At 48.8% G+C, this 117,578-nt stretch overlaps 1 protein-coding gene across 3 annotated transcripts; it reads left to right on the top strand.

The window, feature by feature from the left end:
• Positions 1–32,039: 32,039 nt before the first annotated feature.
• On the top strand, positions 32,040–115,849 carry POR (P450 (cytochrome) oxidoreductase). 3 transcript variants are annotated; one of them, XM_015407989.1, is made up of 17 exons: positions 34,710–34,868; positions 62,441–62,515; positions 77,368–77,562; positions 91,549–91,597; positions 92,636–92,764; positions 96,065–96,214; positions 100,655–100,779; positions 104,199–104,288; positions 104,709–104,807; positions 106,658–106,774; positions 108,034–108,152; positions 109,278–109,459; positions 110,024–110,173; positions 111,837–112,104; positions 112,670–112,815; positions 114,214–114,299; positions 115,420–115,849. In XM_015407989.1, the coding sequence occupies exons 3-17, from the start codon at positions 77,450–77,452 to the stop codon at positions 115,562–115,564; spliced, it is 1,968 nt and encodes a 655-aa protein (XP_015263475.1). In that variant the 5' UTR covers positions 34,710–34,868; positions 62,441–62,515; positions 77,368–77,449; the 3' UTR covers positions 115,565–115,849. The 3 variants fall into 3 exon arrangements, with proteins under 3 accessions (XP_015263474.1, XP_015263475.1, XP_015263473.1); XM_015407988.1 differs by lacking the exons at positions 34,710–34,868; positions 62,441–62,515 and adding an exon at positions 32,040–32,219; XM_015407987.1 differs by lacking the exon at positions 62,441–62,515.
• The last annotated feature ends 1,729 nt before the right edge of the window (positions 115,850–117,578 follow it).

The raw sequence follows: 117,578 nt of genomic DNA, 5'->3' as shown, positions 1-117,578 counted from the left end.
AGCTATGCCAGCATTTAATGGTATTTACAGCTATTGCTGATGTTACCCCCTCCTCTTGATTATTAGATTGGTTGTTTTAATAGATTCCATGACAATGGCTGAGGCCATTCATTGCGCTTATTCTTATACTCCTCATTTGGAGCCATTTTGCTTTGTGTATATATTCAATGATTGCCAACAGCTCTCTCTCTTTATTGCTCCTCGCCTCAACATGATACAGATCAGACTTCCCTCTTAGCTACACATTACAACGATAAACGGGGATTTTCACCTTAAAACAAAAAGGATGACATGTGGGGGCAGTGAAGGAACGATCTGCGAGGCAAGCCTGGATAGGAATTCACTGCTCCTCTGTTCTCCTGGCTGTTCACCTGGAAATTGGGAACCTAGCTAATTGCACAAGGCAGATGGAATGTAGGAGCAATGTGGTCAGCACTCCTGTGGCAAACCCAGGACTGTTAACGTTTTTCCTGCATGGAGGACACATCTGCTAATATGCTAAATTCATCATGTGAAGCTACCTTGGCAAAAAGGATTTCACATTAAAACAATAATAAAAGGGATGACATGTAGGAAAGAAGTGCAGGAATCTCCTGGCTGGAGGTTGGGAGCTGCAATGCTTATACGTCATGAGAGGCCGAGATGGAATCTGTTTACTGCTAACTACGCAGTGAGTTAGCCTTGAGAAAGGCAGATAACAGAGAGCTTGCCTGAGAGAACGAGAACACACACACACACACACACACACAAAAATTCCTTAAGGATGCTCTAATGCTTGAAGGGGGGAAAAATGTGTATAAAATAAAAGCTTGAAGCCGAGAGGTTTCAGTCAGTTCCTGACAGTTCCTGCAAGCTTGTCTCCTGTCGTCTTTGTGTCGCCTGCACCCCCACACCCTAAGGAGCAGCACCGCAGTTGGGTGTGGCCTATTATGCTAATGAGTTCCTGCTGGGCTTTTTCTACAAAAAAAAGCCCTGCATATGACTGGGCACCCAGGAAGGAGGAAGACAAAAGTCCCATTAATTCTTGAACACACGATCACCAATGTGCAAATAAAAATAAATCATTCATTTCCGTTTGGTTTGCTACATCTGGACAGATAATATGTGAGAGGGAAGGGGACAGTGGAGAGCCAGGAGAGAAAAACCCGACATGGGAGTTTTCCAGTAATAACTTTCAAAGATCTTGCACCAGAAGGAAAAGCCACCTGCCTTCCCTTCCCTGGGACTCCCTCTGCTCACATACAATGCTGCCTGTCTCTCTTGTAAACAGGAATGTTTGTTTTGGTGATTGGCTGAATACTTCCTCTATACAAGAGAGACAGACGACAATCAGTCAATCACCCAAACAAACGTTTTGTGTCTTGCTATGTGTTTTGCCTTTAATTGGCTATTAAACGGAAAGTTGGCAGGGGTGATCTATGATGAGGAGTACCAATCTCTGAGCCACTGGGCAGAAAACAAAGGTGACACAGCTGGAAATGTGTTTTACATTTAATCATCTACTAAACTGCTTGTCCGAAATGGGGCAGAGAAGATCCTCCCTTGAAGGGGTGCAATTCCTGGACATTTGCATCCAAATGGGACTCAAAACAAAAAGCCTACAGCCAGAAACATGTTCCAGACTGAAACTCATGGAAATGGAAATGAACGGAATGCTGTCTGATCTTCTTGTAAATGAAAAGGAACAAAGGTTTTTGAAAGGAAAATGAATTTTTGTTTGTTCGTCTTGTGCCTCATTCGTGGTGAGGGCAAAATGGAAAATGGGAGAACCATGTATGCGGCCCTGAGCTCCTTAGAAGAGGCACTGTCATATGTTCTGTCTGCTTGGCATGCAGAAGGTCCCAGGTTCAATCCCCAGCATCTCCAGTTACAAGGATCAGGTGGTAGGTGATGTGAAAGCGGCCAGGCTGAGTTGACAATACTGATCTGGATGGACCAAGGGCCTGATTCAGTATAAGGCAGTTTCATGAGTCCTCAAGAGTAGAATAAAAAACATAACAACAGGCAGGGCTTTTTTTGTAGAAAAAGTCCAGCAGGAACTCATTAGCATAATAGGCCACACCCAACAGCAGAAACTCATTAGCATATTAGGCCACACCCCTAACTGCACCGCTCATTAGCACATTAAGCCACACCCCCACATTACCAGAAGTGTGGTCATCCAGCCACACCCACCTTTTGCTTCTTATTCTCTTTACCTTGTTTGTTGTCAAAACCCAGGACCTTTTTTTGTAGCAGGAACTCCTTTGCAGGTTAGGCCACACACCCCTAATGTAGCCAATCCTAATGAGTTTCTGCTGTTGGGTGTGGCCTATTATGCTAATGAGTTCCTGCTGGGTGTGGCCAACTTGAGAGCCATCCGGAACTCCGTTCCTGTGTGTTCCTGCCCAAAAATAGCCATGACAACAGGTATCTAGACAGACAGAATGGGCGGACAAGACTAGTTTGAATATTGGGCCATTGTAGGTAGTATTGCAGTTGCAACCAGGTTCTGGAACTAAAGGAGGTTAATGTTCCCTGTGTCTAAGTGGGGGATAACTGTAAGAAGATGAGCCACTGATACCTCTGTTAAACCACTCCATGGAATTTGGAAGAGATGACCCACTCCAGATCAAGGAATGAAGCGAGTAGGTGCACATATGGCAGAGAAGAAACAGCAGTTTTGAGTAGGGTTGCTGGGCCCCCAGTCTGGGTGGGGTTTCCCCCGCTTTTGTGGGCTCCTTTCCACTGCTGGCCAGCTGGCTGGCCGCGGGAAACCCCGCCCGCAAATGCCCCTGAATGCAACGTGATGACGTATCCCGGAAGTGACATGATCACGTCGCCACCGTCACAGGTGACGCTTTAGTTTTTGGGCAAGACTCTATGGTAGAATTGGGCTCAAACCATAGGTAAAGGTAAAGGTTTCCCTTGCTTGAAAGCCAGTCAAATCCGACTCTGGGGTTGCGGTGCTCATCTCCGTTTCAAAGCCGAAGAGCCAGCGCTGTTCGAAGATGTTTCCGTGCTCGTGTGGCCGGCATGACTAAACACCAAGGTGCACAGAACGCTGTTACCTTTCCACCGAAGTGGTACCTATTTATCTACTTGCAATTTCTTGCTTTCGAACTGCCAGGTTGGCAGGAGCTGGAACTAGAGACGGGAGCTTACTCCGTCATGCGGCACTCGGGTCTCGAACTGCTGAACTACTGACCTTCCACAGCCTGCCGTTCAGCGTCTTAACCACTTGAGCCACCGCAGCTCCTCAAACCATAGACTAGAGGATCACCCCCCCTGACATCAGCAACGTGATGACATCACTTCTGGGACAGTGGGGAGCCCCCACTGGCCGCCAGGTAGGAACTGGCAACCCTAGCTTTGAGTTTGGCCAACACAGACAACTGTGAACTGGCTGAAGCACTCTGGGGGTTCAGGATCTCCCCCGCTGGATATCTGATACAGAACAGTGGAGAACCGCTGTGGTGCAGCGGTTAGAGCAGGCTAGGATATGGGAGACCCAGGTTCGAATCCCCACTCTGCCTCTGAAGTTTGCTGGGTAACACGTTCTCAACCTAACTTACCTCACAGGGGTTTTTTTGTAAGGATAAAATAGAGGAGAGAAGGATGGTGTAAGCTGCCTTGAATCCCCACTGGGGAGAAAGGCGGGGTATAAAGTACAGAACAGTGGATCTTCACTGGTGCTGTATCTGTACACATGTAAATAAAGCAAAGATTACAAAAAGCATAGCCATATTCAGACAAAGCAGATGGGAAAAGTTGGTTTGCAAGCTGTATTGTGAGGTGGAATGCCAGAGGGTCAGGTAGGCTGAAGAGGTGGGTGGAGACGGTATTCATATATGCATATTAAACTGAACCACCCGCCAATAAAATCCCAGGTTGAGAGAGCTAAATTCGTGGGCCAGCTATTTTCTGCTTGGCTTGTGGACTCCACCTCTACCCGAAGGCATTGGGTTCAACCAGGTGTTGCTAGACTCTGCCCTTATACCCCAGGTTGTACCCTGTGATCTACTAGGTCTCACCCCTTAGCTCCCTGTGTATCTTAGGGTATGGGCCTTGGATAGCCTAGACAGCCTCAGGACAAACAGGAAAGGGATTTGAAAAGCAGGAAATGACAAAGCAACATGGCCAAACAGCAGCCGGCACTTTATAAGCTAATAATTACATAGCACTGGTCTGTAATTATCCTCTGTGCGTGTTGTCATGAAACTCCCAATGACACAAACAAAAGGATATTAATCGAGATTGGCCCTAATCGTATCACAATGGCACTCTAAGTCTCCAGGCCAGGGTTCTCTTACCCAAATGAAACTAGACATGGTAGTGCTTACTTTGAAGCTGTGTCCCAACATTCCCAGAGGAAAACAAGGATACAGTTGTGACACCCCTAGTCTCAGACCAGAGATTATTGCTTGACCTTGCTCTCTAACTCCCCACCTACACATTGTTTCATCTTTGCTGTAATTAATTCGCTCAGCAATAGTCTCGCCTTGGGCTGATTTTAACAAGAGTATATCTGGATTCTTTTGCTCAGAAAGAGGTTAGCCAAATATAATTGCCCTACAATCCAGTGGTCCAAATATACTTTGGGATTTATTGTGCCTAAAGTCACAGGATGTTGCTTTAGTGTTCATGTGCATCCATTTACATGTGTGTGTATGAGAGAGACACAATGCCTTGTGATGACTTATCCCTGTGTTTCAAGTCAGGGTTGCCAACTCGCTTGGGAAACTCCTGGAGATTTGTAGGCAGTGACTGGAGAGGACAGAGTTTGGGGAGGGGAGGTAGTCCGGTGGGGTATAATGCCATAAAGTCCACCCTCCAAAGCAACCATTCTCTCCAGGGGAGAACTGATTTCTGTAGTCTAAAGACAAGTTGTGATTCTGGGAGAACTCCCCATCTTAAGGCTACTTTCCCTTAAGTCTACTAACCCTACTTTCCATATATTCAATATTTCCCCCAAAGGTGGTTTATTATATATTTGCACTCAGAAAAGTGGCAGGACGCATCCAACAGTCTCCGATTCTCAACAAGAAAGGTGGACATTAAATTAATAAACAAATAGGAGAATCATTCTCAGACAGTCCTGTTCCACTCAGGCTCCTTTCAGACAGCCTTTGTAATCTGTTTTAGTAGCAGGTTGCTAATGGATTTTTTTGTGTCAGTTCAAACACAACCATTTTAGCAACCGGCTGCTAATGGATTTTATTTACCTGTTCATTCAAAGATTCTTGCATCCCGATGGCAAACCGGGGCTGAACCATTTTGGGGGGAAACTGCTTTCTTCCATTTTAACCTTTTCATTGTGCTTCTGAATCACCGCAGTGTGCTGTTTTAAAATGTCTATAGTGCTTCCTACAATGCTGCTTTCCCATGCCCTTTTTTGCCGCACGAGCTTCCTCACGCTTTCCCCCCTTGAATGTTCTAAGTTAAGAGCTATAGTGCTAAAGCAATATAGTACTTCAGTCTTACAGTGGCACCATTGACTCCACTGAGAAACTATATTGGTTTAGCTCTATAGCAGAACTTTTCTTGGGGAAGGGAAGGGCAAGGAAGATCATGTGGTGAAAAAGGGCAGGGGGGAAACGGCGGCAGTTTGAAATGGCCATAGCACTTCAGAAATGGCCAGGGGTCATTTCGTAGAAAAAGAGCTAGGGGGACTCATTAGCATAACTCATTAGCATATGCCACACCCCCTGACATCACCGGAAGTGTGTCCTCCCCACAGCCGGCGGCAACCTCCAGCGGGCACCAGCAGGGAGCTCCAGGCCCCGCCCTCCCGCACCTAACCCGGGGGGATGGCGTCCCCCCGCGTCCCCCCCCCAAATGACCCCTGGAAATGGCTCATTAACTGGATTACGTTTGCTGTATGAAACACCTGCTCCTGTATTACTTTACTTGGAACTGGGCCATCTGGTTTAGAATGGTAATGTGAAAGGGGTCTGAGTCTTGAAGGTCAAATCGTACAGCCAGTCTGTATTCTCCATCTCTCATATGGTTGAAGTCAACTTCCTTACTGAGTGGGCCACCACATTTCCAGAAATCGGCCTCAAACAAATGAATGAAACTAGTAATGTCCTCCTAACCCACAGAAACTTCTGCCAGCCTGTTGCCTAAAGAAGGAAAGCTTTAGGCTTCCCATCCTAGTGTCTGTCTCTCTTTACACCTCATGTCAGTTTCATTCTGTGCTGTCAATCCCCCTTTATTTTGTTTGCATGCAGCATTTAAATCCTTTTTTTTTTTTTTTGCACTGAGGATGCTGCCGTTTGCCTCCTCTGATCCCCCTTTCAAATCAATACCATCAGGGAACTAAAACTCAAACAGTTCCTTTTAAACTCCCCCATCATTTAAATTTGTTTTAAATTCAGCAGTCTGAGACTAATGATAGTCTTCAATTTCCAAGACTCATGCTGCTTGTAAAAAAAAAAAAGTTAAAACAAGGGGGAAATTGAGCTTGTACACCGATCAAGAGGGGAGGAGGGTGGAAGGTGCAGATTGGGTAGAATGACCTTGATGTGGATGGGAGAGTGACCAAAGGGTGGCAAAAGGGTGGGGGGGTGGGGGGAGATCCAAGGCATCTGTATGCTTTTGCATTACCTTTGGCTTGGAAGCGAAACAAGGGAAAAATCAGCACAAAAGCACTCTCAGAAAACCTGGAGAAACAGTGACCAGAAAGCAAACTGAGCACTGAAGGGAGGAAAGTCAATGCAGAATAACAAAGCAAACTCGATGGACATGCACAGTGAAAGTGAAGGGAAACGCACGTGCGTAATAGGCTTCTGTCTGGAGCAATGATAGTCTGTATTCTTGGTGCTTGGGAGGCAACAATGGGAGGGCTTCTGGAGTTCTGGCCCCGCTGGTGGACCTCCTGATCTCATCTGGGTTTTGGCCACTCGGTGATGCAGAGTGTTAGACTGCATGGGCCATTGGCCTGATCCAACACAGCTTCTCTTTTGTTCTTATGTTCTCCTCTAGTTCACTATTCTATTTCCCACAGTGGCCCCCAGCTGGTCTCCCAGGAAGTCTGATAAGCAGATCTTCCCCGGATGTTGTCCCACAGCAACTGGTGTTCAGAGGTATACTGTCTCTGAAAGTAGAGGTTTCATTAAGCTATCACAGATCATAGCTGTCAATGGGCGTATTCTTCATAAGAACTGCTTCACAAGGGCCTATTGAATAAAGGAAGTTTTAACCAAGAGTAGCTAGTCATATGTTTCAAGGAAGTTTACAAGCAAGGAATGAAGGTGAGGGCCCTCCCCTCGTGCTTATCCCCTGCATCTGATATTCAGAGATATGTTGCTTGGATTGGGAGGTTCCCATCATCAATCCATTTTATTGTGTGTGTAACAACTTTAAATGGCATCTAAGCCAGTGGACATCACGACTTCCCGTGGCAGTGAGTTCCACAAGTGGATTATGATGAGTAAGAAACTCCTTTTTTCCTGTCTGAAATCTGCTGCCTGTCAACTTTGCTGTTGTAATATTTTGGAAGAGGGAGGCGGGAAATCTCAGTTCTCTATCCACTCCCTTTCTATTATGCATAATTTGATCAATCCAACCTGCCACCTGCACACTTAATTGTCTTTGGGACATACAAAACAATTAGGGTTGCCAAGTCGTTGCAGTCGCTGCAGCGGAGGACTCCCGGGCGGCGACTGGAGCGCACACGTGCGCTGCACGCACGTCACCCGGAAGTGACGTTAGGACGCCGAGCACGCTGGGGGCGGGGCCATGACCCTTGGAGGGAAAATCATAGAGTTTTCCCTCTGATGGTTGTGGCCCCGCCCCCAGCGTGCCCGGCGTCATAACATCACTTCCAGGTGACGCGCACGTCGGGGCGGGGTTCCCCCAGGGCCTGATCCGCCGGCGGTGGGGAACGGGCCTTTGGGGCGGGGGTGACTTGGCAGCCATAAAAACAACATAAAGGGAGACATAAAGACAGGAGGAGGAGAAGCCAGGAGTCAGTTTGGAAATATACTAGAGGCAAAAATGGCTAAGCCGGGGGGGGGGGTGTCCCCAGCCTATTTGAGCCTGCAGGCACCTTTGAAATTCTGACACAGCGTGGCGGGCGCAGCCACAAAATGGCTGCCAAAGAAAGTTGGGCCAGCCGCAATACGGCTGCTGCAGGCTACCTTCAGTCACACAGTGAAGATCCTTGTGCATTGGTGGCAGTGGCTGTGAAATCAACATTAAAAAACCCCCTACACAGCCAATTAAATCTCCAGTGACCAATCAACAGCCTTGCTGGTCTAAGGCCCCACCCAACCTCACCCACTTTCCAAAAATATTTGGTGGGCACCAGGAAAAGTGTTGTCAGGTTCCACGGCCTCCTTGGGCACCACGTTGGGAGTCCCTGGGATAAGCACAGAGAATGGCACGGTGCCCGTCTGACTTTCCAAATGCTGGTTCTACCACACAAATTCTTAAATCGGCTAATCTTTTAACAAGAACTTCTGTTCCCAGTGCTTGGCTAATATGTTTTTTCCAGCACGTTGTGATTTTTCCCTTTTGCTAGAGTCACCATCTTTTGAAATAAAAAAATCAGGTACCTGTTCAGGGCAGGGGTGGGCTTCTGCGAGCAGGGCTGGCATCAGAGTTTGGCATCATTGGTCCACCTGCTGACCAATGCCCACTCCAAGCTGTGGAGTCTTGTGAGCAGAAATTCTACTTTGTAAGCTACTGGCATTAAAGTTGTGAGCAAGCGATTTGGCTGCTGCATAAGTTAATTTGTTCCGGAGCCATCCTTCCTGAGCTAAAACAGAAATGGGTGAGGTGGAGGCTAAAAGACTGTGAGCTAGCTCACACTAACTCAGCTTAGAGGGAACACTGCTGCCGACCTGTCAGCACTCTAGGTTCCCTCTGCCCCCTCCCCTTTTCTTATAGATAAGCATATGGAGCAGAGGTCCATCAGTGGCTATTAGCCACAAGGTATAGCTTGGGGCTCTGGGGCAAGTGATGCTCTGTCTTCTTGGTGCTTGGGGGGGGGGGGTCAACAATGGGAGGGCTTCTAATGTCCTGGCCCCACTGCTGGACCTCCTGATGGCACTGGTATTTCTGGCCACTGTGTGACACAGAGTGTTGGACTGGATGGGCCTTTGGCTTGATCCAACATTGGCGTCTCTTATGTTCTTATGTTCTTATGTTCTCTCTAACTACTTGAGTCTGAATTGCGCGACTCTCTGAGTAGAACTAGACCAGAACAATATCATGAATTACAAGGTCAGAGATCCAGTTGGATCTTATATGCCTGGTTTTGTTGACAGATACTAGGAATAATGCAATACAGAGCATCAATAAAACCTTCGTGATGGTCACTCTCAGGTTATTTGAAAAGTACTGAGACTCAGGGCGATTTCTCACTAGAGCTGCCTCGCAGCACAGCACCGTTTGCCTCCACACAAACATGTCAATTTCACACCCGAAGCTGCGAAGCCCCGAGTCAAATGCAGCCCCGCAGCCTCGGGTGTGAAATTGACATGTTTGTGTTGGGGCAAACGGCGCTGTGCTGCGAGGCAGCTCTAGTGAGAAATTGCCCTTACTAGTGAATTCAGCTCTCATACTTTATTAGGTGAAGAACAAGACGAAAATTACTGGCTCGCAGGCTGGCTTATATGTGCACTCAACCCCACACCCAAACACACACACCCCACACCAGTGATAGGTTATTTACAGTGGCCGAGAGTTCCATAGGCTCTCGGCCGGGAGCCTAGCTCTCGGGTTGGTGCAGGCTAGGATCCGCTTGGCCCATTGTCTCTGGGAGCGAAGCTCAGCCGCTTCGCATGACCGCGTGTAAACCGAGCCTCGCACGCGGTCAGAGATGAGTACATTACATTATTGAATACAAAATATCGGGGGGGGGGGAGTAAATGCCAGTTAAAGTATGGCTGTCAACAATTTTTTGTCAGTGAAAGAAGGTCGACAACGGACTCCCTTATCAAAATGGGCACGCTTGGATTGGATTTTGCAGAAGAAGATTTGCAATAGTCTTACGTAATACTGCGTTTTGTATGTCATAATAGGATGCCGGTTCTTCTATCGATTTTATAATTCTCATAGCTTGATGCAGGGGTTAAAGTGCTGAATGGTGAGTGGTGACTCGAGTTCCAATCCCCGCCTGGCCATAAAGTTCACTGGGCGATCTTGGGCCTGTCACACTCCCTCAGCTTAACCTGCCTTACAAGGAGCTCTGCCCTGGATGACCCAGACTTGTCCAAACTTATCAAATCTTGGAAACTAAGCAGGGTCGGCCCTGGTTATTACTTGGATGGAAGACCAGCGAGGAAGTCCAGGGCTCCTACACAGAGGCAGGCAAGGGCAAACTCCCTCTGATTGTCCCTTGCCTTGAACACCCCACAGGTTCACCATAAGCAGGTTACGACTTGACGACACCTTCCACCACCAAAATGGAGGAGGGGACATCGATGTAAGCCACCCTAAGCCCTCTGGAGGAAGAGTGAGAAATGTACTCAATAAATGAATCAATTGAGTCTACCCCCCGCAAACTGCACAAATCAGATTGAGAATGGCATATTTGTATAGTATTATCAGACCTTCTGTGTCACTGGTAAACAGTGACCAGAGAAAGCAAACTTTTCCTGTTTTCTTACCTTCGGATGCCAAACTGCAGTCACCCAAAAGGAGTCTTTGAAGGAGGATGGGGTAGAGAAGAGCTTGCAAGCTGGTAACTTTGCTGCTTAAGGCAGGTGGCTAGTAAGGGCAGTCCCCATGCCTGGAAAAACTCCGCAGAAACAATGGTTGTGAGTTCATTGCTTTGGAGGTGGCCCTGCCCATCGGCCGCATCCCATTGCCGCATCCCATTGTCCGAAGAGTGTCTTCTTGCAAACCCCAGCAGGTAATGTCACCTGTGTCCGTGGCTTCATAACCAAGCTGGATGGGGAGCAGGTGCAGACTGGGTCAATAATGCACGATTGTGTATAGAGGCAAGGCACCCAAGCTGACTCTGATCTAGGAATGGACAAATACATGATTTTTTGTGTGTCTTTTCATTCTCATATCCTGTCATTGTCAGTCTTCTTGTTTCCTCCATTTTTGTCACTGGTGCTCCTGATTCGTTGTTTTTTTCCTTTTCCCCTCCATTTTTACACCATTTTATATGCAATTCGTGCGTATATTATTTATCATGGTCACCCACTTGAATCTGTTAAAAGTTATGTAATTTAGGGGGGATTTGCCTCAAGGAAGCAGAGATATCTTGTACCTCACAGTGGGATTCATCATTAGTGCAGGGAAGATCACAGCCTCAGAGGCGAAAAGTGAGCTTGGTCTTCAGTGAGCTTGGTCTTTCAAAATTCTCCATCCAAATTTCCTCCTGGGTCTTTGCTTTCTGACTTAAAGGTAAAGGTTCCCCTTGCTTGAAAGCTAGTCAAATCTGACTCTAGGGGGTGGTGCTCATCTCCGTTTCCAAGCCGAAGAGCCAGCACTGTCTGAAGACGTTTCTGTGGTCATGTGGCCGGCATGACTAAACGCCGAGGCAAATGGAATGCTGTTACCTTCCCACCGAAGCTGTACCTATTTATCTACTTGCAACTTCTTGCTTTTGAGCTGCTAGGTTGGCAGGAGCTGGGGCCAGAGATGGGAGCTCACTCCATCACGCGGCACTGGGGTCTCGAACTGCCAAGCTACAGACCTTCCGGGCTGCAGCTCAGCTTCTTAACCTCTAAGCCACAGACTTACCTGTTCTTATTTCCAAAGTGAAACTGATGTACTAGGAATCCGTCATTGTTCTGTTAATATCTAAATTTTGTACAGAGTCTCGTGTAGGTCCTGAACAAAGTTTGAGTCCAGTGACACCTTTAAGATCAACAAAGTTCTATTTGCAGTATAAACTTTCATGTGCAAGTACACTTCCTCAGATACAGTGGAACAGAACCTCCTCGGCCATTACTTATAGGGGTGGGATGGGGGTCATTGTCAGGAAGAGCCACTTAGAGTCAAGATGCATAAGTACTGGGTGATTGTAGCTGAGACTGGATGTAAGAAAGATCTGTGAATGGCAGTAAATTAGCATACAAATACAAGAGTTAGCAAATAGATGTGGGAATGAGGTTTGAGTCCAGCGGCACCTACAAGACAAATGAAGTTCAATTCTGGGTACAAGCGAGGTATGTACACTCCTTCAGGTTCACTGAAACAGATTTCCTCAAATTTGATGTATAGGTAGGCGGGTTAGTTGCCAGGAAGAGCGAATTAAAGATGCCTAAGTTACTGCACAATAAATACAGCTAAGATTGGAATAACACATTAGGTTATGTGTTGTGTAGGTTGTGTATGTGCTGTTTGTCACAACATTCAGTCCCAAAGGGCATGTGCATGTTAGTAAAACAATGAGAAAGAATCCTCATGTGATTCTGCAGGCAGTGTAATTAAGCTTATTTTTGTGCAATGTTTTACAAAACCAAAGGAGCACTAAAGTACCACAAAAACAAACAAACAATATTGATGCAATCACATCAAGATTTCTTCTTTTTTTTGGCAGCGTTTTATTAATATGTATGTACACTGATAACGCAGCAGGGGCAAAGAAAACGAAGGCCCTCAAAAACCCCTGAAGGCTGCAGCAAACTACACATGTGCCAACTCTGCAATTAATTTGAGATATCCTCCTATTTAAGCCAGAACGAAGGAGATGTGGAATATGGCATAGTGAGAAATTCCAGGGTACAACAGTAAAAGCATGAAATGGGGAATCCACTCAACCTTAGCTTGCTGCCGCTGCAGCATTCTCCATAAGTGCAGCAGTATCTTTTCTGTTTGGAACCAAATAGCAGCCAATCATTTGTGGGGGGGAAGTGGTAAAGTGGGTGTACTTGCGGACACAATCAGCGTAGAGGCCAAACCCACATCTATTTAACACCCTTCTGTTCAAACAGACAAATCATTTCTGGTTAGCTGGTGTGTCTGTTTTGCATTCCCATAAAGACTGTGGCATTTACTCTAGCGAGCCACCTTCCAAGAACATGCCTGCTCGTGGCAGGCTAGTGTCTGGATCGTCTCCATCAGCAACTGATTCTCAGTGGCAGTTGCCTTTGGAACTGAGCAAACGCCAAAGAGAAAAAGCAAGAATCAGCATGAGCTCCACCCTCTCAGTCAGAATGCAAGGGGCTCTTTAACTTTCTTCTCTCTAGCCAGGGCTATTTTGGGGCAGGAACGCACAGGAACAGAGTTCCGGGCTGACTTCAGAGTTGGCCACGCCCACTACAGCCCAAACATCTGCGTGCGTGGCTACAGAGGGAAGGCCTGGAGAGCGACCCCTCCCCGACGACTCCGAGGCAGGCGGGCCAGGGGGCCCCCTGCAAGGATCGGGGAGGCATTTAAATGCCTCTCCGTGCCTGTCAGGGCCAGCTTTCCTGGGCTCCCCACAGCTGTGGGGCACCCGGGCAAGCCAAGGGAAGGCAGTATAAACTGCCTTCCCTTCCAGGGGGGGCTTGCTTGGGATTCCTGCAGCTGTGGGGCTCCCAGGCAAGGGCCGGCCAGAGTCCCTGCAGGCACGGTGCACCCGGGCAAGCCAAGGGAAGGTATGTGGGTATGGCCTAATATGCTAATGAGTTGTGCTATAGGGGTGTGGCCTATTATTTTAATGAGTTCCTGCTGTGCTTTTTCTACAAAAAAAAGCCCTGAGTGTAACCATTTTTCTCCACACTATGGAGATCAATTCCCCGGAACAAAAAGAGCCATTTTAGAGAGCAGACTCAACAGCATACTATAGATTCTAGGGGAAATCCCTCCCCAAATCCCCCCCCTTCCACTGGCACTGCCCCCAAATTTCCAGGAATATCTCAGGCCAGAGTCAGCAACTCCTGTGCCCACATGACTCTGTTGGTATTCTCATTTACAGGTTAGGATTAAGGAGCCCTTTAACTGCATTTCAGTCAGCCTGATTTCATGGTGTTCTTTTCTTATCTGGTTGTGTCACAGAGTGAGCAGCTGAGGACATTTCTGCCAAAGGCTCTACTGCTATTCTGACAAGAGAGGAGTTAAACAAAGAGGCTTTTGCCTGAATTTTGGTGGGATAATGTCCATGGGGTCGCGAAGAGTCGGACTTGACTGTGCAACTGAACAACAAAAATGATTGGGATTAATAAGGGAATGATAGAGGTTAAAGGAGCTGCGGTGGTTCAAGTGGTTAAGACCAGGGGTCATTTCGTAGAAAAAGAGCTAGGGGAACTCATTAGCATAACATTAGCATATGCCACACCCCCTGACATTAGGGGCCCGGCGGTGGACCTGCAAGGCCAGCGGGAGTGCGAGGAAGCCCCGCCAAGGCCCTCCCTGGCCCCAGGCAGGCAGGGGTGGGGAGAGGCGGGGAGGAAGCAACTTACCCTCCCTCTTCTCCTGCCTCCTCCTGGCTGAATGAGGGCTGGAAGCGGGGCGGCTGGAAGCAGGGGGCGGGGCTTCATCATGTGCCCCGCCCCCCTGCACCTCACTCGGGGGAACTGCATTCTCCCGCGATCCCCCCCGAAATGACCTCTGGTTAAGATGCTGAACTGCAGGCTGTGGAAGGTCAGTAGTTCAGCAGTTCGAGACCCGGGGCCTGCAAGACGGAGTGAGCTCCCGTCTCTAGTTACAGCTCCTGCCAACCTAGCCGTTCGAAAGCAAGAAATTGCAAGTAGATAAATAGGTACCACTTCGGTGGGAAGGTAACAGTGTTCCGTGCGCCTTGGTGTTTAGTCATGCCGGCCACATGACCACGGAAACGTCTTCGGACAGCGCTGGCTCTTCGGCTTTGAAACGGAGATGAGCACCGCAACCCTAGAGTCGGATTCGACTGGCTTTCGAGCAAGGGAACCTTTACCTTTACTAGAGGTTAAAGAAATCTCCAAGAAGGTGGATTGGCCCCCAGATAGGGCTGTCAGCCCTCGTCCGGGAAACACCCGGAGATTTGGGGAATGGAGCCTGAGGAGGGAAGGGGTAGGGGAGGAGAGGGACTTCAGTGGGGTATCATGCCACAGAGCAGAGGTGTCAAACTCATTTGTTATGAGGGCCAGATCTGACATAAATGTCACATTGTTGGGCCGGGCCAGGTGTGCCATAAAATGTAACGCCAGGTACCAGAGACATAAACTTTATAAAGGACACAGGCAAACCCAATTAACAATATTATTTTTTACTCAGAATATGAATGTGCTTAAAACATTAACACTCTTACAGTACTTCCTTATGGGATCTCCCTAATGCCCACCCTCCCACTTCCACTGCCTGTTATGCATTAGCACTTGGACATTATACAGGGACTTCATGCACAGCCTCTATCATCCAGCAGTAAAGGTAATCACTTGCTCACAGGCCAGGTAAGAGCCTTGGATGGGCCGGTTCCCACCTGCAGGCCGTATGTTTGACACCTCTGCATAGAGTCTACCTTCCAAAGTGTTACAAAAAAAATCTGGACACACACGACCCAATCAGTTAAACAAGTATAAAGCCAACAGTCGTGATAGTCTGACCCACAATCAAACAGTCATAAGACTTATAAAGAATGCTGTTTATGTATTGCAATCTAAAGCACTATAACATGATACACAACGTCGTCTCCAGATTACATAACAACGTTTCAAAAAATGAATCTTCTTCAGGAAATATTATAGTGGTGCCAAAGCTCTCAGTTTCATAAATGTTAGACAACAAGTCTTAAGAATATTAAATTCAGATAGGACACTGATCTCAATTAACATTCAGGCTCAAAATATGCTGCTATGTTTCTACTGGATCCCGGGCGTCTCATATTCTTAAGTGGCCATTTTCTCCAGGGGAAAATGGCTTCCCTTCCAGTTCCCTTCCAGTTCCAGGGGAACTGATCTCTGTCACCTGGACATCAGTTGTAACCCCAGGAGATCTCCAGCCACCACCTGGAGGCTGGGAACCATACCCCCCCCAGAGCTGCCAAGTGCTGACATACTGGGTGGTTTCTAGCCCAGTTGACAGAACCAAGAGATGGATGCAATCCCCTTTTTCGTCCCTCCCAACTGATTTCCCTAAGTATGATTGATCATCTCTAATAGAGCTTAATTAACCTTCTGGAGGTGTGTATTAAGAAGGCATGACATGAACTGGCCTACGTGCATGACAGGTCAGTATTGGTTGCCAGAACTATTATCTGTGTGCTGGTGGTGATGGTCTTTAACTACATACCAACCCCAGGTCTCCTCTGGCCCAGCGGGACTGTTTGATTTATGGCTTGCCAATGGATTCAAGCTTGGGCCATGAGTCAGTTGCCTCCTTGCCATGCCTGGCTGAGGTGATGCCCAGAGCTTTTTCCTGAGAAGCCATGAGCTGTTTTCAACTTCCATGTTTAATTAACCCTGCTTTTGTTCTCTCATGAGATGTAATTGCTGAAGCATGAGAGATTTCAGGGTGGGTGAAACCAATGACTTTCAAAATGGGTTCTAGGGAATTTTGTATTCCTTGGAACCTCAACTAAAAGATGGTAGACAACTCCCTCAGTGGGTGGGTAGCTGGGGGAAGGTCACACAAACCTTTAAATGTGTCTGTTTTTCAAGCTGCTGTCATAGCTGTCTTCTGAATTAGCAGCCTAGAACGTGCTCCAAAATCTTCTACAATGCACAAGAGTTTCAGGGTAATCACGTAGGGACTCCTTGACAACTGAGTTGATGAGGAAGGGATCTTGCAGAAAATTTGAAATGACTGGGTTATGCAATGTTCAAACACACCCTTTTCTCTCCTAGGATCAACTCACGTGCCATTTCACAATGGGAAGAAGGTGGCTTTGAAGAGAGCATATTGCCTACTGCCTATAATGTCACTAACATGAAGGGTCGCCAACCTCTAGGTGGTAGCTGGAGAACTCCTGGGATGACAACTGATCTCCAGGCACCACTTGGAGAAACTGGTCACTTTGGAAGATGGACACTATGGCATTAAAGCCCAGTGAAGTCTCTCCCCTCACCAAACCCCACCCTCTTCAATCAACATACAAAAGAACCTCCTCAGGAAACAGGAAACCTCCTTAGGAAACAATCCATATACAAAAGAACCTCCTCAGGAAAGCTCCTCCATTAGCATGTTCATAACCCGGGGAACTCCTACAAGATAATGACTCAGCCCCACCCCACCTTCTGGAGTAGATATAAATTACCTGCCTACCATTTTCTTCTCACCTTGACACAGAGAGTACTCCATCTTTCTGTGTTATAGCTCTGAGGATGCCAGTCACAGCTACTGGCGATACATCCGGTTCTACAATGCCAAGACCACAGCCACACAACCCGGAAAATCTACAGCAACTAATTTCGCAATTTTGTTTCTTTTTATATTTGTTTATATTACTGTCTATAGTTTTGTTTTTGGTGTTAGTTTTGAAGATTTGTTCCACATACACATGTTTTACAGCTGCACTGTATATGATATTTCAACATGCAATGTACATCAATTGCATGTGCATTATACATATCATGTGTAATGGTGATTTACTGATGCACAACATAACAGTGAAAAATCCATCCAGTTATTGGGGGGAAACTCAGTGCCAGAAAACAGCATAAATCACAGGCTTGATTTCCAGAAGAGAGCAGCAAAACTGATATGCCAGTTCCCAAGTTGAAATAGCAGGTATGAGAAACAGTCGTTGATGCTGTTTTGCAACTGTGTTCTCAATATTTGTGATGTTCCTGTGATGTGAAGGGTGGATGTAGAAATGTAGACATACCATTGCTGTTGTTTAGGAATGGCAACCTTTGCCTGATGTACAAACCGAAGATTAAGCTGAAGGGCTGCTTTAGCATTTGATTGGCTGGAACATCCACTGGTTATGCAAGTTGGAATCTGGTTTTGTAACACATGTTAAAAATCACAGTCAATCCTCTTGAAATTATATTAACAATGATAATTACGATATTTGTTTAGCTATAATCTTTCACAATTTACCAAGGAACAACTGGCATTTATACCAGCAAAACTTCCTGTCTGTAACTCATAAGCAACTAGAGGCCCGTACAATAACACCCCCCCTCCATCAACAAATGTATAAATGGTACAATTTAAGTATGAAATTTTACCATAATGCAACATGTAATTTAAATTAAATGCTATGCCTTTACTCAATTTTATTAGGGATACATCCTCCAAATTCCTTCCTGTATTTTGGAGTTCCAAATTACCTGGTCATGTTTCCAAAGTTGGAATTCTCCCTTCTGTTGATCACTGCAGAAATTCAACCAAATTCAACAGATATATAAAATGTATAATTTAAATACAAATCAGAACCAGCATTCAGCCTCTACCTGGATGACCCTAGCCAGGGGTCGTTTCGTAGAAAAAGAGCTAGGGGAACTCATTAGCATAACTCATTAGCATATGCCACACCCCCTGACATCAGGGGCCCGGCGGTGGACCTGCAAGGCCGGCGGGAGTGCGAGGAAGCCCCGCAAAGGCCCTCCCTGGCCCCAGGCAGGCAGGGGTGGAGAGAGGCAGGGAGGAAGCAACTTACCCTCCCTCTTCTCCCGCCTCCTCCTGGCTGAATGAGGGCTGGAAGCAGGGCAGCCGGAAGCAGGGGGCGGGGCTTCATCATGTGCCCCGCCCCATCGCACCTCACCTGGGGGAACTGCGATCCCCCGCGTTCCCCCCCGAAATGACCTCTGGCCCTAGCTAGTTTGATCTTGTCAGGTCTTGGAAACCAAGCAGGGCTGGATGGGAGACCAGAGGCAGGAAATGGCATCCCACCTATGTTCATCTCTTGCCTTGAAAACCATATGGGTTAGCTGTGACTGGATGGCACTTTCCACAGCAATCAACATCCAAGTGGAACCAATATATTAGGAACCCTCCATGGCTCTGGTTTTTATTTCTGAGTTTTGTACAGATTTCTGCACATGCCCGGTTTGCCGCAGCTTTCACTTCCTTCAGTTCCTTTGCATGTTTACCCTCCCGCTCCAAGCGCATTGATAATACATCACAAAAGAGTCAGCTGGATGCAATGGCTCATAGGTTGAGCCAAGATTCTTTTGTTGGAGTTTTGCCGATACGTGGGCATGTGTGTGCTCCTCAGTAAAACAGAGAAAGCCATTTTGATGCCAGCATTGGTACCATCACATCAAGATTTTTTGTGTATGTTGCAGTGTTTTATCAATGCACACATGCATATAAGTAATGTAGTGGGGGGAGGGGGGACGGGGATACAAAGAGACCACAGGCAATGTGTACATCATCCAAGTCCAAAGTTAATCGTAGGAATTTTCCTAGTTAAACTGGAATTAAGGGAGAGTGGAAATACTGGAGCTAAACATTCCTTAAGATATTTCCCAGTGATAAAACCGTTTGGTGTAGATTTGAGCAACTCTATTGGACACCCAGGATAGTTTCTTTCAGTATCAGATATTTGACTTTGGTATTTGATAGTTGATGTTTGATAGCTGGCTTGCCACAGAGAGTAGTAGTTTATTCATAGGATTTATATCCTGTCCTTCTACTTGAAAAGCATCTGCATTTAGATGCTGAACGGTAAAATTGGGAAACTCAGTACATTAAAAAAAATATTTATGAATATGCAGTTTCTCCAAGAGCACTGGTTGCCTCAAGTGTGAAAGGGCACATGCTAGTCCCTCAAGATCTCCTCCAGATACCATCTTTGATTATAGTTACTGTTGATGGGTCAGGCAGTGACACACCAGGATACAAAGATATGACCCCGATATGCATTAATTGCCAGTAGTTTGGACTAATCCTCGAACGTGGTACAGTGATTAAAACAGGGGTTCTCAGCCTTTAGTACACTACTGCTCATCAAGCATGCATACAATGTTGTTATCGAATGCCACCGAAACCACAATATTAAAAAAGTCAGATCAAAACAGCATTCCAGACAAGTAAACTAAGCAAGAGTCCAGTAGCTAAGTCCAGTATCTAAGCAAGAGTCCAGTAGCACCGTAAAAAGTAACAAACTTTGTGGCAGGGTATGAACTTCCATGAGCTAATAGTCATGGGTGACTTCATCATCCATGCCGATGACGCAGCTTCCATTCAGGCAGCGGACCTAGTGTCGTCCATGGCGGTGCTGGGACTCTCCTAATTTATAATGACTCCCACTCACCGGGCCAGGCACATGCTCGACTTGATCTTCACGGCTGGGGTAACAGTGGACCGGATTACTGCTTTGGCAGTACCATGGTCAGACCACCATGCCCTGGGCGCCCGTCTGAATGTTCCACCCCGACCCTGTTTAGGTGGCGAGCGTATTTTAGCTTGCCTGCAGAGCCAAATGGACCCAGTGTGGCTCCAAATGGCCCTGCGGGATCCGATGTCCCCTGGCAGCTCGTTGGATGAGCTTGTGGGTGACTGGGACAGTTGGCTCTCTGCGGCCATTGACAAGATCGTTCCCCAGCGCCCCCGCTCTAGGCTTGCTCCCTGGTTTACCCAGGAGTTGTGGCTTATGAAGCGAGAGCTGAGACAGCTAGAGAGACGGTGGCGCCGTGCTCGAGATGAAGCTACAAGAGCATCTTATAGGACGTTTATAAGATCCTATGAGATGGCAGTCAAAGCTGCTAAGAGAGAGTTCTGTGTGGCTACAATTGCATCTGCGAGCTCACGCCCAGCCCAATTGTTTAGAAAGATTCGGTCTATAACAGCTCTGCCACAGGCCAGATGAAACGCTAGAGAATTGGGTATTGGCTGTGAGGCATTTGTGAGCTATTTTGCAGATAAAGTCTTGGCGCTCCGCCGCAACCTCCCTGCCACAGTTGAAACAGTGAGTGAACTCGAGGCCCCTTGCGCGTCTTCGGTTTTGGATTATTTCAGCCTGCTCAGCCTGGAGGAAGTTGATACATTGCTCGTAGCTGTATGCCCAACCACATGCAGCCTTGATCCGTGCCCTTCCTGGCTCATTAAAGCTGGCCATGAAGGGTTTCGAGGTGCCCTAAGGGAGATTATCAACAAGTCCCTCTCTGAGGGGTGGTTCCCGGGGGCACTCAATGAAGCAATGGTCCACCCTCTCCTGAAAAAATCATCTCTGGATCCGGCCGAATTGGCCAACTATCGGCCGGTTTCCAATTTGCCCTATTTGGGCAAATTAATTGAGAGGGCGGTGGTGCTACAGTTGCAGGGCTTTTTGGATGACACTTCCGTATTAGATCCCTTCTAGTCTGGCTTTCGCCCAGGACACAGGACGGAGACAGTGCTGGTCGCTCTTACTGAAGACCTCCGGAGGCATCTGGATGGGGGCGGCTCGGCAGTACTGATGCTGTTGGACCTGTCGGCTGCGTTCGACACAGTCAACCATCAGTTGCTGACCCCCCGCCTCGCTGACGTGGGGATACAGGGGCTTGCCCTGCAATGGCTTGTTTCCTTTCTCCAGGGTTGGGGACAAAGGGTGGTGCTCGGGGAACACGGAGTGCCTCAGTGGGTGGTGCTTTCCCCAATATTATTTAACATCTACATGCGCCCCCTTGCCCAGAGGTATGGGCTGGGTTGTCACTAGTACGCTGATGACACCCAGCTCTATCTGGGCGGCCAGTCGGACTCCGGACTGGAAGATCTGGACCGGGCACTGCAAGCTGTCGCTGGTTGGCTCAGACTGAGCCGGCTAAAGCTAAATCCAGTGAAGATGGAGGTCCTGTGCCTGAGTCGGGGCGGTTCTGGGATAGGGATCCTGCCTTCAACCTTCGATGGGGCACCGTTAGTGCCAGCGCTGGAGGTTAGGAGTCTGGGAGTGCTCTTGGATCCCTCCTTAACAATGGAGGCCCAGGTAGCAGCCACTGCTAAGTCGGACTTTTATCATCCTCGGCCAATTCGGCAGTTGGTTCCCTTCTTCAATCACGACGACCTGGCTACAGTGATCCATGCGATGGTCACCTCGAGAATAGACTACTGTAACGCTCTCTACATGGGGCTGCCCTTGTTGCAAATCTGGAAGCTGCAGCTAGTGCAGAACGCCGCAGCCAGGCTTTTAATGGGTCTCCCTCGATGGGAGCACATCCGGCCTGCACTAAAGATGCTGTACTGGCTACCAATAGCATATTGAATTCACTTCAAGGTGCTGGTACTTACCTTTAAAGCCCTATATGGCCAGAGTCAAACATACCTAAGGGACCGCCTTTCCCCATACATACCCCAGAGAGCACTACGGTTGGAGTCACAACATCGATTAATTATTCCAGGCTCTAAGGACGCCAGGCTCACCGTTACTAGGGCCAGGGCCTTTTCATTGGTGGTTCCTTACTGGTGGAATGAGCTCCCGGAGGAGATCAGGGCCCTGTGGGACCTTTTACAGTTCCACAGGGCCTGCAAGATGGAGCTCTTCCACCAGGCTTTCAATTAGGAGCCGCCCACCACTACCACCAACTACCACTATTATTAACATCTGTGGTAAAGGGCTGGCCCCAGCGTGGAAATCGAGCCACATCGTCGTGGGAGACTGGACAATCGCTGAGCTGGGAACTTTGGTGTTACATCTTAAAACACGCCACCTTAATTTAATGAAGGAATGACTATTACTGCGAGCACTTTAATTGTATGATTGTTTTAAAACGTCTCAAATGTTTTATGTGGACCAGGTACACTGTACCAATCAATGTAAGCTGCCCTGAGCTGGTTCGCGGGGAGGGCGGGATACAAATGCAATAAATAAATACATAAATGAATGAATGAGTCACTGCTCACTTCTTCAGATCTGAAGATGTGAGTAGTGACTCACAAAAGCTCATCCCCTGCCACAAAGTTTGTTAGTCTTTCTCCCCCCAAAAAACAATTTATTAGGATATATTATTAAGTCAAATACACATCATATTATTAAGTGTTATACATCCTTTCTTATCCATTATCCCACCCCCTCTGGCTTCCCACAGTGCTCCAACCTCCAGCCCATTCTTAAATTTTCCTTATTTTCCCCTTATCCTTTAATCATAATCTACCAGTAACACTTCCTTCTGCTATTGTTTTCTTACAATTATCTCTCTTCTAATAACATTAACTTCTCAATAATTTTCAAAGCAAATTAATTTGTCCTTTACATCCCAGTATTTCTCTAAATAATCTTTAAAGTCTTTCCAGTCAGGGCCGGCCCCAGCTTATTTTGCACCCTAGGCGAGGATCCCTTCTGCCCCCCCCCCCCCCTGCCCCCCCCGCGGCCTGGCCCCCTTAATTGGATCTGTACCCCGGACCTCCCATTCCCCTGGCACCCATGCTCTTAACACTCACTTTTGCTTTTGTAACTTTGCCTGCTTTGCACATCTGGCTTCCACCAAGGAAGACTCTGCAAAGAAAGGCACTCGCAGTCACAAACAACCTCTGCTTCTCACTTGCCTTGACAGTTCCTTGCTGGGGTTGCCATAAGTCAGTTGCAACTTGAGTGTCCTTATGTAATAGTCCCCCTACTTAGATTCTTCTTTGACTCAGCTGAGTGACCCTTCTGTGCCCAGAGGGCTAAGTTCTTTGGTGGAATTGGTGTTTGTATCATCAGAAAGATCATAACATGTTTAAAACTCAGTAGTGTTTGCAGCTGAACCAGGACAGCAGGGTGTGTGTGTGCCAGTTTGGTGCCCCTAAGGGCCGGCACGCTCTAGGCGAGCGCCTAGTTCGCCTAGTGAGTGAGCCGGCCCTGTTTCCAGTCTGCATAAAACTCTTCCGCTTCAAGATTCTTAAGCTTCCTTGTCATTTTGTCCATTTCAACCATAAATAGTAGTTTCTTTATCCCCGATTTCCGGAATTCTGTCTTGCTTCCAGCATTGTGCACAAAGTTTGTTAGTCTTGAAGGTGCTACTGGACTCTTGCTCTTTTCTACTGCTACGGACAGATTAACACAGCTACCTATCTTGATCTTTATGTATCTAAGTATGGTATATCTCTATGAGACGCAGATTTCAGCTATACATTCAAGGAGACTCTGTGCCTGAGGATCATCAGGAAATTCTTTAATGTTAGCTTTGGTTTTTATTTGCTGTGTGTCATATTTTAGAGCATGGCAGAGAAGTTGGGGATCTGGGATTTTATCCTCAAGATATAGGCAGGACAGGCTGTCCACTTTACCTCCTTTCCTCCATCTCAGTCCCCTGCTGCCACTCATGGGAATAATGTGCAGGCTGAAAGGCCATCCCGCCGTGACATCACTTCTGGTCATGTGACTGGAACTGAGGCCACTATGTTGTAGGATGCTCTAGGATTCGGTCAGAACTCAATGGTAAAAACAATAGTTTTGGGTGAATCCTAGAGCATCCCGTGGTGTGCCAATGTCACCTTTGGTTACACAGCCATAAGGGCCCTGGAAGCGCACTGGGTGACCTTGGGACAGTCTCTCTCGCTCACAAAACTCACTGGATGACCATAAACCACTCTTCTCTCAGCCTAACCTTCCACACAAGATTGTGTACACAAAAATGTGGGTGTGTGAAGAAAAGCATTTTCTCCTGGGAGGTTGGCAAGGAGCACAGCCCCCCCTTGCACTGGGAACAGGCTGTGGGGGGGAGTCAGTGCAATGGCTTTCCAGCTTAGGTTTCCCTTGCTTGAATTCGACTCTAGGGATGTGGTGCTCATCTCCGTTTCCAACCTGAAGAGCCAGTGCTGTCCAAAGACATTTCCATGGTCATGTGGCCGGCATGACTCGACGCCAAGGCACACGGAACGCTGTTACCTTCCCACCGAAGCAGTACCTATTTATCTACTTGCAATTTCTTGCTTTCGAACTGCTAGGTTGGCAGGAGCTGGGACCAGAGATGGGAGCTCACTCCGTCATGCAGCACTCAGGTCTCGAACTGCTGAACTACCCAACCTTCCGGTCTGCAGTTCAGCGTCTTAAGCTACTGGTATACATATACTAATGGATCTAGCTAGAGACAATGGGGTGGGTCAAGCCCTCCCCCCTTCTTCAGGCAGGGAACAGAGAGTTGGGGTGTGTGTCAAATTCTAGAGTGGCCTGAGGAAGGAACTTTTTAGAGATAAAAGGAAAGGCTTCCTTGACCTGGGCTGACCTGGGTCAAGGGGTGGAATACAAGAGATGATAACATCTCCATGGAAGAGGAAGGCACTCTTTTTTCTGGAATGCTGAAAGCATGAGGGAACAAACACAGCCCTCCCCTTTGGGATGGCAGCCATTGACCATGTGCTCACCTACAGAAGGAGGGATCTTCAAGGTAATGGCAATTTTGTAGGGATTTGTAACTTGAGGAGCCTGTCCTATTTTAACATCAGTTAGGGCATGTATAGAGGAAGTGATAGAGAATGCACATTTTAACCAATTTCCTTTGAATTCCTTGCTCAGTCTGGTGCTGTGCTAAAAGTATGCTTGTAAACATTTCCTTTTTAATAAAGACTTTAAACTTTGATGCTGGGAGTGGTTCTCTGTACCACAAAGACCTCCACCATTTCGAACACACTATCTGAAGAGGGGAGACAGGGGGAAGGCAGGCAAGCAGCTATTCCTCCAAAGGGCGCCTAAGGCATTAATCTATCCCTGCGGTGACCAGGCAGCAGGAGACACTGAGGCAAGGCCTCTGAACGTGGAAGGGAAGCTGGGCATCCTGTCCCTCCCAGTGGGTAATTCCTTGCAAAGGGCAGGTGGCGGCGGACTACCCTGAGAGTAGGAGAAAAGCCCCTCCAGGGACATGGGAACCTCTAGGAGGGCAGGGCAGAAACAGGGCCTGCAGGCCAGAGCAGGCACGTTCTGCCACAGGGGGTTTCACTATCTATACGCTCTCTTGAGCTCCTTTGAGGAAGGGTGGTAGAAGAAATCTGGTAATTACATGTATGGAGCAGCCTGGAGTGGAGGCAGTGGGCGGTGCCCTTTTGCTTAATGCCGCTCCACCCAGGAACAATCATTCAAGGAAAATGTGTACTAGATATAGCTGCCTGATGCCACAGTTTGTCCCCTAAATGGCACCCCAGATTCACAACCTGACCTTTGCCCTACCTTACCTCACAACAGGGCCAGTCTGGTTTATTTGCTGCCTGCTTTTCCTGTTGGCTAAAAATATGTGCCAAAAAAAAAAAGATCGTACAAGTTTCTTTTGTACAATACAGAACATTGCGATTTTCAAACATGGCTTCAGCCGGCGGAGAGAAGGGATCCGTTGCCAGCTGCAGAATTCTTAGAGGCTACAGATCAACTGTACAGAATCCCCTCCGCTATGCCCACAGAACCAACCAAAAATGGCTGAAAAGCTTGTCCCACCGTTGCTAAGCAAACCACCCAATGTGTTGCCCTCTGTTCCCCACCATGATTTTCTATTGTATTTTTATCCTGCTCTCCCTACATGCACACGTCTCCCCCCTCAGCTTTGTCTTCACAATACCCCTGTGAGGTAGGTTAGTGGGACAGAGAGCATGGTTATTGACGGAAGGAGGTTCGTGGCTGAGCAGGGATTGGAACCCACTCCGCTGGCACAGTTAGCAAAATGTCTGGCCCAGGGGTCATTTCGTAGAAAAAGAGCTAGGGGAACTCATTAGCATAACTCATTAGCATATGCCACACCCCCTGACATCAGGGGCCCGGTGGAGGACCTGCAAGGCCGGCGGGAGTGCGAGGAAGCCCCGCCATGGCCCTCCCTAGCCCCAGGCAGGCAGGGGTGGGGAGAGGCAGGGAGGAAGCAACTTACCCTCCCTCTTCTCCTGCCTCCTCCTGGCTGAATGAGGGCTGGAAGCGGGGCGGCCAGAAGCAGGGGGCGGGGCTTTGTCATGTGCCCCGCCCCCCGTACCTCACCCGGGGGAACTGCGATCCCCCGTGATCCCCCCCGAAATGACCTCTGGTCTGGCCCCAAAGAGAGAGGAATAGGCATCATGTGACTTACATGACAACATTTCATCTCTCCCCGCCCCCCGGGAAGCCAAGCAGCCAGTATTCTACCCGACCAACCAGTACAGCAATAAAAACAATATGAAGGAGAAAGCCCTTCAGCTGCAGATTTGCTGCAGCAAGTCCCTTTTCCCTTCCTGCCTAAGCTCTACCTATAACTCACTAAGTTATGGCCGAGATATTAATCTGACTAAGGTTGCCAACCTCCAGCTGGGGTAACCCGAGCTGCAGTGTTAGGAGAGTCAAGTAATGAATAAACACACTGCAAGAACCTTTTGTAACTTAACGTGTACTGTTTATGCACAATGCACTTTATAGAATAATAATTATAAATAGTACACGTTAATTTACAAAAGGTTCTTGCAGTGTATATTCATTTGTTACTTGAACCTCCAGCTGGGGCCTGGAGATCACCCGGAATTATAACTGATCTCCAGACTGTTGGAGACAGCTAAGAGTCTATTTACTTTAAATAACACTGAAAGAGTGGTTTAGTCCACTTGTACCCTATGGGGAACTGTGGAGCATTCTCTAGTGTTTAGAGTTTATTGAATGTTTTTCTTTTCCAGTTCAGCCTACCTCTTGTTTTTTTTCCTTTCTCTGCTGTGTGTTAGTATGTGATACGGCTTGCATTCTGCAGGCCTCTCTGTTGTATGAATGGCCTGTAGTCAGTTTTTGTCTTTTTTTTTTTTTTTTGTGCAAAACCCTGGCCCCGGTCACACCCCAGGAAAAGCCGTGGCGGAAGTGTGGCTTTTTAGAGCCGCAGCAAAAGAGAAGCGCGGCAGCGGGATCAGACAGATCCCCCGAGTCGCCACGCATATGCTCCCCAGCGTGATCAGATGCTGAGGGGGAAGCCACGGACAGGAGAGCGAGGCGAGTCAGCTGCGCATGTGCGCACCTGCGCAGTTTGGCAGGGGGCCTCGCATGTTGCGGGAGACAGGCGCATTGGCGATCACACGGCCGCCCGTGCTGTGGATTTTCCAGTAGGTACTAGTGTTTTGCAGGGGTTTTTTTTTACTCTGCATCTTCGGCCGGAAGGGACGGGTTGGGGGCGGGTGTGCGACGCTTGCCAGATGTTGGCATCTGATCACGCCGGTTTAATCTGCCCTCAATCCATCCGTTCCGCAGGGCATTTCCTCCCGTGTGACCAGGGGCCCTGTTGCAGTAAATTCTTTGAAAGCAAACTCCAAAGTGTTTGCTTTCTGCCAGCACAGACTACATAGGTCAGTATCCCGGGAGAAAATAGCTACTTTGAAGGGTGGACTCTGTGGCATTATACCCTAATGAGCAGGGGTCGTTTCGTAGAAAAAGAGCTAGGGGAACTCATTAGCATAACTCATTAGCATATGCCACACCCCCTGACATCACCGGAAGTGTGTCATAAGGCCACACCCCCTGACATCACCGGAAGTGTGTCATAAGGCCACACACCCCACCCCCAACGGTCCTGGCTGCCACCGCCGGCCTTGCAACTCCACTGCCGAGCCCCATGAGGGACCCGGCGGTGGACCTGCAAGGCCGGTGGGAGTGCAAAGAAGCCCCGCGAAGGTCCTCCCTGGCCTCAGGCAGGCAGGGGTGGGTAAAGGCAGGGAGGAAGCAACTTACTCTCCCTCTTCTCCTGCCTCCTCCTGGCTGAATGAGGGCCGGAAGCGGGGCGGCCGGAAGCAGGGGGCGGGGCTTTATCATGTGCCCCGCCCCCGTACCTCACCCGGGCGAACTGCGATCCCCCGCGATCCCCCCCGAAATGACCTCTGCTAATGAGATTTCTCTCTTCCCCAAACCAGGCCCTCCCCATGCTCCACGCCCCAAAATTCTCCAGAAATTTCCCAACCTAGTGTTGGCAACCCTATGTCTGACCCACATTGCTATCCTTATGCCTTAGACTCCACCCCTGACCCACCAGTTGGTACCTCCATTATAGAGTGTCCCAGGGCTATTTTTGGGCAGGAACACACAGGAACGGAGTTCCGGCTGGCTCCCAAATTGGCCACGCCCAGCAGGAACTCATTAGCATAACAGGCCACACCCAACATCAGAAACTCATTAGGATTGGCTACATTAGGGGTGTGTGGCCTAACATGCAAAGGAGTTCCTGCTCCAAAAAAAGCCCCTGGGTTTTGACAACAAACAAGGTTAACAGAATAGCAAGCAAAAGGTGGGTGTGGCTGGATAACCACACTTCTGGTAACATGGGGGTGCGTCCTAATGAGCTGTGCTGTCAGGGGTGTGGCCTAATATGCTAATTAGTTTCTGGTGTTGGGTGTGGCCTATTATGCTAATGAGTTCCTGCTGGGCTTTTTCTACAAAAAGAGCCCTGAATTGTCCCCTAGATCTATGTAGAGTAGTGGCTAAGGCTACAATCCTATATATACTTACTTGAGACCCAGACCCATCAAATGCACTGGGGCTTACTTCTGAGTAAAGATTCACAACTCCACCTTTGCGCTGTAAGCTGTCACCCAGGAAGCTCTTGGTTCAAATTTTGCCTCTTTCACAACCTCATTAGATGACCTTGGGGCCAAAATCCATCCTAACTTTCAGTCAGTTCTTTCCGGTAGTTCGCCAGTAAGAGCTTAATTTCTAAGAATGAGTGGGCTGGATTCTGACCAGCACTATGGTTGTGCAGGAAGAAGGGGATTCAGCCTTCTTTCCCAGGCTGTTTTCCATGATCTGAAATGGCCTGGGGAGCAGCTGTTTGACCCCATTTGGGGAAACATACATATTCCCTCTAACCTGAGTCAGTGTGAGCTTACTCAAAGTTTTTAGCCTCTGGCTCACACATTTCTGTCGTAGCTCAGGAAGGATGGCTCTAGAGTGAACTGATTTATACAGTAGCCAAATCATTCGCTCTCAGCTTTAATGCCAGTAGCTCACAAAGTAGAATTTTTGCTCACAAGACTCCACAGCTTAGAGAGAACGTTGTAAACTTCCCTAACTGTGCAAATAGTGCCTCTTAGGGCTGTTTAAAGTTTGGGAAAAGAGGATAGGTGGTGGAAGATGTGTGATATCCCTTCTTCCCATGTGCCACAGTCTCCGTGTGAATTGAGCCTGGGCAAACAGCCAGAATATGCCTGCCTTCTTCTTAATTACTGTTTTTGCAACAAACACCATAAACCACAGGCCATCACAAACTAAAAGGGAAGCCTAAGACCCGCTACCTGAGTTACAAGGCGATTTTACTACAGCCGCCAAAAATTTAGACACATACAAAGTTGCTTGTTTATCTTCATCTCTTAGTAACCAGGAAGATTAGCTTCTCAAGAGCTAAAGGAAAAATCAATTCAGCTTTCAAATCTGAAAATTCAGGGCAACCCAAAATAATATGATCTATAGAGTCCATTCGGTTAATATCACATCCACAGAGTCTATTAGAGTATAAAGTAAAGGTAAAGGTTCCCTTGCTCGAAAGCCAGTCGAATCCGACTCTAGAGTTGCGGTGCTCATCTCCGTTTCAAAGCCGAAGAGCCAGCGCTGTCCGAAGACGTTTCCGTGGTCATGTGGCCAGCAGTATGACTAAACACCAAGGCGCACGGAACGCTGTTACCTTCCCACCGAAGTGGTACCTATTTATCTACTTGCAATTTCTTGCTTTCGAACTGCTAGGTTGGCAGGAGCTGGAACTAGAGATGGGAGCTCACTCCGTCATGCGGCACACTCGGGTCTCGAACTGCTGAACTACTGACCTTCCACAGCCTGCAGTTCAGCGTCTTAACCACTTGAACCACTGCAGTATAGCATACCACTAAACCTTCCTAGCAGCACACCTGATGGCAAGGCGTTCAAATGCCTAAATGCCCTTCTATACTTTGGAAGAGAGCATTCAAATAAGTAGTCTGGACTCTGGCGTTTTTATCAGGGGAAGACTTGCAACTGAAAAGGATGAACATACTCGGTGAGCTCTAATCAGCAGACTCATAATCAAGATCCCCCAAAAGTCTAATTGACTGACTCAATTTACAACTACTCATAAATTCTGTCATATTATTACTGATGCCCAGAGGTAATAATTTAAATTCCAAGTATTTGTCCCAATCACTCGTATGAAGATCCAGCATAACTAATTCAAGAAGAACTGATTCTAAATTCAGTTTCAACATCCTAAAAAGGTAAAGGTTCCCTTGCTCGAAAGCCAGTCGAATCCGACTCTAGGGTTGCGGTGCTCATCTCCGTTTCAAAGCCGAAGAGCCAGCGCTGTCCGAAGACGTTTCCGTGGTCATGTGGCCGGCATGACTAAACACCAAGGCGCACAGAACGCTGTTACCTTCCCACTGAAGTGGTACCTATTTATCTACTTGCAATTTCTTGCTTTCAAACTGCTAGGGTGGCAGGAGCTGGAACTAGAGATGGGAGCTCACTCCGTCATGCGGCACCCGGGTCTTGAACTACTGAACTACCGACCTTCCACAGCCTGCAGTTCAGCGTCTTAACCATTTGAGCCACCGCAGCTCCATCCTACTAAACACAAAACATGTCTGCCAAAAGTCCACATGGACTTTGTAACGTGTGAGTCAGCCCCAAATGGGAATAGTAACACTGGTACCTTAAAGGCAGGGTTGCCAACTCTGGGATGGGGAAATTCCTGGAGATTTTGCAGGTAGTGCCTGGGGAAGTTGGGGTCTGGGTAGAGGAAGGACCTCAACCTGGTCAGATGCCATAGAGTTGACCTCCCAAGGCAGCCATTTTCTTCAGAGGAAATTATCAGTTATAACCAGTTATAATTCTAGGAGATCTCCAGGATCTACCTAGAGATTGGCAACCCTAATTAACAGGGCTGTTGTAAAAGTTATAACCCAGTGATACATGATGAAGCACCGTGAACTCTCAAAAGTTCTCTACAAAATAATAAATATGCTTTAATGCTTTCTACAGAGCTGCCAGTACACTTTATGCTTTTTCAGATAATTGCGACATGAAAGCGGCTGTCTTTTGCCTGGCAGCCTTTGACAAACACCTGTTATGATGCCAAAGCATTATTTTTAACGGAACTGTGTAATCCTTTCTTCCTAACTAGAGGAAGGTTAGGCTTCTCTCTTCAAGGCAGCACACAATCGAAAGTCTCCCTAGGGCCTAGAGCATAGGCAGCAGAGCATACTTTGTTCCTGCAGTGGTTTCTGGGAAATCTGGGAACATTATTACATTTCTGGTTCCAGACAGCCTTCCCCCTTGGGAGAAAGCCAAGGATGCCTGCCCAGCAAAGCCCTCCTCCCTCTTCTCCACCCCTTCTCACAGCTGACTTTGCAACAGGTTGAACCCTGTAGATTTAGACCCAGGGATAAATAGGAAGCTTGAGAGCAGCTGACAGTGCATCGAGAAGCACATTTCATAAGGGAGAAACCTTAGGAGCCAAGTTGGTCTTGTGTAGGTCCCTCCCCACCTTTCTTTCTACTGCTGTGGACTTTACAACCTTGGGCAATTGAGTGATATCAGCTGGATTGTGCAACAATTTTCTACAACTTGTGGAAAGAAGTTTTTGTATCACAAGGTTAGTGCCGAGGCCTTTTGTTGACCCTGCAATATTACCTTCCCTTCTTGGAGCTTGGTGGCAGCCGAGGGAGGGGGAGGAGCAAGGCTAATCTATTATAGAAAGTTATTTATGTTATTCTCTCCGGATTCAAATTGAGACAAAGGTCTTCTCAGTCCCTGAGGATGGTTATCACCAAGTTCAGTGCTTTTGCTCGAGGGCTTAATGGAGACAAAGGTTCTCTCATTTGCTCCAGATGTTACATTTCGCTTAATAAAGGCAGCAAGGGTGTGTTTTCATTCATCACTGCTGTTGTGAATGGTCTCTGTGTTTAAGCTGCAGGCATCTGAAATCTGCATAGATATATCATGGGGTGGTCCTCTGGGAGAGCTTTTAGATCCTAAGGTTTGCATTTCCCCCCCTTTGTGTCCATTTTTTATACGCCCCCTATGGGGTTGCCAACTCTAGGTTGGGAAATACCTGGAGATTTGGGGGTGTTAGCCTGGGAGGAGAGGGCCCTCGGACCATAGAGTCCACCTGCCGAAGCTACCCTTTTCTCCAGGGGAACTCCTTTGTCATCTGGGGCTCAGTTAAACTTATAATTAATACTCCCTCTAAGCTGCGGAGTCTTGCGAGCAAAAATTCTACTTTGTGAGCTACTGGCAATAAATTTGTGAGCGAGCAATTTGGCTACTGCATAAATTAGTTTGCTCTGGAGCCATCCTTCCTGAGCTAAGACAAAAATGTGTGAGCCAGAGGCTAAAAGACTGTGAGCTAGCTCACACTAACTCAGCTTAGAGGGAACACTAGTTATAATAGTGGGAGATCTTCAGTCCCTCCTGGAGGTTGGCAACCCTACAATACCAATCAAGGACACATGTCATGACTCTAATGAAGGGGCTCTAGTGCATGAAAGCTTGTGGTCTAATAACAGTACAATGTTAAACAGAGCTAGCCCCTCCTAACCACTTGAGTTCAATGGGTGTAACTCTGTTTAGGAGTAGAAAAGAACAAGAGTCCAGTAGCACCTTAAAGACTAACAAAATATGTGGCAGGGGATTAGCTTTCGTGAGTCATTGCTCACTTCTTCAGATATTTCTGTTTAGGAGTTGCAGTGTGACTCTCCTACTCCTTAATGTGCCACAAGACCCCACTCATAAATGTGGTTATTAGCTTTTATGTGGCTGGATTTTACCAGGTGTTCTTGGCAAGTAACCAAATTATCGATAAACTGCATCCAGCGAGATCTTAACTACCTATATGCAGAAGCAGACTTCTGCAGGCTTGTTGAGATAATAGCCTTATAGCCCAATTCTATGGAAGTTTACTCTGAGATAAATCATTCCTACTAAACAAGGTAGGACTTTAAATAGTATGTAACTCCAAAAAAAGCTTTACATTTATGAATTGGTGGGACAGTAAGATATCACCTTCTTGATGTCTGGCATGTATTGGCCATTTTAAAGAGTACAGTGTTTAATGTGTTCTCTGTTTTCCTGAATACACACACACATACAATTTTTATTACAATAATATTTGAAAATCAGCTGCCGCTTGGCAAACTGGGTTGCACCATTAATATCAAGGAACTGATATTTTTTAAAAACAAAACCAATCTGTGAATTGAATCCACTAAACACAACTGCGTTGCGGGGAGGGCGGGGTATAAATTTGACTATAAATAAATAAATTAACCAAACAACTGTAACGTGCCCGGTGTGGCAAGAGCTCTGATCTGAATGGTTCGAATCTCACCTCTGTCACAGACTAGTTCTTGGTGGCCTTTGGCCAGCCTCTCGGCCTCAGTGGCCTACCTGCACCATGGGATAACCATGCTAGCCTACCATATAGGGCTGTTGTAAGGATTATTCCTGCTTTGAACACAGAATGTGGTACATCTGACGGTACCAATGATGGACTGAGGATTTAGGTTTTGGGTTGTCTATTCTGCTTGTCCATCAACATGGCCAAAGATTATTTGGCTATTCCATGCTGCTGTCGCAAGGTGTCTGCTAGTCTCCTGAGATATAAACAGCCCGCAAGAATTAGGAACAAGCGTCGTCTCTCGCTCCACCTTGCCTTGCCCAAGCTAAATCGCTTAGTGCATCCTCTGACCTCAAGCAGAGACAGAAATCTGGGGCTGGAAGAGCCCGCCCTTCCCTCTGCAGTGGGGCTCCTTCTTAACTCCGCGTGCCTTTAGAATCCCAGCTGGAGGAGACGGGTCGCTCTTCCCTGCCGGGGACTTGCAAGGGGGTCAGACTAGGCGACCTCCCAGTCAGCTCCGACCCGCCTTCTGCGCCTGTCACTGTGCCTTTTCTTCTGCGCATGCGCTAGGCCTGAGAGGCTGTCCCCGCAGGTAGGCGCCGTCCGGGATGTGCCATTGTGCGGGGAAACGGGGGGGGGGGAGAAATGAGGAGAGCGTAGAAAACTCTGATCTTGTCCGGAAAGAAAGAACCGGGATGGGGCTGAAGTTGATGTGGGAAGGGAACACGTCGGCCAGAGGAGGCAGGCAGGCTTGGGGACGGCCTCCTTCTGCTTGTCGCTCAGTGGTAGGCTCCATCCCCTCCCCTGCCCTCCCTTTCTCTCCCCCCCTCTCTCTCCCTTCCTTCGCGAGGCCCAGCTGCTGCCGGTTCCTCTTTGCCAGCGGGGCTTTCGAGAGGAGGTTAGCTGGTAAGTGGAGGTGCTCGGATGCCTGGGGCTTTCGGTGGGCGGGGGGGACTCGGACTCCTGGGTCCATCTCTGCATTGAAGAGGGGGAGGGAGGGGAGGGAGCCCTGGCTAGGGGGCTCGGACGCCTGGGTTCCTTCCATGGGTAAGAGAACGAGGGGGGGGGTGGAGTAGAGCAGAGTGCAGTTCCTGGGTTCCCAAAGGCGAGGGTGGGGAGCAGTGTTCCCTCTAAGCTGAGTCAGTGTGAGCTAGCTCACAGTTTTTTAGCCTCCAGCTCACACATTTTTGTCTCCGCTCAGGAATTGAGGGCTCCAGAGCAAACTCATTTATGCCGTAGCCAAATTGCTGATTCACAACTTTCATGCTAGTAGCTCACAAAGTAGAATTTTTGCTCACAAGCCTCCGCAGCTTAGAGGGAACATTGGTGGGGAGGGGTTGGGTGGAGTGGAGTGGAGTGCGGATCGGACTCCTGGCTTCCTTTCGCGTGGGAAAGGGAAGAAGCAGAGGTGTAAACTTTGGGGGTGCTGAGGGGCTCAAGCATTTGGTTGGGGGAGCAACCAGTGCCAGGCAATATTGACAGACTTACCCGAGGGACTCAGTTACAAGGGATGGCCAGGAGTCCCGGGTTCCCGAGAAGTCCTGGGCTCCTTTAAAGCGCCTAGCGACGCTTTAAATGCTAACGCAATTCATGCCGAGATCAAGATGTTGGGGAGCCCTGTTAGTCTGTCTGTAGTAGTAGAAAAGAGCCAGAGTACAGGAGCCCCCTTCGAGACTAACACCATTTGTGGCAGGGGATGAGCTTTCCTGAGTCACTGCTCACTTCTCTCCAGATAACATGGAAAGCTCATTCCCTGCCACCAATTTTGTTCATCTTGAAACTGCTCCTGGACACTTACTCTTTCCTACTGCAGTTTGTTCCAGCCTGAAGCTCTCCTGACTCAGAGCTCACCTCCATCAAATGCGCTGAAGGGTACTTCTGTTAGGCAAGCAACTTCGGGTTGAAAGGAGAGTGGACTCCCAGGTTCCCTTTAGGGTAGGAAGGGAAGGAGCGCTCCCACTCCCGGGTTCATGGGGGGCTGGGAACTGGGGGCTCCTGGTTTCCTCTCTGGGTCATCCTCCTTTGAAAAGGGGAAGGTAAAATCTGGCCTCTTGAATAAGCTCGGTGTGTGAGTGAAGTGCTGTGAAGGCACAGCCAGTAAGGTTTTCAAGGCAAGACACAAACAGGGGTGTGCTTGCTTAGCGACTTGGGACTTTCTTGGCAGGATCCCATCCAAGCAGAAACCAGGGCCAACACTGTTGTGCTTCCCAGATCTGACAACATCGAGCTAGCCTGGGCCATCCAGATCAGATCTTTGGGTGCACAGTCGTTCAGAGGCCTAGATTTACTGGAAGATGTTTAGGGATCTCAGACCGCTAAGGAGCAGAGCTTGGACTGATGGGCTCTTGGGTGTGCAATGGTAGGTAGAGCCAGGAGTCCTGGGTTCCTCTAATATCAAAAGGTGGAGGGATGGCTGAACTCCTGGGCTCCCTTGGAGTAGGGAGAGGAGGATCCTTTTCTTTTTTAAAAACACTGCATAGAGTTGGTACCTCTGCTTTGAGCAGTTTAAAAATCAGTGATTTTTTTTTTTGATGGCTGAGTCGGAATCCTCTATCAAACAGTTGAAGGTTCAAGCCTACTCTTGTGTGTCAAAAGGGGTGAGAGAAGCTGTTGTCAAGCGTTATAAATGATTCACTAGGTCACACAAGGGCTTCTAAGTGGATGCTGGCGCTAGCCAAGACTTCACAAGTACAAATTACAGGAGAAAACCATCCTATACGTCAGGGGTGGCCAAACTTGCTTAAGAGCCACACAGAATAAACATCAGATGTTTGAGAGCCGCATAATGCGAACAAATATTATAGACATGTTTTTATTGAAATATATGCAAATGTGCTTTTTATTAACATTAAATGAGACTGCCAAAAATAAAAACAAAAGGGATAAAAATAGATACTGATACTGAGATTTATTTGTACAATTATATTTGTGGGCGGGGGGGGGGGTAAGAAAGCATTTAAAGGTAAAGCCGCTCTCTTCCCCTGTCCCTGCTCCCCCTTGCCTCAAGCCTACCCAGGGAGGGGAACACTGGCTGGGGAAGGGAAGACCTGCCGGGAGCCACACAATATGTGTGAAAGAGCCGCATGTGGCTCCCAAGCCACAGTTGGGCCACCCCTGCTATACGCCTCCAAGGATCTCATATGAGCCATCTTGCTTTCGTTCTTTATGTTCTCGCGCCCTGAATCAGTGCATCTAGTTCTCAAATTATAGATGTTTATGGACCTCCTAGCCTCATCCTGGGTATTTACTTCTGTTTGTGATTTGATTTTTATCCCACTATTCTAAGAAAGGGCAGGAATTTGAGGGAACTCTTTTTCACGTTTTATTCCCACAACAGTCCTGTGAAGCGGGTTAGGCTGAGAGGGAAGATCCATCAATAGATATGATAGCAGAATGGGACCTCCATGATCAGGAGCAGTGTACCTCTGAATGCCAGGTGCTGTGGGGCAAGAGCAGGGGAAAACTTTGACCCATGCCGTGGGCCTTTTGGGCATCTGACTGCCTACTGGGCAGCAGGGTGCTGGGTTAGGTGAATTAATACTCTGATCCCTCAGCATTCTTCTTATGCTCTAATGAGGCAGAATGATTGGCACGAGGTCACCCAGTGAGCTTTGAGACTGGGTGGTGATTGGAATCTGCGTGCCCTGGGCCTCCTGTCCAATCAATAATCCACTGACGTGTTCCATTATGGTGTACGAATTTGAAAATGGGAATGTTCATCAGTTATTTAAATTGGGTTCTCTCCCACCTTGGTGGTTTGGAACTGTGATCTAAATCATAGACAAGTTATTTTGAATTAAATTAACCCACTCTGCCCCAGAGCGGTCTTGGAATCCAGCTGGTTAGGGGCTATGGGGTTTGGGTTGCTGAGAATCATTCTGATAGCTCAAGAGGGCCTTGAGCGATTCCCTTAAGATCTGGAGTACGGGAAGGCTGTGGGTCTTCCCGGAATATTGCTTTGCTGGGCTGTGGGACTGACGTGGATAGAGAACTACCAGAAGTACAAGCGGGGTTTCGAAGAGGTAGAGGAACTAGAGATCAAATTGCCAACATTCGCTGGATTATGGAGAAAGCAAGAGAGTACCAGAAAAATATCTACTTCTGCTTCATTGACTATGCTAAAGCTTTTGACTGTGTGGATCACAACAAACTATGGCAGGTCCTTAAAGAGATGGGAGTACCAGACCACCTCACATGTCTCTTGAGAAACCTGTATAAGGGCCAAGAAGCGACAGTTAGAACCGGATATGGAACAACTGATTGGTTCAGCATAGGAAAAGGAGTACGACAAGGATGTATATTGTCGCCTTGCTTATTTAATATATATGCAGAGTACATCATGCGAAATGCTGGCCTGGATGAATCACAAGCGGGAATTAAGATTGCTGGGGAAAAGATCAACAACCTCAGATATGCAGATGATACCACTCTAATGGCTGAAAGTGAAGAGGATCTAAAGAGCCTCTTGCTCAGAGTAAAAGAGGAGAGCGCAAAAGTGGGCTTGAAGCTCAACATCAAAAAAACTAAGATCATGGCATCCGGCCCCATCACTCCTTGGCAAATAGAAGGGGAAGTCGTGGAAGTAGTGACAGACTTCACGTTCCTGGGATCCCAGATCACCGCAGACTGTGACTGCAGCCATGAAATTAAAAGACGCCTGCTCCTTGGGAGGAAAGCGATGGCGAACCTAAACAGCATGATAAAAAGTAGAGACATCACCCTGCCAACAAAAGTCCGCATGGTCAAAGCAATGGTATTCCCAGTAGTCATGTATGGCTGTGAGAGTTGGACTATAAGGAAGGCCGAGCGCCGAAGAATAGATTCTTTTGAACTATGGTGCTGGAGAAGACTCTTGAGAGTCCCTTGGACTGCAAGAAGAACAAATCAGTCAATCCTCAAAGAAATCAACCCTGACTGTTCCCTGGAAGGCCAGATAATGAAACTGAAGCTCAAATACTTTGGCCACCAAATGAGAAGGGAGCACTCACTGGAGAAGACCCTGATGCTGGGAAAGATTGAAGGTCAAAGAAGACGGGGACGGCAAAGGATGAGATGGTTAGACAGTGTCATGACAGCCGGATCACATTAGATCTCAGAAGCTAAGCAGGGTCAGCCCCGGTTAGTACTTGGATGGGAGACCTCCAGGGAAGACGGCAGAGCAGAGGTCATTTCGGGGGGGATCGCGGGGGATCGCAGTTCCCCCGGGTGAGATACGGGGGGCGGGGCACATGACGAAGCCCCGCTCCCTGCTTCTGGCCACCCGCTTCCGGTCGCCCCGCTTCCGGCCCTCATTCAGCCAGGAGGAGGCAGGAGAAGAGGGAGGGTAAGTTGCTTCCTCCCTGCCTCTCCCCACCCCTGCCTGCCTGGGGCCAGGGAGGGCCTTCGCGGGACTTCCTTGCACTCCCGCCGGCCTTGCAGGTCCACCGCCGGGCCCCTCATGGGGCTTGGCAGTGGAGCTGCAAGATCGGCGGTGGCAGCCGGGACCATTGGGGGCAGGGTGTGTGGCCTTATGACACACTTCGGTGATGTCAGGGGTGTGGCATATACTAATGAGTTATGCTAATGAGTTCCCCTAGCTCTTTTTTTACGAAACGACCCCTGCGGCAGAGGAAGGCCATGGCAAACCGCCTCTGCGTCTCCGTTGCCTTGAAAGCCACTTGCTGGGTTCACCATAAGTTGGCTGCTGGTTGACTGCACTTTACACATGAACCTCCGGCACTTTGATTCTTTGTTCTTGAAGGGTAGAGGCCTGGAGTGGTATCAAGGCAGTGCCTCTTTTAATGAAGGTTGTCCTATGAAAGAGAGTAGGGAACTGAAGCAGGTTTTTGTAAGAGCCCAGGTGTTGTGCATAGGAGGAGGCGACTAACAGAGGCTCAGACTTGCCAAAAGTCGCGTTGAGCCCAATGGATATGGGAGATTCTAGGATGCTGAAAGTCTCTATAATGTTCTGCTGAGTGTGTTGCACTACGCCTGAAGAGTCCTGGGTTCAAATCTCCTCCGCCAGTTTGGTGTAGTGTTTAGGAGCGTGGACTCTAATCTGGGAGAACTGGGTTTGATTCCCCATGCAGCTGCTGGTGTGACCTTGGGTCAGTCACGGTTCTCTCAGAGATGTTCTCTCAAGGGCAGTTCTCGAAAGAGCTCTCTCAGCCTCCCCCCCACCTCACCTCACAGGGTGTCTGTTGTGGGGAGGGGAAGGGAAAGGAGATTGTAAGCCTAGGCGTATTGAAGGGTGGGGTATTAATCCAATCTCTTTTTCTTCTTCTCTCAGCCCCTCAAGTTTCTGAGGGATGGCCATTGGGTGTGCAGCTCTGGGATCCTGGAGGAAACTGATTTTCTGTGTCCCAGGTTGATTGGCGTTCATTAGGGGTGTGCAAAAAAAAAAAAAATTCGGCCGAATCGGGCAGAATCAATTTCGGCTGGCAGTAAGACTCCCGCATGTCAGTTTCGTCAGTACCAGTGAGCCGAATATCAATTTCAGCCCCATTATATCCTATGGGCCATTGAAGTCAATGGCGAAAACGAGTATATTCTGGGGGCTGGAGGGGAAGGGGGCTTGAGGGAGAGACTCCAAACTCGCAGGGTAGCTGCTGGAGCCTCTCCCCAAGATACCAACCATGTTTGAAGAGCATTGGACCAGGGGGTCCAATTCTACAGGCCCTCAAACAGGTTGCTCCTATCCCCTTCATTGTTCTCTATGGTGGGGGAAAAAGTTACTTTTTCCCCACCATAGAGAACAATGGAGGGGGTAGGGGCAACCTGTTTGGGGCCCTGTAGGATTGGACCCCCTGGTCCAATGTTCTTAAACCTTGGGTGGTATCTTGGGGAGAGGCTCCAGCAGCTACCCTGCGAGTTTGGAGCCTCTCCCTCAAACCCCCTCCCCTCCAGCCCCCAGAATATACCCTATGTTTTCACCATTGACTTCAATGGCCCATAGGATATAATGGGGCCGAATTGCCACCAAGCCGATTCAGATAAGAGAATCTGAATCGGCCTGTAGCAGCCCAAAAGGGGTCCGAATGGGCCATTTTCGGGGAACTGAATGCACATCCCTAGCGTTCATGCCTCCTTTGTGAGTTGGGCACATGCGGAGGGGAGCATGGTGCCTCTATCCTAGTGCCTCTTGACATCTTGGTGGCTTTTAGATATGAGACTCAAGAACCTTCTGGATGGGATGTGGTTTGGGGACACTGTCTTATGGTGATTTGACACCTAACTGACCACTTGGCATCAGAGGGTAGCTTTGGGTGACTTCTGTTCTACTCAGTGGGCACAACAGTCACTCCCTGCTGACACTTCAGTTCTGCAGTTGTATTTCCCAAGGGCAAGATGCCATGTTCTGTTCTCCAGATTTCAATCACTTACACTGCAGTGTGGGAAATATACGAAACTGCGTGAGAAAACACTTCCTGTTGTTTTATTTCTGCTCCAAAGTACAAAGGAAAAAAAAACACCCTTAGGAGAGGCTGTGGCTCAGTGGCAGAGAACCTACTTTGCATACAGAAGGTCCCAGGTTCAATCCCCTGCCTCTCCATTTGAAAGGACCAGGTAGTAGATCATGTGAAAGACATCTACCTGCCAGTCAGAATAGACAATACTGACCTTGATGGACCAAAGGTCTGATATTGATGAGTTCTGCAAAACCTCTGTGCATAATGGGGGTATGCGTGGGGGGCGAGAACCGGTTGCTGGAGTGCAGAAATAGTAGTTGTTGACCTCTCTGCTCAAACTTACTTCATGCAGGTAAATTGCTTGACCTTCTTTTTTTAACCACTCTATTGGGTAACTGATGCCAGATTCAATAACTCTTCCCCTCTCTTCTCGTATGACACAAATGAGGAATCCTACCTCATTTTTGTTGAATGTGTGATCCAGTGTATATTGGTATGATGATGGCGTTGTGGCTTGTTGACAGTAGTAGGAAGATCTCCTCCTGGGTTGCGTCCAGATGTTCTGATAAGTTGGAATATGTGCAATGAACTGGTTAGTCTACCAAATGCCAAGTAGGTAGTCTCTGTTTATCTGCTTTTTTATGTCTTTTCCACCTCTCAGCAAGCAGAGCATCCTCCCTAGACTGCTGCCTCTGTTGTCCGGCAGTTACTGGGGGGGGGGGAAGCTGCTCACGAACCACAGTTTGTTGAGTTAATACATTGCAACAAACTGCGGTGTCAGTCTGGTACCAGCCAGTGATCTTGATTGTTTGGACCATCTGCATTTGGGTGAGGCAGCCGTCCAAGGGTTGATCAAACCACGACTTCTCACAAATGCGACCTTGATGTTCACATGGTGCCTGGGGATCATTGCTATACTACGCATAAGTTCCAAAGCTCATACTATCTTAAGAACATTCCATCACCTTTCTATTGGTGACATACTGTTGTGTAGCTCAGCGGTTCTCATACTTTCCTGTCTTACATTCCACCAAAAAACTTGGGTCCCATCATGGTAGAAACAAAAGGTCCACTTTTTCCAAGAAGGGACATTTATATGTCTATAGACATCGTTTCAGACAGCCTTTGTAATCTGTTTTGGTAGCCGGTAGCCAGTTGCTAACAGATTTTTTCATAGAATCATAGAGTTGGAAGGGGCCATACAGACCATCTAGTCCAACCTCCTGCCCAATGCATTTTTTGTGTCAGTTTTATTTACTTTTTCAATACTGCTTGTATCCGGTTAGCAAAGCATGGTTGCGCTGTTCTTGAGGTAAACTGCTTTCTTCTGTTTTCACCTCTTCTTTGCACTTCTGAATCGTTGTACGTGTGCTGTTTAAAATGTCTGCAGCACTTCCAGTAGCGCCACGTGATCTTCCTCTAACTTCTTTTTTGAATGTTCTAAGTTGAATGCTATAGCAATAGACCAATATAGCACATCTGTGCCACAGCGACACCATTGAGATTCCTTGACATCATTGTATTGGTCTAGTGCTGTAGCGTTCAACTTAAAATGTTAAAAAAAAGTTTCAGTAAGATTTTTTGTTGTTCAGTCGTACAGTCGAGTCCGACTCTTTGCGACCCCATGGACCAGATCCCGCCAGGCCTTCCTGTCTTCCGCTGTCCTCTGAAGTTTGCTCAATTTCATGTTCGTTGCATCTATGACACTGTCTAACCATCTCATCCTTTGCCGTCCCCGTCTTCTTTGATTGCACAGCGAAAATAAACATTAAAAAGTGCAGTGCTGTTTGAAATGACCATACCGCTTCAGAGATGGCTCATTAACGGAATGAAATTTGCTGTATGAAACCTCTGTCCCTGTATCACTTTACTTGGAACCGGGCCAACAACGAATAACATCCGGTTTAGAACGGTAATGTGAAAGGGGCCTCTGTTACTATTTATATTATTCAGTTTTATAGCTAGACAGCATAATAAAAAGTAGAGACATCACCCTGCCAACAAAAGTCCTAATGGTCAAAGCAATGGTATTCCCAGTAGTCATGTATGGCTGCGAGAGTTGGACTATAAGGAAGGCCGAGCGCCAAAGAATAGATTCTTTTGAATTATGGTGCTAGAGAAGACTCTTGAGAGTCCTTTGGACTGCAAAGAGATCGAATCAGTCAATCCTAAAAGAAATCAACCCTGACTGTTCCCTGGAAGGCCAGATACTGAAGCTGAAGCTCAAATACTTTGGCCACCAAATGAGAAGGGAGCACTCACTGGAGAAGACCCTGATGCTGGGAAAGATTGAAGGTCACAGAAGAAGGGGACAGCAAAGTATGAGATGGTTAGACAGTGTTATCGATGCAACGAACATGAAATTAAGCAAACTGGAGCACGACAGAAGGCAGGAGGGCCTGGTGTGATGTGGTCCATGGGGTTGTGAAGAGTCGGACTCGACTGTGTGACTGAACAACAACAAGTTTTATAGGGATACAAATGGCAGTAGTATTTCTGGGAGAATAAATTTTATTGCTATGCCTTTAAGACACAAACAAATAAAATTATTTCCATTAGTAGTTGAAAGTTGTAATAATACTATTGAGGATAATATTTTAGTATAGTTGGGGATGGGAAGAAGAATTTAGGCAGATAGGCCCAACAGGAAGTGGCAGATCAAAGGATCCTGTTGGTGAATGGGGGAAAGGGAGAGGGGGTTGATTAGGAGAAATGCAAGTGTCCAAGTTTGCTACTTGCATGCTGAAAGGTCACAGACATAAAATGCATGGCAGGTAGGGCTGGCGGGAGACAGTCAGTCATGCTTGTAGATGGCCATGGGGATCAAGGGAGAGTGGATTATTAGTAAATTGTTATACATACCACCACCTAGACGACGTCTGTGTCTCACTGGTGGTACATGTACCACCACTTGGTAACCACTATTCTGGCTGACTTCTCTGCTCTGCAACAAAGGACAGACTTGAGAACAACAGTTAAGTCACTTGCTTATTGAGACTTTTTTTTTAATGTGATCTCTGATTGGCTTGGCTGGAATCATTTGGGAAAGGATGACGGTTGAGGTGGTGGGGAATGGAGAGCACAGCAACGAACAGGAGAAGCAGGTGCTGATGAAACAGCAGAGCTGGGAAAGAGAATGTATAAAAGGGGCTGGGGGGAAGCATGACGTGTTCCTCCAAATTTTTGTGAGTGACAATTGGGCAAAGCCGTGGGTACCTTATATGTAATGTTGGCTAGGCTTCTGTTGGCCTGGACTTGGTGTTATGTTCCAGTGTACCTCTTGGTGGTAGTAAGATGAAAACCTGCAATCACTAGTCTTGCACGTTATGTATGTTGCTAGCCTGTACCGTTATAGGCAGCTGTTGTGGTTAGTCTGGGCTGTGTGTTGCTCCCCTTTACTGTACTGAGTTTGGGAGAATGGCTGTATAGGCCTTCTGTTTCTCTGTAATGTACAGATGCAAATAACAACTTCGCTGTGCCATTCAGAAACTGTATCACGGCAACCAGAAGTTCTGTCGTGTGTGCGAAATGGAAGTGAACTTCTTATTTTATGCTCAGAGTTTTGACATGCCCCAGTGACTTGTGTTGGTGTATGTGGCTGGGTAAGCTACTCTGAATTTTTATGGGCAGGTTAGTATTTTTGCATTTTTGGCCACTGCATCTTTAATGGTGCCCACCCCCCACATACTTGCTCCCCAGTCTGTTTATCCTGTAGTAATAACCAGCCCTGAATTCATTTCAGACAGGACTTGTCCACGTGCGTTGAAGGTTAAGGTGAGAAGGGAAAACAGCCCCAGGGTTTCTCTCTCACAGCCCTCCTGTCCATCCTGACAAGCTGTCAAGGCCACCTCCCCCCTCCAATTCCATATTCAGGATAACAATCCCCAAGCTGATCAACTTGGAGCCTGCGGCCATGGTAAAGTTCAGTACTAGAAGGCATTTCCGTCAGGATTTCCTCATCTACTCCTGTTTCCTGGGAGTAAGTCCCATTGAATAGACCCGAGTGGGACTTTGAGTAGACATCTTCAGGATCACCCCGTGAGAGAGCTGCTGGCTTCCAGTCCTTCAACATCTCTCTGAAGAAACGGGAGATTGCCCCAGAGGTGTCTACAGTGAGGTGGTTTTCTTGGAAAAAATTGAATCTAAAAAAGTTCTAGAAAATTTTCTGGATGCCCTTAATAGAGCATAATCTGGTTAACCATATTTGGCTTGTCTTTAATAAACAAAATATTAAAAAGGACTGCAGTTCTGTCCCTGTAGCAACAAATGCCCTGACCAGGATAGTCCAGAGTGGACTGATCTTGCCAGATCTCGGAAGCTAAGTAGGGTTGGCCCTGGTTATTATTTGGATGGGAGACCACAAAGGAAGTCTAGGCAGGCAATGGCAAACCACCTCTGAATGTCTCCTGCCTTGAAACCCCTACGGGGTCACCATAAGTCGGCTGTGACTTGATGGCACTTTCCACCACCACCTAACAAATACTTGAACTGTGATATTGGATGAGGGGGGAAAATCACCACAGATCAAGGGTAGTTCAAATGTGATGTTCAAGCAGATTCAAAGCTTTGTGTGGAACGGAATTTTTATTGGCATAATACTTGTAAAGTCTCGTAAGACGATATTCACTTACTTCACTTACACTGTTTAAATTTAAGGGGGAAAGGGTACTGTAGGCTGTTGACATCCTCAGATTGTATGTAATAAGCCGTGGGTATGGATGGCCACACATCTCTTTCAGCAGAGTTCTGCTCTCTTCAACGGAGGTCACTGGGTTACCACAGTTTCGCTGTGGCTTTCTAAAGCATCAGTTACGTTACTAGTAGGTTCCGTATCAGATTTATGGTGATTACAGTATCCCTTCCCTTGAACCCTGTGAGACAAAACTAATAAATAAGAAACTCAGCTTTGGTATTGATTTGACCTGAGCAGCCTATCGGGTGAATGCATAACTTGCATTTTCTTTTTTCTTCCTTCCATCTAGGGTTGCCAAGTCTGGGTTGGAAAATACCTGGAGACTCTGGCGGTGGATCTGGGAGAGGGCGGGGTTTGGGGAGGGGAGGGGCCTCAGCATGGTCCAATGCCATAGACTCCACCCTTCCAAGCAGCCATTTTCTCCAGGGGAGCTGATCTCTGTCAGCTGGGGGTCAGTTGTAAAAGCTGGAGATCCCCAGGCCCCACCTGGAGGCTGGCAGCCATATTCCCATCCCTGGTTTTCAAATCATAAGATACAGGAGTACTGTCTCACATAAAAGGGGCTGAAAATTATCACTTTCAAGCTGCCAGCCTTGTCTAATGTTGTGTTAGCAATGGCACCCGTTCGTTTGTGGCTTCGTTTTCTGAAACAATATGTCTTTAGAGATGGGAAATTATTCCAGGGGAAATAATAAGGTACTGGGAAAATTTTCCTCCCCGTCTCTTTGGGATGTCTTAGCGGCCTATTAGGCCAGCTTTCCCCCCTTGGTATGAGAGATGCTGTGGGTGGGTGGGTGGGAATAGACTGTTGTTTTCTTTTGCCAACATGGCGCTCTCCTTTCTTCCCCCAGCATCCTTCACAGTAGGAACTGGGTGTTTTATCCCACAGACCACTGTTATCTTGCAGTTCCCCATTTCTGACAGGAAAGACTCTTTGAGGAAGCTCATGCCCAAAATGTGGAAAATGGTCCACAACTGTGCTTTTCTAGAAGAAAGGAAGGAAATATTTGCCATTAGCCAATAAGTAGTAGTTCTATTCTTAAAAAAATCCTTAAATTACCCTTTTCTTCTTAAAGCAGTAAAAAATATTAATTTTACCTCTTTATTTAAAGACTCTGGCAAAGAAATTTTATTATGCTTTGAGGGATAGGTTTAGGAGTTTCAACACAAAAACAAAAGTGTACCGGTGCAAGAAGGGTTATCAATAACAAAATGAAAACATCACCTGAACCCATAATGTGAAAAAGTGTAACGAGGAGGAGGAGGAGGAATTGGATTTATACCCTGCCCTTCATTTGGAGTTTCAGAGCGGCTAACAAACTCCTTTCCCTTTCCCTCCCTGCAACAGACACCCTGTGACATAGGTGGGGCTGAGAGAGCTCTGACAAAAAGTGCTCTTTCAAGAACAGCTGTGCCAGAACTATGGCTTGCCCAAGGTCATCCAGCAGCTGCAAGTGGAGGAGTGGGGACTCAAACCCGGTTCTCCCAGATTAGAGTCTGCACACTTAACGACTATACCAAACTAATGTTCAATATACTATTAATAAGTGAGTAAATATATTTGTCAGTACAGAAGATTAAACAATATTATCACAGAAATATAACAAATATCAAAACAGGAGTTTAACACACATGACATGATACAAGGGAAAGAAAGGTGTGGTACTCATAATTAAAGTTGCACCGGTTTCTGCCTATTCCCCCCTCAGGGCTTGATACATCCACAGACCCCCCCACCCAAAGGTGCGGGTACTGGTGATTTCTGCCACCAAATAAATAAGATTTTTAAAAAGGCCTGGTCCTTGTGTCTGCTACAACATCTCCTGTTTCCTGGATTTTATGTGTTGTCTGAGTGGATTCAGCACCTGCTCCGTTTTATGCAGCTGCTGGATCTTGTTGGATTGGCATTTTGTTGTTCATTTTATAGTATTTCTTAGCTGCCTTGAAAACCCTTTCAGTGGAGAGGCGGGTTCAAAAAATGTTTAAGATCGGATGGTGTTCATGTCTGCAGTCAGTCATTCACTGCAAGGAGTTAAAGTTACGAAATGCTTTCTTTCACAAATAAGAAGCATGTTCTCTGAGAGGCAGTGACGTGTTTCAGAGGAATCCCTTGTGTTTTCATACCTCAGTGCATGAGCCTGGGAGATCCTCAGACTCAAAACGCTTCCTGTCCTCACGTGCAGCGATCTTATTCGACTTCTGTTTTTGTCTGAACCCTGCGCCCATCCCTGCAAGCTGGAATTCCCAATTAGGGTTTAATTCTAGATTGGCATCTGCTTCAAGGAACCAGAGCACATCATGGTTTGTGGTCCAGATCAATGGCAGAGATCTTCATTTCGATGGCTGCGTGTCATGGAGGTGGGGAGAGCATATGAGCCTGAGGTAATGGCAGCGTGAGTCTTTTTGGTCACTGCATTCGAATCACACCACCCAGGCGAGCCCAGCTTGTGACTATAATTGCCCATCCTACTTCACAGACTTGTTGTGAGGATAAAAAGGAGAAGGCGGGGAGTGTTGTGAATTGTTACAATCTCAGTTGTTTTCTCTCTCTTCCGGGTGGGTCTCCACTGGGAGAAAAGAGGGATGTCAGTGAAGCAAATAACATAATTCAAATATGTCACAAGTTTATTTATGAGGGGATTGGCCAAATGGGCAGGTTTGTGTGCTCTCTCCCTCTTTAATCCTGAGATTAAAGATGGCAGTGTATTTGTGATCTCTGAATGTGGGTACCTTAAGAAACTGAGCCTTAGTTGTTTTCTCCTCACTGCCTGGGAACAGGTTTCTACCATGGCTCAAAATCCTGAATACTGAGGGGGAGAAAACAAGCCTCAGTTTGTTCAAGTTCCCACATTTGGATGCCACGACAAATCGGAGCAAGTTGTGTTTCCAATTGTGACAAACCATGCGCGGTAAGGTTGCCAGCTCCGTGTTGGGAAATACCTGGAGATTTTGGGGTTGGAGCCTGAGGAGGGTGGGGCTTGGGGGAGGGGAGGGATTTCAATGGGGTATAATGCCACAGAGTCCCCCTTCTAAAGTGGCCGTTTTCTCCAGGTGAACAGATCTCTCTTACCAGGAGATCAGTTGTAATCCCAGATGTCCAGCTGCCACCAGGAGGTTGGCAACCCTAGGGAAGAAGATGTGGAAGTCGTCCGTCCCCCCCGTCCCCCCCCCAGTCCAGCAGGTTCTGTGATTTTTATTTGTGATGTCTGAAGTAAGCCAGTGTGTCTTCACTTTCCACTTTCAGCCCCTGGGAAGGTCATCTTGACACTTGCTTTGGCACATATTTGAGAGGAAAGAGACTCCTTGCTTAAAATGTCAGATGTTCTTCAAACTTTTCAGCCCCCCACCCCCACTTTATAGTCTTTCTTCCAAAAGCCAATTACCTCTTGGGGAACATTTGCAGGTCCAAGAATGTGTTCTCACTTTTCTCCAGCTTTCTTGGGTGAACTTTGCCTCTGGCAGGAAGGGAGGGGGAAGAACGCATAGTTTGTTTTTTTAAAAAGGACTCCTGAACAGAGAGCGTCCAAGTGAATAGCTCTTGTATAAGTTGTTTCAGCTAGAAGGTAACTCGATAGCAGGCTTAAGGTAATCTTTGAACAAAAAAACGGTGTTGTGAGAGGCGGGGTTCCCTGAGCGCTCAGTTAAAAGGTGTGTTGTTTCTGGTGTGAAAAAATACACAAAACAATGTGCTTTTTTCAACATTGAAACTTCTGGTTATGAAACGCCCTGCCCTGTCAATATGCATGCAAAGGGAGTGTTCCTGGATGCTTTGACTTCTGGCTGCCTGGCTACATGTGCTTGGAGCCCCTTTTTCCCAGATTGCATTTTAGTTCTCGCAGCTTCTGCCAAAAGTTAACCATTTACCATCTGCAGAGAAAAAGAGGCATTTAAGAATCATAGAGTTGGAAGGGACATCCAAGGTCATCTAGTCCAACCCCCTGCACAAGGCAGGAAATTCACAAATACCTCCCCCTCCACACCCCCAGTGACCACTGCTTTATGCCCAGAAGATGATGAAAACCCCTCCAGGATTGCTTCCTGACCCCAAAGTGGCAATCAGCATTTCACAAGAACTATGCACTGATGCAACCCTTCCTGCCCTCCCTCTTATGATCTGCCTAAGTTCACAGAATCCACATTGCTGACAGATGGCCATCTAGCCTCTGTTTGAAAACCTCCAAAGAAGGAGAGCCCACCACCTCCCGAGGAAGCCTGTTCCACTGAGGAACCACTCTTAACTGTCAGGAAGTTCTTCCTCATGTTTAGCCGAAAACTCTTCTGATTTAATTTCAGCCCGTTGGTTTTGGTCCAACCTTCTGGGGCAGCAGAAAACAACTCCGCACCATCCTCTAGTCCAAACTTTGGGTTTGGCCAGCCTCTGTGTGAAAGAGACTGCTGATCTTTGTGGGCTGGCATAGTGTTGTGTGGGGGGCAGTGTAGTGTTTGTGGGTGCCACGGTGGCCATTGACATCTTTCCTGGCACCTGCCAAGTAGTTTTAGAAAGTAGGGTGGGGCCAGGTGGGGCTTTTGCCCAGCAAGACTTCTGATTGGTCACTGGAGGCTTGATTGGCAATGCATTTGTCTAAAAACATTCCTTTGGCAAAATCTGTTCCCCCCAGCCCAAAGATTTTTGCTGTGTCAGGTAAGCGGCAGCCGTTTTGTGGCTGGCTACACCTCCTGAAACAGCCAGTTTGTGGCAGTCAGTTTGTGGCTGCTCCTACCACGCTGTGTCAGAATTCCAAAGGTGCCTGCAGGCTCAAAAAGGTTGGGGACCCCTGCAGTTGTGGGTCTGTCTCCTCCGGCTGCGAATACACTGGGCCCTCGGTCTAGCTCTCTGTCGCCAATCAAAGGTGAACTAAGATGGATCAAGGGTCTGACACAGTGTAGCTTTGATAAGCGGGCTGGGAGTCCCCACTTTATGTCTTGCTCCCTTGAGCTCAGCACGTCATCTTAGGCCAGCCTGTCTTTTTCTCTCCACCTATTTGAATATCCATTGGCCAGTCACAATCCCTTCTGGGCAAGTGCCCCAGCTGGCTCCATCCACTTGGTGGGTGCTAGGAAAGGTGTTGGAGGGCACCATATTGGGCCCCCCTGGTCCAGTCATTGTTTCCAACGATAGCCAGTCTCAGGGCTTTTTTTGTAGAAAAAGCCCAGCAGGAACTCATTAGCATAATAGGCCACACCCAACAGCAGAAACTCATTAGCATATTAGGCCACACCCTGACACCACAGCTCATTAGCATATTAGGCCACAGCCCAGTGTTGCCAGAAGTGTGGTCATCTAGCCACACCCACCTTTTGCTTCTTATTCTGTTTACCTTGTTTGTTGTCAAAACCCAGGACCTTTTTTTTGTAGCAGGGACTCCTTTGCATGTTAGGCCACACACGCCTACTGTAGCCAATCCTAATGAGTTCCTGCTGTTGGGTGTGGCCTATTATGCTAATGAGTTCCTGCTGGGTGTGGCCAACTCAGGAACCAGCTGGAACTCCGTTCCTGTGCGTTCCTGCCCAAAAATAGCCCTGGCCAGTCTTGACCAGGAAGTGGCAGCAACAGCCCGCCTCCTGCTGCGTTTCCCCCCAGAATCTGGTGTTCAAAGGTAGATTGTCCCTGAACAATTTCCATTTACTGCTCCTGACCACCTGAACACAGAGGTTCCATTTATTCATTCTGACTCATAACCACCTGAGCATGAAAGTTTCATTTGGCATGACTAATAACTACCTGTGGCCCACATATATGTTTTAATCCTTCTGAGTATCTTGTCATAAGCCTATCCAGTGACTATCTGCATGCTGGGTAGACTCCTGAAATTACTTGCAACACTGGTTTGTGAAATGAGCTTAATGCTGGAAATTATTTCGACTGGCTTCTGGTGCATGCTGATCAGGTTAGGGCTGATTTGTAAGGTGAATGAGAAACACCTGCTTATAAGGTTAGAGGCACATACCTTGTAGGGAGGGGAGTGTGAGAGGGAGAGATGGATACTGATCTTCTGAGGGTACAAGAGGGGCCAGCCAGCATCAGGAATGGTGGACTGTTGGGGAGGGGGGAAAGTGACCCCGAACAAAGACTTGTCTTTTTCCATGTAGGAGTGAATTTGTGCATCTGAGACTTATGGATTCACCATTGGAGTTGAGGCCAAACCTGCTCCCTCAGTGACATCATGGTCTTAGAAGAAGACCTGGAGGTCCCTTCCAACTCTATGATTCTATGACAACCCCCCCCCCCAAGTTTTCCCCTTCATAATAACCTAGATTGGGTTTGTTTGTTTCTTTACAAAGCATACAGCAGAATGTTACTATGGAGACAACCCGATATGGAAACCCCATGTTTCCCCCTTTTTCTGCCCTATGGAGAGCCCCTTGAGGGTGAAGTTTGCTCTTGAGGGGAAGAAATAAAGTGGCGTTGTGTGTGTGAAGGAAACCTATGCACAACCCCCAAATTTCCCTCTTTGGAAAATTGCTCCTTGCTGATTTTCCTTGCTGATTTTCTCTTGCTGATTTTCTCTCTTCCCCCTCCCTTTAAGTGACTCTCAGCTGCTCTCAGTATTCTGGTGTGTGATCGGTCCTCCCTTTTGGTAACTTTTATAGAGTAGTTATTTTTCTACATAACTGGGGAACTCTCTAAGTATGTCAAAACCCCTTCCTTGTCTGTAGGTGTAGTCTGGCTTTATGGCTTTTATGACCTAGTTTTGTTGGCCTGTGGTAGCGTTAATGACCCAAATGGGTGGTGCTCTTTCATATTGACTGTTAGGAAGTGCTAGGGACTATATAGCTTCACTTAGCAGGCCAGAATCAGTGGTGGGCCTTGGAAGCCCTTCCTTGAGCTGCCAACCATTCCAGCTTTCGGCCTGCAAAGCAAACATTGCATGCGATGCTTCCTGCCCATTGGCCTGGTCCCGGGTCACATGGAAGATGACTGCATTTGACTCTCAAGCTCCAAGTTGTTCCTGTAAGATAAGCCTTGATTATGTTGCACAAAGATTACGCAAGCCCTGCTTGTGTAATGTTGGCTCCTGGCACGCCAGGGCAATGTGATGCAAACAGGTGGCAAGAAAAGAGACGATTGAACCAGAGGCTTGAGTTCTGCTGTCTTGCTGAGGAGCTGTGGACTCAGGATAGGTTTCCACTGGGCCAGGCTCACTTGCATACGGAAACCACAAGGACCTGTGAGGGGCACCTCACTTTTCCCTGTATGTCTCTCCCCACACTATTCCCTCTTTCCTTCCTCCTGGCAACCCTCATATCCTCTCCTCTTCCCCTGCTTCATTCTCCCCTACTCAGCCATTCATCTACCTACCTTTTTTGTTGTTGTTCAGTCACACAGTCGAGTCCGGTTCTTCATGACCCCATGGACCAGATCACGCTAGGCCTTCTGGTCTTCCGCCATCCTCTGAAGTTTGCTCAACTTCATGTTTGTTGCATCTATGACACTGTCTAACCATCTCATCCTTTGCCGTCCCCGTCTTCTTTGACCTTCAATCTTTCCCAGCATCAGGGTCTTCTCCAGTGAGTGCTCCCTTCTCATTGGGTGGCCAAAGTATTTGAGCTTCAGTTTCATTATCTGGCCTTCCAGGGAACAGTCAGGGTTGATTTCTTTTAGGATTGACTGATTTGATATTCTTGCAGTCCAAGGGACTCTCAAGAGTCTTCTCCAGCACCATACCCACCTCCCAACTTCAGCTATATTCATTATTTATTTACATCATTTATACCTTCTGTTTCTCCTCAGTGGGGGTGAAGGCAGCCTCCATTCTCCTCTCCTCCTTTTAATTCCCATAACAACCTTGTGAGGTAGTTCGGCTGACAGTATGTGATTGGTCCAAAATCATCCAGTGAGCTTTCACAGCATGATGGGGACTCTAATCTGGGTTTCCTAGACCCTACTCTGAAGATACACTACACTGGCTTTCATACGGTGGCAGCTGTTGAACAGTAGCAAGCAGGCAGGCCTAGGTGAGTCATGCATGTTGGGTGGTGTCAAGTCACACAGTGGGTGCTGCTAGGATTGGCCCCAATGAGCCCTTCTCAAAGGCCGAAACAGCCCTAGAAAGGACCCTACTACACTCTTCCCCTGCCTTTTACTCATGGAAACCAAGCCTCGAATGCTGTAGTTGCCTAGCAATGATCACTGAGGGCTTCTGTTTTTTAAAGTTACAGGCACTCCTTTTTATCATTTTTGTATTTTTAACCCCCTCCCCAAAGTATTTTTGTTTGTTTTTTTTAGAGTCCAGATTTTTCTCCAAACCAGGGGCGTCTTGTCCACAACTCCAGTCACTGGATTTAAGCATCCTCAGTTATGGCCAACTTTGCTATTAGAATATGTGATATCAGGATGATGATGATGATGGAGACCACTCTCAGTGTAATGTACCTCACAGGGTTGTCATGAGGATAACGTGGAGGAGAGGAGTACAATATTAGGTTCACTGGATCCCTTCTGGGGACAAATATGAGGTATGAATGAAGTAAACAGCTCTCTAGCTGAAGGAGCTGAGGAATGTGGACGAACGGTCTATCTCTATATAAGGTAGCTTTGAGCCAGTGTCCAAGTACATGGTTCTAATTTTTTATGTTACAACTTAATAATCATAAAACACATCCTGGTTTTCTAGGTTGCAACATCAAACTTCTAGGCCCTGGAACTTTCCTGCAGATTTTGCTGATGTGTAGGTCTCCCAGTTTTGAAATCTGTATCCTAAAGTGAACTTTGTAGTCTCCCAGCCTGGCTGCTTAATTTTTGACTTCCAACGGCTGTATTTCCGACATTCTTACAGTCGTGTGTAGGACTGCAGCCAGAAAATTCTTATAGGCATTTGACTTTTGTCAGTGTGTTTGAACAGTCACGGGTATGTGAGTGCCTGCTAAGGCATTCTTTGTCGCTTGGGGTTAGGACTGCCAACCTCCAGGTGGGGCTTGGAGAGCTCCTGGAATTACCGCTGCTCTCCAGACTACAAAGATCTGTCTCTCTGGAGAAAGTGGCTGCTTTGGAGGGTGGACTCTAGGGCATTATCCCTTGCTGAGATCCCTCCCTTCCCCTCTCCAAACCCCATCCTCCCTGGGCTCTGCCCTAAGGTTGCCAGACTCCAGGTGGTGGCTAGAGGTCTCTTGGGAGTTACAGCTGGTCTCCAGGTGACAGAGATCCGTTCTTCTGGAGAAAATGGCTGCTTCAAAGGTGAACTCTATGGCATTATACCCCGCTGAGAGACACCCCCCCCCCAAAAAACTCCCTGCTGTACCCCAGGCTCCATCTCCAAAATCTCCGGGGAACATTAACTGAGGTTGCTTTGTGAGAGGACAGCGTTTGAGGGTGAACGGGTGCTTGTAGCCTGCTGGTTTTGTTTGGGTCTTTTGTCTGGTCAGTTGCTCATTGAGCGAGGTCTGTTTGCCTGGAGCTGTTTGAGTCTCCCCCCTGTTGCTGCTGGCAGGTGGGGGTTGTGGGCCTCTAAACTGTAAAGCTCCTCCTAGTCGGAAGCATGAGAGTCAAAGGGCTCTTGGCCTGGAGATCAGGCCTGAGGACCCTGTATTACTCTAGATACCTTTAAGCTACTAACCAGTTAGGAAGGTAGAAAGCCAGTAGGGGAGAAGAGGCTATCCAGTGTGTTGCAGAGAGTGTCACATGTAGGATTATCTACCCACTGGGTGGAAATAGTGGGTGTGTGCTCACTGCATGGAACTCGTGGCTCTCAGGGAGCAGGTTCGTTCCCTTGAGGCTAGGGTTACCGACCTGGAGAAGCTGAGGCAGAGAGAGAGTTTTGCGGAAGAGACCCTCAGGGACTTACTAGAACAGTCCCACTCCACTTTGTGAGCTACTGGCATTAAACTTGTGAGCGAGCAATTTGGCTACTGCATAAATCAGTTTGCTCTGGAGCCATCCTTCCTGAGCGAAGACAAAAATGTGTGAGCCAGAGGCTAAAAAACTGTGAGCTAGCTCACACTAACTCAGCTTAGAGGGAACACTGATGGTGTCTAAGGGGCTGAGGGTTACTGGAGAGGGAAACACATTACAGGTGTCTGTATACCAATGTGAGAAGTCTTCGAGCCAAGATGGGGGAGCTGGAGTGCTTGGTGTTTAAGGAGAATTTAGATATAGTAGGTCCCTCAGAAACATGGTGGAATGGAGAAAATCTGTGGGATACAGTCATTCCTGGGTATAAGCTCTGTAGGCAGGACACGGAGGGATGGGGTGCTGGTGGTGTTGCATTGTACATCAGAGACGGCATAGAATCAAGTTACAGAACATCAGGGGAATTAATTCCCCATCAGAAACGATATGGGTGGAAATAGTAGGGTTACCTAAGGGTTACTTAAAAGTTGTGGTGTACTGTCACCCACCTGATCAAACCCATGAGGCTGATCTTGAGATGGAGAAGGAAACAAGGGAGGTGACTAAAGCGGATCACGTTATTATACTGGGAGACTTCAACTACCTTGACATTGACTCGGTAAACGTACCCAAGTCATGCTGTAGAAATGAGATTCCTAGACATCAACAATGACTGTGCACTGGAACAGCTGTTCACAGAGCCAACCAGAGGAGTAGTGATCTTGGACTTGGTTCTAGCAGGTCTCAAGTCCTCATGAGAGATGTAGAGATTGTTACACCAATTGACCACAATGCTGTTTTGTTCAGCATTCAGGTCAATGGAAAGTCATCCCCAAAGTCCAGAAATGTAACATATGATTTCAAAAGAGGGAGCTTTAGAAAAATGAGGGGAATAGTAAAAAGGAAGCTGAAGGGGAAACTCAAGAGAGTCAAATCCCTAGAGGGTGCTTGGAAGCTATTTAAAATCATACTAATTGAAGCACAAGTAGAATGTATTCCACAGGTTAGGAAAGGCACTGCCAAGTCTAAAAGACGGCCTGCATGCTTAACAATGCAAGTCAAGGAAGCTATAAAAAGGAAAGAGGCTTCTTTTAAAAAGTGGAAGGTCTGCCCCAATGAATTGCACAGAATGGACCACAGGCTCTGGCAAAGGAAATGTAAGTCAATAATTAGGAATGCCAAAAGAGATTTTGAGGAGAGGGTTGCTAAAAGCATCAAGAAAACAATAAACATGTTTTTAAACATCCTCAGAGCAGGAAACCAGCCAGAGAAGCAGTGGGGCCTTTGGATGAAGAAGAAATAAAGGAATTGCTAAAGGAAGATAGCAGAGAAGCTCAGTTACTTTTTTGGTTCTGTGTTCACTGAGGAAAGTGTGGGGCATGTACCCATGCCACAGCCCCTATTTTCAGGAAGAGAGTCTGAAGAATGGAGCCAAATGGAGGTGACCAGAGATGAAGTGCTAGACCTACTGGGGAAATTAAAAAACGATAAGTCTCCAAGTCTTGATGGCATTCACTCGAGAGTTCTTAAGGAACTCAAATGTGAGATAGGTTTACATAAGTGGGTTAGCAGATCAACCAGAGTGAGCCTGGTGAGCATAACGTCGAGCGGCAGAATTCGGGCGATGACCGAATCACGGAGGCGTGGTGACGTGGCGGCGCGGCGGAGCCGGAAAGGACGTGAGCCGGAGCAGTGGTTGAGTCCGCCGGAGAGAGTCGCCGACTTAAAACCCGTTCCAAGGCGCCAGGCAAAGAGAACGCCGAGAAAGAATAACATCTGAAGCCCGTCTGGAAGAGCCGTATAACAACAGGACTCTGCTGCCTGGGTGCCGGTAGGCAGTCACTCCCCTACAAAAATGTGGCCCTAGATAGGAAACTAAAATTGTCTGTAAACCGCTCAGAGACCCCTCGGGTTTAGAGCGGTATATAAACTGAAAGTTAAATAAATAAAAAAAATAAACTATCATTAAATTTAGTTACTTAGTGTACCAGAAGACTGAACAAATGTGACACCAATTTTTAAAAAGGGATCCAGAGAGGAACCAGGAAATTACAGGCCAGTCAGCCTAACGTCTGTCCCAGGCAGATTAGTGGAAACTGTAGTCAAAGATAGAATTGTTAGACACACAGAGGGACAAAGCCTGCTGAGGGAAAATCAGCATGGCTTCTGCAAAGGGAAGTCCTGCCTCACCAACCTTTTGGTGTTCTTTGAGAAAGTGAACAGGGCTGTAGACTATGATGACCCGGTAGACACTATATACTTGGACTTTGTCAAAAGCCTTTTGAAAGGTACCTCAACAAAGACTCCTGAGTAAATTTAGCAGTCATGGGATAAGAGGATAGGTTCTCTTACAGTTAAATGAAAGCATTGCAAAGAGTCGTAATAGAGGGGAATAAGCAATGGGTCTCAAAAAGATCGGCATTAGGGCCGGTACTATTTACTTTATTCATCAATGATCTGGAACTAGGGGCGAGTAGTGTAGTGGCTGAGTTTGCAGATGACACCAAATTATTCAGGATGGTGAAAACCAAGGCTGAACGTGAAGAGCCCCAAGAGAACCTCCAGAAACTGGGCGAGTGGGTGACAATGTGGCAAATGGAGTTCAGTGTTGCTAAGTGCAAGGTGATGCACATCGGGACAAAAAATAATAATCACAACTTCAAGTATAGGTTGCTGAGACTGAGAAGGAAAAAGATCTTGGGGTTGTAGTGGATAGCTCAATGAAAGTGTGGACCCAGTGTGCTGCAGCATTGAAAAAGGTGAACAATGTGTTAGGGATTATTAGGAAAGGGGTTGAGAATACAATGTCCAACATTTGTAATGCCCCTGGACAGATCTATGGCGCAGCCTCATTTGGATACTGTGTACAATTCTGGTCACCAGATCTCCAAAAGGATATTACAAAAGGTAAAGGTTCCCTTGCTCGAAAGCCAGTCGAATCCGACTCTAGGGTTGTGGTGCTCATCTCAGTTTCAAAGCCGAAGAGCCAGCGCTAGAGTCAGATTTGGACTGGCTTTCGAGCAAGGGAAACCTTTACCTTTTACCTTTACTATTTTGAGAGGCAGGCGGGAGGCAAAACAGTAGAAGGGAATATCAGATGGGGGTATGGACTAATGTACTCCTCACTCGAGTGGCTACTATTTCTAGGTAGTGTTGCTCATACTTCCGACTAGTAGTTGTAATCACTAGTAGTCATTATTCTTAGATACCACTGCTATCTATTAGTACTAGGCAGAGGTAGTGGTAAAGTACGCCAGTATTTACTGTTACTAGTAGCGATTGCTAATGCTGTCAACTTCTGCTGGACATTATGGAGATCTGCTAGAGCGTCAGACCGTATCTGCTCAGAGCCAGCTTGGGGTTGTGGTTTAAGTGCTGAGCTAGGGTCCAGATTCAGTTTCCCGCTCTCCGAGAAAGCTTTCTGAGTGACCTCAGCCCAGTCATGTGCTGTCGGCCTAACCTACCCCACGGGGTTGTCGCCAGGGTAAAACGCAGGAGGGGAGACTGGTGTTATGCGGTCTTGAGCTCCTTAGAGGAAGGGTGGAATAAAAATGTAGATAGGAGTTCGCTTTCAGGGGTAGTTCAGGAGGCTTAGTCCAGCTAAATATTTAGTTGATTATGTCAAATCAGTATATAAATTGAACCTCTCCTCTGTTCTGGCCCAATGTTCCACTGTTTGGCTCTCTCCCCAGGCCTGTGGGCCATTCCTTCTTTCGGCATTTCTTGCTCCGCTCCCCCATATTTCCCTTGGTCTTTGGCCTCCATGGGCCTCACTCAGTCTTTCTTTTGCTCATGGGCTCTTTCCTGCCCCTCTATGAGGTCACAGCACGTCAGCCAATAGCAGTCAGAGTCCCCTCTGGCTGCCCCTCCAAGGGTAGCTCGGTCCCTACCACCTCAGGTTCATACCACCCTCATCAAATTCCTTGGCCCCTCACAGTCTAGATGAATCTGTACATTGGCTGAGCCCAGAACACACATTCCTTTGCAGTAACCAATCAGCATCACTCCTTCACCTGACCCCCCTTGTCTTCCCACCCCCCCCCCCGCCCTTTGGGCTCTCAGAACCATTCTGGCTCACCTGTCCTGTGAATGGGGATTGCATCCCTGCCAAGTGGCAAAAAGGTTCTTATGTAACAGGAGAAAATCTCTACAGAGAAGTCTGCATTACGCAACTCGTTCCTTAGTCCCCCCCCCCCTTCTCACCAAATGCCCGAAACTGTGGCTTTTTTGAAAGTTGAGAAGTGGGAAACTGGATTAGTATACTGCTTCTTACTTATTCATTGGGGATGTTTCTATGCTGCCTCTTTGGAGTCCCTCTCCAGGCAGCTTACAATGAAAAAAACCCAGTGCCACATCATAAGAAAAGCCAAGACGTTCAAAAGACAAGCCATGGGACATCAGCATTAAAAACTGTCCATAAAAGAAAAGGAGTCCATTAAAGAGCAGGTAAGATTAAAAAAACACACACCCTAATTAAAAGATTGGAAGATATCTTTTCGCCTGGTACCTGAAAGAGGGCAAAGTAGGTGGCAGGCAGGCCTCAAAGGGGAGGGCATTTCAAAGACAAGGTACTTCTTTGCAGGGCTTTTTTTGTAGAAAAAGCCCAGCAGGAACTCATTAGCATAATAGGCCAAACCCCTGATAGTACAGTGCATTAGCATATTAGGCCACACCCCCATGTTACCAGAAGTGTGGTTATCCAGCCACACCCACCTTTTGCTTCCTATTCAGTTTACCTTGTTTGTTGTCAAAACCTAGGGCTTTTTTTGTAGCAGGAACTCCTTTGCATGTTAGGCCACACACCCCTAATGTAACCAATCCTAATGAGTTTCTGCTGTTGGGTGTAGCCTGTTATGCTAATGAGCTCCTGCTGGGCATGGCCAACTCAGGAGCCAGCCGGAACTCTGTTCCTGTGCGTTCCTGCCCAAAAATAGCCCCACTTCTTTGAAGTTTAAAAACAAAAGGGAAGTAGATCCAGGCATCTGTGCAGAAAAAGAGGGAAGCAGCTTAACTGCAGAAAACTAGAGGATGTGGAAGATTTGGGGGCAGGGGCGCTGTTAAGGGTGGGTGGTATGTAAGACCAGTTTGCCTTAGGGGAGAGCTTGGTGGTTGGACCACATACTTTGCATGCCAAGGTAGGGAAGGTTGCGTGTGTCTGATTAGATTAGATTTTGCATTCAAATAGAATTCGGCCCCCCTCCTGACTCCAAGGATGTCAGTGGACTGAACATGTTCCCTTTTTAAAAAGCCACTATATTTTCATTTGTTGTTTCCACAGTGGGTGCGGGGTATGTGTGTGTGGAAGTCGTGGAAGTGCCCCGGCCACTTTCACTAAATTATGCGATGGTTGTGTGCTCTGTGAACTCTTGGGAAAAGAAAATTCTGTCCCATAGGAGGAGTGCAATCCAATTATCTTGTAATTTAGGAATCTTGGCACATGCGTCCCCCAAATGTCTCCTGTCGTTCTGGAGAGGTCAGCCAGTGCTTAGAAAAGTTTCTGTAAGTGTTTGGGGAGCTCTTCAGAGAACCATTTTGCCCTTCACAGACCGCCTCAAGCACAGAGTAGCATCCATCCCCCAGGGCCGGCAGGACTCCACGGAGCCCGGATTTGGGTTCTATTCTTGCTTGGAATAGTGGCTGTGAGTGCAGAGAGCAAACTGTGCTCTCTGCTTCCACCCTTCCCTTCCCATTTTGTGTTTCCACAAGACTGCAGTATTAGGGATCTTGGCTACCCCTGGATTTCTGAGAGATTCCCTGGGTGGGGGCGTGATTCAGGGGCAGAGCATCGGCTTCGCGTGCAGAAGGTCCCAGGTTCAGTCCTTAGCATTTCCAGTTGGAAGGACCAGGTAGCAAGTAATGTGAAAGGGCCATTGCCAGCCTGAGTAGACAGTACTGACCTTGATGGACCAGTGGTCTGATTTAGTAAATGATCACAGTAGAATGCATGCATTCTATCACCCCTGTGTTTTGGAAGGGGCAGAGAGGAAGAACTGAATTTCTCCTTACCAGCGAAATTTCTGCTCTGGCAAAGGTTGCAGACTTCAGTGGGAAGACCTTTATGCAGGGCTATTTTTGGGCAGGAACGCACAGGAACGGAGTTCCGGCTGGCTTCCAAGTTGGCCACGCCCAGCAGGAACTCATTAGCGTAATAGGCCACACCCAACAGCAGAAACTAATTAGGATTGGCTACATTAGGGGTGTGTGGCCTAACATGCAAAGGAGTTCCTGCTACAAAAAAGCCCTGGGTTTTTGGCAACAAACAAGGTAAACAGAATAAGAAGCAAAAGGTGGGTGTGGCTGGATGACCACATTTCTGGTAACATGGGGGTGTGGCCTAATGTGCTAATGAGCTGTGCTGTCAGGGGTGTGGCCTTATATGCTAATAAGTTTCTGCTGTTGGGTGTGGCCTGTTATGCTAATGAGTTCCTGCTGGGCTTTTTCCACAAAAAAAGCCCTGCCTATGACCCCCAGGAGTGGAAACAGGCCATGCCTTAAAGACTACAGAACTGCAGGCATCTGTTCATCCCTCTGCAGAGGTCCCAGGCTCCATTGCTTGCACTTCCTCTTACAGGACCTCAGGTTGCTGATACTGAGGAAAAGATGTTTTCGACCCAAGACCCTGGAGAGCCACTGCCAGGAGGAGCCGGTAATACTACATGGAACCGTGGTATGACTTGGAGATAGGGCGTAGGGGCTGTGGCTTAGCGGCAGAGCATCTGCTTGGCATGCTGAAGGTCCCAGGTTCAATCCCCAGGATCTCCAGTTGAGAGGACCAGGTAGTAGGTGATGTGAAAGGTCCTCCGCCTCAAATCCTGGAGAGCCACGGCCAGTCTGAGGAGTCAAAACTGACCTTGGAGGACCAATAGTCTGATTCAGTTTAAGGGCAAGGAAGCTTCATCTGTTTATTGTTCAGGAGCGGCCGCAGCTGAGTAGCATACTATCCATGGCAGGGCATGGAAGGACCCCTGCCTAGAGAGAAGCAATGAGTGAACTTAACATGGGCTCAGATCTGAAAGGGCTTGGCAAATTAATTAATTATTGTGTGACATTGTGTGTAGAATAGCCAGGAGATCCGAAGGTTATCTGGCAGCCGCAAGTTCCAGCTCTCGGCGTTATGCTAGTGGCGAGCTAGACTTGTTTTTAAGGGCTTTTAAAGGACTGTGACTGGCCCAAGGTCACCCAGCAGGCTACATGTGGAGGAGTGGGGAACTGAACCTGGTTCTCCAGATCAGAGTCTGGCGCTCTTAACCGCTTCACCAAACTGGCACTTTGAGACTAACGCTCAGCAAATTATGGGCAACACTGAGGAACGCTGGAGGGAAATTGCAGACCCATTCTGTAAACCCCTATGCCCAGGGGTCATTTCGTAGAAAAAAGGTGCAGGCGCTCATTTACATAACTCATTAGCATAACTTATTTGCATATGCCACACCCCCTGACATGACCGGAAGTGTGTCAGAAGGCAACACCCACCGCTCAGGCTCCACTGGACTGTTTTGGATTGCTAGCTATGGGGGGGGGGGGGGGAACGTGCAGATCTGTCCTCGCAGAGCTTGTACCTGAATAAAACTTGGTCTTAAAGGTGCCACTTACCTGGCTGCTGCTTGCCCTGACTGAGGGCTGCTGGGAGCAGGGGGTGGGGCTTGTTGCATGTGCCCGCCCCCTGGGCTTTTTACTGCTGGAGCTCCGCTCCTGTGCGCTCCTACAGGAAATGACCCCTGCCTGCACCCCTTTCCCCATGAGTCCCTTTCAGTGGTGACATAGAGGGTGGTCTCCTCTCCCTCCCTGGGGCTGTGATGAGGTCAGCTTCTTCAGGGCCTGAGGAAGCTCTGGGGAGTCTGGGGAGTCTAAGGGGTTTTTTTGCTGTCTGACTTGGTGGTCTAACTTTATTGCACAGCAATTTGATACGATTTGCGAGGCACAATCTGTCAGGAGGTTCTCCTACACGTCCCCATTGCGATACCAACAATGTATATTACTTATAAAGAGCTTTATGAACAGTGTTCCCTCTAAGCTGAGTTAGTGTGAGCTAGCTCACAGTTTTTAAGCCTCCAGCTCACACATTTTTGCCTTAGCTCAGGAAGGATGGCTCCAGAGCAAACTTAATTTATTCAGCAGCCCAATCGCTCACTCACAACTTTAATGCCAGTAGCTCAGAAAGTAGAATTTTTGCTCACAAGACTCCACAGCTTAGCGGGAGCGTTGCTTATGAGTAAATGGTAACTGTAAGAGAACAGTCTTCAAGGGGAGGCAAGGTGACTCATGCAGACATACAGCAGGAAGCATCCTCTGGACAGGTGCTTTGGGGCTACTGGGAGCCCTTATGTAACTGAGAATTGCTGTGCCCTTTGCCCTAGTTTCTGTATCTGTCGAGCAATTCTGTTCATAGCTTACTGGCACACAAGATTTCTCAGTGATTTCCAACTCTGCGGGTACAACCTTTGGCGCTATTTCTGGTTCTCTGCTGTGCCAAGGAAAATCGACATGTCTCCTGAAAATAAAATAAGGCCTCTCTTGGCAACTACTCTTTGAGGGATATATATGTTTGTGTACATAGGTCTTGAAATGTTTTGGGGGGTCTTTGGCAAGCAATGTTGGAAATTTCCCAGACAGTAGCAAAATGGGACACAAACTGGTTTCCTCTTGCACTGAAGGCTTAGTGGATTTGGCTCCTTTTGTAGCAGGAACTCCTTTGCATATTAGGCGACACACCCCTAATGTAGCCAGCCCTCCAAGAGTTTACAGTAGGCCCTGTAAGAAGAGCTCTGTAAGCTCTTGGAGGATTGCCTACATTAGGGGTGTGTCGCCTAATATGCAAAGGAGTTCCTGCTACAAAAAGAGCCCTGGTTCCCTCTAATCCGTGGAGTCCTGCGAGCAAAAATTCTACATTGTGAGTTACTGGCATTAAAGTTGTGAGCGAGTGATTGGGCTGCTGCATAAAGTAGTTTGCTCTGGAGCCCTCCTTCCTGAGCTAAGACAAAAATGTGTGAGCTGGAGGCTAAAAAACTGTGAGCTAGCTCACACTAACTCAGCTTAGAGGGAACACTGCCCTGGATGTTATTTATAGTCCGCCTTTCTCACTGGGGCTTACAGAGTGAGTCAGCACAATTGACTGGATGGGATATTCAGTGAACAATGAAATAGTATTTGGGTTGTTGAATTAGCTAGAAACCTAAAAAACAGAACTGGAGCAAAGCACGACTGTTAATATGACGCATTAAATCGGGGTATCAAACATGCGGCCCGGGGGCTGGATCAGGCCCCTGGAGGGCTTCTATCAGGCCCACAGTAGAACTGGCTGTCTTCTGTTTCTTCTTCCAGTTCTGCTGCTGCTGCGTCATCGTAGGTTTGCAGCTTACAGACACACATCTGAACAGCATACTCAAGATTGCAACTCCACAGATAGCCTGATGCAATAATTTAGAGCAAGAGGTGTCAGTTATCAGACACTATTAAATAAATGAAAATATTGCAAGATTGCTAATGTTTTAAGCATGTTTTTATTTTAAGTTAAAAACCCCACCTTTATGTTTGTGTCCTTTATGAAGTTTATATCTCTGCTACCTGACATTACATTTTATGACACACATGGCCCGGCCCAACAAGGTCTCATTTATGTCAGATCTGGCCCTCATAACAAATGAGTTCGACACCCCTGACTTAACCGATTCAAAATTACATAATATGATCGGACTTACAGCAAACTATACAGAGTAGTGCAGACCACAGTCCCTAACAATTTATCCAAGTAACTTTGGGAATAGTTTCGTGCAGTAGTACCCTAATGCCTGGGTAGAAAAGCCCTCTTGAATAATTCAGTTACACATAGTTTGCGGAAAGCTAGGAGAATGGGAGCTTCCTTGACTTGGTCAGGCAGACCATTACACAAGGTGGGGGCCACAACAGCGAAGGCCATGCGTACAGGCAGAGTTTAATGGTTCTTGTGGATGCAAGAAGCTAGAGCTGCAGAGTGTCCACTGGCCGTAATACTTTTCCGGAATGTCAAACACACGCAAACACATGAAGCAGCCTTAAATTTGGTCTGTCAGTATTGTCTGCTGGGAGTGGTGGCAGCCCCCCCCCCCCGGTCTTTCACATCCCCTACCTAGCTAATCATTTTAACTGAAGGTGTTGGGGATTGTACCTGGGACCTTACTCAAGCAAAGCAGGTGTGCTCTATCACTGAGCCATGGCCCCTTCTCTGTGTTGTGGACATGGCTGCGGAGAAGAGGGAGAGACTGGCATTTGGGAAGGCCACGTGCGCTCTAGATAGACTGATACGTGTGTTCACCCGTTTCTTGTTATGTTCCAGTTTTACTTTGACCTGCACCATCGCCCTGCAATGTTTGTTTTTTTAATTTTAATATTGATAAGGATACAGAAAAAAGAGGGGAGTGGGGAGTGAATTAGAATACAGTTTACAAATGTTTAGATTCATCAAGGACATTCAAAAGTACAGATGATCCCAAATGAAGTCAATTATCTTGAGCTATGGTAATATGCTTGTAGTAATGGCAGGGGTCATTTCGTAGAAAAAGAGGTGCAGGAGCTCATTAGCATAACTCATTAGCATAACTCATTTGCATATGCCACACCCCCTGACATTACCGGAAGCGTGTCAGAAGACAACACCCACCGCTCAGGCTCCACTGGACTGTTTTGGATTGCTAGCTATTGGGGGGGGGAACGTGCAGATCTGTCACCGCAGAGGAGGGAGAGCTTGTACCTGAATAAAACTTGGTCTTAAAGGTGCCACTGGACTGTTTTGGACCGGGGGCCCAGGGGGGGCTCTGCAACTTACCTGGCTGCTTCTTGCTCTCACTGAGGGCTACTGGGAGCAGGGGGTGGGGCTTGTTGCATGTGCCCGCCCCCTGGGCTCTTTACTGCCGGAGCTCCTCTCCTGTGCGCTCCTGCAGGAAATGACCCCTGAGTAATGTGTGTGTACTATAACAGGACCTATCGCTAAAATTGTTAAGATTTAATGGCAGTGCTCATATGAGCTTTGTACAGCATACCCACTGATGTTATGTAGTTCATGGTTCTTTTTTGTTATTGTTGATGTTGGTATTTTAATAACATTTATATTTGGAGGGAAAAAGTATATATGATATATAATATAAGGTGCATGTACCTTAAGTACAAAGCATGTTTTAAAGTATGTCCTTAACCTTATAACAGTTTTTATAATTTCAGCTATTTCAAGAATAGGGAGTGAGAGACATAAAATGAAATTTAAAAAAATATTTTGATTCTGCTTTTTTACATTATACACCTTGTTCATTTAACAGACTGTGTTAGCTTATAATTAGTGATGCTACAATCATCCACTGATAAATATTTAATTTTAGCCTAGCATCCGTACTGCTTTTCTCACAGTCTTGCGATGCTGGCTGTCGCTACAGTTCACCAACCTGACATTCCCCGAGGAAAGCACAAGTTGTTCTCAAAACACTCTCAGCCTACTCTTCTGTCCTGTTGTTGGGAGGGGCTGTCGCTCCGCAGTAGAGCACCCATTGAGCACCCGTTTTGCACGCAGAAGGTCCCGGGTTCGATCCCTGGCATCTCTTGTCGAAGGTTGCCGGGTAGCAGAGAGAAGGACCTTTCTGTGCACAACTCTAGAGGTAGGGTGTGGTAGACCTGGTGCCTCTAGCAAGTCTTTTTTAGCCCACGTTTTGTGGGGTGCAGTCTGAACGGGGAGGGAGGGGGTGTTGCCAAGGGGCCTGCAGCTTTCTACTCGCCGCCTCCTGTTCTCGGTGCTCCCAAAAGCTTCATTTGTTCAAAGCGTTCCCAGATCTTTGGCGAAAACAACTAAAAGTAGGGCGGCATGAAGTCCCCACCCTCTCTCCAGTCTTCCACTGGGCCCCATGAAGAGTGCGTCACAGGGAATTTCTGCCTACTTTCCGCATTCCACAGATTTTTAATCTTGACACTCTCCAAGGCTTCTCTGGGAACCCTGATGCATTTGGGGGGTTAGGAAGCAGCACTCGCTGTGCTTTCATTTCTCCTTGTTATCGATGAATGGCCTGGTGTGTCACATCATGCATCTCCGTTCTGCTGAGTCATTGTGATCCTCGCTGGCGCATAACTGGGGGAATCCTGGGTAGCCCATTAGCTTGATGCATTCTCAAAATCTTTACTTCCCTCTTCTGGGTTTGTCTCTGTCGGCACGTTTCCCCAAATAAATCATCTGCAGGGTTTGGATATGGATGCATCAGCAACTTAAAAGCCAGAGTTTGGGAACTGGGGGTTGGGGGGCTGTTTGATTCTCTCCCCCTCCAACCATGATTTAGGATTCCAGAGTCACAAGGGGGCAGCAGCACTGCTGATTTACTGCGGTCTGTGTTCCAGTTCCTGGGAAGGTTTTATGTTTTCGACTGTAAGCAGCCTGGAAAGGGGGACCATGCAAATAGTTGCCAACCTCCAGGTGGCGGCTGGAGATCTCCTGGAATTTCAACTGATGTCCAGGTGACAAAAGATCAGTTCCCCTGGAGGAAATGGTTGCTTTGGAAGGTGGGCTGTATGCCATTAGACCCTGATGTAGTCCTTCCCCTTCCCAAACCCGGCCCCTCAGACTCCACCCCCCCAAATCTCCAGGAATATCCCAGCCCAGAGCTGGCAGTGGCAACCCAATCTAAATGTTGATGGTGCAGCATTCCCAAATCTCCAGGAGTTTCCCCACCCTGGATCTGGCAACCCTTACCCCCCCATCCCCCGCCAGTGGCCGGGGGACCCGGGAACCCTGAACTGACTCCACTTTTCCTCCTCTGCTGCCCTTTACATCTATGGTCTGCATCTTGCATACAGTACCCTTTTTGCAAACCTAGTAGCTTGGCTGTTGCTGGCTTGTCCAGAAGACAATCTCTCCGTCAGAAAACATTTGTGTCCCTCCCTTTGTCCGAGGAGTTCTGGGCAGTGTACATGGCTCTCCTTTCCCCACTTGATCCCTATAATGACTCTGTGAGGATGGTTGGGCTGAGAAAAGGTGACTGGCCCATGGTCATCTAGTGAGCTTTCATGGCATATGAATATGTGTCACACAGTGGCCAAAACCCAGGTGCCATCAGGAGGTCCACCAGCAGGGCCAGAACTCCAGAAGCCCTCCCACTGTGGCCCCCCAAGCACCAAGAGTACAGAGCACTGCTGCCCCAGACAGAGTGTTTCCGCTGTACCTTGTAGCTAATAGCCACTGAGGAGCCTCTGCTCCATATGTTTCTCCAATCCCTCCTTGAAGCTGTCTATGCTTGTAGCCACCGCCACTTCCTGCGGCAGTGAATTCCATGTGTTAACTACTCTTTGGGTGAACAAGTTATTTCCTTTTATCTGCTCATCAGGGTTTTTTTTAGTGCTTTCCAGTTCTTGTATTGTGAGAATGGGAGAAAAGTACTTCTTTCTCTACCTGCTCTATCCAGTGCATAATCTTGTAAACCTCGCTCATGTCACCCCTCAGTCGTCGTTTCTCCAAGCTGAAGAGCCCTAAGCACCTTCACCTTTCCTCATAGGGAAAGTGTTCCATCCAGTGTTCCCTCTAAGCTGAGTTGGTGTGAGGTAGCTCAGAGTTTTTTTAGCTTCCAGCTCACAGATTTTTGTCTTTGCTCAGGAAGAATGGCTCCAGAGCAAACTAATTTATGCAGCAGCAAAGTTGCCCACTCACAACTTCAATGCCAGTAGCTCACAAAGTAGAATTTTTGCTCACAAGACGCCACAGCTTAGAGGGAGCATTGGTTCCATCCCCTTAATAATTTTAGTTGCCCTTTTTTGCACTTTTTTCAATGCTGTATCTTTTTTGAGTGTGGTGACCAGAACTGTACACAGTATTTCAAATGAGGCTGCACCATAGATTTATGCAGGGGTATTATGATATTGGCTGATTTGTTTTAAATTCCCTTCCTAATAACCCCTGCAAAGCATTTGCCTTTTTTATTGCAGTTGCACCCTGAGTCAACATTTTCAGTGAGTTATCTACCATGACTCCAAGATCTCTCTCCTGGTCAGTTATGGCCAGTTTGGACCCCATCAACGTGTATTTATAGGTGGGATTTTTAGCTCCAGTGTGCATGTAGAGATATGATTGAGGGCAATGTGGGGGTACGAAGCCAGGTATCCCAGATGTAGTTCACTGCTATAACCCCAGTGTTCATGCGAGGGTTGCTAGCTCTAGGTCAGTGATGGTGAACCTTTTAGAGACCGAGTGCCCAAACTGCGACCCAAAACCCACTTATTTATCGCAAAGTGCCAACACGGCCATTTAACCTGAATACTGAGATTTTACTTTAGAAAAAATGACTCCTACATTAACTTAAGATGATCCAAACAAAGAAAGGAAAGCAATCCCAAATGCTTTCATTTACTTAAAATTATTTGGCAGAGAATTCGACACTTTAATGATGGTCTGGGCCTGGCTGGGGCGATGGCACGTGTGCCCACAGAGAGGGCTCTGAGTGGCACCTCTGGCACCTGTGCCATAGGTTCACCACCACTGCTCTAGGTTGAGAAATACCTGGAGATTTTAGGGGTGGAGTTTGGGGTTTGGGGACGTTAAGGGACCTCAGCAGGATATGATGCCATAGAGTCCTCTCCAAAGCAGCCATTTTCTCCAGGGGAACTGACCTTGGTTGTCGGGAGATCAGTTTATAATAGCCAGGAGATCTCTAGGTCCCACCTGGAGGTTGGCAACCCTGGCTCATACCCTGATTGCGCTCTATCTCTCCCCCCTCCCTTGTTGTCCAGGCCAAATTCCAGCACAGTCAACGCTTCCTAATTCAGTTTATTAACTTGGTCGGGAAGTGTGTTTCACATAAGTGATTGATGGCAGTAGATTATGAAAAGGGGAAGATTTTTTTTAAAAAAAGCATGGGGAAATTTGGCAGGTGGGAAGGGAAGTGGGTCATAGGTGGGAAGGCATTATGAGATCATCCTCTGCAATCCAACTGACAGGCCTCTGCCCCGAGGCACTTGCAACCTCAAATGTGAGTGAGGAAATGGGTGGAGGGGGGGAAAGGGGGGAAACAAAGGACAGCTCTGCCTTCATGCTGGTTCAGTGCTCCGGGGCTTAATTTCAGCAGGGTTGTCCCTCTGGGTTGGGAAATTCCGAGAAACCTGGGGGTGGTGGAGGTGGAGGGGGGGCAGGGTTTGGGGGAGGGGGGGACCCCAGCAGGGCATGATGCTCCAGAGACCGCCCTCCAAAGCAGCCGTTTTATCCCGAACCTCTGGAGATCATCATAGTGGGAGATCTCCGTGTGCCACCTGGCGGCTGGCATCCCTAGGTGAGAGAGAGGAAGCCGTTTTGCTGGAGGCCTGGGAGGAGAAGCGGTTTCTGGAGAAGGGTTTGAAGGAAGCGAGCCGGCAGTAAAGGGCAGGCTGTTCCGGATGGCAGTTTCAGGCCTGTGGGGCAACTGGGGAGGAGAGACCAAGGGGAGGGGGAGAGAGGGTCGCCAGCCTCCAGGTAACACCTGGAGATCCCCTGCTGTATCTATTGAGATTCAGACGACCAAGATCCGTTTCCATGGAGGAAGTGGCTGCCTCGGAGGGTGGGCTCTGTGGTATTCGACCCTGCTGAGATCTCTCTGCTCCCCAAACCTCGCCCTCCCCAGGCTCCATCCCCCAAATCTCTAGGTATCTCCCAAACCAGAGCTGGCAACCCTGTGGTCTGAGGATGGTGGAGCTGGAGGTATGAAGGACGCAGGCAGGAAGGAGAATGCGGGGGTCAGAAAGCAGACAGGGTGGTAAGGGCAGAGTCAAGGCCGCAGCGGGCTTTGGGGGTAAGGCCAAGGCGTTTGTGCAGGAATCTAGAAGTAGGTAAGAAGCCCAAGTAGGTGTTTCAGGATCAGCAGCTAATGCTGTAACCAGGGGTCATTGCGTAGACAAAGAGGCGCAGGAGCTCATTAGCATAACTCGTTAGCATAACTTATTTGCCTGTGCCACACCCCCTGACATCACCGGAAGTGTGTCAGAAGGCAACACCCACCGTTCAGGCTCCACTGGACTGTTTTGGATTGCTAGCTATTGGGGGGGGGGGGAATGTGCAGATCTGTCCTCACAGAGGAGGGAGAGCTTGTACCTGAATAAAACTTGGTCTTAAAGGTGCCTCTGGACTGTTTTGGATTGCTAGCTATGGGGGGGAAGGGAACGCGCAGATCTTGCCCTCACAGAGGAGTACCTGAAGGTGGGCCGGCGGGGTGGGCTCTGCAACTTACCTGGCTGCTTCTTGCTCTGACTGAGGGCTGCTGAAAGCAGGGGGGTGGGGCTTGTTGCATGTGCCCGCCCCCTGGGCTCTTTACTGCTGGATCTCCGCTTCTGTGCGCTCCTGCAGGAAATGACCCCTGGCTGTAACCAATGCTCCCTCTAAGCTGTGGAGTCTTCCGAGCAAAAATTCTACTTTGTGAGCTACTGGCATTAAAGTGGTGAGCGAGCAATTTGGCTACTTGCATAAGTTAGTTTGCTCTGGAGCTCTCCTTCCTGAGCGAAGACAAAAATGTGTGAGTTGGAGGCTAAAGAACTGTGACCTAGCTCACACTAACTCAGGTTAGAGGGAACATTGGCTGTGACTCAACTGATGGTCGGGAAGCATCTGGATGGGTTTGTACTCTGTTCTGGGGTAGACGGATTTTAAAAAATCTGTATAATTTAGGCAGATTTAGCTCCAGTAACCTGGTGGCTTTTTGAAAAGCTTTGCCTTCTTGTTCTTCTGAATAACTGTGTTATGTAAGCTGACAACTGCTGTTGGCGTTAACCCGCATTCCTTCTGAGAAGACGTGCAGGAACGCTGCTTAACTCCTTACTGCTTTGTCATGCTCTTCTGTGGCTTTAAAGTGTGGCTGAGAGGCGTGAGCTTCGGGTGGCTTCATTGAAACCCAGGCCCAAGGCGGCCCCAGAGTTCTGGGTTCAAGGGTTGCCTCCCCCGTGAGCTTGGGCAGGCAACCTTTTCAGTCCTCTGGTTGTGCAAGCCAGAAGTGGTGGTGCACTGGAGTATTTTATGAAATCATGGGATATATTTTTTTCCTGTAAAAATGGGCCTCTGTGTTTAATAGTAATCAAGCCTCTGTCAGTGATTGGCTGTGCTCCTGTAGTGTCACAGACGGGCAGTGCAGACCAGAGAGCCCCATTGGCTAAACTGCTGTGACCCTACAGAGAGAACCAATGGGGGAGGCTATGAAGGGAAGGGAAATTTTGCAAGGGAGGGAAATGTGAACAGGCAGAAGCTACAGGATTGCAGGCAGTCTGAAACGAACAGCTTCAAGGAAAAGTGTATTGAGAATGGCCAATTGGTTAAATTTAATGTGATACAAATTGGGAAGTCCCTGATTTGAATCTCTGCAGTACGGGAATATGCTGGTAATACTGGCCAGATTTAAAGGGATGCTGTCTGGATTATGTCGACAGAGAGTGTGGGTGGTAGTGTTTTGAAGCAATATAAATGCTCACAGCGAAAAACTGGAAATAGCAGCTCTCCATCCCTGTCTTCTCTCCCAGCCAAAAAAAGCTCAGAACTAGTGTTGGGGGGTGGGGGGTGGAACCAGCGTGATGATGTGTTTCAGATATATTTTCCACTATAACTTTTCCACCAGTTTTGGAGAGGCTCCACCCCCAAAATCTCCAGGTATTTCCCCACCCAGAGCTGGCAACTGTACCAACTTGTTTTCCCTTCAGCCACACAGCAGCTGCGAACAGCGTTGTAAAGGTCTACAGGGGTCCGATTCGTCTCGGGAGGATGGCCACGGCTTGGCACGACGACGCTCCCTCCTTCCCTCCCTCCCTCCCTCCCTCCCGCATGCTGCATTCCCAAGATGAAATGGCCCCAGGAACTGCAGTTCCATAACGGGTTGGGTAACTACCCTCTGGGGCTGTTTCAGTTTGGGGAAATGGCGTGGGGGGAGGCAGGGCCCCCTTCTCCACCGTGATCCTGAGCCAAATCGCGCCCCCCCCCCGACTTTTAAAATGCTGCTCCACCTGGGGGTGGGAGCAGGTTTTTTGGGAAAACCCAGACCCGAATTGTTAGAAAACATAATGGGTATTAAATCCATTGCTTTTGGGCTTAGAGAGATGTAACTCCACTTAGACCTCTGACGTTAGTGTCTTAAGAAAGTGACTTGTGATTTGGCAGGTCCCTAGTTCAGATATTACCTCCACCTGCCGTCAGCAGTGTGGGGATAATTTTCTTAGCCTCTTCCAACAGGGCTTTTGTCAGGAGTACAAATATGTGTTGAAATGGTGTTTTGAGCACTTGAAAGCACGAAGCAGGAGCTTCTACCACTGTGGGTTTTTGTGAGTTTTTGAACTGGGTTTTGGTGTAGTGGTTAAGTGCGCGGACTCTCATCTGGGAGAACCGGGTTTGATTCCCCACTCCTCCACTTGCACCTGCTGGATGACCTTGGGCAATCCATAGTTCTGTCAGAGGTGTTCTTGAAAAAGAGCAGTTTCTGTCAGAGCTCTCTCAGCCCCACCTACCTCACAGGGTGTCTGTTGTGGGGAGGGGAAGGGAAAGGAGTTTGTAAGCCGCTCTGAGACTCCCTTGGGTGGTAATAATAATAATAATAATAATCTTTCAATTTATTGGTCGCTCAATCCTGCAGAGCTTGCTGGCTCTGAGCGATTTACAGTTACTCATTTTTCACGAGGGACTAACAATGCTTTGTGGGGTAAGGGAGGACAACATATATACATCTTAAATTGCACACATTCACAGCCGACGAGATTGATGGTGTCAGCTTTTCTCCAGACTCCTTGAGTTGTAGTGCCACACTGCCATCGCCTGGCCGGACGGCTCATTACAGGCTTTTCTTCACGCCGAGGAGATATCTCTAGGCTTTCCATCATGCGAGCTGGACTTCCGTTCGCCGGCTAACACCGCTCCACCTCACGAGGTTCAGTGTGCCCACTCTCTCTAAGGAGTGGTACCCATTTTATCTACTCGCCGAAGCTTTCAAACCGCTGGGTAGACGGCGACCTGGGGACAAGGCTGGCAGCTCACACCAGCGCGGGGCTAGAACTGACAGCAAGCCTATTCAGCTCAGATGTTACTATTATAACCAGAGGATAAAGGGTGGGGCATAAATCCAATCTCTTCTTCTCTCTCCTTCTTCTTTGGTGTGTGGTTTTGATGCATTAGCTAACTGCGTCCTGTTGTGGTCTCTCTCTTTGTTTTGGAAACTTAGCTGTCTCGAATATATGGCTAATGAGAGAGGATGGAAGTATTTTTTTTGTTTTGCTTGTGGTGTTGGAAGAAACAGCAGTCATACAAGGAAGGATGTTTAGTCAGGGTGTACGTGAGTTTCCCTTCTGAAGGAGAGGTCAGGTTGCTGGTGTGTTTCTTACAATTACCACCCCCACGTGCCCTGTTGCAAGAGATTTTGGGGAGTGGTGACGGTACTTGATGTGGGCAGCCAGGATGCAGCTGAGATTGCATCCAGTCATCAGACACGATCCCTCACTCATATAGGGGTGGGGGAAATCCATAAGATGAGCCCTGCTGGGTTAGGCTGAAGAGCCAACAATAGCAAAAACACTGTGAAATACACGACGTGAATGTTCTCGATATCAAACTGCAAAACGTACCAGTAAATCATGATCAAGATGTGAAAATCAAGTATTGTAGAAGATTCACGTCTAAGAAAATCATGATCAAAATAATCAGGAAGAGTCAGTCAAGAAGAGTCACACGAGGATTGCGGATATAAAACACCTCGTTTCGGTAAACTTCTTCGATGAAACTAGAATCGGTTTCAGCAGTAAATAACAACTGCAGTTATTATGTAACAACCTTTAAAGGTGGCAACATTTCCAAAAGTAGTCGTTTGTCTGCATGTGTTCTTGTATGGGCACCCTTCAAAATGTAAAGCTGAAAATCAATCAGAAATCTATACGTAATATGCAACAATACGCAACTGGATAAAATTTGGCTTTCATCTAGCGATAAATTAATTCAAAAACTTTATAGATTCTTATTAGAAGACTATAAATTGGATGAAAACATTAAAACTGTCATGATTTCATGGATGCAGGATATGGCCAAGGTGCTAGAATCTGAGCAGTGGGATAAAGTATGGAAAACTGCTAAATTTATGAGATCCATTTCATATAAAGAAAATATATACAAAATGTTCCATAGATGGTATTGGTCCCCGGACAAAATTGCAAAATGCTATCCACAAGTATCCAACAAATGTTGGAAATGTAAATCTAATGTGGGGACTTTTATCATATGTGGTGGAGTTGTGGTAAAATGCGTAAATACTGGAAAATGGTACAAAGTATTATTTTTGAGATATTAAGTCTAGATGTCATGTTAGCACCTGAAACTTATTTATTGAATGTAACTCCGAAGGGATGTATTAAACAAGATGCATATTTGTTAGTATATATTTGTAACTGCTGCAAGAATTTTAGTGGCCAAAAACTGGGAAACAGATAAAATTCCCTCAAAAGAAGATCTAATAACTAAACTCCTTGAGTTAGCGCAAATGGACAATTTGAGTTTAATTTTGCAAAATAAAGACCAAAAGGTACAGAATACAAGATGGACAAAGGTTTATAACTGGATAAAGCATGTAAGAATAGAATAAAGGGAAAGTAAAATGGGATATGTATATAATAGTAAAATGATATGCAAATAGATATAAAGACTCTAAAAATGTGTGTAATCTGAAATACTGAAATGTTTGTAATTTAATTCAAAATATATAAAATAAACGTGGGGAGAAATCTATCTAATGGTGGTATAGCCTCCTTAGAACATTTATGGCATGTATTTCACAGTGTTGTATATGTTTCTTTAAATAATAATATATTTTCACATTTATCACTATATTTAGCATTTCATTACAGTGTTTTTGCCATTGTTGGTTCAGTATATGCACTGTTCTCCTCCTTGTGACTACTACTGTTAAGGGTTAGACTAAAGGGCATTCTAAGCCTAGCCTCCCATTTCCAACCTACAAGTCAGGCATCAAGGTGACAGTCCTACTCACTCTTTGCCCCCAGTGCCTGGTATGTATGAACATGAAGGTCCTATTTAACTTCCTTGGCTGATTACATCCATCTAAGTCAGCGGCCGCCACCAGAGGTTGTGGCAGTGATTTCCACCAGCCAAATCAGTAAGAATTCTGATAAGAAAAAGAGATTGGATGTATACCATGCCCTTCACTCGGAGTCTCAGGGGGACTTATAGTCTCCTTTCCTTCCTCTCCCCACAGCAGACACCCTGTGAGGTAGGTAGGGCTGAGAGAGTTCTGAGAGAACTGCTCTCGAGAGAACAGCTCTGAGCGAGCTGTGACTGACCCAAGGCCACCCAGCTGGCTGCATATGGAGGAGTGAGGAATCAAACCCGCTTCTTCAGATTAAAGTCTTAACCACTACACCAAACTGGTTTGGGAGATAACTTGTAAGCACGTACCTCTGGTCGACCTAGATTGTTAACCTGTTAATGTTTAGATGGGTAACATTTTTGACATCTTAAAGGTTAAACAAAGCTGACACTCCCCTGCTTTCTGTCTCCCTTTTCAGCTTCTCAGCCACCAAGAGGACAGCGTCGACCCCGTAAGAATTTTCCTCTGCGTAGGGCCTGGAAGCTTCCGATTCCTCGAGCATGATAATAGACATGTTCCTCTTAGCCGCCATCATCGGTCTCTTGACCTACTGGTTTTTCTTCCGCAAGAAAAAAGAGGAGGTCCCAGATTTCACAAAAATCCAGCCGACAACGTAAGTGGTTGACATGGGGATGGGTGGTTTGAGCAGTTAGAGGAGGTCTGGTTCATTGCAAGCAGGGCCGGCTTGCTCACTAGGCGAGCTAGACTCTCGCATAGAGGGCGGGGCCATCATGGGGGCGCTGGACTGAGCCACCCTCCCCCTGCCAAAAGCCCCCCGCCCCCGCCAAAAGCTCGCGTCGCACGCCCTGGCCACCGCCGCCTCTTTGCCCGGCCCCCTGCATGACTTTCTGGGTGCATGCTGTTTCAGCGCGCCCCTTCGCTGCCCCTAGAGCAGCGGGAAGGCGCTCTTTAAAGTGTAACCCCGGCCAGCGGCGGTGGGGCTGCTTTCCTGGCTTTCCTGGCGGGGGCACCTGAAGCCCTCCCATGGCGGGTGCAACCCCAGCGCGCCTCCGCAGCCCGCGTCGGATGTGTTCTATGGCCATGTCGAGCCTTTCTGCACCTCCTCTGTAGCCGCTTCCAAGGCGCCCTTCGGCCCTGTGCTGTCGGTCTACCTGGCAGCGGTGGCAGTCCTGCCGCAGCAGCAGCTTGGTGTTGGGGGCACTTCCTCCTCCCCCCCTGGTGAGGGGGGGTGCTACAAGGCAGCCTTGCCGGGGGGGGGGGGGGCGCCACAAACTAGCCTCGCCTAGTGCTCAAGAAAACCTCAGGCCGACCCTGATTGCAAGGTCCATTGCAAGGTGGTTCTGTGGCCATGCAGAAGGTTCCAGATTCAGTTTTCAGCAACTCGCTTGTCTGCTGTTGGGGAAGGCCCTTGACTTCCTGAGTTCCCAGAGAGCCACTGCTGGTCTGAGAAGACAAGATTGAGTTAGGCAGGCAGATAGACTGCCTTGGCAGAAGGCAGCTTCATGTGGACAAATCTGAAGGACATATTTATGTGTACGTATGTATATATACTTAAAATGCAGACTTGATTGAACAAAAAAGTTGCATTAGTCATCAGTGAGTTTGTTACTCCTACTGAAGTAGGTTAACCATTATTGTGAAATTAAACAGAAGTCCATGTGGAGTTGTAAAAACTAATCTTTAAGGGGCCACTGGACTTCTGTTGAATTTTCCTGCAACAGACATGCATGGTGACTACTCTGGAATGATGATTGTAGAAGGTTGAAAGTCTTTTGGCTTTTACCTTAAGTCGCCAGAGCCAATCTTCAGTTATGATTCTTTAAAAAAACAAAAAAAAAACAAAATTGTGTAGAAATAAAGCAAAGTAACAGCTGTTGCTGAAATACAGAGAAGTAGTAGCTATTGGTGAAACGCAGCAGTCGGTTTTGTGATGTGGTCGTGCCAATTGGTTAGCAAGTTGGTTCTTCCTGTTGGCAGGATCCTGCAGTTCTGGCAGGTGGCCAGCGAAGGTGAGGGTGAGGTAAGCTAACTAATGCAACCGGCGTTAAATTGAAAAGGGAAGCTCTCCACCCACAAAGTGGCATTCTTGGCTTCAGAGAATACCTGACCGTATTAGGTAAAGTTCAAATGACAGGGGGTCATATATACCCATATGTGATCAGTCAGCTGATTTGCACAGAGACCCATGTGCACGAGTCTGCATATATCAGTGGGTTTTCTCCAGGTTCCCATAGGTGTTCTGCATGCTGGAATATTTCAAGAAGCTAGATTTACTGACTGCCTCATTTGACATGCATCTTTCTCCAATGGAAAAGCCGCTTAAGACTCCTTAAATTGGAGGAAGGCCTCAAACCTGAGCCAAATGGAGAAGTGGGCCAAAAATATTTTAATAAATAAACTTTTCTCAGTGGAGCAGAAGGGTTAGCATTTGCCACAGCAGCTTTTTGGAAGGAGAATAAAAGCCTTGCTGAAGTGATTTCCCTTCTAGCAGTCACAGCCAGTTCATATGATGTACAGGCAGGGCTGTCCAGGTACAAATTGCATTCTGGAAAAGGTTCCACCCCACCCAGACAGTCTTCTCTCTCAGCCCCACCTACCTCACAGGGTGTCTGTTGTGGAGGGGTGGGAAGGGAAGGGAAAGGAGTTTGTAAGCCGCTCTGAGACTCCTTTGGGTAGTGAAGGGCAGGGAATAAATCCAGTCTTCTCCTCCTCCTCCTCCTCCTCCTCCTCCTCCTCCTCCTCCTCTTCTTCTGATCTCAGTTTCCTGGGAGAAAACGGCTGCTTTGGAAGGTGGACCTTGTGGTGGTATAGTCTGCTGCAGGGGTCATTTCGTAGAAAAAGAGCTAGGGGAACTCATTAGCATAACTCATTAGCATATGCCACACCCCCTGACATCACCGGAAGTGTGTCATAAGGCCACACCCCCTGACATCACCGGAAGTGTGTCATAAGGCCACACACACCACCCCCAACGGTCCCGGCTGCCGCCGCCGGCCTTGCAGCTCCACTGCTGAGCCCCATGAGGGTCCCGGCGGTGGACCTGCAAGGCCGGCGGGAGTGCAAGGAAGCCCCGCGAAGGCCCTCTCTGGCCCCAGGGAGGCAGGGGTGGGGAGAGGCAGGGAGGAAGCAACTTACCCTCCCTCTTCTCCTGCCTCCTCCTGGCTGAATGAGGGCCGGAAGCGGGGCGGCCGGAAGCAAGGGGCGGGACTTCGTCATGTGCCCCGCCCCCCGTACTTCACCCGGGGGAAACGTGTTCCCCCATGTTTCCCTCCGAAATGACCTCTGGTCTGCTGAGGTCTCACCAAGGAATTCAGGATACTGTACATAGTCCTTATTTTGCCCTCGCCACAAGCAGATGGGATTTGAACTCGGGTTTCTCTGATCCGAGGCTGACGTTTCCACCGCCATGCTGCACTGACGTGTACTTTGTGCTGTTCTCAATGTTTGAATTAGCTCTGATGAGAACATATGAACATGGGGTTTGGTGGGGTTGTTCTAGTAATTACTGCCTTGTCCTATGGTTTGCCATAGTCGTAGAAAAACCTATAGCAATAATCTCGGGAGCTCAGTTGCACCTGGGCCATACCCTGAAGGACGGGAACATTCAGTCCTGGGTCAGACTTCCCTGCGCTGGGGAAGTTACAAGTTGGGGCAACAGTTCTTTGTTTCCCGTGGAGCCCGAGGAAGAATCAGAGCCCGACCCAAGAATCAAAAGGCTTGTAACCAGTGTTCCCTCTAAGCTGAGTTAGTGTGAGCCAGCTCACACTTTTTTAGCCTCCGGCTCACAGATTTTTTGTCTTCGCTCAGGAAGGGACGGCTCCAGAGCGAACTGGTTTAGGCAGTAGCCAAATCGCCGGCTCACAACTTTAAAGCCAGTAACTCACAAAGCAGACTTTTGGCTCACACGACTCCACAGCTTAGAGGGAACATTGCTTGGAACTATGGCTTGCTTTGTCGTCGTCCCCCTGGAAACGTGGTAGGGCTGTTCTCATTTACATCCACGCACGGACTCTAATGTGGGAGAACCGGGTTTGATTCCCCACTCCTCCACTCGCACCTGGCTGGATGACCTTGGGCAAGCCATAGTTCTGGCACAGCTGTTCTTGGAAAAGAGCAGTTTCTGTCAGAGCTCTCTCAGCCCCACCTACCTCCCAGGGTGTCTGTTGTGGGGAGGGGAAGGGAAAGGAGTTTGTAAGCTGCTCTGAAACTCCAAATGAAGGGCAGGGTATAAATCAAATTCCTCCTCCTCCTCCTTCTCTCCCAGTATTTCTCACTGTATCCCCCAAAGCGTGGTCGTAAAGATACTTTTTCTTGGGAATTTAAATTTGGAGGCACACTTCATGTTTAGGAAGGCTTTTTTGGTGGGCTGTCAGAGAAACCCGCCATTTCTGTCCCCATTTGCTGTGCTTGCCCCCGACTGAAATCAGTGCTCTGCACTGACTCACACAGAGATGCAGCAGGCAGCTTCCAAAAGACAGGTAACATAGTTCTGTTGATCCAACTTACGGCCTTAGGGTGAGAGTATTAACTCTTTGACCCCCTCCTTTCCGTCTGTTTTGAAAGGGCTTTTCTGGAGCAAGGGGTTGGGGGGGGCAGGCAAGAGAAGAGCAAACTAGGATCTGGATGACTGCCACTTGTGGCATCTTCCTTCCTGCTGCCCCCTGCCCGGCCAAAAGAAACCATAGCTCCCTGGCAGTGTTCCCTCTAAGCTGAGTTAGTGTGAGCTAGCTCAGTTTTTTAGCCTCCGGCTCACATATTTTTGCCTTCACTCAGGAAGGATGGCTCCAGAGCAAACTAATTTATGCAGCGGCCAAATCGCTCGCTCACAACTTTAATGCCGGTAGCTCACAAAGTAGAATTTTTGCTCACAAGACTCCACAGTTTAGAGGGAGCATTGGTCCCTGGTAAAAAGCCTGGCTGGCCTGCAAACCCCTCAGATTTAATACCTGGCATCTCCAGAGATCCTTCCCTGCTGGAGACCCTGGCAAGCGTTGCCAGCCGGAGCAGACGATAATAAACTTAGTGCCGCTAACAAGCAGGGCATCTTCATTTCCTAATTCATTAAATCAATTTGGACTTCTCGTAAATAGATCCTGCAGCCGTGTTTAACCACTGGAGCAAGAGGGTTGCTTTTAATTAAAAAGAGAGAGCTCTTTTCTAATTAAAAGAGAACTCTGATGTAAAAACTGTTGCCCGGGTAACAGAAGTCCTTTACTGGGAAACGATTCCCTCCCCCCCCCTTTTAAATAGCAGAAGTGTTTGTGTGTGTGTGTGGGGGGTGTCTTGTGTTGCAAGGAACCCTGGGAGTTTTCATTCTTGAGTCTCTCCCCTCATTCCTTTCTGTGGCTGCCAGATGTTGGGAGTTCTTGGGACTGTGCCGGACCCTCCGGGTAACTTCAAAAACAGCCGGCACGAGTCCCAGAGGACGGAGTGGCCACAGCGCCTTGGTATGCTGGCCCCGCTGCCTTTTGACGGGAGGAGGCCGGCGGCTGGCTGCAAGCGCCAAGGGGGATAGGATGAGAACCTGTGGGCGCATCCGTCTGCAGAGCAGAGTTTAGCCTCTCCCGGCTCCCCGCGGCTGGCATGAAACTGCGGGGTCTCGGGAGCCCCGCCACGATTCCAAGCTCACCATGGGCTGTACGTACTCCGGACTGCAGGAGGAACTTTCTCCTGGGGGGTGAGTTTCTCTTTCACTTCCGAGCACCCCTCTCAGCCTCCCGCGAGTGGTACGGCTGCCCTCCCTGCGCCGCCTGTTTCACATGCCGGGCTGGTCTGGTCTGAGAACGGGGCTCAGGCAGGAGAGGTGGGAGGGGAAGGCATCTGGGGACGTTCAGCCTGCGGAGAGTGTTGTGGATTTCAGAAGGGCATGTGGGACAGCAGCCGCTCTTGTGGGTGACTTCATTTTGGTGCAGTGGTTAGGAGCGGTGGACTCGAATCTGGGAGAACCGGGTTTGATTCCACACTCCCCCACCCGCAACCAGCTGGGTGACCTTGGGTCAGTCACAGTTCTCTGAGAGCTGTTTTCTCAAGATCAGTCGTCGAAAGAGCTCTCTCAGCCCCACCTACCTCACAGGGTGTCTGTTGTGGGGAGGGGAAGGGAAAGGAGAGCGTAAGCCCCTCTGAGTGAAGGGCGGGGTATAAATCCAATCTCTTCTTCTCTCCTTCTTCATTTTACATTTGTGTCTCTCTTTCCTGTTTCCCCCAAGTGTCCTCTGGGTGTATGGAGCACTAAACTTAGGCGGGCCAGGGCAAGGAATGTATTTCCAAATGTATAAGCCGCAACGTGACATCTTCCGGATCCAAGCCTTGCGCAGAGAAGAGTGTCAAAATGTTTCAGCCTCTCTCCCCAGCCTTAATAATGATTATTGCACATAAAAGTACTTTGCCTGCTTTTTTCCAACAGCCCTGTTAGGGGAATGAGTGTTGCTGTCCCAGTTTTACTCATGCAGGGCTAAGGCTTAGAGAGGAATGGCGTTGTTGAAGGCTAAACAAAACAGGAAGTCCAGCGGCACCTTGAAGACTTACATCTGTTTCTTTATGGGTTTTCATGAGCCCTGGGTTTTGACAACAAACAAGGTAAACAGAATAAGAAGCAAAAGGTGGGTGTGGCTGGATGACCACACTTCTGGTAACATGGGGGTGTGGCCTAATGTGCTAATGAGCTGTGCTGTCAGGGGTGTGGCCCAGTATGCTAATGAGTTTCTGCTGTTGGGTGTGGCCTATTATGCTAATGAGTTCCTGCTGGGCTTTTTCTACAAAAAGAGCCCTGTAAGATATGTGTGGATAGAGAGGTAGTGTGGTGTAGTGATTGGGGTGTTGGACTAAGACTGGGAAGGTCTGGGCTCTGCTCCATACTCGGCCGTGGAACGTTCCAGTCACACGCGTTGTGCCTGTCCTGCCTCACAGGATAAAAGGTTCCTTAGAGGGAGGACGGGGTGGTAACGTCATAAGGGGTTCCCCGTGTTTTTGAGCCTGCAGGCATATTTGGAGTTCTGACACTGCATGGTGGGCACAGCAACAAAATGGCCGCCAGAAATGGCCGCCACAGGAGGCGGAGCCGGCCACAAAGCGACGGCCACAGCTCAACTTCAGTGGCACAGTGCAGATCCTTGTGCTATGGTGGCAGCGGTGGCCAATGCAACATTAAAAAAAATCTGTACAGCCAATCAGAAGCCTTGGAGGGCAAAGCCTACCTGGCCCCTCCCACTTCTAAAAACACAGAAGAGGTGTTGGCAGGCTCCGTGGGCCCCACATTGGGCACCCAGATGTAATACATTGACTAGTACTCAGATTGAGGGTTGGGCATTCCAAGTCATGTTGGTGAAACTCGGTGAGGAACCAAAGCGAAATGAAAGGGCCGCGTTTCAAGAACATATGTGTTGATGGCGATGTCAGTAGTATTCACTGGGGGAGAGGCTCTCGAAGTTTGAAGAGGGAAAGTGGGAGTAAGCGTCATCGGCTTTTAACTAGCACAAAGGTAGGAGTCGATGCTCTAGGTGGGCAGAACATCCTGACCCTCGAAATCAGCTGAGCAGCAGAGCAAGGCTGCTAAGAAACGAGGCGAAATCTCTTCCATTTGGAGGAGAGCTCTGCAAAGGCAATTTTGTGAATCGCAGCAACGTCGGCCGCTGTGTCTGTGCCACAGACGGAAGGCCAGGCAGAGAGGGAGCCCTCCACGGACGAGCCCCCCCTAAGCGGCAAAAATACCCAGTTGCAAATCGACACCGCCGAATGTCCTGCCTGGACCCCGCCTGGCAGACACGTTGAACGGATATTGGCAGCGTCGTCGAGAGTTTTTTATCAAGTTGCACCCGGCACACGTCATCTGAATAAACCCGTTAAGTAATAATAAATCAGTGAAGATCTTTGCCAGCACTGTCATATTCTGTTACCTGCTAGAGTTTAAACCTGGAAGGGGTATCTGAGGAGGAGGTCGATTCACTGGGACCCTTGGAGGGAAAAGGAGCCAGGAATCCCTGCTGAGGAGCCTGAGCCACTAGCCAGTTTATCTCGTCTTTCAAAGCCCTCTGCTTCCTGCAAGGAGCTTAAGGCAGCAGATGTGTTTCTACCCGCTGCTGCCCTGTCCCTCCGTACAACAGCTGTTTGGGGGCTGAGGCTGAGAGCAGACGGCTGGCGCGAGGTCACCCAGTGAGCTTTGGGGCTAAGCAGGTGGATTTTACCTCAGGTCTCCCCCCATCCTAGTCCAACTCTGTAGCAGCCGCACAGTTTTGGTTGTCTGCTGGGATCCAGAGGTATGCCCACTGCCTCCTGATTCGGCTTGTCCCCTGAACGCATGTGAGAGCATGGCCAGTCGGTCTCCTAAAGTTTTCCTCCGGAATGCCTGGGTAGACAGCGTTTTAACCACACCTTGGGGTCAAAATGTGATAGGGATCCGGCCGGGGACCAAATTGCCTTCAGGGCTGTGTGTCTCCAGGTGTCCCTCTCTGATCCAGACCCTGGCTCCTCACTTGTCAAAAAGTGTGAGGTAGGCCTGTAGGTAAAAATGTTACCTGGGGGGGGGAGGGATGAGTTTTGTGTGCATTGTGAAGGGAAGAGGCCATCGACACAAACCAGAAAACACCTCGGTCAGGGAGGATCGGTATTTCAGTGATACCCTTTCATTAAAATGGCCGTGGTTCTCTCCTTTTGCACCTAGCGGAGTAGCTGCCGGCTTCAGTTCAGGGCACTGTTGCCATGGTCTCCTAGGGAGAAGGATTGGCAACTTTTTTGGGGGTGGTGGTGGACCAGAATCCCGATGTTCCACCACTGTATGTCGCATCTACAAAGCAAGAGAACGCACACAAGACATCTTGAGTTCTTGCATAAGCAGGGCTTTTTTTGTAGAAAAAGCCCAGCAGAAACTCATTAGCATATTAGGCCACACCCCTGATAGCACAGCTCATTGGCATATTAGGCCACACACACCCGTGTCACCAGAAGTGTGGTCATCCAGCCACACCCACCTTTTGCTTCTTATTCTGTTTGCTTTGTTGTCAAAACCCTGGGCTTTTTTTGTAGCAGGAACTTATTTGCATGTTAGGCCACACACCCCTAATGTAGCCAATCCTAATGAGTTCCTGCTGTTGGGTGTGGCCTATTATGCTAATGAGTTCCTGCTCGGCGTGGCCAACTCAGGAGCCAGCCGGAACTCCGTTCCTGCGCAAAAATAGCCCTGTCAGCATAAGTCATCTGGGCGGAGGACATCTTCTGCTTCACTAGCATCTTGCTGAATCAGGCCAAGCTCCGTTGTGTTACCTTTGCAAGCAGCTAGATGGTCTGCCAGCAATGGCTTGGCGGGACATGGCCTGCCTTCCACCCACTGCTGCCCAAGAGTTTTGCCCCACACCATTCAAGAAGGGGAGAGAATCTCCTTCCATTTGCTAGGACAGCACTTCTAGGAGAAGCAGGACACAGGTCTCCCTTGGTCACAGTGGGCCATAACCAAGGCAGTGCAGTCAGTCAGTTTCTCTAGGAAGCTCTACTTCTTGAAACCCATTCTAGTTATGAACAGAAGAAGAGCCCTGTGGGATCAGACCAGCAGTCCATCTAGTCCAGCCTCCCGTTTCACAGAGGCCAACCAGCAAGGCATAGAGGCCAAGGTAAAGGTAAAGGTTTCCCTTGATCGAAAGCCAGTCGAATCCGACTCTAGGGTTGCGGTGCTCATCTCCGTTTCAAAGCTGAAGAGCCAGCGCTGTCCAAAGACATTTCCGTGGTCATGTGGCCGGCATGACTAAACACCAAGGCGCACGGAACGCTGTTACCTTCCCACCGAAGTGGTACCTATTTATCTATTTGCAATTTCTTGCTTTCGAACTGCTAGGTTGGCAGGAGCTGGAACTAGAGACGGGAGCTCACTCCATCATGCGGCACCTGGGTCTCGAACTGCTGAACTACTGACCTTCCACAGCCTGCAGTTCAGTGTCTTAACCACTTGAGCCACCGCAGCCCCATAGAGGCCAAGGCCCTCCCTCATTTTTGCCTCCTGGCAATGGGTTTCAGAGGTTTCTGTGCTGTTACGTATGTGTGCATAGCTTGGGTCTCCTCCGCGTATTCAAGAAATCTGTCGTGTGTACGTGTACTGCAGGGTGGTTATGTTTCTGCATATGGTCTCTGCCATGGATCCGTTTCCTGGTCACTGTTTACAGTCTGTAGAACTGGAGCAGCCTTTCCTGAAACACCTTCTTAAATACTCTAGTCCTTCCATGTGGTCTTTTTATTCATCCACAATGCCTTGGATCTACAAAAATTATCCCCTGGCCCCTCCCCTTTCCAGTCAGGCTCCGCCTTTCTCTATGAAGTCTGGACCTTGGCTCCGCCTGCCTTTAAATCCATAGCTGGCCCCGCTTTCTGTTTTCTTCCTTCTCCCCGCTGGAAACCCGGCCACACATTCTTCTTCCATTGTGACAGACGCCCGATCCCACATCCCTTCTCTTGGCTCCGCCACTGCATTTTAGCCAATTAGAAGGAAAGGGGGGGAGAGATTGGCTCACTGCCCGTTTTGTCTTTTGAAATGGGACCCAGTGAAGCCGTCCCTCCTCCCCCTTCCCCCAGCTCGCCAGGCTCCGCTGCCAGATTCATTTATTTCCAGATGTGTTACAGCTGAAGGCCAGTTCTTGGAGAGCCCTCATGCGGCTCGTCCTTCGTGCCGTCCGAAGAAGGGCTTTGCAAGCAGCCCTGGCTCGTTGCATCAGAAGTGGAGTTTTGGCACTTTGGCCTGCTCGTGTTCGAGGAGCTCTCGCTCCTTGTGGAAAGGCCGAGCCGGCCACCATGAGGACAGGGAGGGATTTGTTAGGAGGCTGGCGAGGGCTGGTGGGAATTCGGATCCAGTTCGGGCCAGGGATCCTCCAGCACGGCAGCCCATCTTAAGACCATAAGAGAAGCCAGTGTTGGATCAGGCCAATGGCCCATCCAGTCCAACACTCTGCCACACAGTGGCCAAAAATACCAGGGGCCATCAGGAAGTCCAGCAGTGGGGCCAGGACACTAGGAGCCCTCCCACTGTTGCCTCCCCACCCCAAGCACCAAGAATACAGAGCATCACTTGCCCCAGACCGAGAGTTCCTATCTATTTTTGTTGTTGTTCAGTCGCACAGTCGAGTCTGACTCTTCGCGACCCCATGGACTAGCTCCCGCCAGGCCCTCCTGTCTTCCACCGTCCTCTGAAGTTGGCTCAACTTCATGTTTGTTGCATCGATGACACTGTCTAACCATCTCATCCTTTGCCGTCCCTGTCTTCTTTGACCTTCAATCTTTCCCAGCATCAGGGTCTTCTCCAGTGAGTGCTCCCTTCTCATTTGGTGGCCAAAGTATTTGAGCTTCAGTTTCATTATCTGGCCTTCCAGGGAACAGTCAGGGTTGATTTCTTTTAGGATTGACTATCTATACCTTGTGGCTAATAGCCACTGATGGACTTATGCTCCATATACTTATCCAATTCCCTTTTGAAGCTGTCCATGCTTGTAGCCGCCACCCCCTTCTGTGCCAGCGAATTCCATGTGTGAATCACTCTTTGGGTGAAGAAGTAGCCTGGTCTGTTTCTAGCCTGGTCTGGTCAGGTGAAGGGGACTTGCCAGAGCAAACCAGACTTCCTGGAGGAAGTCAGATTAGAAAAGGGATGACTAAGGGGGGGACATGATAAGAGGTTTATAAAATTATGCATGGGGTAGAGAGAGTGGCAGCTTTAAAAGACAGAGTCGTGGAGGATAGGTCAACCAGTGACTACTAGCCACGGTTACTGAAGGGGAACCTCCACGTTCAGAAGCACTAATCCTCTGAATCCCAGAGCCAGAAGGCAACATCAGGGGAAGGCCTCGGCCTCTGTGCCCTGTTGTTGGACCTCTGGAGTAACTGGCTGGCCACTGTGTGAGACAGGATGCTGGACTAGATGGACCACTGGTCTGATCCAGCAGGGCTCTTCTTACTCTCTTATGTTCTCATGAGGGTTCTGCAGGTGAGGAGCCACCTGGGTAATGCAACCCAGAGAGCTTCTCTTTCCAGTCTCCCCAGCCTACCCAAGATGTGTCTGGGAAGCATAGGAGGCTGGATGGGCTAGTGGAGCAGCTGCATGTTTCAGCTTGTGTGCGCGTGTGCATTCACACAGTCTTCAGAATTAGCTCTTCCTGAAGTGTGCCTAGAAGGGGAGGCCCAGGGCCAGGTGAAAGGTTAAGATGGCAGGACCTCCGTAGAGGCGCCTGGCCTAGCAGATTCCACTGTGCCAGTCGTAGACTTTTGTCCATCAGTTTCCTCCAGGAATTGGGGGTTATCCTGGAGGTCTCTGGGGCCATCTCCCGTTCCATGCTGGGGGTGGTGCCAGGAAGGAGCCTCTAATAAACAGTCCCACCTTCCTCCTTTCTCCCTTGAGAGCCAGTTTGGTGTAGTGGTTAAGAGCGCGGAATCTGATCTGGGAGAACCGGGTTTGAGTCCCCACTCCTCCACTTGCAGGTGCTGGATGACCTTGGGCAAGCTGTAGTTCTGATAAGAGCTGTTCTTGAAAAGGAGCAGTTTCTGTCAGAGCTCTCTCAGCCCCACCTACCTCACAGGGTGTCTGTTGTGGGGAGGGGAAGGGAGAGGAGTTTTTAAGCCTCTCTGAGACTCCCTTGGGTAGTGAAGGGCGGGGTATAAATCCTGTCTTCTCCTCCTTCTCCTGGAGGGGTGTGTCTTGCCTAGGGTCTCTCCCCCAACTTACAGCAGGCCCTGGGGGGATTGCCCTTTCTCCCCCACGCATCTATTTTCTCAAATGCTGCTGGACTCTGTCTCATGCAGGAGAGCCTCTTATTTATTTATTTTTAAATTGGATTTATGAATCGCCCACCCTGCAAGCAGGCTCTGGGCAATTTACAACCTCATCAACGTTTAAATACAATTCACATCTATTTAAAGTTATCAACAGTAGAACGATCAATTAAAACCAATCCGAGATGGCATACGGTAATCCTCCCTCGCTGGCCACACTGCTGTCCCGCAGGGCAGGGCAGGGCAGGGCAGGATACAGCCACAGAAGAGAGAGGGTGCCGGTCTTAACTTCCTGTTGCTGCCCTCAGCTAAGAGCCTGGCGTCACATCTCTACCTTACGGGCCCTGCGGAATTGCATCAGATCCTGCAGGGCCCGGACATTGTTTGGCAGAGAGTCCCACCAGGTCGGGGCCAGGGGTCACCAGCAAGTTGTTATCTCAGCATTCTTCTGAGGCCATACTGGTGGAGACAGTCCCAGAGGTGAGCAGATTCCTGGTTGTGATATTTGGGGATTGCATCCCTCCCAGAAGACAAAGGTGCATCATGCCAGAAGATGTAATATTCTTATTAAGGCATTTAAGCAATTAGTACAGAATGAGACCGAGAAGCCCTATCGCTGGGTTTTTAAGTCAAAGAAATCGCAGAGTTGACTGTATTTATAATAAATAATAATCTTTCAATTTATTGATCGCTCAATCCTTGCAGAGCTGCTGGCTCTGAGCGATTTACAGTTACTCATTTCACAAGGGACTAACAATGCTTTATAGGGGTAAGGGAGGACAACACATATAATCTTTACATAGCACACGTTTTGCAGCCGACGGGGATTAGTTCAGTGCAACTCAGACGTGATCCGGACGGCATTTTTCCCACTCGGCTTGGCTTGGCTGGATGACGTCAGCTCTTCCTCTCCAGGACTCTTTGGGTCGCAGCTCCAAACTGCCACCGCCTGGCCAGAATGGTCCATTACAGGCTTCTTGGATGCCGAAGAGATCTTCTAGGTTTTTGGGTTTTTTTGATCTTGCGAGCCGAACCTTCCGTTCGCCGGCTAACACCAGATAATATTAAGTATTAGTATACTTAAGACAGCAAGCCACTCCGGTGCGGCGCACAGAGCGTCAGATTTGGACCAGAAGACTCAGGTTCAAATCCTTCTTTGGCTGCCAGATTCTCTGGGTGTCCTTCGGGTAGGAGTAGTCTTTCTCACTCACCTCACAAGGGCAGTTGTGTGTGTTCCATGTGCAGCCAGTGTGAGCTTCTTTCCAAGCTGAACACAGATGTTCAAATTCATGTGACAAATTGGCTTCACAGTGTTCGAAGAGCTTAGTTTGTGTTGGCTTATCTTTACAACACCCCTGGACCAGTAGGCCCCTTTATCGACTTTGAGGTAGGTTTGCACCTGGGGACTTCCTTGGTAATCGTTCACCTGTAGAGCGTAGCCATAGTAATAGCTTTCAGTATATGAGACTGCTTTGACAACCTTGTCTAGTTGTGATGGGAGAGACTGTGTAAATGACTGTCTGACACTTCAATGTTTTTTTTAAAAAGTCACTGGCACAGGAGGTGGCTGCGGCTACAAGCATGGACGGCTTCAAGAGGGAATTAGATAAGCATATGGAGCAGAAGTCGATCAGTGGCTATTAGCCACAAGGTATAGATAGGGGCTCTGGGGCAAGGGATGCTCTGTATCCTTGGTGCTTGGGGGGGGGCAACAGTGGGAGGGCTTCTAGTGTCCTGGCCCCACTTCTGAACCTCCTGATGGCCCCTGGTATTTTTGGCCACTGTGTGACAGAGCGTTGGACTGGATGGGCCATTGGCCTGATCCAACACTGGCTTCTATTATGTTCTTAAATAACTGACACGGATACAGAAGTCTGAATGTTTTTTCCCACTTTCTGTCTTGCAGAACAACATCAACCAGTGAGGGCAGCTTTATTGACAAAATGAAGAAGACGGTACGTTAGTCTGGACTCTGCGTTCTTTTGCCTGGCTGACAGTGGTGGGGGGGGGGGGGGGGACCACTTTCAAGCCCGGCTCCCTTGTTTTGAGGTGACTGGTTGGATATTAGCCACATTTTCTTTAGCCCTGTGCCCGAATCGGCTTACGATACATTTAAATACCTTATAAATGCATTAAAGTCAGTAATGTCAGTTGAGTCCATAGCGGCAAAAGAAACCACTTCGGGGGGCCACTTAACTGGCACCAGGATCCAGTTTCCTGGAGAGCCATTTAGGTAAAACCCAGAAGGCCTTGTGGCGTGCAAAGATTGGGGCCTAAAGCGTAGAAAGACCCATAATGAGGCCCTTGTAGCAGATGAGATGATAGGGCCATTCTTGGATTTCAGACATACAACCTCCATCACTCCCCTGCAGTGTGGTTTTTTTAAAAAATCACTGCATGTAGAAATCTAGCATGCCAGGGAGATAGATAGGCTAGTTTTCCTTTATGTGCTGTTTTTCTCCCCTCACCCCCAGTTAGCTATTTACCACCTGCAGTCAGCAGTGGTACAGTCCAGGGACAACGTAAGAACATAAGAACATAAGAGAAGCCAATGTTGGATCAGGCCAATGGCCCATCCAGTCCAACACTCTGTCACACAGTGGCCAAAAATACCAGGTGCCATCAGGAGGTCCAGCAGTGGGGCCAGGACACCAGAAGCCCTCCCACTGTTGCCCCCCCCCCAGGCACCAAGAATACAGAGCATCATTTGCCCCTGACCGAGAGTTCCTATCTATTCCTTGTGGCTAATAGCCACTGATGGACCTCTGCTCCATATGCTTATCTAATTCCCTCTTGAAGCATTCATCTGCTGCTTTATGCAGATGAGCCTGTTCTAGCCCTGGAGGACTGATGATGAAAGAACCAAGGGTCGCTACCTCCTGTATCAGGACCCTCAAATGGCAAAGTCTGAAAGTGGATGAACAATTCCAGTGCCTATGTTTTTAGGCACGTTGCTAATCCCCGTTTTCTTTTTCTTTTCACTCCTATTCTAGGGAAGAAACATTGTGGTGTTCTATGGCTCCCAGACAGGGACTGCTGAAGAGTTTGGCAACCGCCTGGCCAAAGATGCCCACCGGTACGGCATGCGGGGCATGTCTGCCGACCCTGAGGAGTACGACTTGGTACGTCCCTAGCAATTTCACCTCTTGATGATGGACCTGCCTTGAAAGCAAGTCCTTTTGTGTAAGCTGCCTAATATGTGTAAACCTCCCTGGATCAAACCCAAATGGATCCTTCTAGCCCAGTATCTGATAGGTGCCCCCAGGATGCTTGCGAGAAGGGAATGAAGGCACCTGTCATCTCCTGCGGCCGCCCTCCTGACAACTGGTGCTTGCAGGCATGTTCTGGAGTTCAGTGAAGCCACTTGGATTTGTCTGATTTTTCTTTAAAAAACACTCATGCTGAAAGTAGAGGCTTCTGGTGACCACACATCTGGAGGCCTCACTTCGAAAAGGATGCGGACAGAACAGAGCAGGTGCAGAGGAGGGCAATGAAGATGATCAGGGGCCTGGAGACTAAGCCCTCCAAGGAAAGTTTGAAAGACTTAGGAATGTTCAGTCTGGAGAGAGGGGGACACACACACATGATTGCTCTTTTTAAGTATTTGAAGGGCTGTCACTTAGAGGAGGGCAGGGAGCTGTTCCTGTTGGCAGCAGAGGACAGGACTTGCAATAATGGGTTTAAATTAAGGGCAGGAAAATTAGAAACAGCTGGATATTAGGAAAAAGCTTTTTACAGTTAGAGTTGCGCAACCGTGGAATCAGCTGCCTTGGGAGGTGGTGCGCTCCCCCTCCCTGGCAGTCTTCAAGCAGCAGCTGGACGGACACTTGACAGGGATGCTCTAGGCTGATCCTGCACTGAGCAGGGGGGTGGACTAGGTGGCCTCTCTGGCCCCTTCCAAGTGTCTGATCTCATAGCAAGTTGCAAAAGTTACTGCTGCCTGCCCTGGAGCTAAAACCAGTCCAGTTAATCAGGTGACCCCAAGTCCTAATACCAGATGAGGAAAAGGTCTCTCACTACTGTTCATAATTTTTTTAAAGCCTGCACCACGTTTCCTTAAAAAAAGGAACCCTGGTCCCTTTTAGGAATTGCCGTGTGTAATGATGACATGATCCCCTCTTGAGAGTTGGGTTGCCTGTCTAGAGCAGCCATGCCACGATGCAAACCTCTTTCAGAATCCCTTTTGGATCCCCATATATGGTTGGATGGCCCAGGCAAGCCCGATCTTGTCAGCTATCAGAAGCTAAGCAGGAAGGGCCCTGGGCTAGTACTTGGGTGAGAGGCTGCCAGGGAAGTCCAGGGTTGCTATGCAGAGGCAGGCAAGGACAAAACGCCTCTGTTCGTCTCTTGCCTTAAAAACCCTACCGTGTTGCTGTGAGTTGGCTCTGACGACAGCACTGGCCTCCATGTAGTTGGGGAGTGCGCAAGTGTGATGTGGCCCCTCTGCGGAGGCTATAGGCAGGGCTGCATCTTGTCAGCATCTGGACGGGGAGGCTGCCTGAGACATCCCCCCCCCCGACACTCTCCAGTTCCTCGATGGATGAAAGGCAGTCTATTCGTGGACTAAATAAACAGAGCCTTGCAAAGTCCAAAAGCTTGCCTTTAGTTAGCCCCAACCAGGGGTCATTTCGTAGAAAAAGAGGTGCAGGAGCTCATTAGCATAACTCATTAGCACAACTTATTTGCATATGCCACACCCCTTGACGTCACCAGAAGTGTGTCAGAAGGCAACACCCACCGCTCAGGCTCCACTGGACTGTTTTGGGTTGCTAGCTATTTGGGGGGGGGGGGTCGTGCAGATCTGTCCTCGCAGAGGAGGGAGAGCTTGTACCTGAATAGAACTTGGTCTTAAAAGTGCCACTGGACTGTTTTCGGGGGGGGGGGGGACTCTGCAGTTTACCTGGCTGCTTCTTGCTCTGATTGAGGGCTGCTGGGAGCAGGGTGTGGGGTTTGTTGCATGTGCCCACCCCCTGGGCTCTTTACTGCCGGAGCCCCGCTCCTGTGCGCTCCTGCAGGAAATGACCCCTGGCCCCAACATCCATTGATATCTTAGTGCTCATGGTGATTTTTTAGCACTGACAAGAGTGAAGACTCATTTTTCAGCAGAAAATCTCCTAGCTGATCATTAACCATTGTCAACAGTCATTAACCATTAACCAGGTAAAAGAGAGATAGAATAAGCAAAAGTGATCATAACCCATAGCCAAAAGATGTACATCCATCATCAGAGGCCTCAAGAAGGAAAGGGGTTTTTTATAAAAAAAAAGAAAAAGGAAAGGGTTTTCAAGGCCCCCTTGAACACAGCCAGTACACGGCCGGCAGTAGGCGATTGCGTCCACAGGAGGGGGATCAGGAGATAGAAGGCCCGCTCAGATTTGGCCCCTGATCTGATACTTTAGTATGAAAATGCTTGGGGGTTGATGCCCTTTTCTTTTTAATTTTTATTTTTATTTATTTTGTAACATAAAAATAAATAACATATTCCATAATAATACCAAACACAACTCCAGTCATCTTACACAGGCATAAGTATAAACGACAATTTCTTCTACAGTGACTTCCATCTACCATATCTAAATCATGCATAGCTACAATACTAGATACACTACATGCTGTTATTGTTGTAGTTAGCCCTTCAGTCATGTTTGACTCTTGGTGATTCTATGGGCCAGCTCTCTCCACGTTTTCCGATCTTGTACTGTTTCTTTGCACTGTTCCATGCTTGGGCTGGTGTCGAGTTTTATGGTGTCTCGCTGCCGTGTTCTTTGGCGGCCAGGTTTCCTTTTGCCACTAACCAATCCAAGCATAATTGCCTTTTCTAGTGAGTTCTTCTGCATGACATGGTCGAAAATAAGTCAATTGCAGTTTTGTGATTTTTTTTGGTTCCAATGGCATGTCTGGTTTTATGCGCTCCCATGCTTGCTTGGTTGTCACCTTTGCTGTCCAAGGAATGCGCAAGAGCCTTCTCCAGTACTACAGCTCAAATGAGTCGATTTTCGTCCTGTCCTGCTTCTTCATGGTCCAACTTTAGCAGCCATAGGTTGTTATGGGGAGCACAATAGCACAGACTAATCTGCTGCTGAACTACGTGCTACAGTAATCTAATTTATTACAGTTCTCAATCAGAACCTGCTTGCTTACGTAAAACGTATTTATAGATCTTCTTAATTTTACACTTCTATTTAACTTTATTCTCTCTTTCCCTCATCCCTTCCCACCTAAGAATTCAGTTTTACAAGGATGCGTTGCCTGACTCTGCCTCTTAGTCATTCTCTGCGTTAGCAATTTAGTCCTGATCGTCAGCTGTATGTTTGAAAAATACATTCCATTTCCCTTGGAATTCTGAAATCGGTCTGTTTTATATATAAGATGTCAGTTTTGCCGTTGCCGCTGAGGCCCGTTTTGATTCCCCTCTTCCCCAGTCCGACCTGAGTCGCCTCACCGAGATCGAGAAGTCCCTGGCAGTTTTCTGCATGGCCACCTACGGGGAAGGAGACCCAACAGACAACGCCCAAGACTTCTACGACTGGCTGCAGGAAACAGACGCCAACCTAGCTGGCATCAAATACGCCGTGAGTGTCTTGCTAGCCGTGTTCAGCTGCTCATGCCTCAGGGGGCGTGACCGTGGAGCATTCTGGGGGGTGCTCGTCTCACTCTGACATGGGTGCCTGGAGGGGGGATGGAGAGGCGAGGCTGGAAGGCAGGATTCAGGGCATCAGGTTCTGGGCACCAAACCTCTGCACGATCAATACAGTGCCCTACTTTGCTGTTCGTGGATGTTAAAAGAAGTCGCCTCCCCCTGTTCCTGCTGCCCAGCCGGCTGATTTGAGAAGGGTTTGGCCTGCGTTCCCCCTTCTGAATCTGGTCTGCCTGCTCAAATGAATTTGCTGCTTTCCCGTATCGCATTGGGAATTACAAGCTGGAACAATCTGCCTTTTATGCTACCAGATGTTAATAAGCTCAGTGAGACGTTCACCAGATGCCCAGATTGGCAGGTCTTCTGTGTGCTCTCTCCTTCCCTCACCTCAGTTACAGCCCATGAGGCACACTGAAACCCAGCGTGGTGTAGTGGGGTTAGGATGTCGGACCAGATCCGGGGGTGGTGGTTCCAGGGTTTGTATCCCCAGTCTGTCCTGGAAGCTCGCTGGATCACCTTGGGCCAGTTACACACTCTCACCCTGACCTACCTTACAGGGTGGTTGTGAAGATAAAATGGAGAAGATGCGAATGATGTGAGCCACTTTGGGGTCCCCATTGGGGAGAAAAGTGGGATATAATTGAAATAAATGAATAAACCTTCTGCCCCTTGCAGGAAGCCCTTGGCTCACCCTCCGGCTATCTCTTGCCTTGTCAGTTACCATCTCCTCCTCCCATTGGTGTGACATTACATTTCTTCTCTGCTCTTCTGACTACAGTCTTGACCAATAACAGTTCAAAAACACAGCAGCAGTAAGGAATGATAATGTTAACGGCAATAAATAGTAACAACAACAGCAATAGTGATAGTAATAACAACAGTAAATACACCTGTGTGGGCTGCGGTGGCTCAAGGGGTTAAGATGCTGAACTGCAGGCCGGAAGGCCGGTAGTTCAGCAGTTCGAGACCCGGGTGCCGCATGACAGAGTGAGCTCCCGCCTCTGGCCCCAGCTCCTGCCAACCTAGCAGTTCGAAAGCAAGAAATTGCAAGTAGATAAATAGGTACCGCTTCGGTGGGAAGGTAACAGCGTTCCGTGCGCCTTGGCGTCCAGTCATGCCAGCCACATGGCCACGGAAACGTCTTCGGACAGCGCTGGCTCTTCGGCTTGGAAATGGAGATGGGAACCGCATCCCTAGAGTCGGATTCTACTGGCTTTTGAGCAAAGGAAACCTTTACCTTTACTAAATTCACCTGTAACAGCTAAAACATCAGATTGTCCAAGTTCAATTATCTATTGAATTTGATTACATAAGAAATTTTTTTAGCAATGGTCAGGGTAATTTCTTGGTCACTTCCAGCCCAAAGACTCTGTAATTTACAGTGGGCTGGAAGACTAGCCAGGTTCTTTAGGAGGGGGGAAGTAAACATGGTTCTATATTAATCTCCTCTTCCTTGCTGGCTGCCTTGCTTTGTCCTAAACACCCCCCCCCCCAATGCCAGGAACCATCCAGCTGTTTCCCTGCTGTTCTTGTTCTGACCATGGGGTGCCCCTCTCTCGGCGCGGGTTTTTCCCCCCCCAGCTCCCGGATCCAGCACAAAAACAGTTTTACAAGTCAGCGCTGCATTCCAAATTGTGTCCTCTCAAAAGCTCAGTTCAGCAACATGTACATATTAGGTCTGTTTGGGCCGTTTCTCGGGTTTCCGTCCGCCCCTGGTTTAGCTGGTGCCCGGGAGGAACGGCGAGAGATATGCAGGGAGTGGGGCAGCCATGCCTGCAGCCGCTGAAATCTTTCAGCCACACCCGAGTGGCTGAGATGTCTCTGGACTTTTGAGCCCGTCTTTATACGGTCTAGAAACCTGCGGCTTCTCTTAAAATGGAAGGTGAGTGTGGCACCCAGCACTAAATATTTTCATTTTCCTCTGTTCCCTGGCAGAATCTGGGCATGGTGTCTGCTTGGCTTGTTGCGTCTTGCTCAGTTTTGAAAATCTTGCCTTCCAGCCAAGGGCGCTGTCCATAATTCTCCTCTCCTGAATTTTATCCTCACAGAAACTCTGGTTAGGCTGAAAGAGAGAAATGGGGGGGCGGGGGCAGGAGGCTGGCTCAAAGTCCTCTAGTCATTTTCATGGTACTGCAGGGATCTGAACCTGTTCCTTATCTGACCATTACACCTTCAGTCCTTTGAATGGGTTTCATCAGAGCTGGCACTTAGGCATGGGCTGGAGTGGAGGGAGCTCTATGCCGCCACCTGCTGTCTGTCCGCTGCCCCTGCATGGAGGGGGGCTGGCTGGCTGCATCAGGCCTTTCTTCCTCCCATGGTAAACCAGCAGGTGGGCTGGGTCTTACTGGGTTGAAAGCCAGTTTGTGAGCTGAGGCTACGCTCATGCACTGTTGTGATATTGTACCATCATTGTCCTGCCGCAGTTGTTCACAATTGCCTTGTCCACTTGGGGGTGGGAATCCAGTTTGTTTGTTTTAGTTCGTTCATACCCCCACTTGTGTTTATTTCTTTGATTTATAGACCGCCCTCCCCTATGCCGAGGGCTCAGAGCAGCGAACAAAGCGTTACAATCGGACTAAAACTATTTTAAACACTAGACAATTCTGAACTGTTAACAGATGGCGTTCAAAGAATTGATTTATGTCCTAACCCCATTGGGGGGGGGGGGAGAGAAAGGAAGGAGACAGGCTTGGTTGAAAGCGTTGCTGTCTTCAAACATGATAATGATGATAATGATGATAATGATGATAATGATGATAATGATGATAACAATAACAATAACAACAACAACAACAACAACAACAACAACAACAATAATAATAATAATAATAATAATGCTTTTGATTTATTGATCGCTCTTTCCCACATACCTGCGGGCTCAGAGCAATTTACAGTTACTCTTGAGACAGTTGGACTAACAATATTTTGTGGGGATAGGGAAGACAAACATACAGCATTAATTACACACACATTGCAGCTAGCCGGGCTTCATCTGCGGGCTGGGTCAGTCGTGTTCCTACGGCATCTTGTCGGCTGGCTGATGACGTCTGGCTTCTTGATGTTGTGCAGTGCTACCGCCTGGCCGACTCGCTCCACTGCAGGGAAGCCGACACAGCTCTTTCGTCTTTCCGGTTGCCGCGCCTCAGAAGTTGCCTCGGCAGCTAACACATTCCCGAAGGGAGGGGTGTGCCCACCCCCTTACGGGTGGTCCCCAATTTATCTACTCGCCGAAGCTTTCGAATCGCTGGGTAGACGATGAGCGAGGACAAGGCTTGGTTGCTCACACCAGTACGGGGGTAGAACTGCCAAAGCATGGCAGTTCAGATGTTATTGTTAAGCAGGGAAAACATAGGCCTGGCCAAACATCTCTGTCTTACAGGCCCTGCAGAACTGTATTAAGTCCAGCAGAGCATGGATGTCCTTGAGGCAAAGAGTTCCACCAGGCCAGCACCAAGGCTGAAAAGGCCCTGGCTCTGGTTGAGGACAGCCGGATGTCTTTTGGGCCAGGAATCACCGGGAGGTTTTTCTTGCCAGAGCGTAGTGCTCTTCTGGGGGTATACCAGGAGAGGCGGTCCCATGGAAACATTGGTCCCAGAGCGTTTAGGGCCTTAAAAGTTAAGACCAAAACCTTGAGAACTAGTTTGGTGCAGTGGTTAAGAGCAGCGAACTCTAATCTGGAGAACCGGGTTTGATTCCCCACTCCCCCACATAAAGCTAGCTGGGTGACCTTGGGTCAGTCACAGTTCCGGGGCCAAGTGGGGCTTCGAAAGTGGGTCTCCCTGGTTGAAATTGACAAAATGACAAGGAAACGTAACAATTTGGAAGCAGAAGAATTTTTTTGCAGACTGGAAAGACTTTAAAGATTATTTGGAGAAATACTGGGATGTAAAGGACAATTTACTTCGCTTTGAGAACTATTGAAAACTGAAGGGTAGTAGAAAATAGACAAACGTATAAGAATAATTGTTGAAAGATAAGTTACCTATGGTTGTGAATAAGGAGAAAGGGAGGTATGGAGAAAATTTAAGAATTGAGCTGGAGGTTGGAGCACTGTGGGAAGCCGAAAAGGGGGGGGAAGGGAGGAGGGAAGGATATATAATTGTATAAGTTTTCATGTATGTTTGAACATTTTTTAATTATATCCTAATAAATTGTTTTTTGGGGGGGAAAAGAAAGTGGGTCTCCCTGAGCCTAGTCTAATGTTCTTACCACAGCACCATGCTGGCTCTCAGGCCACGAATGACCGCTTCTAGCTCAGTGCTCTACCACAGTGTCCTGGCAGCTTGGATGCCAGTCTTTTCTTCAAGCAGACATTCTCTGGACTTGGCTAATTGGCTGCATCTGAACCTGCAAACCTTCCTCCGTTGCCTTCCAGGTATTTGGACTTGGGAATAAAACATACGAACATTTCAACGCCATGGGGAAATACGTGGACAAGCGACTGGAGGAGCTTGGCGGCCAGCGGATCTTTGAGCTCGGCCTGGGAGACGACGACGGGAAGTGAGTGGCCGTCTGGATCGGTGGTCGCCAGTTGGCTGGCAGGCCAACCTAGCAGCGAGCGTGGCATTGCCGTCCTGTTTTTGCAATTCGAGGTTTCGTCATACAGCTTACAGCCGTGCTTTCTGAACTGTGTTTCTTAGCTAAGACGTAGACTAGGTGCAGTATTAGTTAACAGTGTGTACTAGAAGTAGATTTTTAGGTCAATGTGCAGCCGTGTCAGACATACGGCCTGGATTCGGAACCAGCCTGTCCAGGGCCATTACCTGACCTGCAAAGAAGTTGGGGGGAAACCAGTCTGAATGCGGACTGGAGGGGCCTGCGGAGGTCCCTCCCTTCCCCAAACACAGGCGCTCCCCACGGTCTTCCCCAGATCTCCAGGGATTTCCCAACCCAGAGTTGGCAACCATAAGGGGCGAGGAGGGCTGGTTTGGCCCTGAGCTGTGCAGCCAGTTTCCTTGGGGCCCGTCTGCTGCCCTTGGCCGAGGTACCAGCCCGGGATGTGCTGCCGGCCCGCCCGCCAGAGGGCTTTGGGCTCCTTCCTGTGCCGCCTGGCTTGCTGGAAAGAGGGCTGGCTGTCCATGCTCAGCAAGCAGGATCTCTTTGGCTCCACTTCCCTGGGCCCAGCCAAACGACTTCCCACTTGCAGGCTGCCCGCCCAGGGAAGGTGCCTGTGGAAAGCCACCGGCCACGGCTTGCCAAACGCGCTTGCTTATGTAAGCCTGTGAACAGGCTGCGCCGGGCACACTGTGCATAGCAGCCTGGGCGCGAGAGAAAAGGCCCGCCAAATTGGGTGGCCCGCTGACCCAAACGTGCACGCTCCTCTCCCTCCTGCCTCTCTCCCTCGGCACCGCAGGGGGGATTAAATAACGAGGCAAAGCCGAAACACGTGCAAATTCCCTGGGCTCCCTGCATCCGAAGCGCCTGAAATACATTAGTCTCTGAAGAGCCTCTGATTGTTGCTCCTTGATTGTCAGGCAGTAGCTCTCTGCGCCGTGCAAAACGTCTTGTGCATTTTCGAGCAAAGGGCAGTTAGTTAGGTGCTGAGGAGGGGTGTGGATCACGGCTAGTGGTGAAATATCTCTGGCGCCCGGCATTGCATTTTACAGCACACGATGGGGCCCCACCTAACAAAGTGACTTTTATGGCAGATCTGCCCTCATAACAAATGAGTTCGACACTTCTGAATTAAGGGTGAGGAAGCATTGCCTGGATGTGTGTGCATTTGCATATAGATTTTTTAAAAATACAAAGGGAGAGACTGGCATCTCCCCTATTTATGGCTTGAGAGCATTCTTGGTTGGGAGCAGAAACACAGGCTGTGGATGGCTTGTTTGTTTCGGTCTTCCAGGGCAAAACCAGTGCTTTGAATTGCACCCAGAAACTACCTGGAAGCCACTCCAACGCTTGGACAAGTAAACAGGCTCACCCAAATACCATTTGCATTTCTCATGGGACGGGGAGCAGAGAAGATGCAGGGCATAGAAACCCCACACCTTGCCCTCTCAAAATCTTATTCAGACCCAGCTTGGGCTACTGAGGTTTCCCCCGGCCTTGGCCTCCTGCTTTCAAACCCATTTCTGCAGCCTTGAAGACTAGAAACTTTGCAAAGGGGGAAAACCCCCAGAATCTGCAACTGTGATTCTTGGGTGCTGCCTTTGGGTTGCCTGGCTCTCCAGGCGCTGTGTTCAAGGTTACAGAGTGGTTTGTTTCTTTTTCTAGTTATAGGCATAATACTGCGTCACATATCCCAGGGATCCCCACCTTTTTTAGGAAACAGGATTTGGGGCTAAATGGGCCTTGGGCCTTATTCTGCTCTTCTTATGTGTTTGGTGGGATAGCAAATCTGGTCGCAAGCCGAGGGGGAAGATCCTTTCTAGGCAGGAAGTGATGTTTTAGTGCAACAGCCCCCAGCTTTTTTGAGCTTGTGGGCACCTCTGGAATTCTGACCCAGTGTGGTAAGCGCAGCCACAAAATGGCTGCGGATGACCTTCAAAAAATAAGAAAGCTGTGCACAATGGAAGACGCTGAGAGCAGCAGAAGTTAATAAATACAATATTGTAATATATATAAGGACACGGATGAGAATATTAAATCAAGAATAGCAAAGCCATCAAATACAACAAGCCCAAGAATAATACATAGAGGCTGTATAACATAAGTAGGTCAAGCAGGTAAGTAGTCTGATGAGTTGATATGAAGGTTCCGGATATTAATAACCTCGTTTCAAAATTCTTCTTCAGTTAAGACTAAATACAAGCAAAGGGGAACTAAAACTGAGTATAAGCAAAAGGACTGAGACATATGTTTGTGTAAAGCAAAAAGTATAAAAATGATATTACCTATTACAAGTTATCTCAGGTAAAATTTTCAGTACAACCAGGATATACGCATCTGAGAAGCACATTCTATAAAATAAGTATAATATTACTAAACACCACCTCCAAGGAGAATACATGAGCAACTTCCAAAGAGAATCCAAAAACCAAAAAAGGCTTCCCTAGGGAATACATAAGCAAAAAATTCATACATGAGCATCTTACCCTCAGAAGGATATGCCATTTGTATAAATGGGCAACCAGGTCACTAGCCAAAGACACGTGAGAAAGAAATTTTTGCACCAATTCTTGCTTCTGGTTTTGCCTCAAAATGGTAACAAACTGTTAGGCTTGACATACCTGCTTGACCTGCCTATGATATACAGCTAGGGGAACTCATTAGCATAACTCATTAGCATATGCCACACCCCCTGACATCAGGGGCCCGGCGGTGGACCTGCAAGGCCGGCGGGAGTGCGAGGAAGCCCCGCCAAGGCCCTCCCTGGCCCCAGGCAGGCGGGGTGGGGAGAGGCGGGGAGGAAGCAATTTACCCTCCCTCTTCTCCTGCCTCCTCCTGGCTGAATGAGGGCCAGAAGCGGGGCAGCCGGAAGCAGGGGGCGGGGCTTCGTTGTGTGCTCCCCCCGCCCCTCACCCGGGGGAACTGCGATCCCCCGCGATCCCCCCCGAATCGACCTCTGATCTTTGTATTATTCTTGTGCTTGTTGTATTTGATGGCTTTGTTATTTTTGATTAAATATTCTCATCCATGTCATTATATATATTACAATATTGTATTTATTAGCTTCTGCTACTCTCAGCGTCTTCTATTGTGCACAGTTTTGCTAATTTTTTTAATTTTTTTTTGCTGTGTGATCAATCAGTGTCTGTGTGGCTGGCATTCAGCCGTACAGTGAAGATCCTTGCGCTGTGCTGGCCAAAGTAACACTTTTAAAAATCTGCGCAGCCTTGCTGGACAAGAGCCCCACCTGCTCCACTCACTTCCTAAGAGCACTTGGTGGGGCACCAGGAAAGGTGTTGGCGGGCGCCCGTGGGACCCCTGCTTTAGTTCCCTCGATCACATCTTTCTTCCCCACCCTCTTGCAGCCTGGAAGAGGATTTCATCACGTGGCGCGAGCAGTTCTGGCCGGCAGTGTGCGAGCACTTTGGCGTGGAGGCCACCGGAGATGAATCCAGGTGAGCGCAGGGATAAGAGATGACGGCAGAGGCAGCCTTGCGTGCAAATGGCGCGGTTTCAGTGGATAGAGAGTTGGATCTGTGCTGGCAGCTCCTTCTGTATAGACGGGCTGACGTTACCCACTGGGAAGGTTTTGGATTAAGAGCCGTCTACAGACCCCAGCATGTCCGAAGCTTGTTCTTGGACTAAGTGAAGTCTGAATGAGCCCTCTATCCAGAGCCTAGATGAAGCCTCCTCTATACATGTTCCCCTGTACACAATGGGAACAGGTAGCAACGTTGTTTTGCCACGAATCCAGATGGTGTGTCACCATGTGCAGCAGGCTTAGTGCGCTCCTTGCGGCTATTCAGAACAATCCCCAATTCTCTAATTGTGGGATGCTCCTGTCTCCTTGACACCCATTTGCTGTTCTTCCACAGCATACGTCAGTACGAGCTGGTTATCTACGAAGACATCAACATGAACAAGGTTTACACAGGAGAAATGGGCCGTCTCAAGAGCTACGAGAACCAGAAGCCGTAAGTTTGGATTTTGAAAATAAAAGACTTCCCACGTGCAGCTCTGGTGAGAAGCTGGAGGGTGGTGCAGGGCTGGCCCGTCATTGACAAATTTTAGGCAGTAGCCTAGACTGGCCCCTGAAAGGGGGCGCCGCACTGCCCTGCCGCACCGCCCCCTGCCCCTCCCTTTCCAAAAGCCCTGCTCAACTCGCCATCAGGAGACGCGGCTGCAGGGTCCTGGGTGCCCCGTCGGTTTGCAGGGAGGGAGAGCGGCGGTGCCAGGGAGCGGGAGCCGCCCGCTTTGTCATTGGGCGGCAGCAGCGGATCTCAGCAGAGAGCAGCCGCCCTCGCTGCCCAGCCCAGCCTGCGCTGCTGGATGAGGCGCCCCCAGCATGCCCCCATGAGGCTCCTTTCCCTCCTTCCCTGCGTGCTAGCAGCGGCAGTGGGGATGCAGTTACAGTTACGGCTCTTGAAAAGTTACTGGCTCTGATTAATCTCTCGTGATGCGAAGTGGAGCAGAAAATATCTCTCCGCCTGATGCCAAGGAGGAGGAGGCTCCTTTGTTCCCTCCGACAAGGCTGCTGGGAAGCGCCTCCCCGCCCGCCCGCCCCTTGGCACGCCAGCCACGCCACCCTTTTGCTCCCGATCCCCCTCACCAGGGGGGGCTGCTGACTGGTCTCTCCAGGAAAGGCTTGGCAGGGCTCCTTCTCTGGCCTTGCACACAGGGCCGGCACAAGGTAGCCTCACCTGGGAGGGGTGCCACAAGGTAGCCTCGCCTAGTGTGTAAAAGAACCTGGGGCCGGCCCTGGGAGGGTGAAACTGTCACGGGGAGCGTAGTCCTCTGCTGTGATAACTGTGTGTTCTGGATCTTGATTGTTTTTAAGGCCGCAATTTCTAGTCCTCATTGCCAAGAGGAACCTGGGAAATGCATGTACACCTGGAGGTTCAGAAACTGCAGGTGCAACTTAACACACGCAACCCCGGTCTATACACACAGCATGATTTATGCATTTGGGGAGATTACTAGCAAGGAATTCCACCAGCACATTAGTGTTCATTTGTTACACTGCTTTGAGTAAGGGTCAGGAGGCTGGCGGCTGGTGGCCCTCGGGTATAAGGAGCATTACCTTGTCTTTGTGCCTCCTGAAACAACAGGGGAGCCAGCAAAGGTGGACAGGAGCAGGTACAAGCAAGAGGATCACCCAGGCACTGAAGGGAAATGGGCAAATGGTGGCTGGATATGCTATCAGGCCAATTTGGAAGTGGGTGGCTTGTCACTCTCCCTGTTATATGTGTTGCTCGGCAACATAGCTGCCGACCAAGGATGTAGCTTTACAAAAACAAAGTAACAGGTTAGATTTAAAAATCCCTTTTGTAGTGGGTTTGAATGACCCTCCCTCCCGACCAGGTAGGGTAATAAATGTAGGTGGAGGCACACAATCCAAATAGAGACGCTTCAAGGGGAGATTACAATGTGAGATTGCTGAACTCAAGTTCATTCACAAGTTCAGAACAATGTCCCCCTCCCGGGCTGAATAAGGACACTGGATTCTTACCTCACTACTGATGCTTATTTTCTCCCCCTTGGCATTTCCTCTCTGCTCTAATCAAGCTGATTGCAATGCAGATTGTACCTCTGTGTTCTGACTTCCTTCTTTGCAACCCTCTTCTGACCGGGGTATGAGGACTCCAAGATTTCCCTTTCAACTCTCATGTGATGAAGGGAAAACTTGTTATCTGGACAAATCGTACCACGAAAACCTTGTTGGACTCTAGGGTGCCGACTGGACTTGTTTTTAGCTGTTCTGCTGCAGACCAACACAGCTACCCTGTGGAACAATCCAGACTGATCTTGTTTTTTTCCCTTCCAGGCCATTTGATGCCAAAAACCCCTTCCTGGCCCCGGTCACCGTGAACCGGAAGCTAAATCAAGGCGGAGACAGGCATTTCATGCACCTAGAACTGGACATCGCTGGTTCCAAAATCCGGTAAGTCAGACACAGAGAGACCATGACAGTCAAGAGCAATGTTCCCTCTAAGCTGCAGAGTCTTATGTGCAAAAATTCCACTTTGTGAGTGACTACCATTAAAGTTGTGAGCGAGCAATTTGGCTGCTGCATAAATTAGTTTGCTCTGGAGCCATCCTTCCTGAGCCAAGACAAAAATGTGTGAGCCGGAGGCTAAAAAACTGTGAGCTAGCTCACACTAACTCAGCTTAGAGGGAACACTGGTCAAGAGTTCTATCCCATGGGTTATACGGAGGTCGCTGCATGACTCTGTAGTCCGGTGCACAGTTTTGATTTGCTGAGTGAGGATTCCGCGTCTGTGCCCTTCGTCTTCCTTGCACTCCGGATCATAGGGGGACCCAAGAGTGGAAGAGAAATGTATTGTACAGCTTCCTCCCCCGTCCCCAAACTTGTGGCATTTCGTGTGTTTTCTGCAGTGCGGAGGAGTGAGTTGTCCTGCAGAGTTTCAACCTCCAGTCCTTTGTGTTCGGGTGTGGTTTAATTTGAGGAATTCACTAAAAGGGTGTTAGATTTAGACCTAATTGAATGGGTCTGCACATCCAAGGTATTTGGGTCTTGAAGGACCCCAGCAAGGGGAAAACTCTCAGCTGCCTGGTCACTTTTGTGGATAAGCTGAAGCGCTGTTAACCATTCTCAGTCTGTGTGGACTTTAAATTTATGTCTAGATTTTTAGAAAATATTTATGACGCCTCGCCAGACCTGGAAAAATAATAAATTGAAATAGGGTTCATTACAGATTCCAAATACCATTTTGGGCTATAAACAAATCATCTTCAGTACAGATTGCTATTTTACACTGAGGGGTCTCTATAAAACTCTTGTTTTCCCCCCCCCCCATCAGTGTTTTAATTGGGGCCTGTCGTATCTGTAAAGTGATTTCTCGAAAGGGTTCCCCCCCGCCCGCCTGGCAAGTCACGGTTGACTTAAGGTGACCCTGTAGGGTTTTCTGGGCAAGAGATGTTCAGAGGGGGTTTGACTCTGCATGCCTCTGGGTCACTTCCTTGGTGGTCTCCCATCCAAGTACTAACCCGAGTCAAGCCTGCTTAGCTTCCAAGACCTGATGAGATTGAGGTAGCTCAGGGTATCTGGGTCAGAGCCTCCGAAGGGTAGAGGTTTGAATTTAGAGGGTGCTCCAGACTGGGTGACTTGATCAGACGAAGGCTCTAAAGCAAGAGATGGGATGTGGGTTATCTTCTTGGCCTCTTTCTCCCCACGCCCAGGTATGAGTCTGGAGACCACATTGCCGTGTACCCAGCCAATGAGGCTTCGCTAGTGAACCAGCTTGGCAAAATCCTTGGGGCAGATCTGGATATGGTCATCTCCCTAAACAATCTCGATGGTGAGTGTTTCCCCCCCCCTCCCTCCTACTAGAAAAACTGTTTTTCTTTGTCGCCGAGATGGATTTATTGGGCTGGATCCAGGCTAACCTTTCCACTAATGGAAGAGTGGGCTGTAAACTAAATATGAGCAGTCAGTGTGATGTGGTGGCAAAAACGGCAAATTCAGTCTTGGGTTGCATTAGAAGGGCCATAGCATCGAAATCGCAGGAGGTCATAGCCCCCTCTGTATACTGCCTTGGTCAGGACGCACCTGGAGTACTGTGTGCAGTTCTGGAGGCCTCACTTCAAAAAGGATGTGGGCAAAATCGAGAGGGTGCAGAAGAGAGTGACGAGGATGATCAGGGGTCTGGAGGCTGAGCCCTACGAGGAAAGGCTGAGGGCCTTGGGAATGTTTAGTTTGGAGAAGAGGAGACTGAGGGGGGACATGATTGCTCTCCTTAAATATTTGAAAGGCTGTCATTTGGAGGAGGGCAAGGAGCTGTTCCAGTTGGCAGCAGAGGATAGGACCCGAAGCAATGGGTTTAAATTACATGCAGAAAGGTATCGGCTGGATATGAGGAAAACATTTTTCACGGCCAGAGTGGTTCAAAGGTGGAATCCGCTTCCTAGGGAGGTGGTTAGCTCCCCTTCACTGACAGCTTTCAAGAAGAGGCTGGACGAATATTTGTCAGAGATGCCAATGCCAAGACTACACCACACATCCCGGAAAATCTACAGCAACTAATGTCAGATGCTTTAGGCCGGTCCTGCATCGGGCAGGGGGTTGGACTTAGATGGTCTGTATGGCCCCTTCCAACTCTATGGTTCGGTGATTCTGTAAGAGGAGGTGTGATTTCTGCCAATTTCCCCTTCCTGTTTTTAGGGATGCCAGATATTTTTTTAAAAAGAAATACCAGACACCCATTCCATTCCAAAGCTGCTTTGGGGAGCAGGGTGTTTGTGCGGGGTGTGTGTGTGTGCTCCCTATACTCACGCCTGCCCATAATTGGGGACCGGTACCCCTTGAGGCACATCAGCAGACCGGGACTCGAACGGAGGGGGACTGTTCTTCCCGCCCCCCCCCCCCGGGAGTGATACTTGTGGAACAGCGCCTCCGAACCCTCTCCCTCGCTTCCCTCCTGCAGAGGAGTCCAACAAGAAGCACCCGTTCCCTTGCCCCACCACCTATCGCTCTGCTCTGACCTACTACCTGGACATCACCAACCCGCCCCGCACCAACGTCCTCTATGAGCTGGCGCAGTACGCCACGGACGCCAACGAGCAGGAGAAACTGCGCAAGATGGCCTCCTCCTCTGCTGAAGGCAAGGTGGGTGCCGACTTGCCCGTGCCGCTCCCCCACGGTGGCACAGTAGTCGTATCAGGGCGGGGCTGCAGCTCAGTGGGAGAGCAGCCGCTTGGCATGCGGAAGTTCCCAGGTTCGGTCCCCAGCACCTTCAGATAAAAGGATCAGGCGGCCGGGGATGCCGCAGACTTCTGCCCGAGACACCGGAGAGCGGCTGCCGGCCCGAGTAGACAAGACCGACCTTGATGAACCAAGGGTCTGATACAGTATAAGGCAGCTTTGTGTGTCCACAGTTTAGGGAAGAAGGGCTGTGGCCCCATTGCCAGAGCATCCACTTTGCATGCAGAAGGTCCCAGGTTCAATCCCTGGCTTCTCTGGTTGAAGGGACCGGGTGGTAGGTGATGTGACAGACCTCGAACTCAGACCCCGGAGAGCCAGATACCCACATAGGGATGAGGATAGGGAAGACCCCAAGCAGAGGAGCTGCCTGGGACTTGGGACAAGTCAGGTGACGTAGCAGTGGGCCTGTGGTGCCGCTTTGTGGTTTACTCATTGGGGGATGGTGGCAATTTTTCTGGTTTCCTGCAGTCGCTGTACCTCAGCTGGGTCGTCGAGGCCCGGAGGAACATCCTGGCCATCCTGCAAGACACTCCCTCGCTGCGCCCTCCCATCGACCACCTCTGTGAACTGCTGCCCCGCCTGCAGGCCCGCTACTACTCCATCGCTTCGACCTCCAAGGTGAGCAGGAGGGGGAGATCTCAGGGCTTTTGACAGTCCCAAAAACATGTGGAACTTAATTCTCCTCACACAACCTCCCCCACCGTACCAATTGAGCTGACCTTTCACTTCCCTCACAGTAGCTGCACTGATGATTGACATTCTGTGGCTAGCTCTTCTTCCCGCCCTCCGCAGTAAGCCTGTGCCATGTTAGGGGAGGCACTCAGTCAAATGGGGTGTGTGGAGGGCTTGGATGTCGGGAGCTGGATTCATTTTTTTTTTGAAGAGGCACTGGGTCATTAGGAGGATGTCAGTCTGTCAATCAGACATTTCTATGAAAATATTTTTAGATGTAATTTTGTACATAAGTCGCAAGGAGAGACGCTTCCGGGCACTGAAGCTGCCACACATCCAGGCTTACCTGTGCTACCGTAGGGACTAGAAACGTAACACTCAAGTTCTCAGGAAGGTATATTCACAACCAGTATTACATTCTGCTCTGCTGCTAAAAAGTCGGAGCGTGGACACAGTCAGTGTATATGAGTTACGCATGGCTCAGGCAGTAGGAAAAGAAGAATTGGCTCAATAAAGGAAGCCACGGCCTGAGCAGGGCTGTCAATGATAGAATGTATTGGAAGTCACTAATTTCTAGGAGATGGATCAAGATGGGCAGCCGTGTTAGTCCGTCTGTAGCAGTAGAAAAGAGCAAGAGTCCAGTTGCACCTTAAAGACTAACAAAATATATGGCAGAAGTGAGACGTGAGTCGGGTTAGAACAGATGGAAGGAAGTCCTTCTTCACCCAAAGAGCGATTAACACATGGAATTCACTGCCGCAGGAGGTGGTGGCAGCTACAAGCATGGACGGCTTCGAGAGGGAATTGGATAAACATATGGAGCAGAAGTCCATCAGTGGCTATTAGGCACAAGGTACAGATAGAAGAGAAGAAGAGATTGGATTTATACCCCGCCCTTCACTACCCAAAGGTGTCTCAGAGCGGCTTACAAACTCCTCTCCCTTCCCCTCCCCACAACAGACACCCTGTGAGGTGGGTGGGGCTGAGAGAACTCTGACACAAACTGCTCTTTTCCAAGGACAGCTGTGCCAGAGCTTGCGACTGACCCAAGGTCACATCAGCAGGTGCAAGTGGAGGAGTGGGGAATCAAACCCGGTTCTCCCAGATTAGAGTCCGCACACTTAACCACTACACCAAACTGGCTCTCAGTTTGGGGCAAGTGATGCTCTGTGTTCTTGGTGCTTGGGGGGGCAACAGTGGGAGGGCTTCTAGTGTCCTGGCCCCACTGGTGGACCTCCTGATGGCACCTGGTATTTTTGGCCACTGTGACAGAGAGTTGGACTAGATGGGCCATTGGCCCGATCCAACACTGGCGTCTCTTATGTTCTCATGTTCTTATGAGAAGTGACTCATGAAAATTCATCCCCTGCCATGTACTTTGTTAGTCTTTAAGGTGCTACTGGACTCCTGCTCTTTTCTAATTTCTGGGATCACTGTAAGTTGGAATCGACTTAGCACGTAACACACGTGGCATAGAGTAGGGCGAGGTGCTTGCTCCTGTCATGGTTGAAATCTTGAGGGTTTCCTCCCGCTTACACAATCCCATGAGATCTTTCAGAGTACCTGACACCTTCCTTTCTCTCCCCCCCCCCATCCCCCTTGTTTCCAGGTGCAACCAAACTCCGTCCACATCTGTGCTGTAGTGGTGGAGTATGAAACCAAGACGGGCCGGGTGAACAAAGGAGTGGCCACCAACTGGCTGAAGAACAAGCATCCCAATGAGAATGGGCACAAGTCCACGGTGCCCATGTATGTCCGGAAGTCGCAGTTCCGGCTGCCTTTCAAATCCGCCACTCCCGTCATCATGATTGGGCCCGGGACTGGCATCGCACCCTTCATTGGGTTCATCCAGGAGCGAGGCTGGCTCAAGCAGCAAGGTGAGTCCCATTCCAGACAGTCTCCGCTCTTCAGTGAACTCTGATTGGCCAGGCTCAGCAACCAATGGGGAAGTCTGTTGCTGAATTACAGGCTGCCCCTGTCCCCGGTGTGGTGTTAACTTGCTGCGAATGGTCTTTCATTTCTGCTGATATGAGAGATCTGTTCAGCAATGCTCCCTCAAAGCTGTGGAGTCTTGTGAGCAAAAATTCTACTTTGTGAGCTCCTGGCATTAAAGTTGTGGGCAAGCGATTTGGCTTCTGCATAAATGAGTTTGCTCTGGAGCCGTCCCTTCCTGAGCGAAGGCAAAAATGTGTGAGCTGGAGGCTAAAAAATGGGGAGCTTCGAGCTGGCTCACACTAACTCAGAGGGAATACTGGTTGTGAGTGCACATTTTGGGATCGCAAGCTGTATTTCCTCCGGAGCCTAGCAGGGTATCCTCGGCATACGGTTTTGGAAGCAACTGTTTGAATCCTAAGTGTTTCGGCCTCCCCGCTGAGGCCCTGCAAAATTCGAGAGCCAATGAAGCTCATCCTGTCCCTTTTGTGGGTCTCTGTTGTGTTCTAGGCAAGGAGGTGGGTGAGACGGTGCTCTACTACGGCTGCCGGCACCACAATGAGGACTACCTGTACAAGGACGAGCTGGCCAAGTTCCTCAAGGAGGGAGCCCTGACTCAGCTGAACGTGGCCTTCTCAAGGGACCAGCCGCAGAAGGTGATTCGCCGCTGAGCACACACAGAGCACATTCAGCAGTCGTGGGAAAAGAGGGACGGGTCCTCTCGGGGGATTAGAAACGGGTTCGACAGGAGGTGGAGAGCAGGAGAACGTGACCAGGTCTTGGTTGTTGATTTGTTGTTTAGAACGGATAAAAGGAAGTCCTTCTTCACCCAAAGAGTGATTAACACATGGAATTCACTGCCACAGGAAGTGGTGGGTGCTACAAGCATGGACGGCTTCAAAAGGGAATTAGATAAGCATATGGAGCAGAGGTCCATCAGTGGCTATTAGCCACAAGGTATAGCTAGGGGCTCTGGGGCAAGTGATGCTCTGTCTTCTTGGTGCTTGGGGGGGGGGTCAACAGTGGGAGGGCTTCTAGTGTCCTGGCCCCACTGGTGGCCCTCCTGATGGCACCTGGTATTTCTGGCCACTGTGTGACACAGAGGGTTGGACTGGATGGGCCTTTGGCCTGATCCAACATTGGCATCTCTTCTATTCTTATGTTGGATTTATATCCTGCCTTCCCCGCAAAGCGGACTCAGGGCGGGTAACCAGAAGAGAATTGATAGAGCCGTTAAAACAAATGATCACAATAGCAGGGCTCTTTTTGTAGCAGTACCTCCTTTGCCTATTAGGCGACACCCCCCCCTAATGTAGCCAATCCTCCAAGAGCTTACAGAGCTCTTCTTACAGAGAGATCCTAACCTGGATCTGAACTGGCAATGATGGACGGCAGTGAGAGCCAGTCTGGTGTCATGGTGAAGCACGCAGACTCTAATCTGGGAGAACCGGGTTCGATTCCCCACGCCTCCACTTGCACCTGCTGGATGACCTTGGGCAAGCCAGAGTTCTGTAAGAGCTGTCCTTGAAAAAGAGCCGTTTCTGTCAAGAGCTCTCTCAGCCTAACCTACCTCACAGGGTGTCTCTTGTGGGGAGGGGAAGGGAAAGGAGGTTGTAAACCACTCTGAGACTCCCCTGGGTAGAGAAGGGCGGGATATATATCCAATCTATTATTATTATTATTATTTAAGGCCCCCCCCCGAATTAAAAAAAACCCTGGTTTTACAGGCCTGCGGAGTTCGCAGTCAAATTGGCTGATGGGGGTGGGGAGGGGAATTTCAACTTAATTCCAGTTCTGTAAACTACGGCGGGAGGAGAGGAGGAGACCGTTTCCTTTCCCCCCCCCTTGCTGTCACTCATCACGTCATCCTCCTTCCTGGCTGTAGAAACGGCACCAGGTTTGTTTCTAGGTTACCTTTGTAGCCGTGGGGAATAGAACCCCCCCCCTCGCTTGAACAAATGAGTTCTGCAGCAGGTGCCGAATCCTGTCCTTTCTGTGATACCCTTCCTCGAGTCTGACCGGCTCCCGTCCTAACCTTGCGCCTTTGCCTCTAGATTTATGTCCAGCACCTACTGAAGAAAAACAAGGAGAACATCTGGAAACTGATCCACGAAGGAAACTGCCATATATATGTGTGCGGGTGAGTGAGTGACTCTGAGATACTTCTGCCCCCCCCTTCTTTTGGGGGGGGTTATGCAATGTTCCCGCTAAGCTGTGGAGTCCTGTGAGCAAGAATTCTCCTTTGTGAGCTACTTGCATTAAAGTTGTGAGCGAGCGATTTGGCGGCGGCATGAATAAGTTTGCTCTGGAGCCATCCCTTCCTGAGCGAGGACAAAAAGGTGTGAGCCGGAGGCTTAAAAAACCGTGAGCTAGCTCACACTCACTCAGCTTAGAGGGAACACTGGTTATGACCTGCCCCCCCCCCCCCCCCGCACTTCTGGCGGGCAGGGAGGCATCGAAATTCTCTCCTACATGGTTGGGGAGGCTATCCCAATGGTCAGAGATCAAGTTTGGCTTGCAGAAAGCCCGCTCGCTTGCTTACGGCATTTTTCCTTTTTTCAAGTGTTGGAAGCTGTTTAAAAAAAAAAAAAAAAGCGGGAGATGAATATAACCTCTGGTTTAAAGGGATGTTGGGTAGCCGGGTTGGGAAACAACCGCCTTTCCCCGGCTGAGCCTGTGAAGAGATGCTGCCAGCTGGAGTGGCTGATAGTGGTTGTAAATGTGGCCAGGCCGTAGCCGATTTAGGGCGACCCTGCAGAGTTTTCAAGGCAAGAGGCATTCAGAGGCAAAGCTCCCCCTAACCTGTGGAGTCTTGTGAGCAAAAATCCTACTTTGTGGGCTCCTGGGCATTAAAGTTGTGAGCGAACGATTTGGCTCCTGCATCAGTTAGTTTGCTCTGGAGCCCTCCTTCCCGAGCTAAGACAAAAATCTGTGAGCCAGAGGCTACAAAACTGTGAGCTAGCTCACACTGACGCAGCTTAGAGGGAACACTGTTCAGAGGTGGTTTGCCGTTGCCTGCCTTTGGGCCGTGACCCCGGCCTTCCTCGGCAGTCTCCCGTTCAGCCACCGCCCGCCCTGCTTAGCTCCCAAGATCTGATGAGCTCAGGCTGGTCTGTGGGGCTCATCCAGTTAGAAGGTGTCTCAGAAAAGAAATTCTGGGGAAGGCTCCAGCAGTGTTGTGTATGTGTATGTGTGTGCACGTGCGCCCACTAGAACCCCTCGATTCACCCACCCTCCTTCCCTCTTCCCCCCCCTTCCAGCGACGCCCGCAACATGGCCCGGGACGTCCTGAACACCTTCTACGAGATCGTGGCCGAGTTCGGCAAGATGAGCCAGCAGCAGTCCGTGGACTACGTCAAGAAACTGATGACCAAAGGCCGCTACTCCTTGGACATCTGGAGTTAGGGGGCCGGCGGCGTGGGCGGGGCCGTCCTGGTGGAGGAAGGGCTGCTGGGTGGAGAGCGGGGGGAGGGGGGGAACGGGACGCCCGGCTGCCACCGTGAGACTCTGCCTTCCTTTCACTCCTTTGCATTCAGCCCCCCCACCCCCAGTGACAGGACAGGGCGTGGGGAGTCCACAGGGCTGACCCTGAAGCTAGGCAAGGCAGCACCGGTTCCCCAAGAGAACCAGCGAGCACCAACAACGTCTTCTGTCTCTCGTCCGACGACTGCTGCCATGGGAGGCTCTCGGGGGGGGCGTCCCTCGTCCCCAGCTGCCGAATTTCCTGTTCGAAGGATTGTTTTCGCCACCCAGAAGGTGAGGTTAGAGGCACAATCAAGTGCCAGAGTGGTTCTCATTCCCCCCCACACACACACACACACCGGCCCTCTTGTCTTCTGTGCCATGTTCCTCCCAGTCCCTGCAGAGAGTGCCGGGAGAGAGGCTGTTTTGGCTCGCTCGAGAAAATGGGATAATCCAGGGGGGGCTGAAGCTTGCAAAAGAAACAAAGGGTGGAGGATGGTGTGATCAAGATGGCAGCCTGTGTGTGTGGGGGGGAGTTTTCTCTCTCCTCGCCCTACAGCTGTTTACACGAGTGGGACCAGCCCGACGGTTCTCTTGGGGGGGGGCGCTAGGCCTCGGGGTGTGAGGACCACCTTTTGGGCGCTCCCCTCGGGGGCCGATCTTGTTTCCCTGGGGGGAGAGCCAGCCCTGCTTGGCCCCTGGGCTGGGGCTGCCTACCCCGTTCCAGTACCCCGTGGGGCTCTGGGGCCCCCAGTCACATCAGAAGAGCCCCGCTGGGTCGGCCCAGTGGTCCCGTGTTCGGTTTCACACCCGCCTGGATGGCCGGCCAGCAGGGCCCGGAGGCCAGGTCCTTCTCTTGTTTGGTGCCCGGGGTTAGACTCCCTCTGGCTGGGCTAGCTGTTCCCTTTTCAGTCTGGTCTTGCTGCACGGAAGAACAGGCCACCGGGGGAGGAGCAGAATTGCCTCTCCCGGCCTAGTCCGTGTTTCCCTGCTCTGTTGCTGAAGTGGATGAAATCCTCACTCGCCTCCGTGGCCCACAGAGGGTGACGCTGAATCAGCGTGGCACTTCGGCCTAGACGAGGGGGAGGTCCTCTCTCCGCCGCTGCCTTTCCTCGGAGAGCCATTCCGGTCCCTCCCCCCCCCCGGTGCTGTTCTATGGCACGGAATTCCACAGAGGGAACTGGCCCCTTGCCCAATCACATAGCTGCTCTCAACATCTGGTTCCCCCACTCAACGGTTAGCATCGAAGCTGCTGGCAGGTGTGCGCCCCCCCCCCCCACCAGCGGTACCTGGTACATTTGGGAGGCGGCAGAGCAGATGGTCCACTGAATGTACATAATTTTAAATTGACTTTTTGCTCCTGGAATAAAAAAAAAACCACCCGTATCTTTTACTCACTTTTTGCTGGCTGCGTGTTGCTTTGGGAAAAGGGGACACCTGTGCAAAGGGCGGGAGAGCTCGGAAGGGGGGGGGGAGTGGCGTCTGTGGGCTCACGCCTGCCCTGTGCCCCCTATCTGTCGGGCCTAGTTTTTTAAACAAAATGCTGCAGCGAGGGAAGAAGAGCGGAGATTGGATCTGTACCCCGCCCTTCACTACCCAAAGGAGTCTCAGAGCCGCTTACAATCTTTCCCTCCCCCACCACAGACACCCTGTGAGGTAGGTGGGGCTGAGAGAGCTCTCCCGGAGAACTGCCCTTGAGAGAACAGCTCTGACAGAACTTATGACCGACCCAAGGTCACACCAGCAGCTGCATGTGGAGGAGTGGGGAATCAAACCCGGTTCTCCCAGAGACCGCGCTCCTGATCACTACACCAAACTGGCTCTCCAGAAGGTTACCACTGTCATCTGCACAAACTCTTGACTTTGCCAGGCATGGAAATAGAGTTAAAGATATATATTGTATCTTAAACAGATAACCATGAAAAAGTTTAGCAAGTTGAAAATAAATACTACAATA

Source organism: Gekko japonicus, unplaced genomic scaffold (assembly GCF_001447785.1).
Source record: "Gekko japonicus isolate JY-2015 unplaced genomic scaffold, Gekko_japonicus_V1.1 scaffold1, whole genome shotgun sequence".
In the NCBI taxonomy this organism is placed as follows: Eukaryota; Metazoa; Chordata; class Lepidosauria; order Squamata; family Gekkonidae; genus Gekko; species Gekko japonicus.
The sequence above is the reverse complement of the archived record's forward strand: the minus strand, read 5'-3'. Positions and strand labels throughout refer to the sequence as shown.

Excerpts from the sequence above, each read along its gene's own strand:
- POR (XM_015407988.1), top strand. The coding sequence starts at position 77,450 with ATGATAATAGACATGTTCCTCTTAGCCGCCATCATCGGTCTCTTGACC. Across the intron at positions 109,460-110,023 it reads CCTCCTCTGCTGAAGGCAAG|TCGCTGTACCTCAGCTGGGT; the intron begins GTGGGTGCCGAC and ends GGTTTCCTGCAG. Across the intron at positions 110,174-111,836 it reads CCATCGCTTCGACCTCCAAG|GTGCAACCAAACTCCGTCCA; the intron begins GTGAGCAGGAGG and ends CCTTGTTTCCAG.